The 144,179-nt window shown below is 30.8% G+C and overlaps 12 protein-coding genes, 3 long non-coding RNA genes and 1 other non-coding gene across 17 annotated transcripts; 8 read left to right on the top strand and 8 right to left on the bottom strand.

Moving 5' to 3' along the window:
- Positions 1 to 1,527: 1,527 nt before the first annotated feature.
- Positions 1,528 to 2,040, bottom strand: LOC137822333 (uncharacterized). Its single transcript, XM_068627217.2, has one exon. The coding sequence runs from the start codon at positions 2,038 to 2,040 to the stop codon at positions 1,528 to 1,530; it is 513 nt and encodes a 170-aa protein (XP_068483318.2).
- Positions 2,041 to 11,509: 9,469 nt separating this feature from the next.
- LOC137822571 (transcription factor MYB61) lies at positions 11,510 to 13,373 on the top strand. Its single transcript, XM_068627481.2, has 3 exons — positions 11,510 to 11,993; positions 12,084 to 12,213; positions 12,301 to 13,373. Exons 1-3 carry the CDS (start codon positions 11,861 to 11,863, stop codon positions 13,103 to 13,105), a joined length of 1,068 nt encoding a protein of 355 aa, XP_068483582.1. The 5' UTR covers positions 11,510 to 11,860; the 3' UTR covers positions 13,106 to 13,373.
- Positions 13,374 to 42,106: 28,733 nt separating this feature from the next.
- On the bottom strand, positions 42,107 to 50,169 carry LOC137820613 (spermidine copper dependent amine oxidase 2). Its single transcript, XM_068624779.2, has 12 exons — positions 49,309 to 50,169; positions 48,485 to 48,594; positions 48,030 to 48,335; positions 47,267 to 47,379; positions 46,826 to 47,156; positions 46,492 to 46,707; positions 46,153 to 46,389; positions 45,678 to 45,863; positions 43,973 to 44,113; positions 43,261 to 43,529; positions 42,917 to 42,998; positions 42,107 to 42,528 (listed from the first exon to the last, which is right to left on the bottom strand). Exons 1-12 carry the CDS (start codon positions 49,493 to 49,495, stop codon positions 42,394 to 42,396), a joined length of 2,313 nt encoding a protein of 770 aa, XP_068480880.2. The 5' UTR covers positions 49,496 to 50,169; the 3' UTR covers positions 42,107 to 42,393.
- Positions 50,170 to 62,134: 11,965 nt separating this feature from the next.
- Positions 62,135 to 62,805, bottom strand: LOC137822011 (large ribosomal subunit protein uL15x). Its single transcript, XM_068626884.2, has one exon. The coding sequence runs from the start codon at positions 62,731 to 62,733 to the stop codon at positions 62,290 to 62,292; it is 444 nt and encodes a 147-aa protein (XP_068482985.1). The 5' UTR covers positions 62,734 to 62,805; the 3' UTR covers positions 62,135 to 62,289.
- Positions 62,806 to 79,185: 16,380 nt separating this feature from the next.
- LOC150025241 (Octicosapeptide/Phox/Bem1p family protein) lies at positions 79,186 to 80,235 on the top strand. Its single transcript, XM_090295357.1, has 2 exons — positions 79,186 to 79,466; positions 79,569 to 80,235. Exons 1-2 carry the CDS (start codon positions 79,325 to 79,327, stop codon positions 80,030 to 80,032), a joined length of 606 nt encoding a protein of 201 aa, XP_090151483.1. The 5' UTR covers positions 79,186 to 79,324; the 3' UTR covers positions 80,033 to 80,235.
- An 832-nt stretch (positions 80,236 to 81,067) lies between these two features.
- LOC150025240 (uncharacterized) lies at positions 81,068 to 84,032 on the bottom strand. The gene is made up of 2 exons (XR_016515596.1): positions 82,659 to 84,032; positions 81,068 to 82,561 (listed from the first exon to the last, which is right to left on the bottom strand). It is a non-coding gene; the product is annotated as an uncharacterized LOC150025240 (long non-coding RNA).
- On the top strand, positions 81,184 to 84,066 carry LOC137820794 (uncharacterized). Its single transcript, XR_016515595.1, has 2 exons — positions 81,184 to 82,241; positions 83,385 to 84,066. It is a non-coding gene; the product is annotated as an uncharacterized LOC137820794 (long non-coding RNA).
- A 24-nt stretch (positions 84,067 to 84,090) lies between these two features.
- Positions 84,091 to 84,189, top strand: LOC137823245 (small nucleolar RNA R32/R81/Z41). Its single transcript, XR_011083098.1, has one exon. It is a non-coding gene; the product is annotated as a small nucleolar RNA R32/R81/Z41 (small nucleolar RNA).
- A 1,983-nt stretch (positions 84,190 to 86,172) lies between these two features.
- LOC137821974 (transcription termination factor) lies at positions 86,173 to 88,092 on the bottom strand. Its single transcript, XM_068626799.2, has 2 exons — positions 87,910 to 88,092; positions 86,173 to 86,522 (listed from the first exon to the last, which is right to left on the bottom strand). The coding sequence occupies exons 1-2, from the start codon at positions 88,051 to 88,053 to the stop codon at positions 86,367 to 86,369; spliced, it is 300 nt and encodes a 99-aa protein (XP_068482900.1). The 5' UTR covers positions 88,054 to 88,092; the 3' UTR covers positions 86,173 to 86,366.
- Positions 88,093 to 95,822: 7,730 nt separating this feature from the next.
- Positions 95,823 to 100,387, top strand: LOC137822003 (C2 calcium/lipid-binding and GRAM domain containing protein). Of its 2 annotated transcripts, none has more exons than XM_068626870.2 (9): positions 95,823 to 96,458; positions 96,813 to 98,000; positions 98,096 to 98,278; positions 98,384 to 98,667; positions 98,835 to 98,951; positions 99,059 to 99,321; positions 99,401 to 99,569; positions 99,693 to 99,965; positions 100,063 to 100,387. In XM_068626870.2, exons 1-9 carry the CDS (start codon positions 96,107 to 96,109, stop codon positions 100,270 to 100,272), a joined length of 3,039 nt encoding a protein of 1,012 aa, XP_068482971.2. In that variant the 5' UTR covers positions 95,823 to 96,106; the 3' UTR covers positions 100,273 to 100,387. The 2 variants fall into 2 exon arrangements, with proteins under 2 accessions (XP_068482971.2, XP_090151895.1); XM_090295769.1 differs by having other exon boundaries at positions 96,097 to 96,349.
- A 6,862-nt stretch (positions 100,388 to 107,249) lies between these two features.
- On the top strand, positions 107,250 to 110,461 carry LOC137820659 (plant intracellular Ras-group-related LRR protein 9). Its single transcript, XM_068624842.2, has 3 exons — positions 107,250 to 108,294; positions 108,996 to 109,162; positions 109,529 to 110,461. Exons 1-3 carry the CDS (start codon positions 107,575 to 107,577, stop codon positions 110,181 to 110,183), a joined length of 1,542 nt encoding a protein of 513 aa, XP_068480943.2. The 5' UTR covers positions 107,250 to 107,574; the 3' UTR covers positions 110,184 to 110,461.
- Positions 110,462 to 112,299: 1,838 nt separating this feature from the next.
- On the bottom strand, positions 112,300 to 113,842 carry LOC137820658 (uncharacterized). The gene is made up of 2 exons (XR_011082665.2): positions 113,688 to 113,842; positions 112,300 to 112,854 (listed from the first exon to the last, which is right to left on the bottom strand). It is a non-coding gene; the product is annotated as an uncharacterized LOC137820658 (long non-coding RNA).
- A 1,788-nt stretch (positions 113,843 to 115,630) lies between these two features.
- On the bottom strand, positions 115,631 to 117,369 carry LOC150025239 (uncharacterized). The gene is made up of 5 exons (XM_090295680.1): positions 117,324 to 117,369; positions 116,331 to 116,759; positions 116,125 to 116,213; positions 115,776 to 115,862; positions 115,631 to 115,690 (listed from the first exon to the last, which is right to left on the bottom strand). Exons 1-5 carry the CDS (start codon positions 117,367 to 117,369, stop codon positions 115,631 to 115,633), a joined length of 711 nt encoding a protein of 236 aa, XP_090151806.1.
- A 262-nt stretch (positions 117,370 to 117,631) lies between these two features.
- LOC137822332 (uncharacterized) lies at positions 117,632 to 120,016 on the bottom strand. Its single transcript, XM_090295679.1, has 10 exons — positions 119,870 to 120,016; positions 119,613 to 119,780; positions 119,134 to 119,260; positions 118,953 to 119,037; positions 118,745 to 118,877; positions 118,550 to 118,656; positions 118,299 to 118,419; positions 118,042 to 118,212; positions 117,881 to 117,958; positions 117,632 to 117,808 (listed from the first exon to the last, which is right to left on the bottom strand). The coding sequence occupies exons 1-10, from the start codon at positions 120,014 to 120,016 to the stop codon at positions 117,632 to 117,634; spliced, it is 1,314 nt and encodes a 437-aa protein (XP_090151805.1).
- Positions 120,017 to 125,028: 5,012 nt separating this feature from the next.
- Positions 125,029 to 129,185, top strand: LOC137821197 (serine/threonine-protein kinase STY13). The gene is made up of 6 exons (XM_068625672.1): positions 125,029 to 125,622; positions 125,984 to 126,116; positions 126,261 to 126,456; positions 128,265 to 128,389; positions 128,472 to 128,630; positions 128,730 to 129,185. Exons 1-6 carry the CDS (start codon positions 125,492 to 125,494, stop codon positions 129,042 to 129,044), a joined length of 1,059 nt encoding a protein of 352 aa, XP_068481773.1. The 5' UTR covers positions 125,029 to 125,491; the 3' UTR covers positions 129,045 to 129,185.
- Positions 129,186 to 142,607: 13,422 nt separating this feature from the next.
- LOC150025238 (uncharacterized) lies at positions 142,608 to 143,153 on the top strand. Its single transcript, XM_090295309.1, has one exon. The coding sequence runs from the start codon at positions 142,670 to 142,672 to the stop codon at positions 142,967 to 142,969; it is 300 nt and encodes a 99-aa protein (XP_090151435.1). The 5' UTR covers positions 142,608 to 142,669; the 3' UTR covers positions 142,970 to 143,153.
- Positions 143,154 to 144,179: the final 1,026 nt, after the last annotated feature.

The following is a 144,179-nucleotide window of genomic DNA, read 5'->3' as shown; positions in this document are numbered from 1 at the left end:
GAACTAAGATCCCTCCACAAAACCCGTCTAGCCACGTATGTGGTATCACCATAAACACCTGCAAAACTAAAACATTTATCTTGCAAATGACAAGTTACAGAAATAAATTGTTCATTTACCAAGAAATTTCGAACCAAATTAGGAACCGACAAACACCAAAGCTTAGCAGCTTTATTAACAATAGGAGACGTAGCCACCAAATGCATATTAACAGATTTGAAAATGACTTCAAAAGCATCAGTGTACAACACCATAGGTTCAGCAAGAAAAACCAGAAGAGGTTTGTGTAGTTTGAGTAAACTAATCAACATCTCCACAGTTTTGTGGTTTCCCAATCCTCTAACATTCCAGAAAAATGAAGAGACTTTCATTGCGACGTTGTGGAGAGAACTGCCTTAGCAGTTTTTTTGGATTTACCACTCTTCTTAGGTGGACTCCCTGGGTTTCTTTTAGTGCAAACTATTTCCTCCCCAGTATCACTGTCATCCTCCTCTATCTCGTTGAGATCAGCCCAAAATTTTGAAAGAACATTTGTATTTTCCAAACCATCAAGAGAGGAAGAGTGATTTTGCAGGACCAACGATAGTGCTTTAACATCCGCAGAAGATTTAGCCTTCTGTGGTTCAACAATGGCACTAGACGTACCAATATAAGGATCACCTCCCACATCAGTAATGTCTAAACCATCAAGAGAGGAGAAGTGATTTTTTAGCACCAACGATGGGGATGGTACAGTCACAATATCAGAGACCTCCTCATGATGATCATCAATTGGATTATTGGATAGGGTTGTAGTAGGAACAGGTGATTTAACCCGCTGAGGAGAGATGGGTACCACAACAGGAGTCAAGACCTCCACATGATCAGAGCCCTTGGCTTGCATAAGGGCAGGTGAATTCCTTAGCGTCCCCGTTTCTGGGAAATTCGAAGTGTGAGTGGGCAATCCCTGCATGGATTCATGATCCGAGGCATCTTCAAGAGAAGGCATATCAGCAAAATCGTCCTCCACTCCACCTGGTTTATCAAGAGCAGTATAACCCAAGAGTGACCCTGCTTTAGCTCCGGCAGAAGCATTAATGGTCAATTATCAGTGTAACCTTCCACTTGCTTCGGCTGCGGATCTTTTTTACGATACTCTTTACGTTGTTTTGGGACCTCAGTCCTCCCCTGATCTCGTTCATCAGAAATTATCTTATGAGAAGATTTATGTTGAGACCCAGGAGCACGACCCTGATCATGAATCACTTGGCACTGAGCAAGCTCATGGCCTATCACCTTACAGTGAGAACAAAAAGGAGGGAGCCATTCATATTCCACACCAGCTACAAAGGTAAAGTCTGAGCGTTCAACCCAGAGATGATCAGGAAGAGGGGACAACATATCAATATCCTCCAGTACTCTAGCAAACATACCCCTTTTCTTTCTCATAGTATTCTCATCCAAAACCAAAGGACTACCAAGACATTTTATGATTGAAAAAATCACATGTGGCCTCCAATACTCCAAAGGCAAACTATAGATTCTAACCTAGGCCTGAGTTTTTGTACTCTTCATGGTAGTTGGAACAAAATCTTTTGTCCAGGCAAAAAGTCTCAAGAAACCCGGAGATAAATTCAAGGAACCCATCCCGAGAACCCACCGCATGTCTTCTAAAGAAGCGAACTCAAACTCATAAAAACCCTTTCCAAGAGGAATTGCTTTCCACGGTCCAAGAGCCTTCCACACCGGCTGCAACTTTTTAGTTAAGTCTAGGTGTGTGAGAGGTTTATCTCCCTTAGAAAGAATAACCCGACCATGTAAATGAGTCTTGCAATCCTCAAGGCCAGCCAAGTATTTTGTTTCATCGATCTGGACCACAATCATGTCTCCCTTAATATAAGGAGTGGGTAACTCGGACAAAGGAATATCACATGTAGTTCCCAAAGCCTGAGCAAAAGTTTTCTTTTGTCCAGACTTAGCATATACAGTCTTCGCAGGAGATTCTTCCCTATCCTTTAAACACTTCCATGGGATTATGAAACCATTAGAACCCTCTGCCATTTCAAAAGCTCACCGCACCACCGCCACGCACAACCGCACCGCACCACCACTGCGCACAGACCCAGTCGCGCGCCGCCCCCGCAGCCCTTGGTCGTCGTCGTCCGCTGCACCTGGTGGAGAGGTTCGCACAAAACGCGATCAGAGCCGCCGCGCTGGTGGAAAACGTGAACGCACGCCCGCCGCCCCTGATCGCCGCTCCTCACTGGTCCAATGGAATGTTGTCGCGCCTCCGCAAACCCTAAGCGCGCCGCCACAAACCCTAAACGCGCCTTCACAAACCCTTAACGCGTCGTCGCAAACCCTAAACGCGCCTCCGCAAACCCTAAACGCGTCTCTGCAAACCCTAAACGTGCCTCCGTTTGTTCTTTCAAGATTTCGAGCTCTGACACGAATTTTTATTTGATCTCAAAAAAAAATTATCATTCAAAAAATCACGAAAATGCAATTCTTGGTTTTCTATCTTCAAATCATATGACATTATGATTCTTATTTTTTTTTTATCTTTACTTTAATTAATATAATTATTATATAAATTTATTTTTTAATTATTAAAAAAATTATTTATTTTTACTATTATTTATATTTATAATTTATTATATATAATATGATTAATTATGTTTTTTATAATAATTATGTTTTTTATATTTAAATTATAATTATATTTTAAATAAAAATAAAAATAATTAAAGTTTAAAATAAAAAGGGTAAAAAAGTAAATTATAATTAATTAATTAATTAAAAAATATATATATATACATATATATATATACATATATATATATATACACTTTCTTCGCAAAGTTGCAAAGAAAGTTTTGCATGGAAATATTTTTTCGATTTGTGTGCCTTTTTTGTTGTTATTAGGTGGATTTGCTGCACTTTTCATTGTAAATAGTATTTCAATGTCTTTCTTTGCTTGGATACAAACCCAGCTTAAGTGAATAAAAACTCAATTCGAAGAGAAACTTAATAAAATTCTGAAATCTTTGCTGCAAGAGTTTGATGAGAAGTTAGAGTTTCTTCATTCCCAGCAGCAGACTCTGGGAACACCTAAATTTCTCGAGGTTGTTCAAATGAGCATGAAAGGGAGTTTTGTTGTTGTTGCAGATTCCTCAGTAGATCATACTCACATTGATGTACCAAACCCACGTGAGTGATATGTTGAAGATAATCCCTCATGTCTAGTCGCCCTAGGATGAAAAATAGAGGAAGTGTTAACCATCCTTAATGCCTTTCTATATTTGGGTTGGACACGAGTGGTAGTTGATGAAGCTTGAGATGTTGTTACTCGAGTGTCTCTGCCTAAAACAAAGGTCAAATTGGTGGGGAGGCTTTCAAATTTTTTATGGCTTGGCCTACACATCTGGTCAAGTCACTCTCGACGTGGCCACAAGTATTACATTGTGTTATTTTCTATTTAATTATTATTGTTCTAAATTTTATCAATGTTAAAATAACATTTTTCCTTTGTTTAGGGTCATGCCCCATCGTGGTAAGCAGGTTATGGGAACATCTAATAGTAATGATGATGACATGGTAGAAGTTGAGGATGATCAACTTAAAACCAAATTACCAAGGTTGAGCAGGAAACTATTGCAACTACATGGGGACAATAGAGTATTTGGCATATATACTATTGTTATTTCTTTGTACATTTCCTTACCAGAGGAATTGGAGGTTGTTGGGGAAACCTCCATGTTAAACATTTTAGTGGTATAGCCATGAATCATGTAAGACATTTAATGTTGTCTATGCTTTTCATATTATAATAACTACTTTTTAACTTATAATTAATTGTGTTATGTGTTGATCAAGAGTGATCAAGTGGTTTGAAGAATCCAAATCCTATGTGTTTGATGCAAGGCTGGTGTTGCTGCTGTGTTTTGGGAGGGATCTGGGTAGAATAGAATGTGATCCACTCCTTTGTTGAATCTAAAACTGATGTGATTTAAAACCTTTTAGAAAATAAAATGTTTTTCCAACTAAATGAAAAATAACCTGTTGTTTTGTCGAATCAACAGATTGTTTTACTCTTATGAGTTTTTGAAAAGGTTGAAAACTGTTTTAGTTTGGTTGACTTAACTGCCAAACCAAACAATCGGTTGTTTCGTGGTTTCAACCGATTGTTTCTTTGAAAATCCTAACAATATTTTGTTTTGATGGTTGAATGTGCTTTAAATGGTTTCCAACTGAATATGCTTCTTCATTAAATGCTTTGACCAATCTTTGGAAAATATAAATAGTTTGTTTATGTTTTCAAACAAAGTAGAGAAACATATTTGAGTTTTTTAGTTGAGAAAAAGTTGATTTCAAGATTTGAACATTCACATCAAGTTTTTTTTTTTTCAAAGAGAGTGGAATAGGATTGCAATTGTATTGATTTCAATTTGTTATGTAAACAAGTGTGATCCCTTCTCAACCTACTCATTTCTGGTGTTGTGTTGCCAAGGAGTGTTGTGTGCTCTTGAGGTGGTCAAGATCAATACTCTTGGTGTGATTTTCCAAAGGAAGTGTGTTTCTTGAAGGGTTCAAGGTCACTACTTTGGTGGTTTGTGTGTTGTAATCTGGTTTGATTACTTAGTGGATTATCCAGTGGTTCTCTAGGGACTGGATGTAGCTCTTGGCTTAAGAGTGAACTAGTATAAACTGTTGGTGTATTTCTCTCTTACCCTCAAACTCATTTAAATTTTGCTTTAAGCTTTAATGGTATAAACAACTGATTGTTTTTCTGTTGGTTTACTGTTTTATTGCTTATGTTCTTGGCTAACCTCATTTCTGTTCTAGATTCACACAAATTTTTTTGTTAAACTTTAAAAAGATTTCAAAAACCTGTCTTAAACAATTCACCCCCCTCTCGTTTAAGGCCATATATTCTAACATTATGTTCATGGAAAAATTGAGTGTGGGACAAAAAAAATCACAAATGGATTTCTTAAGCCTTAATCCATCCAAATATCTAGAAACACAAAGGTCCAAATTCAACAATACATGCAAATATGGATGAGTGAATCCCAAAGACATATTTACTTGGTACATTGAAGGGTTAGTTTTATAACTTGTATTTTTAAAATATGGTAATTATGTAACTAATTGTTTATCATTCACCATAGGTCCCATTAGTAGTTAATTGTAATTATACATAGGGATTACATGGTAGTGTGATTTTGTTAGCTCCAAAGAAAACCCAACCAGAAAATGAAAAACTTATTACGAGGATAAATTTTACATTTTTCATCACATTGCAAGTATAACTATATTTGGACTAACATATGTCTTTGCTTTAATTAGAGTTGTGGCTCACACAAACGTTTTAAGTGGAAGGAGTAGGATAAGGTCACTACAATTCATCTACCCCAAGGCTAGAAATCTTTTAATACATATAATAATTATTTTATGTCCAAGGTCTATGAAATAAAATTTTGTCACTTCTTTCTCATTTTAGTGTGAAGAGGCAAGCAGACTTGTTCTAATGTAGCTATTACATGATGTATTATACAAAAGTCATTATTTGGTTGAGTATCATTAACTCTGAAAAAAAGGTAATATATCAAAAGATAAGATAATTTGTAATTGAAGTCTTTAATGATCAATCTCTATTGTTCCAAAATGACATCCAAAAATTGAAAGAATAATGGATTAATTTACTTCTACATCATAGATAATATAGTTGTATTTTGTTGTTCATAAAATTTTTAGGTTGTATAAGATGATTTTTTTATATTTTTTAGTTTAAATATTTATTTATTGTTATTTGATAATTGTTTATATTTTAAGTTTAGGTCTAAAGTCAAAATCAATGTAATTTAAAAAAAAAATAATTACATATATGATGTTAAAACGTACCTTACACTTCTATTAATGGTTTATTTATAATGTTGAATCCTATCAAGTTTCATACCACCAGTACAATATTCTTAATCGTAAATTAGACAAATGAAAAAGAAAAAGAGTAAAAATAAATTACAAAAGAATTGTACTGAACTCAAATTAACTTCATGGAACTTCTCAAAATACCGACGGCTCGATATGTGCAACTGTGTAATACGCGTCTTTTCGACGTCGACAACGTGCTTTTCTTATCCATCTAAATGCTTATTTTTTCTTGAAAAAAATTATAAATTGCAATGAGTTTTCCAACAATAAATACATATATGGATAAATTTATTTTTTCAAGTTTATATTTTTTTAAATTAGTTACTTCAAGTACACATTATCTACCTTGAAAAAGAAAAAAAAAAGTACACAATTTCTATATGGTGAACTTCCACAATACCTAAAAAAGTTTAAGTAATGCTTGCGTAAAGATCTGCTTCATTACTCGAGTAGTAGTTACAGAAATCTTTCTAATTAAGAATACACATTAATTAATTTTGATTTTTTTTTATTCATACATTAACTTTGATTCTATAAGCCTACCAGTGTATATATATGCTAGAGAGAAAACACACTACATGAGAATAAAATGTTAAATAAATGAAATATTTTTTATGATAAAAAATAAATTTATTTTTAATATATAGTTCTATTTATGTGTTTATTGAAGATAATATAAATGTATTAGTCGTGGTTCTTTGTATATCGTTTTGATGATTAATTTAATTACAAAATACAATATTAAAGAATTAACTTGACAACGGATATATTTTTAAATAATTAATATAATATATTGAAAATTAAAAATTCTTGTTACTATCATATATATTTTTTAAGAGCCTGAAAATAGATATACTGTTAAGATAATTTATGAGTTTAATGATTATGTAATTGATTAAAATTCATTGTTATCATATACATTTTAAGACACTTTTATTTAAAACTAACATATTTACCTTGCATAAAGTATATATAATGGATTACAATAAATATACTATTTACTCGCAAGTAATTGATCCTTAATTTAGATGTTTAATGATAATTAACAACTTGTATTGTAAGCCAAAGAAGAAGCAAAAAAACGTGTATTTAAAGCCAAACAAATCACTAGCAAATACTTAGTGCATGCGAGGAATTATTGTTGTTTTACAGATAAACATGCATAACACAAACAATCAATTATTCCTTTGACAATAACTTATCTTTCACAATAGTTGCCAACTAATTAATATCAAACTCTTCCAGAAAATAATTGTACTACAAGGACATTAACTTTTAATTGATAAATGATAAAAATAATACATTAATATTTAAAAATAAATAAAAACTGATAATTATCACCTTTACCATGAAATAATGATCACTTTTAATCTTTTACTTTGCTAAATCACTAATAATCTAAAAAAATTGGTTATATTTAATACTTCCATTTTGTGAAATAAGAAATATTAAAGAAGCGAGAAGAATTATAATTGATATTTATATAATATTAAGAGTAACTTAAAATCTCATCAAATATTTTGTAAAATTCACAATTTTTTTAGTCTCTTAATTAACTTTATAAAGTAAAATTGAGAAAACCACATAATGCTTGTGATTTTTATATATATGATTAGAACTTGTTATTAGATGTAACTTGACAATCTTTTAATAAATTTTTTAAAACGAGAAATTAAGCAAAGTTATGAATAATGAAGAATTAATAGATTGAAATTTTAAAAAAATAAAGATAAATAATTAAAAATATAAAAGCTAAAATTGTAGGAAAATATGTAAAAATCAAAATGGCTGATTTTTGTAAATAAAGAACTAAAATTAAAATTAAGCGTAATTTTAAATTAAGAATTTGTAATAGTTTTTCTATTTTAAAATATTAGTATTAGATATACTAGATATAAAACATATCTGGAAAATAAATAAATAAAAATTCAGCAGCGTTAATTGAACTCCGACATGAGAAAAAAGTTTTAATTGGTTTTGCGGCTTTAATAGTTTTATAGGAATGAACAATAATTACTTTGGGCCTTTTTTGAAATTAAAGCTGCGTGTACATTGTCGGCTACTTTTATGGTATCTCTTACCATCCACACAAATTTTCTAACACACCAAACCCACCCATCTTCTTAAAATTCTTTCTCTAAATATATATATTTTTTTTTAAAGTTTTCGTGTTAGACATCACTATCACTATGCAACTTGACATTTCAGCTAAGCTGACACCTCAAGAAACAACAATCATCTATCATCACATGAAAGAAAAAATATTATTAAAAATATTATCAATATATTCTTTCTCTAAATATATTGATAATACTAAATATTATAGGTTTAGTTCTTAATTCACTATCTTAACACATTTATTATCTCTTTTTATTATTTTTTAATTCAATATTTTTATTTGTCTGTATAAACTTGTAGATTCCATTAGTTTTGAAAGTTTATAGAAAATTAAAATATTTTGTATATCAATAAATTGGAATTTATATATATTAATGTAAATGGATTGGAGTTCGTATAAATTAATTATTTGGATAATTTATTTTTTATTTAGTTGCTTGCTAATTAGTTTATTTTCATTAAAATGAGAAAAAAAAACTGTTTCACAAACTCTATTTTATATGCTGTTATTTCGTGGAAAGAAAAAAAAAAATTTATCATAGAAAAAGATAAATTGTTTTATAGAAAAAAGAAAAAAAATCACTTTTAATACCCACAAAAAACGTGTTATTTTAAATTATTTTTATATAAAACTAATAAGTTTATTTATTAAAAAGAAATTAAGTTTGCTTATAATTATGAAAATGAATACTTTTTATTTGTTCGTGTAACGAAACCTTAAATTTGTATATATTATAAAACAGAAAAAGTAATACTTTTTATTATTATTTTCCATATGAATCATGCCACAACAACCATATAAAAACTTTGAAAATTCATTGGCGCATGCAAGAGGTTCATTGACATTTATGCGGTTATAAGATATGTTTATCACTATGAATTCTTTCTAAGTAAGATAAAAGTGGTTAAATTTTATTTATTTTTTAGTTCAATTATTTTTCTTAGAAGTTTGTAAGGAGTATTATGTATAGTTCGAAAACTATCAGTAAACTAAATTATTATAATAAATTTTGACATTTTTAAATATATGACTTTGATATTTTTTATTATCATTATAATAATTTTAAGTTATAAGTTAAATTATGTTCACTAATATTTTTAACTAAGATAAATTATTCCTATTTTAGGTTAATTCTAGAATGAATAATTTTTTTTATGAACCATTACCTAAAGTTGTCTGATATAGTAGCATTTTAATCAATGAGAACTATAAAATGTTTTTAATTGAATTTATTTTATAATAACTACAACGTAGCCAAATATTAGGAAAAAAAAGAAGAACAATAATGAATCTCAGTATGCGTTTGGATTGTTGTTTCAAGGAAACTAAACATTCTTTGTGCATTTCAATTCACTAAACGGAGAAGCAATATTATTGATGGATTAAAACAAAAGTTAGTTAACACACTCTTAAATTGGAGACTTAATATTTCGTTTCAACATGCTCATTACCAATGCCATTCTCTTTGTCATAGAGCATAAAGCATAAATCTTTGTTGTAAATGTCAACAAATCTTTCATCATTTTTCTTTCGCTTTCCTTGGTTTGCATCTTCACAATTTAAGGACTAAATAATAAATACACCATTATATCTAATAGATCAAAATGACTATTATAATGGGTTATTTTGAAGGTGAACCATGGAACACTAAATAGATGTTTTTAGAAATTGAGTAAAAATAAAGATGGTGATAATAATTTGAGAAGACAAAGTAGATCTAGTTAAATTAGTCATTATGTCATCATTTAGATGGAGCAGGTTAACCTTTTGAACTTATTAACCTGTATCAACCTGACTTATCAAATTCGCTAACCCGACAAGTCAAGGGTGGGCTCAGACTAGTCAACTCTTCTTTATTTTTGATATTTTTAAAGAAGTATTGTTGATATTTACTTTATTTTGTTAGACATTAAACCTCTTCTGATTATAATATTAAAGTTTAATTCAATTTTATTACTCTTCTTTGCAATTTTTATTGTTCAAGAGGGATATTAATTATTAAAATCATATTCAAAACAAAAAAAATTAAAAAATTGAAGAAAAAGTTAAGAAATGATAGACCAACACACCAACAGTCAATTTGACATATGACAGAACAAATTACTAACTTTAGCCTGTATAATCATGACGGTAAGTGGATGATCGGGGTCAAACTTATCCTTTTTGTCACCCCTAATAATAATTAATATTGTTTAGTAAAAATGAAATAAAAAAAATAGTTAATGAATCAATCTTTAATTATTCTTGAACTTCTTGAATTCAAGATAATGTTTTGATCCCAAAGTACCATTCAATTGATTACACATTTATTATAATCAATAAAATGCTTTCAAACTTTGAAGCAATAATTTAACTTACTATATATGCTCAAGGATAATTAAATAACATCATAGATGTTGATATGATTCTATAATTCTGTTAAGTGGAAAATAATATTTTTAATTTCAACAAACTTGTAATATTATTTACTTTTATTTTTTTTCAAATAAAAGAAACTTAAAATTCCATCCCCTTTTTTCCTATCTAATTTAATCTTTCTTATTTTTCACACAGTTTTTTTCTCTTTACCAAATAACAAAACATTAAGGATTTTTTATTTTATTTTATTAATAATTAGAAAGTGTTATTTTAAAATCATATTTTTTTTTTAAGTAAACGCGTTCTAAATTTCCAAGTACTGTAAATACTCCCTAAGAAAGGTTTGTTAATAATACATTTCTTCTAACTCTTTTTACTATTGACTAAAATTACTAAAAATATATCATAAATGAGAGTTTATTAAATAGAGTGAGTAGGTTCACACAATTTTATGATTATTTTCAATAAATTTTATTAAAATATGTTAGACAACACATTTCTTAAAATAAATTGCCTTTGAGGACATCTAAATTTTTTGCATTGATTTAAAATGACATCATATATAGGATGAGATCATCATGATCAGGTTAACTCAAAAGAACAATTATGCTAGGTTATGATTCAGGATTATTATCTTTAAATCAAAAGAAGAATCTAACATTTAACATGCGGAATAAATTCGACATTTACCAAAGGCAATATCATGTTTATAGTAAAAGGAATCAGACTAGCAAAAACGGTTTTTGTTTTTGAACTCTAATTCCTATTTCTTGAAATAGAAAAATTTGTAAAATATAACTTTAGTGAAATTTCATGTAACTGAATTTCTCACAAAAGATTTATTTCATAGAGCATATTTATTTATGACTTACCATATTGTTTTAGAGAAAATATTTATGTATTTTTTTATTAAAAAGTATTTAAAATATTAACAGAATTCTATATTTATGATTAAAACTAAAAAGAAATGAGTTTAATTGAAGAAGAATGTTGTGAAGTTGAAAATAGAAGTCTAAAGTTGATGGTTATATTATAGAGGTTTTATAGTTTATGATACTTAATTATTGTTTTGTTATAATTATTTCTAGAAATAGGGAGTCTTAAAAACCAATCCAATACAATGCAAAAAGCAGCACCGGATTTGCGTAAATCCCACTTGATTGCTTCACCTTCCTCCTCAGCTTCTCTCTCTCTCTCTCTTTCTCCCATTCGATTTCATAACTTGAATCCTAAGTATGATTTACACCCTCCTCTTCTCTTTAAATGCACACAATTAGTTCCAAGTTTTACCCTCTCTACACAGCAACACTGACACATTTTCCACCTCCACAAACCTTTCACTGACACAAGCACACGGGTAATGTCTCACTATATAGACCCAGTCACCACTTCATAGTTCACACACCCTTTCTCCATAATTAAGAAACACCACTGTCCTTTTGTGTCCTTTTTCTCACTGTCCTCGCACACATGGGTCGCCATTCCTGTTGTTTAAAGCAAAAACTAAGGAAAGGTTTATGGTCCCCCGAAGAAGATGAGAAGCTATTCAATTACATAACCAGATTTGGTGTTGGCTGCTGGAGTTCTGTTCCCAAACAAGCTGGTATTAATCTTAACACTTCCCCAAATTCTCGGTTTGTTTTTTTTATGATTCCTTGTCACTGAAAGAAAACCATTACTTTATCAATTGCAGGACTGCAAAGGTGTGGAAAGAGTTGCAGATTGAGGTGGATAAACTACTTGAGGCCTGATTTAAAGAGAGGGATGTTCTCTCAACAAGAGGAGGATCTTATAATTAGCCTTCATGAAGTTCTAGGAAATAGGTGGGATTATATGCATTGAATTAATGATATGCTAACAAATTGTGATGCTTTGGAAGAGTTTTTTAAATGGTTATTTTCCAATGTCAGGTGGGCTCAAATTGCAGCTCAATTACCAGGGAGAACAGATAATGAGATTAAGAACTTTTGGAATTCATGTTTGAAGAAGAAGCTAATGAAACAAGGGATTGACCCTGCTACGCACAAGCCTCTCCTCAGTGCTGAAGATCACATAATAAAGGAAGAGAAGGACACCATAGAGACACCGTCTATGATATTACCAGTGTCTCATGGGATTTTAGTCTCCTCATCACAGGATTCACCACTTCTAGTGAACAATTCAAATTACTATGATGGTGTGTTCAATGTAACAGAAACTTCAAGGGAAGTTTTCATGAGCAAGAATGCATTGGACCCTTTGTCCTACTTTGAATTCCAAATGGGTTACAATTCAAGTGTGAACCCAATTAGACTGTTTGATCAGAACCAAGTGGGAACTAATTCAAGTTATGGATTCTCCTCATTGCCGTGTCTGAACAGTTCTGATCACCACGGGAACGTGTCGGTGGCAGAGTTTTCAGACAACAACTCAGCTTCTAAAATCAGTTCTTTGTTGAAGGAAAGTTCCAGCAATAGCTCAAGCATGAGTGTTTATCCAGGGGCCGGGTCTCAAACGATGGAAAATGCGGGATTCTCATCATGGGAAATTGAGAACAAAATTGATCCTTTGCTACAGTTTCAAGTCAATGTGGTAAAATCTGAGGAGTTCAAGACAAGTTCGTGGCAAGAAGGGCAGTTTCTGACTCAGAATTCCATAGATTTCACTACCTATCCGTTAATGGCACTGTCGGAGGATCTAACGGGAGCAAATTTTGATGTGTTCCAGCATATGTGAGCTGTAAATTCTTCTGTTTTTTTCTATTTCATTTTGAGTTGATTTTTTTGTGTTCTTTATCTCTCGTTGAAAATTGAAACGACAAGATAGAGAACAATAGAAAGATGTTGATAACAGCAGATTTGTAGCAAAAGATTTGAGAACTGATGAGATGATCCCTCTCCTCCCCGGATATCTTTGTTTTTCCTGTTGATGTATCTGTTTTCATCAGCAGAAGTTTGAATGACGATTATTGCTGATTAATGAGTGAAGCTAATTATTTTTGTTATCCTAATCTTTTCACGTGTCCATTCAAAACCTTTTTATTTTCACACAGAAGAATTATAATTCAGAGTACTATACACTGTAAGTTGACTCGTGAATACATTACAAGTTAAACGTGTATATAATTTTTTTAATAGCGTGATTACTATCTAATTTTTTAATATTAAAACACAAAAACCAAATAACATGACTTTTTTTTAAAATCACCAAAGAAGATGACTTCAAAACCTTGTTCATTTATTCCTCTCACTTTCATGTAAAATTCTCTCTCTCACCGTCACACATTCCTCTTTCTTTTCTCTTAAATAATAGTCCTTGTCGTGCTTACTTTGGTTGTCTTCCATGGAGAAGCGGGTCAAAGACTCAAATTATCAAATATGATGAGGGGTACTTGTCACAGCTATTTGCAGCGATGCAGAAATTCAATGGACGTATATACATCGACAAGGATGGATATATATATATATATATATATATATATATATATATATATATATATATATATATATGATGTTACATGAGTGTGGTGGAATTGATCTGTGGAAAAGTCTACAGTGAAGCTGAAAAAGATGAACGAATGAAAAGCCGTACATATAATATTAGGGAACGAAAAAGGCCTTTGAAAAAGAAAAAAAACATGAAGCTTCTTATCCTAAGTGCTCGTACGTTTTATGTACGCGTTGATGAATACACAGAATGAGACACGTATAAACAAAAATATGAAGGGTACGTGAGCATTGGTGAAAGAGTGTGATTATGATATGGTGAGGTATATGGTATATTATTATGAATGAGAGAGATGGTGTGTGTTGCTGGCATTGGCATAGGCACAGGCATATGATATGATATGATATGATATGATCCAGTTGCGGGCTCCAGGCACCACCATGCATATTGTGAATCCCTCCAAAAGGTTAAAATTGGCTGCCAAAGAAGTGCATTATTGGAGAGAGATTCATATTCATATTGAAATGAAGCATATAGAGTTATATGTTAAGGTGTAGGTGTAGGGTCTTCTCGTATCATGTATACACGGTTCAAAACTGATGTCCAAATTTGTGCCTGTTTCAAAATCATCTCTAATTATCTGTCACCACACACTGCTCCAACACACAATAATATACATAACTTGTCAGCTCCATAACTTGGTGCTTATTGTGGATATATCTCTATATTATACATAACTTGCATCAGAATTAATAATGCTTCTGCTGTATATGTGCATATACATTATATATATATATATATATATATATATATATATATATTGATATCCGCATCATGAGTTGCAGCTCTCTTCTGGTTTCAGACCGGTTCCAGAAATTATAACAACAGAGAACGTGACTGTATATTTTATAATTGCAGATCAATTTGCTGATTCGCTAGATCTTTTCATGTTGCTAGATATGCATATTTCTTACTGTTAAAATGATTTTGCAGGTGAATATATATAACACTAAATAAATTATTGTAATTTCAATGAAATTGATTTTATAAAAAAAGGATTACTTTTGTTTGAAATTAAAGTTTAAATGTTTATTCTTTAAAGAAAATTTGATATAAAACTTAAGCTATTTTCTTAGCACTTTTACCCGAATGAAATTTTAGACGCAAAATGAATTTTGTCTGATAATAATAAAATATCTGAATCATTACTAAAATCATGTCTGACATATACGAAATGATATATAAAAGGAAGCTTTCATTAGCAGCTAAATAAATATTACACTAAAAAAAAATAGAAACCAATTTTTAGAGACCAAAATAATTAATTACAATAATAACTAAATTAGAGACCATTTTGGAAACTAATTAGAGACCAATTTAGAAACTATTTAACAATAATAGAAAATAATAGAAACTAATTTAGAAACCAATTTTTGTTTTAGTTTCCAAAATGGTCTCTAATTTAGTTACTATTGCAACTAATTATTTTGGTCTCTAAAAATTAGTTTCTATTTCATCATTTTCTTGTAGTGTTAATTAATGTAGGTTCTATTCTTTATTAATAGTTGTATTTAGAAATACTAATAAAACTATACATTATTTAATAGCTTAATTAGAAATATATATACTAAAAACCTTAAGAGTTATTCTAATAATTTTCTTATTACTACAAATATTCAAGAGTTTCATGACCTATAGATAAAAACTAATTTCATACTATAATATAGAAATAAAAGATATATTTAACCTAAAAAAATATATTATTGTTCGAAAATATAAAACACATGTTTCATGTAAAACAGTATTTAACTGATAAAGTATGCTACATTTGAGGGTTTAATTTAAGTTTATATTTTATATTTTTTTTAGCAGTTTATCTGCTGCCTAAGATAAATAGTCTAGTAATGAATGCAAGCAGTTTGTACATGCAAAAAGCAGAAGAGTCATAAATCAGAACCAAAGCAACTCCCAATACATACGAAAAGGCATCGAAAAAAATGAAAGGGTCCCATAGATTTGGATAAGTATTGTGATGGTGATGAGAAATCGCATTTAAGCGATGTTAAGTGTTTAGACAGAGTGCATGTGTTTTTCGAGTCAATAATGGTGTTTTTCATAACATACAAAAGAGTGAAGTACAGTGGCCCGTATCATTCAAAATGGTCCTATTTCCTACACACCAATTTCAGACGGGGAAAGCCACTAGTCAATAATATATTTTCAATCACAAAACCTAAATATTGCACCAATAACCTACCTTGAATTTATGCTTATGATTCATTACTAACGTACATATCAAATAAATATTTATTTTCATCTGTAAGAAAAAATGATAGAAATATAAATAGGATCCTATGAATATCTCAATCCCATGTACAAAACTTAAGGTATTTACATAAATGATTAAAAGAAAGTTATGCCATAAGACATCCCAAAGTCTCAAAACTTATATCACTAATTTTCAAAATATGGTAACGAATAATTATTGAATTGATTGATAAGAAAGTAGTTTTAGTTTGTGATAAAAGATGAAAGGCATATGATAAATGTGTAATATAACAATTAAAGTGAATAAAAAGAGAAAGAGAAAGATTTATATTAGTTCACTAGAGATCACATAAATCCAGTTGCATAATTACTTGATTAAATCAATCCACTATATTTAAAATTTTACAATAACTCCTAAAGAAACTAGAAATACAGCACATACTAAGATCTTCTACCACCACTTGGGAAACACTGTCACAAGCAACACTCTAAAGAATCAAAGTTAAAATTAAATACACAGAAAAAAAAAGAAGCAAGACCACCTAGAAAGTTTAAGAACAATTGAGAAGAAAAGATAGACAGGTGATTACAATGTGAACTTAAAACCAAAGATTAAAGTCAGAAGCTCTAGGAAGTGTTTTTAATCTCATGTCAGAGTCTTCTCAATAGAAAAAAAAAGAATTTTAGAAAGAATTATTTTGATTTGATGTTATTGATTTTGAAGTTAGAAAGTATATAAATTTTAGAAGTTAACAATTTTAATCCATTAAATCCATTTAATAGATTAAAACAAAGCTTGGAAATAAGCTCTCGGAGTTTTAATATCTTGAATAATATTTTAATATGTTAAAATAACTGAAGTTATTTTAATTAATTAAAACAAAGTCACATTGGCAGCTTTGAATGGTTTTAGTAATTTAAATCGTCCTTTTAATATATTAAAATGTTCTTTTTTATTTTTCTAACAAATCTAAGAAATTTTAATATCTTAAAACAAAAGTGTGAAACACAAAGGACTCCAACAAAATTTCTAAGGCTTTTTTCAACTTAGTAAATAATCAAATCAAGAGGAAACACTTTAAACAAAAAATTAAAACTCAAATCTAAGATAAACACACAAGATCAATATCATCATTAACTTATACATTGTGATTGGAAGAATCAAATCTTCAATTTTGTAATTACCAAATCTTTAAACTTCAAACTTTTATATCAACATATTTAACATCCCACAACAAAAGACACTACCGATCTATCAGTCTCTTGATACGAAAACTTAAATATTTTAATGATAACAAACATTATAAGACATGTTATGGTTTGTAATAAAGCTCACTAATGTAGGAACTAATTGAAAGAAATAAGAGAAGACAAAAGGTTGTAGCAACTGATTGAACGTAATTGCACAAAATTACAAAACTAATCTTATTCATAAAATAGGATACTAACAGGTCTGTAAACTGACCATTAATGCAATATAACGGTAAAATAGTTTAAGGGTAATAAAATCAGAATTAATAATAATAAAATCTTAATAACCAAAAACTAATGTGTAGTATTAGACGATCTTATTAGTAGCAGATGAACAAAAGACTCATTGCTTTTAAGTTGACAGAAGATCCAACTGTAAAAGACACATCAGATGATCTAATGACACATGCTCATTATAAAAGATCATTAGACGATTTAATCTTGTCTCAATGTTGGACAAATCTCTAAGAGCTTATAAGGATAACAACTAAATAAGAAACATTGTCAAACAAGTTGTTCAAATGTGAAAATACGTGTCAGACGATCTCACATAAATAAATAAAATAAGCACAATAAGAATGTCTCTTCAAAAAATCTCAAAGAAATAGACCAAAAGATCTTGTTAGAAGGTCTTGACAAACAATCAATCCCTAACGATCAAAGTTTATTCAAATAAAGAAACTATTTGAGGAACAAATATTGATTAAAAACGTGAAGATTTCATCAAAGCCAATATTTTCATTTTGAGCGTCTAATATATGGAAGATGATGAACAATGCAAAAAAGGAAATATTTAAGTTTAGAGTTGGTTCAAGCTTCAATGTTTAATTTAATTCATTTAAAGAAACATTTTTAAAAGTTTATAATGGTTCAAGAACACACAGATTGCATCAAAGTTGAAGTTTGCATTTCAAGTGTTTAGTGCGTTAAAGAAGAAGAACAATGTGGCAGATTCTTTATTTTTGAGTAAAGAGAATTATAGCCTTCAACTTTCATATCTGAAGAAAATAAAGAAAAGAATATGAAATTCCTTACACGTTCAAGATACACGAAGATTAATTAGAGAAAATGTTTTAATATTGAGCGTCTAATGACTATATTGAGGAATGAAGAACCCAAAACTTCAATAGTCACATTTCTGAAAACTGTATAATGACCTTGAATATGAATAACACAACAACAGAGTGTATATAGTGATATACTTGCTTTCAAATATCACAACAAAGAAGTGTATATAGTGATATACATGCTTTTAAAGAGCACACAAGTGTGATTCTTAGTTGTATGATTGGATTTGTGCTATATAGTTTACATTTTTTTTATTATAGAGCAATATGTGAGATTGGGTTGTGTGTTAAACCATTGTAAATCTTTCACTATATGAAGTATACCTTGTGAGATTTTCATTGTTCTCTTTGAACTGGAGTATTTTCTCATTGTATTGAAAGGTTTTGATCTCAGGGGGATATTGTGATTGTTTTCTTAGAGAGGTAGAGAATACGTGGTGACCTGTAGATGTGTAAAAGTATTGGGTAACCTACAGAGGTGTAAGAATATTGGGTATCCCGCAGAGATGTAAGAATATTGGGTGACCTGAAGAGATGTTGAGTATTTCGTGTACCTAGATGGGAGATAGATGCTAAGTATGTTTCTATATTGAGTGTTTAACAACTATAATGAAGAATGAAGAATGAAAAGCTTAAACGGTGATGTTAGTTGACTTTAGGATTGCACATTTTATTGGTTGTTCTTTGTTTAAGATTTTTGAATTAGCAATATAAGGTGAGAACCCTAAGAAGATTCTCAATGGACACAAACTTAACCAAGTGGTTAAGTAAGTGTGAAGGTTCACTTTAAAAGGGCAAAAAGAAAAAAGACAACTATAAGGTGACAAATGATGCAGCGAAATTAGAGACAAGGAACAAATAAAGAAGAAGAGCAAAATAAAGAACAAATTAAAAAGTAGAAGAAGATGTATATGGAATGGAGAGGAAGACATAAATAAAAATAACAAAAGGAAGGGATGAACAGAGTTTATGGGAAGAAAGAAAGTCACGCCACTTGAAGCAGAGGGACTCCAAGATGAGTGATGCAAGAACCATCACTTGAGATATGACCCACCCAAGATAAGACCCGGATAACTAGAGTCGCCACCTGAGATATTACCCACCCAAGATAAGACCCAAAAGGAGAGATCACAAGTCTCACAAAATCACTTTTGCAGAGTTTCTTTACTATTCAAATTCAATGTGTAAATACATGAGGCAAGGCACCCTATTTATAGGGAAGGGTGCCTTGGTGGGGAAAATGGAGGAGGGTAGAATTGGAATAAGAGAGGGGGCAACCTAGGGTTGGACTTTTGGTCAATGTCACACCTAGTCCTAGCTTCTAAAAGCTAGGGCTACCTTTCTATCCTAATGGACATGGCACAAGCCCGATTTGATAAATACACCCCCTATTATGCTATATGGACCTACTCTAGCCTATTTTCTATTTGGACCCCTAAAGTAAGCCCAATTTATTTACAAACATGTTTTTGTCTTTTAAGAAGACTAGAAGAAAGAACATTTGATGTTCAGGTCTATGCCCAGTTCTTCTAACGTTGAGGTTCGTCTGATATTTGGTGGGGTCTTGTCTTGATTGCTGAGATGACTGATCATAGTGTGAATTGTCTCTTGAGTCCTTTGTCATCTGCTTGGCTACTTGGGTTGTATCATGCCCCCCATGTTAGAGAGAATTCAACCTCGAATTTAGAACTCCTGCAAATAACATAGTCAGTTTATTAACATATAAGATAGTGCGAGGTTTGTAAGTGAAGTAAACTTATGTTCATTAAGCTTTGAGAGTTCATATGGGTAAGTTCTAGATACAAGCCATGTTTGGAAAGAATATTTGGGAATGAAATGTTGTTTTGGTGAAAATCCTCTTAGAAGGTGAGAACCTTTAAGAGGTGTTTGAATTTCATCCCTAAACTTCTTTATCCAAGAAGTCAAGTATTTAGATTTATCAAGTAATGAAAAAAAGAAGGAGGAAGAATACCTAGGAGGCGTAGTTAGTTTTGTATGGGTCAACATTATGTTTTTGATTGCGTGAGATGAGATGTTGAGACTCGTTTTACTTTCCTTCTATTTTCATTTTCTCTTTTGGTTTTCATTTTTATTTGATCCTCATGAACTTCTTTCGGAGAGAGGGGTTTTAAGATAGCCTTATACCCTTGGAAGTTAAAAGACATTTTATTGGTATGACCATCATGTAAAACTTGTCTATCATATTGCCAAGGCCTTCCCAATAGAATATGTGTTGCTTCCATTGGCACAATATCACATAAAATCTCATCTTTATACTTTCTTATAGCAAAAGTTAAGAGGACTTGTTTATTAACCATGATTTCACCCTTTTGACTAAGCCATTGTAGTTTATACAACTTTGTATGAGAGATAGTGGGTAATCCAAGCTTTTCTTCCACTACTCTTGTACTTGCCACATTAGCACAACTACCCACATCTATTATCATGGAACATAACTTGTTGTTGATAATCATACAAATAAGTTTTCATACAAACTACAATTTTTTAAGTAAAATCAACAAATTGTTTTAATGTTTAAATGATTGATTTTACTAATTGCACCCTTCCTGTTTTAAAACTTTTTTTGTTTTAACTTCTATAAAAGGTTGTGTTTTATTTTTTTTAAAAAAAGGTTACACAATATACACTTTTACAATCTAAGAGAACCTTAGCGTTAGAAGTTTTTGAAATAGTGAGTCTTAGATTAATCTTTGAGAGTTCTTGGAGCCTAATTTTCATCATCTAGATAGATGTCAAAGATTCCTCAAATGTTGTTGTGAATTGAGAGATCATGTTGCATTTCTTTGTTCATAGTCAAGGTGATTTCATTCCCTTTTATTACTGTTTTGTGAATTTGTGTTTGTAAGGGCCAAGATAGGGTTTCTTGATGACAATTACATTTGAGACAGGGTATTGTAGTGTGTGATTTGGTTCTTATAGTGTTTAAGAACTATTTTTGTTCTTCTTGTAAAAGAATTTTGTTTATATAGTGAATCTCACATTGGTGTAAGGTGAGACTGGATGTAGCTCTGTTATAAGTGAACTAATATAAAATTTTGGTGTCTTTTAAGTTTTCTTTATCCCTGCATTTTAATTTGTTTTGCATAATTTTCTGTACGGTTTAATCAATCAATTGTTTCAAAAAATAAACAAGTTGTTTTGTTCTCTGTTTATCTATTTGTTTTTCTAAAATAATCAAAGCAGTGTGTTAAACAATATTGTGTGGTTCATTGTAAATTGATTTTGTTTGTATCCATTCATGTTCATTACTAGTTATACAAGTTAATTTGAATCAAAGAGTTTTCTTTAAAACATCGTTTGATTTATTTGAATTTTTCACTTTTCTTGAAAGTTGTAATGTCTCTGTTTTGTTATTGTTAACCAGAAAAACAATATAAACAATATGTTATTTTTAAATATAATTTTTTGAAATTAAATTCATAAATTCATTCCTTAAAACAGATTTAAATCTTTTCAAATTGTGATTTTGATTTACAAGATTGTGGTTTAAAATTTGTGTGTTAAGAAATTTCATCAATTGTTTTTTATAAAGAGTGATTCATTTTTCTTAATCAATGTACTTTTCTAGATATCAATCTGTTGTTTTGAAAAACAATCAGTAGAAATTTTGTTGGGATTGTTATAAATCACTTATTGCGAAAATCTAACTAAGTACAATTCACCCCTATTGAACTTAGCCCCCATTACTTCAACAACTTACATTTGTTTTTATACCTATCCTCCATTGCTCCTTTGTTTTTATATGGTTTTAAAACCCATTTTCCTCATTTTACCTACCTTTACCTTAGCCTTATTACATCCCTTATAAAGTCTTCTTGATCTCTAATTGCATGTTTTTCAATTGTTGTAAATATTAGAGTTTTGCTAAGCATATGGTAGTGTTTTTTTGCATGAGTGTTGAATGTAAATACAAACCCGAATATCAACATCAACACACATTTCAACATGGTTCATGACAGAATTGACTACCAACAACAACTTCATTAGTTTTGGGAGTCTTTTGAATTATACATATTTCATTGTATGATTGTTATTATTTTCCATAACATTTGTAATTTGAATGATTTATGTACTCTATTTAATATTTATTATGCATTCACTTTATGAATGACTTTTGCTTAAACATAAACAAATTTAATATATTTCCAAATTTTCACGGACTTTTTTCCTTCACAATTTTAATTTTTTTAATTGAACCAAATAAGATTTTTGACAATCATAAATATGTTATGAATATTTTACATAATTCATATTTTTTTAAGAGGTTAACTTTAAAAGTATTAGAAATAATATTTTAATTACAAAATAATTACAATCCATAAATAAATAATTCAAAATAATAATTTTTTTAATTTAACTAAATAAAGTTTATAACAATCATCAATATCAATATGTTTCGAATATTTCACATAATTCATATTTTTAAAAGTTAACTCTAACACAGTAACAGAATAATATTTTAATTATCATAAATAATATTTTAATTACAAATAAATATAATCTGCAAATAAATAAATCAAATTAATTTTTCAATAATTTTTAAATACAAGAATAAATTTGTAATATTAAATTTTTTTAATTAAAAAATATAATTTCAATCACAGCTATCATATCACTCACAAACTTTCATAAATATTTTTTACAATTTTCACTCTAATTACCTTAATTCAAACAACCTTATTCTCTTCACACTTTCCTCTCAAATCTACTCCCTCAACCACACTCCCTAATCCAAGCAAAACATAAATGTTCCAATTATAATTTCTTAAAAATGTATTTCAATTATAAAATCTCGTAATCTTATTTAGCTTAAAAACTATAATCTTATTATGATAAAAACTTAAATCTTGGTATACATTATTCAAAAGCTACACGCTATTAAGTTGATTAGTGTTCTAGAAGGTTTTTCTTGTAAGAGTAAGAGTAGATATCAATCATTTTTTCTCATTAAGAGTGTGTTTGTTTCAACCTAAAACTATAGACAACTATAGAAAAGCATAAATTAATCTTGTTTGAATCAAGGATGTTGCAACTATTAACGGATGAAGAAAGGTGAGAGATTGACACAATGTATCATTATATACATATAATTGTAATATATATAACTGTAATATCTATTTGCATGATACTTTTTTTCTAATTTCTTTATTAAATTAATTATTTACATATATATAATAAATTATTTATATTATTAATTTACATTTTATAATATTTTTAAAAACAATAATTTTATTTATTTATTATTATATAATATATAAATATAATTCATTATATACCCATACCAAATTGATTGTTAATTATTTTTCAAACAAAGTTTTACAATTTACAATGTTAAAATTTTTATTATAACAGAAAGATTAGTTTTCAATGAACTATTTCATGTTTTGACAATGTTAAGTAATTTGTAGTTTTTTGAAAATATTTATTTAATAGTACTAGAAATAATGTACTAATTTTTAATTAATTAAAATCTACAGAAAAAATCTTCATATTTTACTTTTCAATTATTTTTAAAAATAATAATAAATTTTTAAGTTTATAATTTTAATATTTTAAAAAAATTAAAAATTATCTCACAACCATAAAAAAAATACACAAACCTCAATAAACTTTTACACAATTCCATTTTACATATCAAAGAATCTTTTTTTTTCCCTATTTTCATCTCAAATCACTAATACATTCTCTCAATCCAAACATAATATATAAATGAGATATTTATAGTGCGTCTTATAAAAAAAAACCAAAAGAATTAAGAAAGAGGAAAAGAGATATTTTTTTAATGTAAGCGATATATTATTCCACATACTAAAAATTTATATTTCAGACTAAAATGACCTAAGATGACAGCCAATAGCTAGGCCCTGGTGTTAACAAGAGTACAATTCTTTAATGTTCCAAGGAAAGAAATAATGAAAAAAAAGATAAAAAAATAATGAGAGTAAAACATAATGAAAAGAAAAATGGTTGTTTTATTCAAACGAAATGAACAAAATTATTTACTTATTTATATACTATTTAATATTTTAAATTATTTTTATTATTATTATAAAAATAACTTATAGATTTCAAATAATCAATTATAAGTATATGAAGAAACAATATTTAAACTGAACTGATTATTTTAATTAAATAATAATAATATTATTATTAAAAATAGTTAAATAAAAATAAAAAAAAGTTGGGCACAGACCCTACCCGAATATATTAGACAGGAAAAACAAAACATCACAATTAGTGACAGCTCAGGTGAAGAAAAGAAATTCAATAGCCCATAACTACATCGTACTTGAAGCGCTATGAGTCGCGCAAAATTTATCTAAACCTTACAATTAATAATGTTCCTTTTACAATAAATTTTGCTTAAGCCACCACCGATAGCATGTGCTGTTCACGCGCTACACGCAAATTACAACTACTTTACCACAGATCCTGTCGTTGACCAACTAAGATTTTTTTCAAAGATAAGGTTTTCTAATCTAATACATACTTATAAACAATCATAATTATAATTACTTTTACATATATATTTCTGAGTCAGTCTGATAATAATATTTTAATTTCATATTGTGAATGCAATATGTTTATCATAATTGGATGTATTATTTCCGCAGTCTTTATTTGAAAAAAATAAAATCTAATAATCACTGTTACTAACGACGCGCGCTACCGCCGACTGTTTTATTATCCAGCCCCATATAAATAAATACATTATTTCAACCATATAATTCATTATTTTTTCACAAAATAAAATATCACAACTAATTTTATTGTCCAAAATAATACATATTTTCCAATAATAAAAAATATAAAATATTAACCTAATCTGCATCCTTTTCTGCTGTTGCTTTCTAAACGAACCAATTTCTTCAAAACCTTTATTCATTGTAATGTTTTTATAATTTATTTTGTATTTATTTAATACTGGTAGAATTATAATTTGTGATTTTTTTTTCCAAAATAAACTTATTTCAGAAAAATGTATCCAAATAAACTCATTTCTATTTTAATTCTCAAACTAGATTAACTTATTATTTATTTGGAGAATTCGGTTTTCAAGAGTTGAATTTTCAATATGATGGAAACAAATTGTCGTTTTCTTAAAGACTGAGTTCTTACCACGTGAATAGGATGTGAATTTAGTTAAGGAATTAAAGTGGAGAAAGTTTATTTGGGTAGTTTTTTAGGATGGGTATATTAAAGTTCATAATTTATGAAACTTGTAAATTTGCTATTGAGAAGAATTAGGAGAAAGATGCTTTAAGCGATAGCATGTTCACACTTCACACGTTATAGATTAATCACCAAAGGTTCTGCCGCCAAGGTATGAGAAGTAAATCAAAAGATTCTCATTGCGGAGGCTGTCACAGGTCAAAATCAGTAATTAGGTTAATTTTCTTAATAAAGTCAATAACATCCATTAATGCTAAACTTAAGTTCAAGATATCATCATTAAACCTATGCTAAACCTTAACTGAGTGATGTTTAGTGAAATCCAAACGTAAAAAAGTACAAATTAATAATGTAGTCCCTTATGTAGTAATGAGTATTGTACACTACATGCCGACGCAGCTGCTGGCTAGTTGAGGAACACATTTAGGTGTTGATGATAGAAAGTGAAAGTGTTGGATTAATTAAGAAAGAAAACATGGTAGAAAAGGAAGAAAAACTTGGTTGAAGTGAAATACTAGATAATAATAGTGAAGGGTTTGTTGTGTTGGTCAACTAAAGGTGCGGCCGACAAGAGATATTGGGATGCTTTTGCTGAATAATAGCCTTTAAACCCAACAACTTGTAACCATATATGATAATAAAGGGACATCACAGGATACTGTCTCATACTTGAAAGGAAATCAATGAGGAAAAATGCTTATGGTGTTAAAGCCCCTTTCCCAGGTCCTGCATTGCTGGTCAACTCAACTCTTTTTAGGGTTAAAAGTAATTCTTCTCAACTAGCTACCTAGATCTTTATTAATGTCTCAAAGTTCAACTTTGTCACTGCCTTTAAGGAACACATCTTTCCAATTCTCTGCATGTTAATTACTATCACCTACACTATGCTAAATCACACCATATTTTTCAACAACAACAAAAAAAAACCCTAAAAAAAGCATACACATATTGTTAGTTGTACATATTATATTTATGATATTTAAATGGGAAGTATTTTTTAAAAAAATGGGATTAACCATGAATGAGACTCAAAGAAAATTAATTTCAAGAGACTTTTTTTTTACTTTTGTACTTGAGAGTTATGTTATACATTCAAAACAAGTAACCTTTTAACTTTACTAAAATACTAACCATAAATAATGTTTGTTAGTAGAGCTAAAAGGTTTAACTTTAGTAGCCTTACCTTTGACTAACTTTGATATTTACAAACTTTGTCAATTACTCATCATAGTCAGAAATTTGTATTGATATGTTTTATTAGGGTCTCTATGTTTTTTTAAAAAAAAGTTGAATTTCAAATCTTGAAATATTCGAACTCAAGTTAACTCGAATCAATTGTGTTGGTATGCATAGTAATATTAATCACACATTGATGTTTCTTTTATCTATTTTAACTACTGGAAGCGTATAAAAAGTGGCATCCATTACTTTAAACTTAGAAATGGAGTATATTTAACACAAGTAAGAAGTATGTATCTATAATCTTGATTTACACTTCATCTTGTAAGTTGATTTAAGCGTTCATAATAAAAATTATAGCTAACTTGATTTGTTTTGCAATTGGCATCAAATCAGAGAAGTGGATGAATTGAAAGAATATGAAGTTAGGTAGGCAGCAATGATGCGTGGTGATTGGACTTGAATAGAATGGTAAAGTAATGCGTTGAACTTAACCTCAGGGCTTTGGCTTCGAGACATAGACCCTGATAGGTGTTGATGATGATGATGATGATGGAAGGAAAGAATGTCAAAAACAGATTCTCACTGTCATTGGGAATGATGAAAGCTTAGGCCAAAGACCTAAAGAAAATAATTGCATGCCCAAGTCAGAAGGAATCGATCATAGATTGTAACAATGTGCCATTGCAACAACATATTCCCCAGCATCATTACCAAGTATCTTTAACAATGGTGTTTGACATCTAGCGACTCGTTTGTGGTAATTTATGCCAATAAATTGCACTTTTACCGAATGAAAATGACTTTTTAACTTTTACAGAATGAAAATGCCTTTTTGGCTTAAAAGCGATTATTATTATAATACATTACTTTAAATCTAACTTTTTGTAAAATTGATTTGTAGGTGAAATTTAAATCTTATTTCTATGTTCTTAATTATTTCTATTTATTATTATTATTATTATTATTATTATTATTATTATTATTATTATTATTATTATTATTATTATTATTATTATTATTATACGATCTTAAATATATAGTTATATCGAGAAACTGTCAACATATGCGTGACACAATATATTTATGGGTGGTTCAATAATAGTCAGATAGTGAGTGGTCTAATAAGTTTAATAAAGTTTTTCTATGGTAGAATTTAAGCATAACTCAACTTTACAAAACCGATTTATATAAGTTGAAGTTTTTACTCACTTATATATGTATTATAGTAAATAAGACTTTAAAACACAAACAAAGTTAATTTTCTAAGGCATGAGTGATCATTATTCGTAAGGACTTATCTACAGTATATTGTGCAAGTCTTCCAGGATATAACAGGAACTTCTCAAAAAAAAATTGAGGATCAGAACTAGCAAGCTACTCTTAAAAGAGTAAGAAACAAACCTAGAAAAATTATAAAGTAAAAGAAAAAAAAATGAGTGGAGAGGAAGAGAGAGAGAAGAGAAAACGTGAGCTAGATGTGAGAAGAGGAAGAGGCAATGAAGTTGTGAGTGATGCATACGGAACATCTTTTTATATAGAGAGAATAACCAAAAATCTGTTGAAGCTTTCATAACCTAAATTAGTGGCTTCAGAAATGGAGCAACCGTTAGAGATGAAGGAAGACCTGTAGGAAAGGAGGAAGACATTCCTCGATCTAAATGACACCAAACCTAGAGCATCTCAAAACTATAGAGAAATCGTCCAACTTCCATCTATTTTTCGATTTCGCAAATCTCTCTCCTTAAATTTGAAATGGAATAAACACGTTCACAGCGTCAACTTCACAACTCTTACTTAATATTTGTCACACTCTAACAATTATAAAATATCATTATCTCTAACCATTTAAATTTCCCACAATGAACTTAAACACCCTCAAGGAAACAAACTACTTTATTTTCTGTTCTTATTATTAGGGGGGCTAAAACGATAAAGCGAACAAACTTGAAAGTACATAAAGCATTCCTTAATTTGAACGTCTAAATGATGGCTTCTCATCAAAGATAAGCTACCTGTTCTGTTGTCATCTCTGCAAATGTGTTTTTCACTGATTGCGCTTTCCTCATTCAACTCAAGAAACTTCTAATTACGTATTCAATGAGTTTATGAGTGCATTTTTCTCTTCTTTTTCTTTTACCAAATTCCCTAACGATTTTAACTTAGTTCTACAAAGTCAAGTGGACATTGAAATGTTTTTTCTTATTCTCTAGATATTATTACTCTCCGAATGTCCTAGCTAATACTAGCTTCTGCAAACCCTAAAATTAGGATATTTTCACAAAGCAGACTTTGAACGATTTAGAGCATCTCATACCCTACCGTCACATCTCCTTTAGTAAGGCAAGAGGCAACTAATTTCATTGTTAGTTTAGGGTTACTTTATAATATATTTCGATAATTAGTGTACCTTAAATGAAACGTGATTAATAAACTAGTTAAAAATAATTTGCTTAGTTTATTAGGGTAACGTCACTTGAAGAAAAATGCTTCTTTTATTGTTATTAACTTATGCATGAAATAGATTAAATATTTGTTTTAAAGAGTGTGTCAAGATTTTTAAGGGCTTATTATAGTTTATGATTAATATTTTACTTGCCTAGAATCGAAAACTTCTCGGTTATACACAGATGCTATTGGTCATATACACTTTATTAACAAATGTTAATCCTACAATAAAATATGCTTAGGTTGATAGTTAGGTCATCACAGACTAAATAGGTATTAAAATCGTGATAAATATTTAATTAAGAACCGTCTAGATAAATAGGTAATGAGATATAAGTGAAGATTAGAAGGTATGCACTTTTCATTTTGACTTTAATATTTAAATAAAAGTTATGAAAAATACCATACAAATAGTCATGAAAACACTTATAAAAATCCAATCACAACAAGGATATAATCTTTTCTTAAGTTGTATGTTTTGTTTCACTTTCATATTCTTTCAAACTAAGTACATAGTTCATATTCAAGCTCAAAACTCCATCAATGCAAGGATCCTAAGGTATTTAAGAGTTTTATTAGAGTTCCACTTTTGAGCCAATTCTTTTAAGTTTTCAAATCATAAAACTTCCTTTCATCCAACCTAAACAAGTGAAGAAGAAAAACTCTCAAAAGAGGGTAATTTAAGTTCACAAGGTTAATTCACATAATGAAAAATACAAAGTTGTATAGCTCTCGTACCAAAAACACTTAACAACATATTCTCTTGCAACTTGAATTCTTTTTATAGGTTGCTTGTAGAGCACCATTGATGTGTTCTTATTCTCGTAGAGTTTTCATTGCATTCCTTGACTTGCAATGATTGGAAACTTTACTAGAGTTATTTGATTCTCTTTTATGCTTTCATCTCTTAATATGGAAGCAATTTAAACGTATGCAATAAAATCATGATGTGTTTTATAGATAATAGTGCATTTTTTTTTGTTTTTTTTCATGGTTTAATGTTATAGATATAAATTTTCTATATAACTTATGTTTTGCATTTAATCCTTTAAAGCTTGTATAATCACATAAATTTATCACTCTTGGCTTCATTTTAGCTTTAGAAAAAATTTGTGATTATGACTTTGTTACGTGTCTAGACTTAATCATTAAAGGCATGAATTGTTGTAGTGTATAACACTGATATTGACCACTAGACGGTCTAGTGAGTTACAACTTGCACAAAACACATATAATAAAATTCATATAAAATAATATGTAAATAGTATATTCATTATTTGTTATTATCAAAAAATTTAATAAGGATTAGATCGTCTGAATCTTAACAAAAGAAATAGGGATGAGATGAAAGATTTTCGATATAAAACAAAAAGAGGGGAAAATGAAATTGTCTCAAATATTTAAAACATTGTAACCCTTTAAAAGTCAAGTGGTAGGGTTAACACCCATTCCTTAAAGGTCGAGGGAAGATTTTGTTTTCCTGTTAGTGGACCACTTGTAGGGTTGTTGACTTTAAGAAGGATTAGTCTAGGTTTGGCCAAATTTAATAACCAAAGTAGGTATTAACTCTTTTTTCGATCCTAAATTACCTTTATCTTTTCTTTGATTTCTTATACTTTGTATGAGGTTTGTTTCAACACTATATGATGGAAACGTATCAAGACACAACATCATAAAATAAGAAGGAAGAAGACCTAAAGCTTTGTTCAGGGATTTACTAGCACATTAAGAGCTTAAATGGGTTTTTGTCTATTTTTAGTAGGCCAAATGAAGAGAATAACTCTAAGAAGGTTAGTGCAAAGTATGTCAGAGAAACATCCATGTCATAAAAGAATACTAGAGCCTTGGTCATAGACTAAAAAAAGACTGAAATTCAATTGACTTTAGCAGGGAAAAGTCATCATCATTTTTTGTTCTAACTTTAGTTTAAAATAAATAAATAAAATTTTAGAGTAAAATCATATTTACTTGAGTTCGTAATTCTTAAATAAATTGGGACATGTATTTCAACCAAGTAGAGTGGGATTTTTGGTCTTATATTTTGACTTATGATATATTAGGGTTAGGGTTAGGGTTCTAAACCTACCCAAGGTTTCAATTGGGTTTCCGTTAGCCCAAAGAAAACTCTAGGTTGGTCTTGGAGTAAGGAGGACGCACCAAAGGGGTTGAACCACAAAGATGGCGCAAGGAAAGCATGGGAGAGGCAAGGGAGGTGTGACTAGACACATGACACACTCTCAATTGCTCTTCTAAATCTAGGGTTTACTTTTGAATTTTGACTCTCTTTTGGACTGAACTAGCACTATAAATATGTGTGCTAGACTCTTTGTGTAGTCTCCCCTAGACTCCTTCCTAGTGAGTTGATGTTACCTCTCACTCCTCCAAACCTATTTTCTCCACTTCAAATTTAGTTTATTTGGCATCCATTTCCAGCAACTTTCGCAACCTCATACACAATTACAAATCAAAACAATATTAGAAGAAAAAGATTTAATACAACATAATAGGGTTTATTTATTTATTTTACTGAATGGCAAAAAGGTATTTTCACATTTATTATGGGGTGCCACAAGAACATATGGTGGTGCAAGAAGAAGCATCCTATGAATTAGATCCATTTCTTCAATTCAATCTTGATCCGAGATGCCATAATTGGGTGTCTTGATCTTAATACCCATGATGCAACCTATAAATGGATCTTAAAGATTTGGATATACCAAATTATGTAAAGAGTTAAAAAACATGAAATGAAATATTTATTTCCATAGGTTTTCTTAGAGTCATATTGATGATATTCAACCAATTGGATAATAGAAATACAAGTTTTATAAGATGAACTTGTTTGGTTTAGAAATAGGTTTTGAAAACAACCAATAACACATGAATTTTATTAAGGAAATGAAAAGAACATAAGCTATAATATTCAAGTAAACCAAGGAAACTAAGATTCGATTAGAAATTAGGGATCAAACTCAAGTTTAAGAAGTGGAATGCATACCCATTTTTTGAACACTAACAATGCTTGCAGGATAAATATAGAAACAAAAGAACATTTGAAATAAATTGGAAAAAGATTGATTGATACTAAAAGGTTGAAGAACACACCAATTGAACGATAAGTTCAAGATAAACGATAAGTTCAAGATAAGTAGAAGTAAATAATTACCACTTGAATGTAAGTAAATCAATATAAGATTCACAATGAGATAAAATCAAATCTCTAAAAGGAAATTGTCCCAAAGTCTCTTTCAAACTCTTTCAATGAATGATTAATAAAGAGTGAAGGTCTCCTTATTGAGAAGATGACCATGACGTGTAACTTTTAAAGATATGCTTTAAAACCCTAGATTAACCCAGAGGTAGCTTATCATGTCACAGCTTGGAGGGTAACTGAAAACAAGATTGTCACTAAGGTCAATTTGGAGAAACGTGGGGTAGTGATCGAGAGTAACCTTTGTTGCTTGTGCATGGTGAAAGAGGAGTCGAAAAGTCATATGTTTTTTGTTGCAGGGTTTCTTGACTAGTTTGGAATCTTTGGTATGTGTGGTTAAGAGTGGGTTCGGTAGACCTTCTTACTCCTGTTTCACATTTCATGCAGTTTAAATTACTCAATGCGTCTACATCTATTAATCTCATTTTGGGAAACATTTGTATTGTGTTGATCTGGAGACATATGAATAAATTCAATTTTAAAGGTGGAGTGATTGATCATTCTGAAATTTTCTTCCTTGGCACAATAAAGATTTGGTCTTGGATTTCATCAAAAGTATCTTCAGTGGGCTTTTCCTTCTCTAATTGGTTCCTAGAACCCTGGTATGTATGCATTTGATTAAAAGCTTTTGATGATTTATAGGTTGGTCGAGTTGATCCTTAGTCTCTTTGAGGGGTGGTAGCTTTTGTAACGACTTTGAGTGGTAGGGTTTATTGACTGGTGTTATCTGTGTAGGTAGTTGGTGGCAAAATTTTGAATTTATGTTTTGTTTGGTGAGAGACATGTTTGTTTCTTTATTTTGTACAACGATTAGACAACTTCTAAAGTGCACCACATTTATTTATTTTTGCTTGTTAATAAAAAACCTAAACATAACCTCTAAAATAAACTTTCTCATGTTTAATTACTCAATGATATTATTACTTATTTCTATTATTCAATCCAAATATAGAATGAGAAACTCAACAAACATTACATTATATAAAAGTTAAAAAAAAATGAAACTTGAATAATTTATAAAGAATGATGATCCAGACAAGATGCAATAGTTAATATTTAAAAAACAACTATTTTAATTTAAAATGTTTTGAAATTAAATATTTTTTTTAAATATTGTTAAAATACTTTTTGAATATTTTTAAATCATTCATTATAATTCACTATAAGTAAATTATTAAAGAAAAACTAATTTTGAAGAAAAAAATAATTAGTTACTATATTTTCTAAATTATATTTAAAAACTATTTTAATTATTAATAATTTTTTTAGTTTTTAAAATAATATTTAATTTAATTAATATAGTAATTAATTATTAATTTTTTATTTTTAAAATTAATTTATATTTAATAATTTTCTTATAGTGATTTAAAAAATATTTTTTAAAAGTTTATAGATGTTTTAAAATAAGATAATTAAGTGTCGTTATGGAGATCTAACTAACTTAAAATGTTTGAAAAAATTAACACATCTAACTAACTATTCATTATCATCTTTAACTAAGAAGGTTGTTATCTGTACTTTTTTATTTTGTTTTAAAAAGAGTTTCATTTTTATTTGACTATTTAGAATTTCAATGACACACTTTTTATTTTGTTCTTATCATACCCCCAAACACTTACAATAATTTTTATATAATTTACGCCCGTATATATTGTATTAGATGGAAAGAGAAGTAGATAAAATAAGAAATAGTACAACTATATTACTAGAATCAAATTTTTTTGTTAGATTTCTTAGTTCCTACAAAATAACATTAGAAGACATATAAAAAGTAAAAAGTAACTTCTTAAGTCCTTTTTATCATTACCTTTGTTCAAAGAGGTAGTAACTTCTTAATTACTTCACGTCATTAATTCTACATTTTTATTTGTATTGTTAATTATATGATGCAATTCTAAATTTATAAATAGAGATAAAATTAGTTGATTTCATGTGAGATTAAATATCTTAAAAATTTGATCCTTTTTTAATTATCCTTTGGATATTGAAACGTGGTGTGATTATTTCATTCTTCTAATCTTTCTATTTTTTTTAATATTAAACCTTTGTTTTCTTTATGATTGAACCATTCACGAGTATTATTTTACAAATATTTTTAACTTGGATTAAAATCCTGGAAAGAATTGCCATGCATAATATATAAGGTGGTGATAGATAGTACAAGAGTTGTACAAACAGTAGAAAAGGTAGTTATGCTTGTAAGCTTCTAAAGGCTATTGATGAGATGTTTAGCCATAGCTTTTTGGATCCTTTATCCAATAAGTCCATTTTACCCACAAAGGTGCTTTGTTCTTGCAACTCGTAACTTCTTCTTGCACTCCCATAATTATTTTAATTCCAAAATACTCTTCTGTAAATAGTATTAGGTTATGGGATTTTGTTGGTGGTGGTGAATGAAGTTAATGGTGAAGCTTGTACCGTTGGTTGTTTTGGTGGTTAGCTGCAGTGGTGGGTCTTGGTGGTCAGGTAGCTAGTTTTGTTTGTGATAAGTTTTTTCATTTTTTTTTCAGATTTTGTAATATGTAAACTTTTTAGATTACACAACTCATATTATAATATTTTTATTTGATATATTTTAGATTACACTATTTAAAATATAAAGTTATATTCTAAATTCGGTAATATGAAATATTATTTTATATTTCGAATTGTGTAAGCTATAATATAATTTTTTATTTTGGATTGTACAATCCAGAATATAATTTTATATTACAAATTGCACAATTCAAAAGACTTATTGAATCCATAATAACTTCTGGATTATATCTGAAAAGCTTTTTAGATTGTACAATTGAATTGTAAAGTTATATTATGGATTGTACAATCCAAAATTGGCTCAAGCGAAGGTTCTCTAGGGAATCCTTCCTATTGAATAGTCGGTCTTCATGTTTCTCCATCATATTAGCATCACTCACATACTTCGTGACAACCTCCTCTACAAACTAATTTTGTAGGTCTATGTCTTCCATGACCTTGAGATGTAACACTTCTCATCCTAGTCATTCTTTTGTAAGAAAACATGACCCTTAGATTAATAAAATGATAGACGTCTAATGCAAATGTTTTCTTTATTCATTCAGAATTGTACAATCTAAAAGGTATCTTCGAATCTTAAATACCTTTCTGATTGTACAATCTTAATATATATGTTTTATTATATGCATTTTAGATTGTATAATATGAAAGGTAATTATGGATTTAAGAATATTTTTTATTATAAAATACACAAGTAAAAAAAAAATCATCTTAGCTTTTATTTTGCATTCACCCCATAGGTAAAACAACATTTATCGAGAAACTTGAGAATAAACCTTGTTAATGGATAAGGTAGTAACCCTCCAACGCAAATTCAATTTCGAACAAGTGTTACACAAGTGCTCTAAAATGCTCTAAATCACAACAAAAACCTCCAAAGAAAAGTTAAGGTCAAAATGGGTGACTAAGGGATGCGGAGGTGCTTAAGGGGAGGAAGAAGATAAAAGATGTTTTGATTTAGAATTACTTATTATTTTTATCAATGATAAAATATTATTTTCTTCAGATGTATTGATTTAGGATTAATTATTATTTTTATTAAGGGTAAAATATTATTTTCTTCACAACTATGGAGGTGCAAGAAGAAAGTATAGAGGTGCAATAAAAAAACGCTTTGGAAATAAACTAATTCCCAAATTAGACTAGAAGAAAAGAAACCCACCATAGGTGATGTTATCAACTCCTATGTTCTACTCTCCTCCTAAATATATGATATTTATAAATTAATTCACACTTATTAAGAAAACATTATTAGCGTAAAATTTGTGTTTTAATGGTAAACATAGTTACAAAATTACCTTAAAAATATTGGGATTAACAATGTCACTTTTTTGTAAGTTACTTTTCACTTCAATAATTAATTTATAGAGAGAAAATAATAGTACTGAATTACTCATCCTTTTTAATCCCCATTATAAAGCGATATAATTCATAAAATCTATTATGTATATAAATAGGCTAAAATTATTAAAAAGGGTGCCTTGGTAAAAATAGTTCATGCAAGGGACAATTAAGGGAAAAAAGTCTTTTAAAAAAATGGACAATAAAATTACAACAAAGTGTTTTACGTTTAGGAACATAAAGAGTATTATTTTATGTTTGATTTGACTTAGTTTGGTAATGTTTTAGATTTATCTATTTTTAATTCAAGTTTTATAACATTTATTTTCTGTGGATTTTGATATTGATAATGGTTTACATATGATAATGCCTTACGTAATTCTTAAGGAGTGAGTATTAATATTGATAATTGATATTGTTAATATTGACATTGACGACTAATGGAAGAAACAAATAGAATCAAAATATATTATAGAAACAAGTTTTTATTGTGTATTATAAATTAAATTGAACACAAAAACTTGTTTTTTTATATTATTAGTACACGGCGAAGATATGTTTCTGTAGTTTATTAATTCAAAATATACAAAAAAATAATATTTGTTTACTGTCCATTTTTAATTCACACACATTAATCTAACTGAAACATGTTTTGTCACTAATATTTAGTAAAAAATATTCTTAAAAAGTTGCGGGTGTGATAATAGTATTTTTGGGTTTGTAATAATAAGCCTTCCAAAATATGTCAACCCACCTCTCAGAGTGGCCCAATGATCAAACCCAGATATATATTCCTTTCTAATATTCAATTGGTATAGAATTTGTGTATTATTTTTTATCGAGTAATATCTACTTATCCAAATATTTTTTAAATAATTTTTGAAAAGAAAATAATATTAAAAAATTATTGTCAAAAAAACTTCAAAATAATGAATAACATCAAATAATAATATAATAATGAATAAATTATAATATTTTTACATAAGTTTGAAATAAATATTCTAAACCCTAAACATTTTAGTACTTTAAATAAATATAAGAATACAGAGAATATATTACTATTTATAATTTATATTTATTATTATTTTTTATAATTTTGTTTGAGAGTTGTGTTTTCAATTGAAAATTTTGCATAGACCGTCTAATCAATTGATTCAATAATGATAGGCTTTTGATTTAATTTTTGTTGTAGTAGATTTTTAGCTTATTGAGCTTCCATGAAGATAACTGGACCATAAATATTGGGGTGCTTAGTTGAAAGGAACAATCACACGAATCTGCTGAATAGAGAAAGTGTTAAACGGTTTAGGAGTTGGAATATAGTTTAGCATAGGTTATCTTTGTAATAGATTTTCATCTGTCCAAATTTTGTTTCACTTTAAGCCCATCTATTTGTAGTTTTAGAAACTTATATTTTAATAATATTTCATATTATAATATACACACTTATCGATATTAATTGTTAAAATAACTATAATATAATCCATAATTTATGAATTTAAACTTTTTTATATATTTTGTGATTATAATTTGAATAAGAATAATTTATTCCTAAATTTGTGTGAATCTCATAATTCTAAGGAAGAATGAAGATGAAAGGGTAAAAGAGAATAAAAAAACTAATAAAAGAAGGTAGAACGCTCTAACACTCATCAAAAGCACCTAAAGGATCTCGTCCAAGCAAACCCAATTTTACCTAGACAATATCACTTCAGTGACATTGGGCCTGTTTTCGTCTAACTCGCCCAGACAAGTTCAATCACGCCCATGCGAGAAGTCACTTATCCCAAACCAAGCAGAGAGAATATCACCAACATAAATATTATCAACATAAATTAGAACAAATAATTTAAATATTTTTTTCAAATTTTATAAAGAGAGAAAAGTCTGATTTAGTGAAGAGAAGTCAAGCAAAGAGAGTATGACTTAGCTTTTCGAACCAAGAGTGAGGTGCTTGTTTGAGTTTATAGATCACTTTATGAAGTTTGCATACCAGACTGGAAGCATCAATTTGAACTCATGGAGGTTGAAGCATATAACACTTTCTTGGAGATCAACATAAAGGAAGGCGTTGTTGATGTCTATTTGATTGACAGACTAGTTGCCGGATAAGGCTAGGGTTAAAATAACATGAACAGTTGTTGGCTTAACAACAAGGCTAATTGTTTCACAGTGGTTAATGCCTGCATGTTGGTGAAAACATTTAACAACAAGTTTGGCTCTGTGATGTTGGAAAGAGCCATCAACGTTGTATTTGTTTTTAAGGACCCATTTACAACCAATTTGTTGAATACTAGGAACGACCAAGTATTGTTAGCAGAGCTTCATATTCATCTTTCATGGCAGCCCAGTTGGAGTTTTGCAGAGACTATTCGAAAGTAGTATGAACAACAAAAAGCTCAGTTGTAGTGGAAAAAATACATGGTTTAAAAATACCTCATTTACCTTTTGTGATCATATGATGATCATTCTGTATAGGAATAGACAATGAGGCAACTGTAGTAGCATGATGTGGTGGTGGGAGGAGACAATGAACGAGGATTAGGTGAAGGAGATGTGTGTGGAGTGAGTCACATATCAGTTAAAAAAGGTTGAGATAAAGTAGCATGCAAGAGAGGGGACTAGGAATGGGAGTGACAATATTAGACAGTAAGAAACATGTTGAGTAAGGAAAGACAGATTCATTAAAAACAACATTGCGTGTAATGTATTTCTTACCAAGGATAGACAAACAAATATATCGTTTGTAGTGTGGACTATAACCAAGAAACAAACAGATGAAAGAAATTTAATTTATTTTTATTAAAAGGTCGAATTAGAGGATAAGATGCACAACCCAAAGTTTTGTAACAAGAATAATCAGGTTATTTATGAAAAAGAAGATGATAAGGATTATCAAAGTTAATGGTAGATGATGGTAAAACGTTAATGATATTAGCAATAATAGTAAAAGCTTCTCCCCAATATTTTAGAGGAAAAGAAGCATGAGAAAGAAGAAGAGTTAAACCAAAGTATGTGATGTGACAATGTTTTCGTTTAACACATCCATTCTGCTAATGAGTATATATGGACATGTTAGACGATGATTAATACGATGTTCATCAAGAAAAGATTTTAAACAAAGAAATTCTTTAGAATTGTTGGTTTGAATATATTTTAGTTGGAAACCAGTTTTTTTTTCGGAAAAATTCTCGAAAGATTCAAAGACAGTGATAACTTGAGATTTATGATGTAATAGATAGAGCCAAGTATATTTGCTATATACATAAAAAAAAGGCAATATAATAGTATGAACCATCAGAAGAAGGAATGGGAGAGAGTCCCCAAATACCAATAAAAATCAGTTGTAAGGGTGCAGTGTAAACAGTGTGTGAATCAAGAAAAGGTAACTGATGAGCTTTTCCTACAATGCATGAATCACAAAAAGTATGTTTAGCATTAAAAGTAACATTGCATTGTTGCATGATGTGATGAATAACAGTGGCATTAGCATGTTTGAAACGTGCATGCCATAAGGTGTAAGAATTGTTTGCAGGCGAAACAGATGATACATTAGTAGAAGGTTCAGAGACAAGAACAAAATCAAAAAACACGTATAAATCATTCCTAAACGTTCCACGAAGAATTATCTCCTCTGTATCCTGCATTTTGACAAAACAGTGGTGAGGGGATGAAATTCAAAGAATACAACATTATCTTGTGCAAATTGAGATACATTTAGAAGATTTTTAGTGATTTGAGGAACATGAAATAATTTATTAAGAGCAAAAGTATATTGAGAATTTGGATCAATATATGTTGTAGAACAACATGCTTAGTAACCATTGTATGAAGTTTTGGCAGTGAGATTGGTATCATCATGTCTGAAGTGATGAGAAGCACCACTATCCACAAAGAATCAGGAAAAGTGGGAGGAGAAAAAAAAAGGACGGTTCATCGTCTTCACTTGTAGGAACAAGCTGAGATATATTAGCTGTGATTTGAGAGTTAGATGGCTGATCATACCTATACCAGCAATTAGAGGCATAATTTCTAGTCTTCCAACAAATTTGACATTGAATCTTGGAAGGGGAAGTAGAGGTTGAAGAAGGAGAGGAAGAATGCCACAAAGGTGTTTATGATGATCTTGCACCAGCAAAGCGAGAAGGTTGTTTGGTGAGCGGAGGTCGCGTAAAACCACGAGCATATCTTTGAACATTGTTAGACGACTTAAGGTGAGAGTAATAGGAGGAGAAAGAAGTCGTCTGAGCTTGAAGAAGAAGATCATGAGAAGAACGAAAATTTTCAAAGTCTTTTTTCTTGGACTAAAAGAAGTTCTTCAACTTCTTCAACTGTGTAGGAATCGATCCTGGAGGTGATGGAGGTGATTAAGGCATCATATTATTCGGATAAGCCATCAAGAATGACCTCAATAATCTTCAATAATGAATGGACATCCAACCGTCTTCTTTATATCAGGAAGAAAGACAAAAAATGGAGCGATCAAGTTTAAGTTTCTTAACACAGGCACGAGTTGGAGAAGCATAATGAGTTTGCAGATTTAACTAGATTTGATGGGAGGAAGAGAGGTCCAACCATCTTGGTGAGAAGAGACAAGGACATAGATGCAAGAAGTCACACAACAATGACTTGATCTTGTTGATCGAATAAAAGAAACGCAATAAAGAGAGTGGAGGTTGATGCATTAGCTTCAGAGGAGAACCGCGGACGAATAGAGGCTGAATCCAAGATTTGGTAAGATTAAGACTAAGTAATGTAACAAGAACATGTTTCCAAATTAAATAATTTTCTTCATCTAATTTGAAATGGATAGGCATCGTGAAGATGTGAGGAAAGAAGGAGGAAGCAGAAAAATTTGGGTGGTGGTAGAAGTAGATGTTAAAGCCGAGTTTGAAGAGGTTTCAGCCATATTGGATCTTGATAGCATGTAAGGATGATAACAGGGATATAAACACAATCATGTGGGAGTTATGTTGCGTGTTTTCTTGTCTTCGATCACGAGAAACTGCTTAACGGATTTCCTATTTTTGTTCGACGCAAGTACTTCACAAAAGTTTTCATTCATTTCTGCCAAAGTTTCTTTAATTGCCCAATTGATGCCAGACCAGGATGGTATTTTTTTGGATAATAAGTTGTTTAAAAAATTAGGCAATGATTATTTAACGTACAATTTTTTTACTGTGAAATACATACGATAAAACTAGTGTTTTTTTTACGTTTTTTTGTACAAAGTAAATTATATTTGAGATAAAAAGGTAAAATAGATTTAACATAATGTTATTGAGTAAAGAAGTGAAATTACTAGGACAATATAAGCTGATATTAAAATAATAATAATAAGAGATCACTTTAATTTATTTTAACGGAAGATTAATGAAAATACTTGTAAAAAAAAAGTACTCTAATATATATTGACTGGTACTTGTGGTTTTAAACTATGTGATGCATTATATTGGAATACTCATTCAAAATTATTATTCAATGAGTTTACTTTTTAAAATTATTTTGAAGTGAGTTACTTACTTACAAGTGAAAGGCACAAGATTTAGAGAATTTATTGATGACAAAAAGAGAATAAATTCATAGTAAAAGCTATTCGATGACAAGATTTTTACGGCATATAAAATAGAATGCTAAATGTAATTTACATTACATTTTAGATTTCAACTTCTACATATATATATATATATATTCTACAAATATTATGTAGAGATATTTCTAATGCATAAAAAATCATAAATTTGAACTACACGGTAAAAAGGGAACAAGAACAGGAAATCACAATACAACTATATATACCTTGAATCCTGTTACCAAACCCAGTATCGAACCATTTATTTTAAACCAAATAATATCGTCGAATTCACTGTTTCATTACAAGCATCTAAAGTCAAATTTGAAATGAGAATTGTCAAACGAATATTACCAAAATAAACGAGATCACGATTTTAGCCAATAGCTTAATCAATATTCTAGATTAGAAAATATAATGTGCTCAACTTCATATTTCAGGGGATGTCAAAATAGTACTTGTGTGTTTCTCTTACAGCAGCCCATACCCATAACTTTTGGTCGGCAAGTTCCTAAAGCTTTGCCATTAACCCATTCTGAATTGGCTTCGAAGAACCATTATCCTTAATTTCATTATCTTTAGAATCCATTTCACATGCATTAGGTGGGACATCTACTGCAGGGGAACAATTGAAGAAACCATGAGGCTGCACAAAAGAAGGGAGCTTTGTAGATCAGACAAATGGAAAACTTCTAGATGCAATTAAATATGTGGCTTGAACAAGTTAATTAGATCAACACACCCAAAAAATCATAGACAATAAAAAACGCATTTCTGGTCTTAAGTTCATTTGATGGAAAAGAAGAGGTCCACCGAGCATTTAACAGAACAATAATACCAAATAAAAATTTACTGATATTCTAGTGCTGTTCAAAGTTCTTCGCATTCAAGCATAACATTACATAGTAAAAAAAAATCAAAATAGGATCAACAAGCCACCATATAAAGTAACCAAAAATGATTGGCACAAACAACCAACTACTGGAGTTCTCAAGAAAAGTAAATAAAAACAACCAACTGAATGAAGTAATTACCGTGAGCATAAAACCAATGTGCTCTACTGGCATAACAGGCCAGTCTTCCAAACGAGGAACATGTGTGATTCCAAATACATACCTGAAGATAACAGTTAGTCTGAAGGGAAAAAAATTTGAAAACAAATTGAGGGTGGAATGTTTAAGTAAATGGGAAAAAGAATATGAAGAAACTTATTTTTGACATTTTAATAAAACAATAAATAAAAAAACTGACAGGTCATTTCTTGATGCAGTTTGACACTTCAATATACCACTTTAAATGATTTAGCATTACAAATTTTGTTAAACTGAATACTTTCATGAAATCCAGTAGGAGTGTGTGGAAAAAGGGGGAAGGTTACCAAAGAACTATATTAGTTTCTTCCAAAGATCGGTTCTGCTTAACCCATGTAGCTAGTCCTTCACGATCACGCGGATTTTGATTTGGAAATTCTCCTCCAGGAAACATCTCATTACGTGAATATGTTGTTACCCAAAAATTATGCTTCAAGAAAGCAGCTCGTCTTAAAAACTTGGCTTCCGAGCCTGCCAATGGTAAGCAGTTCGAGCCAGGAACCAGCTTGTATCCTGTCAACTGGCCAGTTCTATTGCATGTTCTTGTGTTCCTTACCTGAAGAATTATTAAAAAAATTAACAGGTCTCGATCAAAGAATTAACTCAAAAAGTCAAAAACTGTTAGAACCATGTTTTAACATAATATACAAAGCCCTGATTTTAAATGAAAATTGGACACAAGATGCCAACCCACAATGAATAAACATTTTCCTGGTGATAAAACCAAATAAAGAATTTTCAGAATTAGGTAGAAAAGACACCTATTTGAAATTGTTTTCTTCCATAAGAAACCAATAAAAGAAATTCAAAAGACTTATATATGATTGTTTAGGCTATGTGTAACAATAATTTCTCATCATTGCAAAAAAGTATTCAACAGTTTGACAAAATGCAAAATTACCAGTGTGGAGCAATCAAATTCCAGAAGAAACCAATCAAATTACCAACAGTTTAACACCAATAGTCAGAAGTTGGCTATATAACCCACAGAAGACTTACAATCCAATGTCGAGCAGTCAAAGAATTACAATCACGCATGGCTTCCAATTCAGATCTGAGCAAAGTCTCTTCAGCATAGAAAGCATTGTTATGAACATTATTCTCACCTGGTTCCTCAACTTTCATATTGACCTCCACAACCTACCAAACATCTTGTTAGAGTAAGAGTGTGCACTTAATAAAAGAATTATGATACTTGGTTTATTGGAGAATAAGAAAGCTGTTCACAAGTAAAAATTGCAAATAAATCATGAAAATATCCATTATTTCAGCGTTAAAATAACAGTAAAATTGGCATCTGAATACCCAAGGAAAGGCCAGGAATGTCACAAACTTGCAATTTGTAGGGGGTGGGATGAAACAAAAAGTTAAAAAGTTTTCATAAATCATGATGAAAAAAGGTGCACTTAATTTGAGTTTTGTTTATAAATGTTGATGAGTTACTGTAAAATTATAATCAATAATCCTTTAAGATGAAACATTATGCGAGAACTAAATATGCTTTAAATATTTCTGCAGGAGGAAAATTCACTAGACCAGGACTGTCAAAATATTTATCTATGTTTTAATCAAAATAGGTATGCAATGACCACTTTATTGGATTCACCTACACTTAACAAGTACTAAAGGATGAAATAGAAGTTAATTTTATTATAAACTAATTTTTATTAATATAGACAGAACAGAAAATGATAAAGCATTACCCAGTTAGTTAGGTATATTCGTGGTATGGTTTGGTTCGGTTTTTGCTTAAAAATACATCCGAAGCAAACATAAAAATTATGCAGTTCAGTTTGAACATAAGAGAATTCAAACCAAATCGATCCAATTTTTGTAGTTAGGTTTAGATCGGTTTTGTGGTTTTATTGTATAATTTTTATTCGGTCTTATCTTTTTAACACGATGGCTTAATATTATATCATGAATAGTCTCATTCGTTACTTCACTAACTAAAAATATTTGTTTTTTTCAACATTGTATATAGTAATAAACAATTTATTTACACATTGACAGCTTCTTCTTTTTTTATGAACAAAGGAACTAGAACAAAATAAATATAAAGACAACAGGAGTATCTATGGTTTTACAACAAAGAAAAAACAAAAAGCAAATGTGTTTATGTTGTGTTAATACATTGTGGCATAACTACTAGATAATCTCCAAAATCTACCTCTCATAAGCCTAATAAATCCCGTGGACACACCTATACAATTTTGGAGGAAGTTTAAAACATAAACATCAAAATCACCCCTCTGCATGTTTCCTTCCAATAATTTTTTATTTTGCTTTAGTATTTTTCTCTCCCAAGGCTCATAATGTAACATTTGCACCAACACGACAACTCTTCCTCCGCCTCATTCATATATTAAACATATAATGTTACTCCACCATCATATATTTATAAGCATAAACCAAGTTAGGTATATCAGGTTTTCCTATCATTCTCTAGTATATGGTTGAAGTAATAAATAATATACTAATATTTAAATAATTGATTTTTGTTCGATTCAATTTAGATCGATTCAGAAGTGTCAAACTGAAAATCAAACCATTTGGTTTTGAAAATAAAAATCATTTATTTTTATTTTATTTTAATTAGTTTTTAGTTTTTAAGATCAGTTATCGGCTATTTTTTTCTGTTCAGTTCTGTTCTGAACACCCCTAAGCCCAGTAAGGTAAAATTTAGTAATTCAATGAAAATTACCTGATTCAAAGCTTCACCTGGTTTAGAATCAACAGACATGTCCATACGAGCAACAAAAAAGTGCTGATGAACTGGTGCATATAGACCAGGTGCAATCATGGTTCCATATTTTCGAAACTCTCCAGGCAGCAAGGCTCCTAGGCTAAGAATTCCAGTTAGCTTGACTTCAGCTTCAATCCTTCCATCCTGAAAAATCACACACCATCATTTTCCAGAAATATCATATGACGAGGATAACATAAAACTTTGAAGAAGAGAATATACAAATAATACATGAAAAAGTAAACCACATAAAAAATGTTTAAAGCTGAAAGTTCAGTTCGACCAAAAGTACTAGCTAATTAACTGAAAGGATAGAGATGCAGAGTCTTACAATAATTCATCAGATACTCGATGCTTGTGAATTTAACAATAATTTAAAATGGCATTGATGTAAGCATGTTTATCTTAAAAAAGGATATGACACTCTACTTGCCTGATAAAAGTGCCAAAAAAATCCATACTCGTAATTAGCCACAGTACATATGAAAGAAACAGTAAGTCTTCTAGATCTTCGGACTTCTGCTAAGCCAGTTCTCCAGTCTTGATGCTTCCAGAGAATTCCGTGATCCTCTTCATGTAAACATACACAATTTTCTATTGTTTCCACCCCACCAGTGAAATTAGTGAAGTGAGCATCAAAATACTTGATGTATCCTAAACAATCACATCCCTGTAACAACAAACATTGAGCTCAGACTATAAGGAATCCATTCACTGAGAGTACAATGTCATATTAGAAGAAACAAGAGGAGAAATATGTCATTCTAAAAACCTTCTTGAGGGAATGTGCATTTTTTCCCAAGCCGTCTTCCCCAGCATCAAAAGCATTTTTCCTATAATGTGGTTCGTTCGGGTCTCCATAGGGAACAACCATCTCCACAAAACTCATCCTATGAGCAACAGGCCTTCGCCCATGACTACCATCAACATATGCAACAGAATATATAACCAAACCTTCTTTGGGTGTGAATCCAATACGAAAATTCCACTGTTAATAGAGGAAGAACAAAGACAAGTTATATATATCAAGTTTCAAATTATAGTTGCAAAGAATCAACTCTTGACATTTCCAATGACAAATTAATAAAAAGTAACCTAGCGTTTACCTTCTGCCATTCAACAAAATACCCATTGACACGGAAGCTTGGACCTTCGGGCTGAATAATTTGCAACGGTTTTACATCACTTCTATCAGAGCCACCTCTGGTTTCACCAGGAGTATAATTCCTCAAGGGATCAACTGGTGGAAGGGGAACTAGTTTACGATCCTCAAACTCTATCACCACCATGTTTTGCATATCAACTAGAACATAGATGCCCTCAACTGGGCGGGCGTAGCCATTTTCCATGGGGCAGTCACTCTCAGATTGACAAAATAGGAGGGGTTTGGCAAGTCGTCTCCCAGGAGCATCTGCTTCACTATAATAACCAACACACCTGCGACAGAGTTATGCAGAACAAAGTTTCAATACAAAAAATGCAAAGGGAAAGATAATAATGTCTCCAGAAAAGAGATCCATCAGTAATGAATATCCAACTAAAATTACCAGGGATCGACCATTACAAGGTCCATGTCTTCAATACCCCTTTTCTTCATAGCCTCTATAAATGGGGGAAAACTTTTGACTACAGCCTCACATTCTGCATATTCCTCAGCATCCTGAATACAGAGAGAATTTTATGGAATTGAGAATTGTAGAATATTAGAACTGCAGCAGCTTGACAAATTTGGACATATGCGTAGAGGTAAGTCACTTAACAGCTTTTCAAAAACTTTACACTTCTGATTATCTTGTATAACAAAGCTTGGAAATCCAATTTCAGATTTAGACTTTACCAATACACTAAACCAATCATTATTGTTTCCCACTCATCGCAAAGAGGTGACATGCAGTCTTGTCCATTTAATTTGCAGCTTGTAGGGTTGACAAAACCAATACATGAAAGATATACAGACTTGAAAAAACTTTGGATTAAATTCTTTTCCTGATCAAGACAGACTACCCAACAAAATTTGTGTGACAGATGTAGAAATACTAAAAACATGTTTTGGTTAAATTTAATTTTGTAATCAGATTTGTTATTCACTATTCGTATAGGAAACTATTATAGTCTCATTCATAAACACATAGTAAAAGCAAGCCAACCAGCTATAGAGACTGCTATTTATACAACACATTCAGTGACCGGTTCCAAAAATGTCTGCCAAAGTTTAAACCATCATTAAGGGGTAAAATTATTTAAAAACACTAAAGTACTACACAATGGTTAGAAAAGGAATCAGAAGTCACAAGGAAAAGACCAACATACCATTGGAGGTTGAACATCAGGAACAACATGTGAAGCAATTACTTTTCCTCGGTGATGGCCACCTCGAGTTACTGCATGTACTTGTGACAACTCAACAATCCATATACTAGTCTCATTAGATTTCTTATTATAAACAACAAGTCTAGCACATCTTGGAGGGAGTTTAGTTGGAATTAGAGGTCCTCCTCTAGTTCTGGGAAGTAATGATGGTTGGAAAGGTGGAAAGAAATATGCATCTGCTAGTGCAACAACATTTTTATCGGGCTCCAGTAAAACTACTTCAATGAAGCGCATACTATCTCTAAGCTGCAAGATATATAATACAATTCAGAAGATGAAACATCATAAGTAATCACTAGTTGAAATCATTGAATTGTTCCCAGCACCATCCAACTTCCACTTAAACAAAGAATAAAACAGATAATAATAAAAAAAATCATAGTGTAGCTGACAACCTCAGGAGTAGCTCCAGCGGCCCTCACAGTTGCCACGGCCACAGATATTTCAGCAGCAGTTAAAGGGTCCAAAGGATGGCTGGATTGGGGCCTTGTCATTGCAGTGACTCCTATGCAACATTACAACAAAAATAGTAACATAGTTTAGCTAATATTTAAAAAATGCGAAAGCAAGCAGAACCTACATTCAAGAACTTGCAAAAATAATTGGAAAGTAAAAATATAAGACCTGTTTGATTTCCTTTTTTACTTGTTAGTTCCAAAAAATGTTCTCTAAACAAATTGCCACCACTCAACAATCAATACCTCATCCAAAGTTGATTAAGTTCTGAAAAACTAAAATCCCAAAAACAGAACCAGATGACCGATATTCATGTTCTCCCATTCTCACTTCTGTTTCGTGTTCTCAACTCGAGAGTATGGTTATACCTATATTATCATTTCCATGAATAAAAGCATACGAGGATAAATACACACAAGCACACAATCATTAACCAGATATCATTTCACATACAATCATCATACGCACACAAACATAACAGCATGAAGTGAAGCATATTGTTTTTAATTACTCGTGGTTCTTCATACCTGAACCCCACAATTCTACGTTTTTGTCTGTTAAACGAGTTCAAAAAAAATATACGTAGAGGTTAAAATGAATGATCTCTAGGCACTGAGAGAGGAGCTTAAGGCTTATTCTTGTTCTTGCAAATAAATAACTAAACATTTTCTTTTATTTTAATTTTTGTATGCAATTGAGGTATTCGATTTGATGTGACGTAAAAAAGAGAGAAACAGAAGTGAAAAGATGTTATGATAGGTACCCTTGGCAGGAGAGGCATTTGTGGAGGAATCGACGGGACGAATGAGAGGGACGTCGGTGGCGGCGGTCCAGTCTTGCGGCGTGGCGGCGGCGCGGGGAATGGCGGCGGAGTCGGCGGCGGCGGAACAACAAGAAGAGGACGGCGACGGCGGTGGTGGTGGCGTCGCCTTTTGCGAAGCTGAGGCCATTGCAGAGGATTCGCTATCTCACCGATTCCGCCACCCCAATAGGTCTCAGCACAGTACACTGACATACAGCAATTCACCCTCTTCTTCTTCTTCTTCTTCCTTCTTCTTCTTCTTCCACTGCACCAGCACCGTGATCTGAACACAAAGAAACAAACCACGCAACAGAGAGAGAGAGAGAGCAATGAAATGAATAGGAAGCAGAGGCAGCTGTGACGATGGATACGAAAAAAAGAGAGTAACTCTGCTTATATAGTGCCAGATCAAGCCACGTGTTTTTAGTTTTAACTCTCCTAATTCTCTTCTTTTCCCATACCATTATCATCCTTAATTACCATTCCTGTGTCAAAAATAATTGCACTCAATTAATTAGCCACGCAAATCATCAATTTAAATGTAATTTTTTTTTGTTAACAATATCAGATTTATATGCTTTTTAATAAAATATAAAATTGACACACAAAGTTTAAAGACTAAGATTTCAGCAGTTAAGGCATGAAACAAGTGAGATCCATTGAAAACTAAAAGTAGAAAAATATACGTATATGGATGTTTAAATAGTTTAATTTGATTTTTGTATGTTTTTAAAGTATGATTAAATATTTAAAATGAACGTTGATGATGTTTGAAAATGGGAGAGAGAGGGTTGGGAATAATAGAAGTGTACGTTGAGATTTGAGATTAAAGAAAAGAGGGAGAGGGCTTATCTTATCAATGGGGTCCAATACGATAAGCTGGTGGGGGGGTGATAGGACGATCTGCTTTTGCTTCTACACATTTTTATAAACTCCAAACAACTAATAGTAACCATTTTTTACATCATTACCAAGCTTTTCTTCATTCCATGAAAGGACACAAATTAACAAACTGAATCAGGGTACGTCTTTTTTTGTCTATCAACATTCATTTTAAGATAAGGCTCACCATCTTAAATATTCACAAGGAAAAATATATATAATAAAAAAGTGGACCTTAATTTTAGCAAAAGAGTTATAAAGTTCAAGAGAATGAGTAGCTATAAATAGGTTTGGTAAGACATTGGAAAAACATAACACACTTTATACTCTAACAAAATAATAGATCATCATATCTCTTTATTACGAAGAAGCACAATAATTAGTACGATATCACTTAATTATAAAATTGTGTGATTTCATTTTCTATTCTCCTAGCTATCACATTAAATATTGATATATCATATTTTAATTAAAATTTATTATCATGAAAATATTACTAAACTATCCTTCTATTACTCTTATTTATTCATATACATTTATCCACGTGTTTTATGTTTTTATAAAATATGGTACACACAAGATTTACTTCTCTCTTCAATATATAATTAAATAAATTTCACATTTGGTTACACACATATTATCGCCATCATGATTGTCTTTTTTTTTTTTACACGCAGAGTTTTAGTCATATTAAATATAAATGTAGAAGTTTTAATCATATCAAGTGTGCTAATGTCATTTACTATATTTCTATTATTATTCATTTTAATAAAAGAAAGGTTTTGTTACGAAAAGAGAGTTTATTCTCAAATTTCAAAATAAATACTTTTTCCTTTTAATTATTCATGTTAGTTTTCTTCACTCAATAATTAATTTGTTTAGGCATTTATTATAAAATATAATTGAAAAATCACAAAATATTTTTTTTAATTATTTTATTATGATAAAAAAATTATAAATATTATTTCTGTGCTAAATACATACATATATAGCCTTAATAAAATAATAAACAGTCAATAAAAATTATAAAATAAATTTTTTATAAATTGGGTTATGTGCATATATTTTTCGATCTTCTCAAATTTTTATTACCAAAAATACTTAAGAATTATTATTCTTAGTTTCAAAAATTTGACAAAAAAGAAAAAGACAAATCAGTGTTCTAGGGATTTTTACCCTAAGGACTATTAAGTCCTCAACACACGAGAAAAAAAGGAAAATGAGTACCTTAGATATTTTCATCCCAAGGATTATCAAGTCTTTAATACTTGAGGAAAAGGGTGAACTACCCAAGGGATTTTCACCCAAATGACTATTAAGTCTCCAACACACAAGGAATAGGGCAAATGAATACCTTATGGATTTTCTTCCCAAGGACTATGAAGTCCCCAACACACGAGAAAAATGATAAATGAGTGTCTTAGTGATTTTCATTCCAAAGACTATTAAGTCCCTAACACACGAGGAAAAGAATGAGCGAGTGCTTTAAGTTTTTTCATCCCATGGATTATTAAGTCCCCCGAACACAAGGAAGGGGTGAACAAATGCCCGAGGGATTTTCATTCCAAAAGCTATTAAGTCCCCAATACAGGAGGAAAAGGGAAAAAATTCCTCTAGGAAATTTCATCTCAAGAAATATTAAGTCCCAAAAAAAGAGAAAAATTGAGAACAAGTACCCTAGGCATTTTCATCCTAGGAACTATTAAATTCCCTGCATATAGAAAAAGGTAATGTTCCTTAACTTCTGAGCTACAACGTGGTCCGATTAGATTCTAAAATAGATGAAGATTTGAAGAGAAATTTAAGAGAGAATGAATATAAGAGGGAGAGATGAAAAGAGAAAAAGAAGAAAAGTTTCGTGCATGTGGGGTCTGCTGCTTCTATTTATTTTTTTCGTTGTTACAGTTTATATTTATTTTTAAAAATTAATAAATATGAAATTTATAGTTTATTTAATATATATATATATAATAATAATAATAATAAAAATAAAAAATAAAGAAGATAGGCATATGCAATGTTTAATTTTCTGTTTACCTGTAGTATACAACTTGGGTTTAGTTTTGTTAACTTTTTCTATGATAACACATGAATAAATATATGAGACCATTTGTTTATAATATTTAAACTTTATTATAATAATCTATTTTTATTAATTTTATTAGAAAACAATGTATTTTCTTCACATAATTACATTTTGATTAAAATATTTTCATTATTTTATAAACATGTAAATAAAATACATTATTTTTATAAACAAAATAAGATTACTATAATAAAACTTTAAATATTATATACGAAAGGTATGATATATTTATGAGTTATCATATAAATAGTTAACAAAATATCTCATCTCGTTTTTAATAAGAAGAATAAATACAAAAATAAATTTAAAAATGAAAAAATGCCAAAATAATCTTAGTTTACATTAAAAATTAGGTAAAACAATGTTGGTAATACAGAAAACTAAACCCAAGTTATACATTATAGGTACCTATCGTGAGAAAAAATATTAATGGACTATAAAGAACCCGTGATACAAACTTTGTACTTGACTGACACATTTCACAAAATGAAATAAACATGTATCAATCACAAAATGAAATAAACATTGTATTTACATGTATTTCTTATTTTCTATTTTTATCATTATTATATATATATATATATATATTAAAACGAATTTTAAATTTATTGATTTTTAAAACTATATAAACTAAAATTTTATATTAACAATAATACTAGCGGATACATTGGCGCGCTCTTAAGCATGTGTATCTACAATTTTTTTTAATTTTATTATTATCATATGTATATATATTCATTTAAATGAAATATAAATATATGTATATTAATATATTTTAAATATCAAATTTTCTATTTATATATGTTTAAAATTTAAAAAAACATAATTTAAAAAAAAAACTAAATAAAGACAAAAATTGATATTGGAGATGTTTGCCTATTATTCAAAAATAAATAAAATTGTTATTAACGAATATCTTCATTAATTAAATTATATAAAAGATATTATTCATAATTTTTTTAATTTTAAAAATTACAAATTTTATTTATTATTCTTTTATTTACTTATTTTTATCAAGATTAAAAAAAGTAATTAGCTATCATATTATTATAATTTATTTGATTTTCATAAGAAAAATAAAAATCGAACTATAACGTGAAATAAATAAATAAAAGTAAAAAAAAAGACATAATGAAAGTAGAAGAAAAAAAGACATAATTTTGTTTGGAAAGATACTTACTCATTGGAAAAGCACTTTCAAAACAAAACTAAACTGTAATATCATTATTTAAAACAGTTATAAAGAAGAATCAATTTTATATATAAATATAATATATTCATATTTATTAAAATAAATTATAAATTTATGTTATTAATATAAGTAAGTGAATAATAATATTTTATTTAATTTTAAATATTAGTTTACATACAATTTGTCCTTTATTCAAATTATTGTCAAATTTTAAGTACTATAAAGATCCAAATTCTCTAAATTTTTAAGAAAAAAAAATATAATTTAACCATTAATATTAATAAAATAAAATTTTAAATTTACTAATTTTATAAAAAAATAAATTACATTAATAAAATATTTATGAAGTTTTACTTAAATTTCTATTATTTTTTAAAATAATTAAAGTTTAAAATAAAATAATAAAACTAAATATGTTAATAAAAGTAAAATCAGTAATTAATTAATTCTATCTACTAAAATAGTCGTTACAAACTGTTATTGATATATAATAGAAATAATTCTTTCAAAATTCAAAAGAGTAAGGGTGATAATATAAAAAATTATTTCGAAGATTAAGAAAAATTCTCATTTCTAAGATCTTTAGACTCAATATTATTCAAAAAAAAATAAAACTTTAAAAAAATAAGGTTTAAGAAAATCACATAGAGGTAAAACAATTATAAGTTTAGCATAAACATTGAACCCTATTTCAAAATAATTTAATTTCTTAAAAGTTTAATTGTTTTAAAATTTTAAAATGATTTTTATTCCGCATTTAAAAATATTTAAATAGATATGTATTTATTTGAAATACATAATTATTATATGTATTTATTCACATAATTATATTAAAAGTATAAATCTATAATTTATTTTGTAAATACGAATATATTATATCTATCTATAAAAATAAATTTTCTTTATAACTAATCTTAAAAATTATATTATAGTTTTATTTTGTTTTGAAAACTGATTTTACGAATCATAAGTATCCTACAAAACAAAATTATATATATAAATATATATATAGACTATCTAACTTTTCTGTTTCTCCTGTTAAAAGTTTGTGCCTCTCTGTTTTTTTTACTTCCACTTCATTATGCTTTTTGTTATTTTATTTATTTATTTCAGTTTGTAATTCGATTTTTATTTTTTTATTAAAATCAAATAAATTATAATACTCAGTAATATGATAGCTCGTTTTACATTTTATATTTTTTTAATCTTGATAAGAATACGCAAATAAAAAAATAAAAAATAAAAATTTTAATTTTTAATTAATGAAGATATGCATTAATAAAAATTATTTCTATTGAATAATAGGCGGAAAATATCTCTAATATCAATATTTTAAAGAAGAATTTGATTTTTTTTTCTTTAAAGTATATATAGTTTGATATTTTAAAGATATGAATATACATATATTTATACTTCATTTAAATAAATATAATAAAACATATTTTATAGATACAAATAAATACATATAATAATAAAAAAAATATGAATGGTGTTTTTTCTATTAATAAATAAAAGGGTTATATTTAATATACTTATTTTTAAAATAAATTTAAACTAAATTAATCTAGTTAAGGTTTGTTTGGGGTACAAATATTTCAAAACTAACGACGTATCCTTATTGGACACTCTATCCACACACCGACACAATTCCAATAGTACATTAATTTGATTTGTCCAACTTATGAATAACAAAACTAATAAAATTGATTGTATTAAAAAGGTTAAAACTTCATCACAAAATATGTAAAATGTGATTATAAGAAACCTCATTTTTTTATCAGCAATTTTTTTTTAATATTAATTATTATAGATTACTGTTATCCGCTGATAACAAAAAATTATTGCTATACAGTTATTTCTATGCAAAAAATTAATAATTTAAATAAAATTTAAATTTAAATTCATTTATAAAGATATAATAATATATGCGATAAAATTTTAATTAAATAAAAAATGATATAAAGTAGTTTATACTATCTTATTATCGTAAGTTATTATATATGATAAAATTATTTATATTTATGCTTTAAATTATTTATAATAAATAATATGAAATTTTCTCTTATAATATGTTGAAATAATATTTAATACGATAAATAAGAATTAAAAATGCAATGTATAAATTTTAACATGTATAATAATGTATAAATTAAATAACAACATATGAAATTATTTAAATACATAAAAATAAAATGAATGCGTAGTGACAATGATGCGACGTAATTTTAACATGTGATATCACATACCACACCAAAAACATGAGAAGTGCGATGCAACATGACTTTGATGTATACCCGTCAATTCAAATTATCATACATAACATCAACATCCTTTTTTAATGGTTATTTTAACTATCTAACATCATCATCATCATGTCATATATAATTTTTTTTCTTAATTTTTTTAAAAATAACACGTTCCCCTTCTCTAATTGCTCTTCATAAGGAATTAAAAAGTATATACAACTTTAAGAAAAGGAAAATAAATAAAACATAAACATACAATTTTTTTTCTATCTTCTCAGTATATTTATGTTAAGAGAGTATTTGTATAATAACATCTATTCGTATTCCAAGTTGATAAACAATACACAAACTCACACAGTATGGTACATTACCGTTTTAAAACTTTCATACATATACATATTAAATTATACAGACATATTACATTTATTATAATTATTAAATATTTATTAGAATCAATTATCTAACTCTTAATCCATTGGCTATCTCTCATATCAGTGTAACAAAGCTACATAATAGGAATTATATTCACTATGACAAAGTAAATTTTTATTTTTATGACCTATCAAGTACCGTTCTTTCTCACATTGCAGAAGAAGTTATAGAAACGTCTTTTGACTCTCATCACCTAATATTTTTCTTTATGCGAGTTTAATATCAGTAAAGTCATAAGCATCTCCTTCAAAATCCTAAATTCAATATACAATCTAAAAAACTCAACATAGTATTCCCTCCTTGGAAATAACTACAATAACTATGTTCATCACACACCACATGTCATATCAGAGTCATACTATCATAGATTTTCATTCATACAAATACATCTAACTCAATTTAAAGGCTAATAAAATAAAATTAATCATTAATTACATTATAATTATAATAAAATTCAAATATCACAATATAATGAAAGATAAACAAATTTTAACATTTAAAAATTTCAAAGTTTAGAAAGCACTATTTCTCTCTTAGTAAAGACTTGGCATGTCCAACGAATTAAACACACGTTCCAATTTGTCCAACCAATTTTCCTCGTCCAGCCAAAGACGTCAGCATGCCTAGCGAATTTTAGTCACCTAGCAAAAATTCTGCTCACCCAACAACCAAAGTCTTTGTTCAACAACTACACCACTGGAAGTTTTCATAAAAATACCTCATTGAGCGAGAATTTACTCACCTAACAAACTGACCTCTCAAATTTTCAATTAATTGAATTTTACCCAATGAGCATTTTGCTCCTCTACATAATTAAGGAATTCTGCAAAATGTAACATGTGATCCAATTGGTTCAAACTGAGATTTTCCTTCGTTTCTTATACCTAACATGAAATATTTTGTTCCAAAATAACAACTTAAACCAATTCGACTCCATTGAAATATTTTCACTTTTCACTACTCAACATACAACAAATATCTCCTTTTAAATGCATTCATTTAAACCAAACAATTCACTTGTCCAAAAAGGGGGTTTGGTAGCATCTATAGACGTTGATTCAAACGAGAGTGTCGTCTAACAAAATCTGGTGCAAAATTTGTGATAAGAGCAACATTTAGGCGACAATTATAATTACAAGCGTCATCTATTTGAAAATAAAAGATATAAATGATAGTTTGAGGTTTTGGAATATATGCTTTTCTCCCGTCATGTGATGTGACCAACCTCTGTCCAATTACCATGATAGGGGTGTCTTTGCTTAAATTAAGAACATCTACAAGAGGTATTTTTTATTTTTAGGTATCTACATTGGTTTGGGTCCTTTATGTTTTACGGTCATACTTCTGAATCTGGATGGGGTTTAGTAAACTACAAGTTAACAAAGAGAAGGAAATTAACTAAACAAATTGAACTAAAAAATTATAATATAGATGACGACTTAGACCAAAATTGTCGTCCATATCACCATATAGACGACAATTATAACTAGGAACCATTGTCTATATGGTCCCCTAATACTTTTTAAAATTTTGTCACGCATTAGGCAATGGTTATAGCTAGAATCATCGTCTATAGACATTTTTTACTGTCTTTTAATTTATTCTGCCCAGAGATATAAAGTATGATTTTTTTCTTAAAATGTAGTCTATAAGTACAAATATAAACTATGATTATCTCCTAGAATCTAAGTATATATCCAAAATTATAAACGAGGTCTTATAAGGTGTATGTTTTGACGACGGTTCCATAGACAACAATTTTGAAAATGTCATTGTACAACTTGAAAAACCATCGTCTATAAGCCTTTTACAGTAGTGATTTCATCTCAAATTGGAACATTTGAAGCACATTCAAATAACACATAATTCCTGCATAAAATCAATTATTGTGATCATGTCACATTCACATCTAGATTATCTATCTTAAGGCACTATCAAAACTTAACTACTTTCCCTTACCGTTAAATTATTGCTTAAATTAAGTTTAAGCTTCTAATTCAACTACTCTCATATAGGAGACTAAATCTACATAAAAAAAATACTTTGATCAATAATCTAAACATACTTTCATATTTCTAAATTAATAGAGATTCATCTTTTTCTTAGAAGGACCACATGCAAGACCCTTAGTCCTTATGCATGCAAAACTTCTCAAGAAAAGACACAAAGAGGAACTTACTCTAAAACAAATCTTAATTGAGTGGACTTGCTCTGTTCTCCACCAGGATCCCTAAGTGGTAGAGAGCAAATTCTTAGAGAGATTGTGATTTTTTTCTAAAATGAAGTTGGAATAGGTGTTAACTTTCTTTTTCATCTATAAATTTTATACTTTATAAATATCTATACTTCATCTTACTTGTACCAATTCTTCTCTTAAACAATTAACTAGGTCTTTAACTAGGTCTTTAGAGCATATATATATATATATGTATATATATATATATATATTTTTATTTTTTTTTAATTTTTTAATTTTTTATATTTTTATATTATTTTTTTTTTATAGTTTTTACTCAATTTTTAGATTTTTAATTAATTAATTTAGTCTTCAATTTTAGAAATATGTGAATTGAATCTTATATCATATTTAAAGAAAATAGTTAGGGAATTTTGTTACAATTAACCAATTAAATAAAAGAATTAATTTCATCAATTAAAAAAATTAATACTAAAAGAAAAGTTTCACGGAAAGTTTCACCAAAAGTCAAAGAACAAAACCTGGTTTTTTCCCTTGCATAAGAACGAATTATAGGATGGACCACCACAGTACGTGCGCTACCAGTTTACGGAATCCACATCCCATCCTCTCTTTATAGTGTTCACATCATATACATTTTCTTTTTCTTTTTCCAAATTCGAGTTAACCTTTCTCACTGGCCACTCTATAGAATATTGCCATAGGTGATTTTTAATAGAGATGCTTTTTATATCAATGTTCATTGATAGAGAAAATCTATATCATTTTCTTTAATCGGTTTAGAATCGAGATTAAATGGAAAGTAATTGAAAATATAAACTTTTAATAATGATTATTGAATTAATGTTAAAAGTTATTTTTAATATTAGTTATGAACATAATTTTTCTCAAAATAATTATGATAATAATAAATATTTCTAAATTTCATAAATTTACATTTATTTTGTGACATTTCCTTATTTTTGTCTGGAGAAGAAATAGTTAGAAATCTCCAAAATTTACGAGATTAGTAAAAATGAAGTTATTCTTTAACTTAAACTTGATCTTAGAAAAAAAAAGTGTATAGGGTATATTACATCATAACTTCGATGTATAGCTAATGCTATAGGATTGACACCTAAATCCTAAACCCTAACCTTAAAAGAGAGATGATACACCTTTTCTATGAAACCTTAACTTGTCATGCAAGTTAGGATTTGGAGAAGCTTCCTTAGGCGACAAGGTATGGTTTCCAAACCCTAACCCTTGCATAACACACCACCTCATCTCCCCTCTCCCTATAAATTGAGCTCTCCTTTTATTGTAAATTGAGTGTAATGGATTTCTGTTGATTTGAATTCAGCTCTCTCTCTTTTTGGAAGTATCTCTTCTCTTGCTTCCTTTTTTTCCCTACACCAGACCAATTATGACCTACATCCAACACTGCAAAGAAAATGTCTGTTTTATCCTTATTTTTCTAGATATTTATATATGTAACACAAATAAGACAGTTCCGGATATACAAATTCGGAATTGAGATGTATCTTTCGGATATGACAATCCGTAGCACAATAATCTCTTCCGAATGCTAAAATCTGGAAGCTTTTTTATCATTCCTAATACGAAAATCTAGAAAAGATGACAAGGGCAATTTGAGGTTTAAAATAAATGATGGGTACAGATCAATTGATCTGGTGCAGGGCAATTTGAGGTTTAAAATAAATGATGGGTACAGATCAATTGATCTGGTGCAGGGAGAATTAGCCTCTTTTTTTTCTAGTGAGTGAAGCCTTAAAGGTAGGCTCAACCTCCTTCCAAGCACCACTCTCCACATCACACAATTACGGTTCCTTTTCTTCTACATAAATTCCACTTTCGCTGCCTATAATCTCCATTCACATCTCATTTTCAACCGAAGAATATGCATGGAGCAAGGAGATCTCCATCAATTGGTCATCAGAGCTTTTGTTTTTCACTGTTTAATCTGTTTATCCTCACATTTAATCGCTTTATCCTCACATTTAATCAATTCAAACTTCTTCATTTCCTTTCTTAAACAGAAAACAACAAAGTTTACTTAGGTTCTTCATTTTTCTGTGTCATCCGTGTGTGTTTGCTTTTGTTCTTGAGTTTTTTTTATCAATTTTAATCGGTCAAAATTGTGTGGAAACACTTTCGTTTTAATTTATAATCAGTGCTTGTTATGTCTAACGTCATGTATATCCTTAGCTTGTCATAAAATTTCAGCTACATGCTAATTTACTAACTGTTTGTAGAAATGTCTAGCCGAATGCACATAAACTGTTTGATGAACTGCTTTGAGTAAATATGAGTGTATAAGTATTGGTGCCTTTTTCTTTGTGTATCCTTGAGTTCTTGAATTACTAATAAACTAGTAGCGAGTCTCATATGCACCAATCCAATTCTATCTTGTTGTATTGTTCAATTTCATTGGATTCATTAGGCTTCCTTCTCGCTTTCATAAAATTCCACCTACATGCTAGTTTACTAACTGTTTGTAGAAATGTCTAGCCGAATGCACACAAACTATTTGATGAATTACTTTGAGTAAATATGAGTGTATAAGCACTAGTGGCTTTTTCTTTGTGTGTCCTTGAGTTCTTGACTTGTTAATAAACTAGTAGTGAGTCTCATTATACATTGATTCAATTTTGTCTTGTTTATTATTCAATTTCATTGGATTCATTACGCTTCCTTCTCGCTACGAGTATTTTGTAAATTATTAATGGATTAAAAAAATTATTCTAACCTAATTATGCGTCCAATTTTCATGAAATTTTAGATCTGACAAACTCAATGTGTTAGATCCAAATTCACAATAGAAAAAAAAATGATAAATATTGAAATCCTGGATGTCAGTACTTAAAAAGCCTAAATGAAGTTGTGAAAATTTCTTTCATTTTTTATTTAGTGCAATTGACTTAGCACATATTTTGAGCTGAATTTTTAGTTCATTACCTATTGTGTTAGAAATATGTGATCAAAATTTGAGCGGAAAAGTCAATCTGGAAAACTTTGCATAATTCCTAGACTTATAGCTGCCAATTCTTATTTAGATTTGTTTTGTTATCAATTATAGTACCTTTGATAGGTTCCTTTTATGGTGCTGGTTCTGCCTATTTTTCTTGAACTTTCTGTTTCTTGTCATGTTATTGGAATTCCTTCATTCTTGTCATGTTAACTTTGGTGACCGACGAGGGAAAAAAAGTATTTAAGTTTATATACACATTTGCAAATTTGATGAAAATCACTTGATTCAATGTAAAAGTTTATGTTACAGCTTTTAAAAATATTAAGAGTTTAGATATTACGTTACGAACCAGTAGGTGTAGTTTTCTTTAAATTTTCAAAGATAATTTCCTTTTTAGCCTTTTTGCTTTTGTAATAACAATAGACAAGAGTTAACGATAATCACTTTCTAAAGTGAGAGAGACATTATCTTCCACATCTAAAATTTATACATACGAGAAAAAAACTAAAATGTACTAAAAACTTTGATTGAAAATATATTCCAAACCGCAGTGCTCTTCAAACTGCAACACATGAAAAACATCACATCCCATTCACACGTCCTCAACATTCAAGTGTTCAACGTAGGTTGAAGTTTACAATGTTTTTTATTGTTCTCTTTACCATTCCTCCCAAAAACACTCAAATCAAATATCCCATTTCCGAAAGCACAGTTCTTTTAACGAAAGAAGTCAATAACTTTAAATGGAATAGACCCAAAAATGCGTTGGACAAATTCCGAATTCGATTCAATCACAATTTCACAATAGATTAGATTAAAGAAGAGCGTAATAGATTAAATCCTGAAATATAGGAGAGACTAAGCAACATGGCCGGTCCATCAAAAACGAAACGTATCGAAAATAGGGAAAAGAAAACCCTAAAGGTACCGTTAAAATCAAGCGGTGAGTACAACAGCGCCTCCAGCCTCCTTGATCTTCTTCTCGGCGATCTTGGAGACGAGCTTGGCCTTGACGACGAGGGGTTGGTTCTCCGGCAGAACGCCCTTCCCCAAAAGCTTGAAGTAACCGAACTGCGTGACGTCGATGAGAGGCGCCATGTTGTCCTTGGAGGCTTTGTCCTTGATTTCCTGGGGGACGAGGGACCAGAGCTTGTCGATATTAAGGATGGGGCAATGGAACTTGTTGCGGAGCTTGTGGAAGTACCGCATTCCGACCTTCCCGAAGTAGCCTGGATGGTACTTGTCGAAGAGGATACGGTGGTGGTGCATGCCTCCGGCGTTACCTCGCCCTCCGGGATGCTTCCGGTGCTTCCCTATGCGCCCGTGACCGGCGCTCACGTGACCCCTCTTCTTCCTGTTCTTCTTGAACCGCGTCGTCATCTTCTCTTCTCTTCTCTTCGCACACACAACCACCCCCCTCCTGCTTTGAGCCCTTGCAGCACCGGAAAAACAAAATTAGGGTTTTTGGATTTATATCTCAAGCTTTTTCTGCTTCTTTTACGGTTTTGACCCTCACAGCCTAGGCCCAATAACAAAAAAAGCCTTTCTGTTCCTGAACGGGCTTGGAGTTTCAGTTTTTAGGCTTTTTCTCTCTGCGCCTCATAATTTCTAACTGCACCTCAAATTTTTTAAAATGACATTTTACTCTTTTTAATGGTAACTTTCAAATTACCTGTTCTGGAACAAATTTTCTAAAATTTCTGAAAAAGATTTTCCAAAACAATCTACCTAAAACATATAAAATGCATTCACTGTTTAGAACAAGATTTGAATAACATAGGAGATGTTTTCTAAAATAATTTTTTTAAAACAAACTTTTCAAAACAAAATTTTGAAATAAATTTTCTAAAATATGTCATAACAAAATTTCTAGAACGAGTTTCTAGAACAACTCTATCTTCTTCTTCCTCTAAAAGAAGGCAACAACAAGGGAGGTGAAATTGAGGGTGCAACACGTGGTGCAGCAAGAGAAAGTATTTTAGTTTCAGTTTCTTTCAGTATAAAATGTGGTTCCAGTAAAAAAAAGGTCTAGCTCATTATTTTTAATATTAAATTATCATGGTCATTAAATAAATTATAATATTTTATTTTGTCTGTAGTAATTTATTCTGATTGTAAAAAAAAATACTTCATTCTGATTGTAAGAAAAATAATATTTTATATACTTCATTGTCACGTGTTCATGTTTCTCATTTGTTTCGTGTTGTCTTCATCTATGGATACTGGTAATTTTTAAGATTGGACAAAGTTGAGGTGTTCGTGTCACTTACATAATTTTATGAGTTGCAAAGGTTATTTATCTCGTATCATTACGATTTTTTCAGTGTTTTTAAGTGAGAAGGAAAAATAATTAGAAGGCTTTTTAAATATAAGATATATGTGAGTTCACATGTCTTACGTGAAATGGAGAAAATACTATAGTATTAAAATTTATAGAGTTCTTAATAAGGTTCTTATATAATCTATTAATGATGACAATACAATTTAAAGATAATTTAATAACCAAAATTGTACTTGAAGCAAGACTTATTCATTTATTTTGAAGCTGTATATCTAAACACAACTTATCCATATTCCATAAATTCTAAATACAACTACCCCACTTTTGTAAATTTGTCCTACATAAACATACACACAACATTAAAATAAATAACTAAAGGGGACACTTTCTCTTCATCATTCATGTCTCAATCCCTTAAATTACTTAATAACAACAAATCTCATTAAACCTAAAATACTAGTTAAATATAATCAACAATCTGTAAAAGCAAAACAAACAAATCACAACAAGACAATAATATGCATTATTGAGCCTATAGCTAGCAACTACATGTTACACTTTTTTCTGGGCCAAAGAAGACCAGACAGACAAAAAAGCAATTCATTTGGTGGATTATACTTATCCACTAAAACTAATAATGATAGACATATACCTCTTTTTAAAAAGACACCTATTCTTATTTTATGTTTTTATCTATCTTTCTTATTTCACATCATAGATTAATATCATTCCCTCTCTCTACATGTGTATGAGGTAAAATGATCCTTTGGATGTGCATGATATATAGTTTCCATCAATTAATTCCCACTACCCCACTTTTTCATGAATCAATTTCTAATTTCCTTTTTAATTTTTTTATGTATAAATTTCATAATTATTTTTTATAAAATAACCCATTAGCATATGATGTACATATATCTAAATACAAATAATGTTATTAATAAGTAATGACAAAAGCTGACAATGAATTTGTTAGTTATATTCAACATTTTCATCTTCCTCTTCTGTTAGTAGAACGGAACTCATTTTAGGTTTTTATTACTGTAAATAAATCTATGCATTTTTATATAGTTTTTTTTTTAATAATTTGATTTAAATATAGTTTTAGTTTTTTGCAAAATGGACAAGTGTTTTTTTACTCCTGTAAAATATTTTCCTTGTTTTTAATGTTGAAACCAATATTTTTACTTTGATTAAATTATTATATTATCTCACATAATTGTTATTAATGTATGCAATGCTCAAGTGATTTCTCTATTTTTTTAATATATATATTATATATATTTTCCCCCATCTTTAAATAAATTTATAACATAAAAATATATTAATTTTAAATATCCAGCAAAGATTGGAGAGTGCTAGTCCACAATCTTTGAAATGCTTATTTGTCAAGAAAAGACTTCTAAAGAGGAGTTTGACCATATTCTTCATTGTCAATACTTGTTTTGGAAGAGGAGGTCAAGATGCTCTGGTTTAAAGATGGGGATAAAAACTTACCTTTTTTCCATGTTGTGGTCAAAAAAAGAACTAATTCCAGTGGGATTCATAGATTAAGAACTGTTAATGGTGGTATTGAGGATCCTAAGCTCATTGATGATCATATTTTAGATTTTTTATAAAAAGCTCTATGCTGATTCTAATTCTAATGCTCACACTACCGGTAATACGTATAATTTTATTTGTACTTATATTCCTGCTATGGTTTTCTTTGAGGAGAATATTATGTTGATCAAATGCCCTGATTATTTGTAAATCAAGAATGTTGTTTTTTTATCCAGTGCTCTTGGTTCTGATGGTTTTGGTGGTGTTTTTATCATTCTTGCTGGGAGATTATTGGGTTGCAAAGTTGTTCAACAGTTTTTTAAACAAAATCGGATTCTTCTTGGGATGAATAGTAATATGGTCTCCCTCGTTCCTAAGATTCAAGGTCTTGATTCCACTAAAGATTTTAGACCTATTGTTGTTGCCAATTTCAAATTTAAGATTATTTCCAAAATACTGACAGATAGGCTTGCTATGGTGGCCTCTAGAATCATTTCTCCTAATTAATATGGGTTTGTGCAGGGTAGACAGATTCATGATTGTATTGGTATTGCTTTTGAGGCTATTAATATGCTTTCTAAAAAGGTTAAAGAAGGTAATGTGACTTATAAAGTTGATATTCATAAAGCATTTGACACTCTGAATTGGAATTTCTTAGTTTTGAAACATTTTGGATTCCATCATTCATTTTTCAGTTGGATTAGTACAATTCTTCGATCAACTATGCTTTTTGTGAAATTTTTTCCTTGTAGTAGAGGTGTGAGACACGATGATCTTTTATCTCCCTTGCTTTTCTGTCTTGTAGATGATGTTTTAAGCAGAGGCATTTCTAAGCTTGTGAATGATAACAAGATTTTACATATGGCTAGCCCTAAAGCTTATCTCACTCTCTCTCACATTTTATATGTTGATGATATATTTGTTTTTTGTAGGGCGAATAACAAGTCTCTTAAATATTTGAGTATTTTTCTTAGAAAATATGGTGATTTTTCTGGTTAGTATGTTAACAATTCTAAAAGTAGCTTCCTTACCGTGGATAATTCTACAAGATTTATTACAAAAATTCAATGAAATATTTCTTGCAGTCATGTCCTTTTACCTTTAAATTATTTAGGGGTACCTATTTTTGTTGGTGCTCCTAAGCTCATGTTTTTTCAATCTTTGGTTGATAAAGTCAAATTGAAGCTTGCGTTTTGAAAAGGGAAATCTCTTAGCATGATGGATCAAATTCTTTTGGCTAATATTGTGGTTAAATCTAGGTATCAACTCAGAGTAATAAGCCTTGGTCTCTTCTCCTGAAAGTCAGAGTCTTTAAATCTAAGTATAAACTCATATTGGCTTATAAATTCTCTTCTATTTGGCTTGGGATTTAAACAATTTTATAACATTATTCTTAAACATACCTCTTGGAATGTTGGAACAGGTACTGATATTAATTTATGGAATGATAAATGGTGTTCTTTTACTTGTTTATAAAAACATAACAGTGGTACTTAAAGGTTCTAGAATCTTGGAGACTATAGTTTCCCAATTCTAGAATGGTAGTGATTGGATTATTCTCGTGACTCTACAACAGGTGAATCATTATTTTCAAAAATATCATGATTAAGCAAGAACATGACACTCCTATTGGATTTTGGAAGAATTTGGTTATTTCACTCTCAAATCTGCTCGAAAGTTTTTCTTGGATGCAAGAGTTTCTTGTGGTTGGGGTAAGATTATTTGGTCTCAATATATTCTTCCTTCCAAAACTTTGGTACTTTGGAAAGTTTTACATGGGTGACTTCCTACGGATGACATTTAACACAGAGGTTTGCATTTATGTTCTATGTGTATTATTTGTGAAAAGCAGGAAGAATCTATTCAACATTTATTTTTTGAATGTCCAAATACTTTGCATATTTAGAGTTGGGTTCAACAAAAAAAAAATCTCATTTCTCTAATGTGGATGCCTTTCTTTTATTAAGAGTGATGGTAGTCTTTTGGATAATTTGATTAAATTTGTTGTGATTACCTTCTCTATTTGGATGATATGGCGTATGAGGAATTATTATAGATTTTAGGTTAGGATGGATCTTTCCAGGGCCATTTCCACTATTAAAGATTTCACTTGCTTAGTGAATAATTCGTCTAAAAGTTTTGTGAAGAATGATATGTTCAACTTCAATGTACTTAAGATCTTTCATATTAATACTCGTAATGACAAAGTTTTTCATCCTCTTCCTGTTATATGGGAGTTTCCTTCACCAGGTTGGGTTAAGATTAATACTGATGGTGTTGCTAGGGGTTCTTTTTTTTTACATCAACCAATGGTCTTGAGTGAAATTAAAATCTCCTTCAATGGAAAGAGAATAAGATGGAAAAAATGGAAAGAAAACCAATGGTCTTGAGTTGAGTTATCTTGAATTTAATTTTAGCTGAGTTGGTATGTTTCTAGGTCAAATTGTGTCAGTCTAGACTCATGTCAGTTTGCATCGGTCAAAATTCAGGTCAAGTCGAGTTAGTCCAAACCTAGGTCGATTTGAGTCGGATTGACCCCATGTTCAGTCGAGTTTTGTTGGACTTAGGTCAGACTAAGTTTGATAAGGATTAAGTTAGGTTGTGCTTAGATTGAGTTGAGTATAGTCGAGTTCAGGTCAAGTCGGGTTCAAGTGGGATTGAGATGGATCAGGCCAAGTCGGACTAAGTCCATTTGGGAATGTGTTTGATCGATACATCAAACCTACATCAGGTCAGGACAATATTAAGCTAAATTGGATTGATCTCACGTTAGGTTGATAAGGTTAATCCTACATCAAATTTAATCTAATTGACAAAATAAAATTAATCTATATTTAATCCAATTTAAATTAATTAAAAAAATTTAAATCAATATGATCTAGTTAAAATTTATATAGATTTTAGATCTAATCGATTTTATTGGAATTGGATTGAATTTAGACTAGATTTTGAAATTTTCAATCTTTGAAACCTTTAATGAGTGGAACTAAAATCTCCTTGCAATGGAAAGAGGATAAAATGAAAAAAGTTGAAACAAAGTTGCTTTTAACAACATATTCATATCACAAAAGAGGTCTCATTTATTGGTTAAACACTAGTTCAAAAAGTGTATTTGATTACCATAAACGTCAATTTAAACGGGAGCATCATCTATTAAAACGCGGTGTAAATTTTGTGAATAAAAACAAGATATATACAACGATTATAATTATAACTGTCACCTATGTAAAAGTAGAGGGTATAGGCGACGATTGTTGGGGGAATCGTCGCCTATTTGTTGAAATAGGCGATGATTTTAAGGGTAGCATTGCTTATACTTGAATCTTATGTACAAGTGACGGTTATTAGGTCATAACCGTCAACTATATCCTTATTTATTTCATTTTTTAACTTTTTCTCCTTTGAGTTTTCTTTTCTACTATTGTTGTTTTCAACCCTCTATGCCTTCTGTTTGCTCCCATTGTTGTCTTTGTTGGTTATATGTTGTATTTGATGTTTTATGTGCTTTCTTAAATTTTTTTCTCCCATGTTAGTGTAGAACAAGGTTGTCTAGAGTTGGTAGTTGCCTGCTTGTCTTCTCCTCGCTGCCATAGTCCTATGTGCCTTCCAAATTCCTCAATTCCTCCACTTCTACTCGTCCCTACCAAGTTAATAACTTTAGGGTTTTTATTTTATTTTTTCATCATTATTTATAATTATTAGTTCTAATGAATAATTAGTTAGATTAGTAATTTAAATTTAAATAATAGAATTATTAATTAGATAGATTACTAATTAGATAATTAGTTAGCTTATTATTTAAACCGATAGTTAGTTAGTAGTTTAATTGTAAATAATGAAATTATTAATTAGTTAGATTGTTATTTCTATGTCTAGATATATTATTAAATATATTATTAGTTAGGTTATTATTTAATTTATTAGTTAGATTATTATTTTAATTGTAAACTTAGATTATTAATTATGTTATTTTTTAAATTGTTAGTTAGATTATTAGTTTAATTGTAAAATTAGAATTGATTAATTAGTTAAATTATTATTTAAATTATTAGTTAAATTATTATTTAAATTTTTAGTTAAATTATTAATTGAATTATTTGTTAGTTTTTTATTTAAATTAATACTTACATTATTAGTTGTAATTGAAAAGTTGGAATGATTACTTTTTGAATTGTATGTATAATTATAATTTTTTAATACGTGTTGGTAAATATTGTTGGATTTTGAAAATATCGTGTTTTAAGTATTATGATGTCCAAACTTCTTTTGTGATGCATTATTTTAAAGATGTTCAACAAAGACTTCAAAATCAATGAACTACGTGAGAAATACTTAGACCACATACTTCACTAGATTCTATAACACTAGGATATATGATGTTTAGTTTATATAATTTAGTGTTAGTTTTAGTTTTGGTTTATATGATTTAGTGTATAGAAATTTTTACTTTACACATAATTTTATAATTTCCTTTGATTAATAATATTTTGTTTTAATTATTTATATGTTTTTTTCATTATTATTGAAGTTGGTTGGGATTTTAATAAATATATGTTAATTAAGAGGAAAAAAACATAATAAACAAACTATATATATAAATAATAATAATCATAAACGATAGTTTGTCAAAAATTATAGTTTATAAAGTCTATACTCATATAAATGATATTTTTCATCGTAACCATCATCTATATGAGTCTTTTATCAATCTCAAAAAAATATAGGTGATAGTTAGACAACAACTGTAACGTATGCTTATTATTTGAATTCTTTATATATCACACTTTATACTATAATAAAATCATGAAATAGAATCCAATTTTAGAAAGAAAAAATAATTAGTTGCTATAGTGACTAAATTAGAAACTATTTCAGAAACTAAAAAACTAAATTGGTATCTAATTAGCTACCAAGATTTTTGCTACTAAATTTAGAATTTAAATAATTGGTCGTTAAAACCTTGGTAGCTAATTAAATACTAATTTAAAAATCATTTAACAATAATATAAACTAATTTAAAAACTAAAAGTTTTTTTAATTTCTAAAATGATCTCTAATTTAGTCATTATAATAATTAATTATTTTTTGTCTTTAAAATTGGTTTTTATTTTATGATTTTCTTATAATGTTAAACAATTAATTAAATAATCATTATCTATGAACTGCAAATTGTCATTTATAGGAAAACAATATAAATCACAACTTCAACTATCGTCTATATTAATTGAGTATAGACGACATATTAATTGGTCCTGACTAAATCATCACCTAACTTCCACTATTTTAAAATCATCACCTAACTAAATCATCGTATAAACATTTTTACAGCAATGAAACCTACTCTTGGTCCTAATGGGTTCCTCCAATTCCTTAATATGGTTTTCGTAAATCTTTACTATCTTATGTGTATTTTAATTAACCTTTTTATTTATTTTTGTCCAGATTTAACATTGTTTTATTTTTAACCATCTCTCCTTTTGTGTTATTCTATTTCGTTACATGGTTCGCACAACTTGAAGTTGAACACAATATATAAGATTTTTTTTTTAATCTTTTCGGACACAAAAGGAGATCGAGGTTTCTCTGTGCCCACTGTGACAAATAAATAAAATATAGAAAATAAATGTCCACTCAAAGGCACTGACGTGTGAAATCTTGAGCAAACAAGAGGATAAGATTAAATATCCAAATTCAAAACCAAAATTATTATGCAGATTATAAGTATTCACTTGATTTGCGTCTTGAATTTAAATATCCAAAGACGAGAGCAGCCATATCATTAACTTTCTCTTAATAGCATTAATCTTATCTTAATTTAAACAAATGATTGAGAAGATATCGTTCTTCGATAAAATATTTATATTGTAGTAAGGTGTGAATTGATGTTCACACTGCTTCTATGTTATGGTGGTTGGATTTTGTAAAGTTATACATGTTATGTTATGAATGAAGCTCAAAAGATGAAGCTTAGTAATGTCAGACTTAAATGTGATTTTGTCTTGATTTGTGTTACGTTTACTGCTAGAATTAATGTTTCGTAGATGTTTCATAATCGATAAAATACTTGTCTTAATTTCTGCGAGAAAATTAGGTTTAGGTTATTTATGTTTTTCGTGAAGGAAATGTGTATACTAATAAGTTGGCTAATTTAAAATTTATTCATAGAGAATTATTTTATTGGTATAATAAACTTCCATCTAGTATGTTTTTAGAATTATTTATGAATAAATATAATCTACTTATGTATTATTTTTGTTAACATATGAGTTTTGGTCTAGTTATTCATATTTTTGTATTTTTTTTTTAGTAATACTTTTTCATGTGATGACAGGCGATTATTATTACTTGAGGTGTTAGTATAACTGAGATATCAAATTGAATATCAATGTGTAGTATGAAAAACATTTTTATAAAAAAAGGTGTGAATTGTAGTTCTAGATTTCTTTAATGAATTTTTTATGATTAATTGTTATGAATTTTTTAATATATTTTCTAAAATGAATTCATTAAGTAGTATAAATATGATCAGTTCATTAATGATGTAGTGGATAAAGTAAATAATTCTAAATTCGTGAATTTCTTATATCAAAGGTCTTGACGTACTCATTATTTAAAGAAAAAACATTTTCTCTCAAAAAAAATTTGCGAATATAGAAGGGTCTCAATGAAAAAATTATTAAAATGAAGTTTATCTTAGAGTCTTATATTAAATAAAAATACATAAAAAAAACCAATATATAAAAAAAATCTGCACAAACTTATTTATTTTAATATTTTATGTTAAACATATATAAATGTATTAATAACTTTAATTATGTCCCAAAGCTACAGTATTCATAGACTAATACTTGTATAATTCTGAAAACAACAGGGTTGAACAAATATCTAGTATTGTATTACATTAAAAAATAAAAAGCAAGTCCCCTCTAATTAATATATATATATTAAATAGGAAAAAAGTTTGGGATAATGTTTTGGGATAAGAAGAAAGTAGAAGCATAGAAGGTGTTTGTGACAACAACCGAACAAGCTTGGCCTTGGCAAGGGAAATATCCCACATGGTGATGACATAATGTGAGAGTGTGACTTGAAGATGGAGATGGTAATAGGAATTGTGGTCAGCACCTGATGCATATTTGGGGGAACATGCTCTTCACCACTTTACTCTCCATTATTCTTCCACAGGAACACAAACTGCTCACACCACACTTTTATTAATACACTTTCTGGTTCAAATTTATTATAAATTATATAATTGAGAAAAAAATTATTAAATCGGAGAAGGGACACATCAATTTTTATAATTTTCAATAAGTTTAAATAAAGAAAAAGTGTGTTGTAAAAATATGCTACCAATTATTTTATGTGCACTGATTTATTTATGATAATATATATATATATATATATATATATATTTGTTTAATTGTTAAATTGAAATGATTTTAGTGAAAAAATTTTAATGTAGTATTAAATTGTCTAACAATAAAGAGTTAGTATAGATGTCAGATGATCTTAAGTCATCTTCCAAAGAATTTAGTAGTGAACCTAGTTATCTAGGATTCAAAATCTATCTTCAAACAAGGTTAGAGATATAGTAAAGATAAAAATGAGGGTTTTGAGATTCTTATAAGAAGTAAAATAAACACTTAAAAATAATAAAAGAAATAGGTTGACTCTCATATTTTTTCAAGAACGAATTCATCATTGATTTTTTAAGATTAATATCCTTCCAATTTTTACACGAAATCAAACACTTAGTATCTCACTCGTCTCCAACTAAGCGAACAACAAATTTATTAGAACTAAGCGAATTAACCAAAGATTTTAAATAAAGAAAAGAACTAGATTATCAACAAGCGATAAAAACAATTTCTTTAACAAAAATCAGAATTCAAAAAGACCAACAATAAAGCATAAGTTGCCACACTAAATTGAAGAACAAAATTTTATCATACAGAAATCTCAATATTCATTGCGAAATCACAAGAGAATAAACTCAAATGGGCTTAACCTTTCATACGAAGACAAAACAAAAGGATTACAATGGAAAAAAAAAGAAAACTATTATGCTATGTTTTTCAAACACGTCGCGTTGTGAAGACTTCCTTTGTTTCCCTTGAATCTTGCATATTTTTATATGTTTCTTTGCTCCAAGGATCTTGGAAATATAAGGTATTATTCACATTTTCTCAGTTTTCAACTTTTCATAATTTTTAGATTTTGTTTTCAAATTTAACACAAAATTTGTTTCTTCGTATTTTTGCAGATGATTTGCTTTTAATTTTGTTCCTGAGATTTTGTAGATTTTATTATCTTATTCTCCTACACAGACTTTGTTTCCTATTTTGATTGAAAGAACCTGTTCTTAAAAGGGGTTGGAACCAAAAGAACATTCGAACTACTCCTCGGTCGGTGGGTCGGTCAGTCTGAACTTCGCTCCTTCCTCTTAGCTGAACTCTCACCCTCTCACTCTTCCACTTCTCCTCCTTGCTAGCTCCGGACTCGAATGGTACCTGCAAAAGGTACTTCGGTGCTCAAGTTAGACTTCAACACTCGACACTCACAATTTAGGATTAGATGATTGCGTTCCTGGTCCTTTGGGATCTGTGCTAATTTATATAATTATTGTGGACTCATTGTCGTTAGTGGGCCTAATAAAATGAGATTAACAAACACTGGGTCAATAATCAGTCTCGTTGTTGCTCATGTCGGTCAGTCTGGATCGGGTGCCGAGTAAGAGTCTCGGTTGTGCGAACCGTACTGACTTGCCCTCCAGGCTCGAGGATGTTTAATCCAAAGAGTCTTTATCTGAGGTCATTATGAAGGTTGTGTTTCCCGAGGTGAGATGTGACGTTGGCGTTTCCCGAGGTGAGATGTGACGTTGGCGGCACAGAACGTGTGATGTGACGTGTAATGATGACTTAGGTTTTTTGGTGCCATTCTTCGTGGACCATTTCATTGAGGGAGATCCAACGATAGAGATGAATGTGACGCTTCGGCTTCCTTCCTCTTCAAAGGCTATAAATAATGGTCCCCCACTATTCCACCTCACTGCTCTCTTGCTCCGACTTCCAAAACTGAGACATACTGGCGAGGTGTTTTCCCTTCATTCTGAAAGGTTAGTCATGTCTTCCTCTAGCTCTTCATCTTTTTCTTCATCATCTTTGTCTTCTCCTTCGTTCTCTTCTGACTCCTCCACGATCGAGCCTTTGCTGGTTGGGTCAATTTAGACATTGTCCCGTATGGAGATCTCTGTAAGGTTCAACGATCCGAAGGATGCTTCCGACGGGGCAAAACCTGCCGAATAGTCATCCCATTGTTCGGGACTTGACTGGGTTGATCCAAAGGTGACCGAGTTCATCTCCGCCTATAGGGACTCAACCTTCTTTGGCTCCTTTATGGACAAACATCATCTATTAAAATCAGATGCTCCTGAAGACATCTTGGCTATTGATTATTGTCATCCAACCAAAACCATTTGCATGGGTCGAGCTTCCTTGGAAGGTCCATTTTTCTTTGTTTATTCTTGTCTTTTTTCGGTTTTACACGTAGCTTTACCCTTCGACGATTTTACAAAAGGGTGTCCTTCGGGCATTCAACGTAGCTCCTTCACAACTTCACCCAAACACATAAGCCTCCCTCCAAACTTTTCGGCTTATATGTGATATGTTCCACTTCCATCCATCTCCCTCCCCCTTTCTTCTTTATTACACCTCCCACCCGGTTGACCCTATCAACTGGTTGTCCTTTGCCAGTCGGTCGGGTAACACGCTCTTCGCTCCCTTCACCTCTTCATACACGAATTTCATAGGAAAGTTTTTCAAAAATTTTATTGAGCCTGAGGGTAGGGAGCTCTCTTTTGACAAGCTCGGGCAGTCCAAATTCCCATTGTATTGGACCAAGACCGCTACTCGCTTCAAGCAATGGCCTCGCTCGATCGCCAGTGCTGAGGAGCGGGAGGTCTATACCTTGTTCGATAGCTTCCCAAGAAGGCTTCCTACTCGAAAGCTCCTATTTATATATAAGTCGTTCCAACGGTGGACTGATTTTCAGGGTATCTTGTTTTCTTTATCGCTTTACTTATCGGTTGGCATGTGTTGTTAACTAACGAGTCCTTTTTTGTTGTAGATATCATGACGAAAGAGGCTCCACAAGCATTTGATGTAATAAGTCAGCCAGTATGGCCAGAGGAAGCCTAGCGACAGTTGCTGCCCACAACCCCTCTACTGTCTGGGCCAAGCCCTCCACCACCTTGAAAGAGAAAAAAAAGGAAGAGAAGGTACATTGCCACCACCACTCGATCTCTAAGTGGCACTCCACGATGACCCACATTCTTCTCCAATCCGGGTCGAGACCCCCTCGCCGACAAGGACCCCTCCGACTGAAGCCGCTGTCGATCACCCTTTGGCGCTCCTTAGGGGAGACTCCAAGTTTTCAAGGGGTGTCTAGATCGGGCTAACACCGACCGAGGAGAATCTCCTCTCCTCGGTTCTTGAAGATGAACTCCTCTCGGCTTCCATAGAGTTGCACAATCGAGGAGTAGTGCTGGCACAACTAGCCGCTAATACCTGCAACCAAGAGGTTGAGGAGATATCTTGGCTTGAGCACGACCTATCTGAAGCCACCACTTCCTTGAAGTCGTCGCTGTAAGCAGTGTCGACTTACGAGTCGAGGGTGGTTTGGGTTGAGGCTGAGTTCGAGCTGAGCAATGCTCGGTGTGCTGAGGCGATGGCTCAGGAGATGGCCTAGAGGAAGAACGTGACCGAGAGGAAGAAGGTGGCCAAGCTGGAGAAGGCCATGGAAGCGCTAAGGTTAGAGAACTCAGCCTTAGAAGCCAAGAAGGTTTCTATGGAGGACGAGTTCCTCACTCAGCAAGGGAACATCGTCTTGTTGCTGGGCGAGACCTTCAACCAAGCCATTCGACAGTCCCACCCACTGTATGGGGTTCCACCTGTCGATAGTTCCTTTGACGTCAACAAAGACGTTCATGAGGGTCAGATGGTGACCTTTGCTGAGTTGTCTGATCTTCCGACATCGACGTCGAGGGCCACTAATGAAGATGTTGAATATGAAGACCAGTAGGTTTAGTCTTTAATGCTTTTTTCCCTCATGATCGGGATGTGACCTCCTTTTTTGTTCCTCTAGGGCCAGGGTTTGACTCCCTTCTCCTTTTATCAATATATCGACCATTTCTTTCTCATTCCAGTTTAATATAATACAAGTTATAATTAATTGTAATTGTCAATCGAAACAATCATAAATAAGATTTATCTTGCTTAAGTTGTTGAGTGTCAGACGATATGACCGACCAGGTTGAGTGTGGTTTATTGGGCCAAGTCTTTTAGGTGTCGGGAGGGAATATCGGTTGAGGTTTCGTCCTTATCTGAACCGCATCTTTAAGTATCAAGAGGGTATACCGGTTAAAGTTTCATCCTTGACCGAACCGCGTCTTTAGTTATCGGTATGATATACTAGTTAAGGTTTCATCCTTGACCGACCTGTATCTTTAGGTGTTGGGAGGGTATACCGATTAAGGTTTAATCCTTGACCGACTCACATCTTTAGATGTTGGGAGGGTATATCGGTTAAGGTTTCATATATGATTATACTGAATTTGTGTCAATTGAAGTTGTGTCACTCTGACACAACTTTATTTAAAAGAAAAAAAATACAAATCTCAGTTAATATCAATCAAAATTGTGTATGTCTAAAACTATTTCACCTCTTGGTACTAAAATCGTATCAAACTAAAATGACTTAACTTTTACAAAACCTAAATTGTGTCATACATGCACAACTTCTTTATAATAAAATTGTGTCACATATACACAACTTCATTATAATAAAATCATATCAGATTGACAAAATTTATCTATTTTTTCAAAATATATCTTTTTCAATAAAATTACACTTAAATCGTGTCAATTTTTTTTAAAAAAATCATATAATGTTTAACTACTTATACGAATAATTAATTAATTTTTTTAAAAATTATCCATTATAATAAATCTTAGAAAAAATTGTACCATTTTAAAGAAACAAAAGAGGCAGTCTCTTTATATTTATTAATTATGGCTTTCTTTAACCACGTATATTTTTTTTTTCTTTTTTACATATTTAAAACATGCATATGATTGCGCCAGAGAAGATGCACGAGTAAAGATTAAATGAAAGTATTCGTAATAAATATGATACTAAGTATTTTTAAATCCAAAAGTAGAGTAAAAAAAGAGACAAATAAAATTAAGATACTTCTTAATTTACAGTTATTTTATGTGAGAAGAGAGTATTTAATAATATTAAAACTCGGTAACGGGAATGTACATGTACAACTTTATTGAATACCAACACCATAAAAATACAAATAATTTATACATATTAAAACTCAATCATTAACCATATTTATTTTAATCTTAGATAATTAATTTTAACACTTTTTAATAAACACCGTTTTTAGTATAATTTTTCTGAAAACTTTATCAAAAGAAAGGTTAATATTGGCTCAATATTTAGAATCTTCTCGATCAAAGGGTGGCTATCAGAATGGGCCTGGGTATCACAGTCCAACTGTTTTTTTTTTCTTTCGAATCTATATAAAAGAAATCGCTTGCTTTCTTATTTAATTTTTTATTTTAATAATAATAACGATCCTCCGTGTTTTTATATTTTTAAAAATTAAAGAAAAAAAGTGATAGATAGTTAAAATAAATATGAATAGTTTGTGGTGTGATATATATCGTTAAAAGGTGTGAATAATTTAAAAAGGTTACATAAGATTCCGAGGAGAAAAATAATACTAGTTACATGAATAAAATATTTCCTTTCATACTAACCAGCAGATATATTTGTTATTATACTATTTTATTTTATTGACTTGAAATTTAAAATTTATATCAATCTCAATTTTATTGTTTTATGTTTAATGTGTAATCTATAATTTGAATCAAAATAATGTTAAAAAGGTAATATAAATTATAGATTTGTATGAGAATGAAAGAAATAAGAAAGGCGCATTGTGGGGCATTAGTGTGGGCATTGAAGTTGATGAGTAGTTTATTTTCATTATTGTTTTATTGTTGTATAATAATACATGATAGTTTTCAAATTTAAATTTTTAAAAATTAAAAGTAAAATAAAAATACGAAATGTGTACACAAAATACTTAATTATATGTTATTATAAATCATTTTAATTTTATATATTTATTAAATTAAAAATATATGTATTTTTTAGACTTATATGCGTAATTTATAATTTGAAAAAAGTAATTTAAATTATAGATTTACATGAAAAAATATAAACAGATTTACGTACAATTACTTTTAACAGAAGTAGAATTTTTATATTCGCTATTTTTTTATATTATTATTTAGGTAAGATAATTTCGATGTTGAAAATGATATAATTTTAAGATGAATTAGAATTAAAATTTAAAAGTTTCCGTTATTATATATTTATATTTTATTTCTTGAATACGAACGTAGTCTTTCCTACTAAAAAAGCAAAAAGAAAGGAATATCCGCATATATGGGAATAGTCTGAATTGACCGTCATTATTAATCACTTACCAAACACTCCAGGTAGTTTCCTTTCCCTCTTTTTAGTTTTATTTTCATTTTAATTCCTACTTATTAGTCACGTAAGGAACACTCCTAGTAGGTTCGTAGTTTTTTTTTGTTATAATTGTTATTAATTATTATTAGTATTTAATTAATCAATGAATTAACTAAACAAAATTGCTTTAGAAAATACTGAAAAAAAGTTAATAAAAGATATATTCCACTAAATAAAATTATTTAATAGTTATCTTTAAAAGAGTTAACAATATTTAATAAATATCGTAAATGTAAAGACGTTAAATATTTTACTTGTAATAAACGGTCCTCTTTATAGAAATAAAAATCAACGGTTGTTTAACGAGTAAGAAAATTATATTGGTAACAATACGCGTGGGCCTGCTCTTCTAGTTATTTCCGCCTATAAATAAACCCCAAATGCACTGCCCAGGGTTTCAAGCACTAAGCCTCCAACGACGGAGGAGCGAAAATTCCGAGTCTCTTACTCAGTTCTCTCTTTCCAGAATCTTCCAATTCAAACCTTCTTTTCTTTCAACCCTACAAATAACTCACTCGGTAGGGAGAACGAGTCATGGAATCCAAACCCAGTCAAAGTATCAAGCTCCTCTGTAGCTACGGCGGCAAAATACGCCCGCGCACCACGGACGGCGAACTACGTTACGTTGGCGGCCACACCAGAGTACTCAACGTCCACCGTTCGATCTTCTTTTCAGGTTCTTTAAGCAATCTTTAAGCCTCCGCTTTCAGTCTTGCGTCTGTTCGTTTCTTCTTTGTTTTGTGAATTTAATTTAACGTTTCTTTACGTCGTTGTGCAGAATTGATGGTGAAACTTAGCCAGTTTTGTGGTTCGTCTGTGATCTTGAGATGTCAGTTACCCAAGGGAGACTTGGAGACCTTGATTTCCATCACCAACGATGAAGATCTCTCTAACATAATCGAAGAATACGATCGTGCATCGTTGAAGCTGGCGCATCCGATGAAGATCAGAGCCGTCCTCTTGCCGCCGAAGTCGGAGAAAAAGATTTTGTCTGCTCCGTCGTTGTCCTCGGCGTCGTCCAGCGCCAGCCACTCTCCGGCCAGATCGCCTCACACATCCGCCGAATCCTTGCCGTACGCGGCGGCGTACCGCCACGGATGCAATTACCGGACACCGCCGCTGCCGTCTGCGTATGCTATTGGCATGCGTAACGGCTCGGCGAAGGCCTGTTGCTACACACAGTTCGATGGAAGCCCCAGATTTTGGCGTCGTGGACCTCATTGCTATAATTACTGTCATTGATGCCAACCGATTATTCAGATACTAGTCACAAAAGAATCGCGAATACGATGGATTCCATAGATGGTGCCGAAAATATCAAAAAGACCGAAAAAACGAAAAAGAAAAAAAGAGAAAAGATGAGAGAGGGTTGTGAAATACAATTATTTTTTTTTTAAATTTTCATAAAATTTTGAAATGGATGAATTGAGGTTCCAGTTTCTTTATTCGACCCTAAACTTATTTTTGAGTATAAGAGCTATTCGGGACTCTGTTTTTTAACAGTTAGTGTTCCGTTAACAACCGTCTGATTCGAGACAACGATTCCAAGAGCTATACGTTTGCTTTGGCGGTTTCGCGTGTTAACTGTGGCCTCACGCGTTCAATTTTTATACGACTTGATTATTTAGGTGGGTACGTATTTCCCTTGACATTTTTTTTTTGAAATTAGTTATCGATTATTCTTGTTGATTTATATATTTCTTGTTGAATTTGCAGGTCGAAATATGACGGAGACATTGTAGCGTGAATTGTGGGGATTGTTGAAAAGGACAAAACCTTGAACGTTCTTGAAATTAGGGTTTCAGGCTATTACAATGAAAAGCCACGTTATTTTGAAGGTTATCCTAAAAAGAAAGGTTCAATTATAAATAGAATTAAAAGTAATGAATGGCATAAAGAATGCAATAATTATATTGAGGACCGAAACCTGAAGATAGGCGCTGGTTGAGCAAGTCGGCAAGTTGGTTAAGTGAAAGTGACATGATTGAGGCATATTTCTGGTAGCCTTTTTTTATGGGTTCAATTCAACGGCTTTTACCGATGATTGGATGCGGTTTTGGAATAAATAGAAAAATGGGTGTGAAGTAAGAATCTGCCCCACCATTGCAGGAGAAGATGAAAACTTAATAAACAATTTAGATGGAGAAAGAGAAGGCCATGGTCCCAATAGTCCATGAAGGGGCCATTGAATTTAGGCACACACAAGTTTGGTCGAGCTGAAAACATGAGAACTGCTACGACAGGTGGCGTTAAACTTGAACGTCAAACAAAAGTATCTACAATATTTTAAACAAAAGTGGATTAATTAACTTTTATAAAGAAAGACATTTGAAAAAGAAAAGGAAGAACAAAGAATTATGTTAAAGTTCGTAGCAGTTGCATCATCTTTGACTCCGCCATGGGAGAGGGATGGAGGATAGTAGTACTTGCGGCAATTAGAGTGGAACCTTGCGGCAATTAGAGTCCCGAGTAGCCCTTATACTCAAAAATAAGTTTAGGGTCGATTCAAGAAACTGGAGCCTCAATTCATCCATTTCTAAATTTTATCAAAATTTTAAAAAAAAATAATTGTATTTCACAACCCTCTCTCATCTTTTTTCCTTTTTTCTTTTTCGTTTTCTCGGTCCTTTTGATATTTTCGTCATCATCTATGGAATCCATCGTATTCGCGATTCTTTTGTTACTAGTATCTGAATAATCGGTTGGCATCAATGACAGTAATTATAGCAGTGATGTCCTCGACGCCAAAACCTAGGACTTCCATCGAACTGCGTGTAGCAACAGGACTTCGCCGAGCCGCACGCCAATAGCATACGCAGACGGCAGCGGCGGTGTCCGGTAATTGTATCCGCGGCGGTACGCCGCCGCGTACGGCAAGGATTCGGCGGATGTGTGAGGCAATCTGGCCGGAGAGTGGCTGGCGCTGGACGACGCCGAAGACAACGACTGAGCAGACGAAACCTTCTTCTCCGACTTCGGCGGCAAGAGGACGGCTTTGATCTTCATCGGATGCGCCAGCTTCAACGATACACGATCGTATTCTTCGATTATGTTAGCGAGATCTTAATCGTTGGTGATAGAAATCAAGGTCTCCAAGTCTCCCTTGGGTAACTGACATCTCAAGATAACAGACGAACCATTACGCGCCGATAGCGTACGCGTAGGGCAAGGATTCAGCGGATGTGTGAGGCGATCTTGCGGGAGAGTGGCTAGCGCTGGACGACGCCGAGGACAACGATGAAGCAGACGAAACCTTCTTCTCCGACTTATGCGGAAAGAGGACGGGTCTGATCTTCATTGGATGTGCCAGTTTCAACGATGCACGATCGTATCCTTCGATTATGTTAGCGAGATCTTCGTCGCTGGAGATGGAAAACAAGGTCTCCAAGTGGTAATTGACATCTCAGGATTTCTTGAACTTTTTGAGCTGGTTCTTGTTTCTCCATTGCAGGTAAACACCACATTCGGATCACAAAAAGCCTTAGAATCAACATTAGCTAAATTGCTTCCTTCTATTATGGCCACAGTTAACATCCATCCTTCCCCTTGTGCTTTAATTCCATGATCGCTACCCTTTGGTGCTCTGGCTTGCTTTAAGCGTGAGATTAGACCCAATAGTTTTTCACCTTGAAGAACCAAGATAACACACACAACAAATTCCCGAAAAGAATCTGTTGAATTTAAGCCCTTGAATTCCACTAGGAGACGCTAGCCACATATGCACAAACACGGACATTACCATTACAGGAATGATATATTGACACACTAAGCCTGATATAAAAAAGGGTATTTTGTCATTTTATACAAAAATTAAAATTTAGAAAAAAGATTTATACTGGACCAGGTTCTCAATGTATATTTTTCTTACCATTAAGAATATTAAGAAGACTTTGAAGTTAGCTAGATACCTGAGTCACTGAGGCTGATAAAAAAAACCTGCAGTGACTGAGGCTCTGGTCGTAATGTTGCCAAAGCTTGTTCCTTACCAGAACCAAGGTCCTTTGAGACAACAGCTTTTACAGTCTGACAATAAAATAGCTTATTGATCAAGCTTTCCCTCTCATCATGGTGCTCTGTACAAATTTCATTCGCCAAGATATCACCAGACGTGAACACTGTTCCTCTGATGGCAACTCTGGTCCAGGTATGATCACATAAAGTAGTTCTTCCCTGAAGGTGCTGCCGTACATAACATCTAGAATGCTGACAATGGCCAAAACAGCCAAGTTCTTCCCATCAGCCTTTAAATATGTCTGGTCCTCGTATCCTTTGACAGCGTTCATAAATTTAATGGCTGCCTTGAGGTAAGTAAGAGATCTTTTTGAGGACTCCCCACCATTCTCTGACTTCCAAGGACCAACTTGCAGTTCTGTAGTACCCTGTAGATCAGCCAGTGCCTTGGGAAATTTAGAATCAGGTGAAAATAGTAATGTGTTCAAGTCTCCTGGTGCAACTATGTATATATAACTGATCAATAAGAATTCCTCCTGACAAATTGCTTGGAATTTCACTTCCTTGCTCTGCAGACTGTGTAGTTTCTTGGAAAGTCTCAATAGGGGGCTGGTCTCACCAACTTCAACTTTGCTTGTTTCAGATTGGCCTGAGTCAATACTTCTGCTGGGTGACATTGAAGCTACATCAGTGCCTTTGTTTAAAATTTAAGCAATTCGGGCAGGAAATGATTTTTTTATAGAACTGGAAGATGCAGTTTCTTCCCTTACAGGAGAAGACAAGTTTCAAAAGCTGGCAGAAGACATCGAAGGAGAATTAGTAATTGCATCAGGACATTTTGTTGGAGGTACTACTAACTGATTGCCGATATTATTTGATCACTGAACCCACTGGAATCCGTCACTGCCAAGTTTTTTTCCTCAATCACACGAACCACAGCTTCATTTTCTAATTATATCTACAATCTTAAGGCAAAGAAGTCAACGTTTTCCTTCAGCAGACTGCAACCCAGAAAAACCTTTCAAAAGGGAAATGCAGTGCATGCAGAAGGAGAATATTATTTATAATCAAGCCCCAATAACAACAGATTGGATTGGCAAAACCCAGAACTGAATTGATCAAACGCATGACCAGGGGAAAAATCAACCCAACAATCTCACAGAAACATGTATAAGTAATATTGATTCTGCCAGGAAAAAAAAAACAAATCAGAATTCAGAATTTCTGGAACAAAATGTTTAAGGTGAGCATCTTCATTCTACTTTAAAAATACACTTTTCTGTCAACAATCAAATAAAAAAATATTGAAATATGAACTTTTATAAGTTAAGATAAATTCATGGTAGAGAAGGTGAATATGATGATAACAGGATGAGTGATCATCAAACATTACATAACGTGTTTGATATGATCAAATTCTCCATCGCTACGTTCTTTCTGATTCACCATTAAGAATAAAAAAAGAGTTAAGATAAACTAAAACTTAAGAAATTAATGATTTAAGATTATAGTAAATCAAATTTATATTTAAGAAAAATTTGAACTTAATTATATTCACAATATTATTCATTTTTTTAATTATGTTATTAATATATTTTTTAACTTAATTTAAAATCTTAAATCATTATAATTATGATTCCTAGAAATAATTATATTTTGGTTGTTGAACTAACTTTTCTTTGCATAACTCATAATTTAAATATGTGACCTCCTTTGATATTTTTATAATTGAAATAGGGGTCTTATCCTACATGTAGATGCATTTTAAACTTCTCTTCCTCAATACATTTGACTTATTAATATTTATTAGACTTGATGTTTTGTTTCAAGATAGAAGTTAGCCTTCTATTAATCAAACAACTTTCATTTTAAATCAATATTATTGTCGAAGAAATTCCATTATCACCTTATTCATCTCCTTGGTTTTATATATAATGAGGACTACACTATCCCACAATATCTCAAAAACATTGTTTCCTATATTGACTTGATAATCAATTTAATTAAGGTATTAAGATGTAGATGGAAGCTTGATAGAGGCTTGTTGAGTAGAATCTATATCATATATTCCATGTTGATTCTTGGCTAATATTTGTAGGGTTGGTGTGTATATAATTTGTGAGGATATGGTTTTTTAGAGTTTTGCATGTGAAACGGAATTCTCTTAGTAGCTAGTCTTTGAGAAGAGAATAACAACGTACCATTTAAGGAACTTGATATTGAAGTTTTCAAAATGTGTGTTCAGACTTCTCTTACAGACTAATGACACGTGTTTTGGTACACACAACACAACAAAAACAAGAGTCAAAATTGACGGAAATGGAGTTCATTTTAGTTTGCAATTTAATAATTTTAAAAATGTCCAACTCAATGTAATTATATTAATTAGTATTAACGAGACACGAAGTTAGTTATTTTTTTGTTAATGGAGTAAAATGAAGTATCTTACAAAAGATAAAAAATACAGTGAGAGACTATTTGTTAACAAAAAAATAGTGTTTTATTTTTGTCTCATTGCATTTATTTCGTATACCTATATAATATAGTTTATAGTACATAAATATTTATATTATAACTGAATTTTATAATAAAGAAATATTTATGTACATGTAAATTATGTTTTACATTTATATATTTATTGTAATAAATATTTTACATTGTAGCATAATGTTACACTTTTAGTTATTGATAATCTTTTTTTTTTTAAAACGTTAAATACAAGTTAGACTTAAAGATATAAAATTATAGATTGAGAGATACTCAAGACTTGTTAAATTTTCTAAAAATGTTCTTGTCTAAAGAAAAATTCCTAAAATAATTCTCACTTTTTTTGTTGTTCCCTCTTAAAGACCATAAATAACATAAAATCAACTATAAGAGACGTTTTTTGTTTGTTGGAATCAAATGATGTGGTAAAAATCCTTAGCAACTCAACAAAGAATGACCTATTTGATAGAAAAGTTGTAAGTGCTCATTACACAGAATTCCCAAGTTTCTTTGCCTCTTCAATCTATTGAATCAGAACAGAAGTGCATATAAATGAAATAGTTTATTTTTGTAAGAAAAAGTAATTAACAAACTTACATTACACACTTTCTAGTGGCTAGAGAAGTTGAGTGAACAAAGATGGACAAATCCTTGTGTTTTTTGGTGTTTCAAAAGTTTTAGTTTAATGCTTAGTTTTATATATGTGTGTATATATATATATATAAATATATATATATATATATATAATGTTTATATCTGTTCAGTTGTTTGTTCCCATGTACCCAATGCCTCCAGTACTTTTCTTGTCTTTGTTTCAACTCTTCAAGCAGTTTAAGTTTTAACCGCTCTCTACTCTTCAGTTAAATTCACCAAAACAATTAACATTTGACTCATCGTTTCATCTGAATTTAACTCGTGCTATTGTTAAACATTGGTTATGCTACTTGAAGGTTAAAGATATTTAATTAAGCAAAAATCAGGAACACATATATACAAAGTTCTATATGAATGAGAAGCCAATGCTCAATACTAGGTCCAATAACAAAATAGAAGAAAAACTCAATTCAAAGATTTGGCCTAGCAGTCCCAAATCATACAAACAGAACATAATTGGCCACTGATGTGCAGCTTTCTCAACTCAACCAGTTTCTTGCTCAAATTCTTCACCTTCAGATTCCTCTACATTGTCAGCATCGTCGTCATCTGCCTCGTTGTCAAACTCTTCTTTATCATTTTCGTTTGTGGTTTTCCCTATCACAATGAGGTTGCTGTTCATCTTCCTAATCTCATTGCACTGCAATGATTCGTGACGACAATGACAGGTATGATGAGTATGCGGCAATGGACAATATGAAAGAGAAATTCAAAGAGCACAGTGAATTGCACCTTGTAACTTATTATCTTGTTAAGTGAAAACTACCTTATGTCATGGATAATCCAGGCCTTTCTTAACTGTCAAGATGTATATGCGGACGATTACTTTACAAATATGCCTACTAGTTAATATCATGACAGCCATGCAGGTAAGTTCAAGCAAACAGCTAGATGCTGATGTGGTAAAATGATAGCTTGCCCTTTGAGGAGATTTTATTGTTTTGTGTGTTTGGTATGTCATTTTCACGCCACATCCTTGGCAAAAATCACATCCACAGGCCTGAATGATGCTGAAGCTACCTTTTATTGGTTCATATAGATGTAATGAGAAAACAGCTATCCATGTTGCAAACTTTATTCCTAACATAGCCTAGGGCATGTTTGGTCTAAAGTTTGTAAACTTAAGTTTAGACAAAATTCATTTCGCAAACTGAGTTTATAAAAACAACTCTACCTTCTCTTCTATCTTAAATCGAGTTTCAAGATAAAATTGTAATAGAACAAGATGTTCTTTAAATTTTAAAATCAGGCTCAACTGAAAACCAAACAGCATGTTTTTCATGTTTTACTTTGTGAACATACTTTTGGACCATGATACTAAAAACCAAACATGCACTTAGTATAGTTCGAGGATATCTCCTAACTTGAAATCCGGGAATTATTCCTTAAACAAAAGATAGTGATCATTAAAGTAGACTTTGTTTCTCTCCACAAAGCTTTTATCATATACACAACTAAGAATCAAACAGTGGTCAGATCAACAAGAGAAGGCATCCAACCATCTTTTTGTGCCAAACTTAGTTGGCAGATTTTATCCTTATAGGATGACCAAACTTTGTTGTTCCCTAAGATATGAAATTTTAAGAGAAAGATGCTAACAACCTAAATATGTGAACAAAATCTAAGAAACAAAATGTTCCACCTATTATACCTCTCTAGAAGGAGAGAGGATAATTTTGACATAAATTTCCGACCATGTGTGTTTAGATTAACATATCAGCAGAAAATCATGTGTAATATTTCTCATTTTGTGAATTCCCAGTTATGACCATTCATTCACACTCTAATGTTTCATATGTACCATGTGATCAAATCCCTACACGCCTCTGAAATCCCAAATTCTGAATCATTTGATTAGAAACATAAGAAACCTAGAAGAAAAAATGTGTGCAAAGATGCGTATAAAAGTGACAGAGTACATCCCCAAAAATAGCGTTTTGAAGGAATTTATATGGCGTTAGAAACAGAATGTAATGAAGAGAGGTAACAGAAGAGAAAGGGTGGAGGGTAGAGCGAAAAGAAAGGACCTTTTCTTCGAAATCGGACTCTTCCAAGGCGAGGAGGAGTTCTTCGTTTTGGGGGTGGGGCCACTGAGAGGGTAGAAGAAACGACGTCGGAATAGTTCTGGTGGAGAGTGGGTACTGCGTCATATATGCCGGAAACTGTAACATCTTTTCTTCCTCACTCACGCTCCAACGTCTCTATTTCATCCCACCTGTTATTTATCAACCAGTAATAAAAAATGTTACATAATTTTTTTTTAATTTTAAATATATTAATTATTAATTTTTATATATTTAATTTATTATAAAATTATTAATGAATCACCCATCTTTCTTCAAAATGAATTTATTTAATCCACTGTTAAAGGTATCCATTCCCTTAAATCATTTTAGTTTATGAATGATAATGGATGAAAGGTTATTCTCTTGAGAGTTTTCAAATAAATTCATTTAGGTTCTATTTATATTAGGTTAAATTTCACTCAACCCAAATTAATTTTTTATTGTAGAAATTGGATGATGAGTTTAGTATAGATGATTTCGAATTATTATTTTTCTATTTATTTACAATGTGAATAAAATTAATATGTTTAAACTTTTAGAGTTATTTTATATTAAATATTATTATTTTTGGTATTTTTTTGGGACTGAAAATATTAAAATTTATACAATTTATTTTCTCTTTAAATTTTTGTGCTTCTTTCATAAACTTAATCTTAATAATAATTAATTATATTTTTGTCTTTTTTTATGTTTAACATTTTGAGAAAACTTGAAGAAATCATATAAAAAAAATGGATTTAATTGTGTTTCAAAACTTATCGTCAGATGTAACTTTAAATTTGATAGACGTACTATAAAAAAAATTCAAAACTTGTTTTTCACAAAGCTCTTAGTTCTTAAATTAGATGAAGATAACAAGCAATCTAAAGAGATAATGGATAAGATAGATTTGCACAAGTTATTTCTATATTGGTTCTTTTATAAACTATTGAAAATTGAATTTTAAATTTAACTCAATCTCATAAAATCGACTTATAAGGTGAAATTTGCATTCACTTATATACTATAATATGTCTTAATTTCTAGTCAATTTGGGATCTATAACACACCTCCTCACGCCGAGAGTGACAACTCGTGCGTGAGACTATATATTTATGGATGATCCGATGACGGCCTGATAGTAAGTGACCTGATAAGCTCAACAAACTCTCATTATGATAAACTTTAAAAGACTCAAATATTGTACCGTATGGGACTTGCTCGACCATTTTTGTTGAGCTGACCGACCCAAAGAGATAGTCCAACAACACTTGTATCATGGCTAGCACGAAGGCTTGTCTCGACCAATATATAACTGAACGGGCCCAAACTCAACAAGATGGGTCAAGCCCAATTCGCCAGTTGGCCTAAGGAAAAAAGGAGAATTCATAAAATACTGATAAAACCCAAGTGTGACATTTAGAGAATAAAATCCCGTAAAAACACGATTAACACTCTATTAACGTGATTTTAATGCACAATATCCCTGATTATATTATATAAATGTTATGCACAATATCCTTGATTACATTACATAAATGTTCTAATTTACTTACACAGTATCCCATTGTTATATTACATAAATGCTTTGATTTATATACATAATATTCAAATTTTATAAAAAGATATTATAGTATGTCACATTTAAACTTGGAGAAACCAACATCAAAGATCCAAGTTCATGAAGGCTTATAAGTAGATGACCACTCACAGAGAATAATCTCAACTCATATCTTGCGTTATACTCACTACATACACAAAATTTTATGCTCTTAATGATTTGAGTGTCAGAGAATTTTTTGCAGGTAAAGCCCCCTCGTACCTTAGAAGCCGAATCACTAAGAGCTTGAAGGGAGAACACTTGGAACTCTTCCAGATTTCGACCGACCTCATCTCGACGAGAACATTCCCACCATGGGGTAGGTAAAATTGTTCCTATTGCCACTCTCACTGGAAAACAAATACAAAAGTTAGAATCATGAGGCCTACCAAACAAACAACCACGCCTGACGACGGAGAAACATTCACTCTGCAGCAGGTCATAGAGACGATGCAGGCCTTACAACGTGAAAGCGAGGAGTCAAGGAGACAAACTCAGGAATTACGAGCGGAGCAGGAACGCCTCTATGAAGAATCCTAAGCCGAGCAACAAAGGCTGAGAGACAATGTCGAGACCTCAAGGTGACTAATGGAGAACGTCATCAAAGCACAAGAGAAAAATAGTTTAAAATAGGTGTGGGAAGCATGTTTATAATATGTGCAACATGTATCACAGAATATGACCAATATTTTGGATAAATGAGATTGTATCATGAGAGCTATTGCTACATTTAATAAATGACCATATTTCCTTTCAACTATACTATTTTGTTGTGGAATATTGACACATGATATTTGATGTACTATTCCTTTATTGACAAAGAAATTAGTCATGAAAAAATCAGTCTCATTATCACTTATTATTTTTATTACTGTCTCAAATTATGTTTGAACAAAAACAACAATTTTTTCCAAAATCTTGACAACTTCAGATTTTTGTTTTAAAATAAAAATTCGTGTGTACCTCGAATAGTCATCAAGTATGATCAAGAAATATTTATGATCAGAAATTGATGGTTTTGATTATGGTCCTCAAATATCTACATGGATCAAATCAAAACATTTATTTGATTTAGATGTAGTAATAGGAAATGAATTTTATTTTTTTTTTGCTTTGCAAAATGACAAACATCACAAACAAAAGATTTGTTATATTTAAGAAAAGGAAACTTATTCTTGATAACATCAATACATTTATTTGAAACATGACCTAATCGATCTAGATCACTAGCATTAACATTAACGATATTGATGGTATGAGTAGATTTGATAGGTTTGATTTGAAGTTTTTGATAGGATGAGATTCTGAGTGTATAAAGTTTATCTTGCATCTTAGCAAAGCCAATCATCTTCAAGGAGTTGTTGTCCTGAATGTGATAGCCATTAAAGTCAAAGGTAAGAACACAAGATAGTTTATCAATCAGTTAAGGATCAATAAATGTGGTAAGTAGCACCATTATCAAGAATCCAAGAACTGAAGGAAGAAAGAAATTTATTACCATTTTGTGTTGTCATGTTGGAAAGAATAACAAAGACTTGATTAGAAACATTGTCATTGGATTTTGACTATTGTAAAAGAGCTAACGATGTTTGATATTGCTCAGGAGTAAAACCAATTTGTTGAGACTCCACTTTTGACTTTTAACCTTTATGATTTTGCTCATCATTATTAAAATTTGTATTATAAAAAACTGCATTAGTATGACTATGATCATGGTTCTTATTTTTAAACTTGAAATGGGGGTGGAAAGTCATGCTTTCTATAGTAAGTATCAACGATATGTCTTGTTCTTCCACAATGACTAAAATTTTTAGAAGTATATCATCTCCATAGCTTCCTCTTCCATAATCAACACCTCTTCCATAGGTTGTAGCACTGTTTTTATAACCTCCTTTGCTAGTAGCAATCATTGCCTTGGATTGATCACCAAAAAATTGTCTCTCTTATTGTGTAATGAGAGAGCAAACTCTATTAAAGGATGGAAAATGATCCATCAATAGGATTTGAGTTCTCACAGTCAAATAATTATCTTTTAGCCCCCTTAGAAATTTAATAATGTGGTCTTGTACTTTATATTTAGAGACATTCACAAGAGCATTGCAGGTGCATTTATAGGAACATGAACAAGTAGGTACTGTCACATCCCTATTTTTACCCATATTTTCTACTATATTATACATATAAACATATGTTACTTTCTCATATTTGTATCTCAAAAGATATCCCTCTTCATAGGGATTTAATATATACACAAAAGTCTAAAATAAAACATTTGTTCCTCTGACTACTCACTAAGGAGCTTTGTCACCTGCAACCTCATCTGCTCCCGTGTAAATTAACACGATCATCACAGATTAAAGAAAACAAACACAAAACAAAACACAGGGTAAGCTAGCTATTTTTAAAACATCAAATATGAAACTTTATATCAACATAAACCATCAATATTCACACATTTTCAAAATTTCATCAAGTGTCTATTACATTCATAAAATTCATATTTCATATGTCGGACTTCTACTGACTCATAACACATAGACTCTTGACTCTACTTCCGGAAGACTCGTGCGTTGACTTAGACTCAGAGATCTGCACCTGTCATACTATTTCACTGTGAAATCCACATAGTTATGCGCATAAAGAATCTCAATATCATATCTCTCCTAGTATGACAGGGTTAACTCATATAACAGGTCAAGTTAGTTATCTTTCAAACAACTTACCCATTCATATGAACCTCCTTCGACTCTCACCACCTGAATAACTTCATCTATATGATTTCATTATCTCAGGAGAGTCAGGATATCTCCTTCTAGACGAATCCCTAGTCAATGCACATCCTAAACAATCTTAACACGGTATTTTCTTTCCTGAAAATACTATGTTTTGATTAAAAATATATTTTAAACATCAAAATCTCCCTCATCAAACAATCAAATCATTCCACAATTTAGAATTTCCAAAACACACAACAATTCATTCACTAATCATATAAATGTCTTGAATCAAAAGGATTCCAAAGTGTATCTAAATAACATCAAGTTTTACTATCCAAAAAGAGAGACAATAAAAGGAGAATGAAATAAAATTATCTTCCAACTACAACTATATCCAACAGTATTTAATAAAAAGGATGAGGAAGCCACAACATGAAAATTAAAGTTTGATCACCAATTGTTAAACCCAACAACTAACTTATCTCAAAAACACCAGAATTCAGATTACAATAAACATAGCTCTCAAAATAATCAACTCATAATTTACTTTAAAAATTGTCACAAACAATTTTAGTTCATAAACTGAATCATAAGTAAATATTCAAAATATATGCTTTTTAAATCAACCATCATTTGAAATCACACAACCACTTCTCATCAAACCTCTCACTTAAGTAATTCAACAAAATATTCAAAAAGAACAGTTCAACTCATTTATATTATCATTCAAACACTTTCAATTCTCAATCACAAACAGTTTCAACAAATTATTCACCTTAAAATCAATATAAAAGATTTAAAATCAACCATTTCAGTCAATATATTACTTTACTCTTCAAAAGAGACAATCCTGCAAGCAAAGACAATTGGAATTGGTGACCACGTCACCCCCACATCCAGAATCTTCTAACCTAGGGTTTTAATTAAAATAATAAGACTAGTTTCCCTTACCTGAACTTTAGCCGATGCTCACTAAAAGCTCCAAATCTACCAAAAGCCTAAAGGATAGTCTAACCTGCACCACAAAGTTCTGATCACAAATCTAACTATATCACTAGGACCCTGATCTAACAGAGACTAATTCTGAAGATAAAAACCTCACATGCAAACTTAAACTAAAAGGCACCCTAACCAGATCAAAACTAACTTAGAAAATGAGCCAAAAATGAACTTACTCTATCTAAGATTCTGATCGGGCAATCTCGTAGAGTTCACTGCCAAGAGTCCAATGGCAGACTCCGATCGTCAAACTGATGAGCAAGGAAATCAGAATCTTAGAGAGAAGGGAGAAGAAAGAAAAAGGGGAACAAAATGAACTTACTCTATCAAAGATTCTAATCGGGCAGTCTTGTAGATCTCGCTGCCAGGAGTCTAATGGTGGACTCCGATTGTCAAACAGATGAGCGAAGAAGTCAAAATCTTAGAGAGAAGGAAGAGGAAAGGAAAAGAAAACTTCTAGAGAGATGGTGGTTCTTTTAAAATGAAACCTGAATAACTAATTTTCTATTTATATAGCTTTTTCACTTAAATAATAAAATATTCAGGTGTCATTTTAATTGTACCATTTCTACTCTAAGACTATTTTTCTCGGTCCTTACAGTTACCGGACGAAAAAGATCAAGTTCATCCCAAAGAGTTTTTTAGTTGAGTGAAATAATTTGTAATTGTCATCATCTCTTGAATATCAAAAATATGAATCATAACCTTGAGAATTCAGGAAACAATAGTATATCGACTCTCTGCCATGTTGGAAATAATGAGTTAGTATGATTGGGAGCTTATACAGTTCCATCAATGAAACCTATCTTGTTCTTTGAAATGAGGCTCATTTAAAATGAACGAGACCACCCATGGGTAAATGTAGCAAGGTAAGGTGAACAAAGATCTTGTGAGGTATCAACAACTTCACTCATGGGTAAATGTAGCAACTAGAGCTCGGATACCATATTGAGAAATGAACTTTAAGTCTAACTCAGCCTCATAAAACCGACTTATAAGGTGAGGTTTTCACCAACTTATATACTATGAAATGTCTTAATCTCTAATTGACGTATGATCTCCAACATAAACAATAAACTACTTCTAGTTCTCGATCAATCGATCAAGTTTCACTAAGCAAATTAACACTACGAAGATGCAAATGGACCTGAGCCACTCCTAAAACAACTCGATTATTATTTGAATGTGCAACCACTCCTGGTTAAAATCCAAGTATTGTTTGGACCCCAACCACTCCTAGCTAAATAATTTCTGTTCTTTTTTCTTTTTTCTTTCCTTCTATTTTTTTAATGGATTGACTATGAATATTTTTATAAATGAAAAATTAATATTAAATTATATATTTAATTGATTTGAGATTTTGTGCAAATGGGTTATATTATATGTTAATGTTTATTGAAAATGATGAAATTATTATGGATTTAGGGTCATACATTTGGATGATGTGTGAATCTTTGTTTAAGTAATGTATTAAGTATTGACACATGTTGTAAAAGAGATCATTTTGTTTCACTAATGGTCTAAGTCACATAAATTAAAATATCAAGTGGTGAGAAGCTGAGAATGGAGTTCTTGCACATCGTGACATGTTGCAGAAATTAAAAGTTGTTATCATTATTCCGTAACATATTAAAAATCATGGATGACAATCAAGGGACGAAGACAAAGTGCATGTTACGAGCTGACCATCAATATCCAGAAGATATTACTCTTTTGTTCCAGAAAAATGAATAACAATCTGCTATGTGTCATGTCCAAATGTACAATAGAGAAAATTCAAATTTTGATGTTCAAGAGTTATCCACTTGCCAACTACAATGTATACTACCTACGTTATACACAATAAGACTAAATGAATAGTGATGTGATTGTGAGGAGTTTCAAACTCTCCACCTTTTCCATGCTCATGTCTTTTATACTATAAAAACATTACATAATTATTATTAACAATTTAAAATTGCTCCATAAATCATTTAAGTGTATTAACAACTAAAAATTACAAAAATGAAATTTATATTTAAAATATTTTTATAATAGAATTTTAACTATTTTATAAGCGTATATACAGATTTTATAATACATATGCAGTATTAATAGCACTTTCGGGCATTCTTTAACTATACACAATTTTTTTTTAGTAAAACAAATTTGTTTTAGAAGCATATATAGGATGAACATTTTCAATCTAATATCGTATTTCTAATATACAATTTATACTCGTAAATTTATTTTAAAAAAAATTATTTATAATATATGTGCTTTTAATTAAAAATCGAACTTTTCACATACTAAATTAAAATGGTATCTTTCTCTAAATTAAATTTGTATTTCTCTAAATAGACTTACACCTTTATGTTATATACTTATTAAACACTTATTCTTTCTTTCTATAACTCCATTATATTATATATTTTATATTTCCTATGTATCTATGTGTATCTTAGGTGTTGCTCACTAGTTTGGATGTAGATGAATCATTTTCCCTTATCCTATATTGCCCCCTACTGCAATTTTGGCACCGCTTACACAACACATCACTGACAACAACAAAACTAACTTTAAGGAAACTTTGACCCCATAACAACAACAACCAAACCTGACAAGTGAATCATGAATTCTGAAGAAACCATCATCCATAAGGAATGTCTAATAACAACTACCAGAGTTTCCGTTTGCAACCAAACCTCGTGTCATCTCACTTCAATGTCCACGTATTCCTCTAACACGTGACTCCCCCTCTTCATTCCACGAAAATAAAGAAGAAAAAACCACTCTTTTCCTTTTACTGTAACACCCTTTCACATGCTACCCTGCTTTTGCTTTATGTGTTACGAGTTGTAAAGAGCCAAATTTATTAGAAGCTATGTTGAGGCTTTACGTGTGTATTTTGGAGGCCAAGGACCTTCCCGTGAAGGATACATACGTAGAGCTTAGACTTGCCAAGTTCAAGGCCAAGACAAGGATTTTGACGAACAAGTGCACCCCCATTTGGAACCAGGAGTTTTGTTTCAGGGTGCATGATGCTGAGGACGTGCTCCTTGTGTCTGTTGTTAGTCATGTGAATGAGTGCAGGGTGACCAATGGTTATGTGGGTTTCGTGGGTGAGGTACGGATACCTGTAGCCTCAATTGCTTTTGAGGATAAGCAAACCTTGCTGCCCACCTGGTTCTCTCTTCAAAGCCCCAAGAGTGGAAAATTTTTCAATAAATATTGCGGTTTGCTTCCCTCACTACATTACTTACACACACTAGCATTAACATAATCATCTTTTCTACTTGTTTGTGTTTACCACATGACATGAGTTTAATGTCTATACATACACTAACAAAAACTCATAGTAGATATGATTCTAATGATTTTTTCTTTAAATTCAATAAAGTTATCATATATAATGATTTATATGACTTGTGACTAGATACACAATTCTATAAACTTGTCGTTGTACTAATAGTGTATGAACTATTCTCTCTTACTTTATGTTTCTTTTAAACCACTCTTTTATTTCTGTGTAATTTTGAACTGCTTTGCCATATGTGACTGATATTTAGCTCAATGTCTTGTATAATCAGGGAAAATTCTCCTTACTGTTTCTCTTCATGGTAAATGCTGTGCTTCTTTTACCAAGCATAAGCATCCTCCAAATTCAACTTTTGCAGTTGAGAACTCAAAAGACTTGGAATGTCTTCACACTTCATGTCGGGCACCTTGTGATAAAATGGGCCTAGGCAAACAGTTGAAGGTTATTGCTAATGTTGTGCATAAGATTTTCAAAAAGAAAGAAGGAAACTCAAAGACCGGGGATTCTTCAGAACTATCCACTATGTTATCTGATTGTGAAGATAGTGTTCAGGAAGATTCATCTCCTTGCAGCTTTGAAGAAGCCCTTGCACTAATGGAATCAGGAGATAGCAAACCTGAGATGCCTGAAAATTTGTCTGGCGGTGTTTTAGTAGACCAGATTTATTTAGTCTCTCCAAGTGACCTTAATGTGTTTCTTTTTGCACCCAATTCACAGTTTCGTAAAGATTTGGCTGAACTGCAGGGAACAACAAATGTGCAAGAGGGACCTTGGACATGGAAAAATGGAGACATGTCAAGTTTAACACGAGTTGTTTCCTATACAAAAGCTGCAACAAAATTGATTAAGGCAGTCACTGCCACTGAGGAGCAAAAGTACATTAGAGTGTGTAGAAAGGAATTTGCTATACTTGTTAGTGTAAGTACACCAGAGGTCCCATATGGGAATACATTTAGGATTGAATTTCTTTACAAGATAATGCCTGGTGGAGAGGTATCTTCAGGAGAGGAATCCTCCCATCTTGTTGTGTCATGGAGCATTGTCTTCCTCCATAGCACAATGATGAAAAGCATGATAGAAAGTGGGGCAAGACAGGGTTTGAAGGAGAGTTTTAGCCTGTTCTCCGAAAAACTAGCGCAGAATTTTAAGGTGCAAAATAAGGCAAATTTTTCAGACAAGGAACATTTTTTAGCAACTTTGCAAACTGAAGACCAGTGGCATTGGTGGCAGGCAATTACATACTTTTGTAATTTCACTGTGGTTTCTACCATTTTCATGTGTTTGTATGTGGTGGTGCATATTCTATATTGTGGTCCAAGTCTACCCCAGGGCTTGGAATTTAGGGGTCTTGAATTGCCAGATAGTTTTGGGGAACTCATTATAAGTGGAGTTTTAATCACCCAGTTGCAGCGTGTTTATAATATGCTGTCTCACTTTGTTCAAGCAAGATTTCAAATGGGTAAGTAAAAATATCATTTGAACATATTATTCTTGTTATCTCTGTTAAGAGACTTCATCTGAGGGATCACACTCCTCTTCATTTTCCTCTAATAGGAACTGACCATGGCCTCAAAGCTCATGGTGTTGGATGGGTTCTTACAGTGGCTTTAATTGAGGGGGTTGACTTGGCCTCCTTGGAATCAGAAGGGTTGTCAGATCCCTATGTAGTTTTCACTTGTAATGGACAAACAAGATCAAGCTCTGTCAAGCTTCAAACGTCGAATCCTCAATGGAATGGTTTTGCCTTCTAACTTGTTAATAGTTATCTAATCTGCAATAACTTGCTTTGATATGGATACATCTTCACTGAAATTGTCTATTTGTATTGATACTTATATGCAGAAATATTAGAGTTTGATGCTATGGAAGAACCACCATCAGTTTTGGATGTGGAAGTTTTTGATTTTGACGGTCCATTTGACCAGGATGTTTCACTTGGACATGCTGAGATCAATTTCCTAAAGCACACATCAACTGAGTTGGCAGACATGTGGCTCTTGCTCGAAGGAAAACTTGCTCAATCTTCTCAGTCAAAGTTGCACCTGAGAATTTTCTTGGACAATAATAAAGGAGTTGAGACAATCAAGGAATATTTGGAGAAGATGGAAAAGGAAGTAGGCAAAAAGGTAAGCATTAGCATTAGGAATCTTCTTTGCTCCCTTCTCCTTGCCCCATGCACATGCCTTCGTAATTGGTATCATGCAGTTCAACCTAGCCTACTTCATTTTTTTCTACTTGTGTCATAGAACATTTAGACCTATTTATTGTATATAACTGAGTATCTGAATGGCAGTTGAATCTTACATCACCACAAAGGAATTCTACATTCCAGAAATTGTTTGCATTACCTCCGGAAGAATTTCTCATAAAAGATTTCACTTGTTACCTCAAGAGAAAAATGCCTTTACAGGTACGCAAGACATCAAAAGGGAGATTTGCTCTAATAATATGAAATGTTGACTTGATGCATAACAAGTTATATCCATAATGTATACAAAGGATGTTTTCCTGCTATAGGGTCGACTGTTTCTTTCAGCACGGATTCTGGGGTTTCATGCCAATTTCTTTGGACACAAAACCAAATTTTTCTTCCTTTGGGAAGATATTGAAGAGATACAAGTGCTTCCTCCCTCATGGGCAACATTAGGAAGCCCTACATTGGTCATAATTCTGCGAAGAGGTCGAGGTCTTGATGCAAGGTACGGTGCAAAGACTCAAGATGAAGAAGGGAGACTTAGGTTTCATTTTCAATCATTTTCTTCATTTAGTGCTGCCTCCAGGTATGAACAAGGCATGCTTATATTCCTAATCTCATATATTGATGACATCTATTGACATCTCATTTTGTTTCCACAAAAGAACAATAAAGGCCTTGTGGAGAACAAGAATCCTAAACCCCTATCAGAGAGAACAAATTACCGAAGAACATGAAGATCAAGAAGGCTTTGTAATTCCAGAAGACTCTGCATCTATCTTAGAGAATGAAGAAAAAATGTCCAGAATTTTCTCTGCAGAACTACCAATCAAGGTAAGCTACCAATTAATAATACCACAATAAAACTAAAGACAGAAATGGCCTCTTTAAGATTAGTTTATGTGTAGTAATAAGCTTATCTAGCTCTATTGAGTTGTGTTACGTACTCTGGCTCAGATGATATCTGTGATGGGAATTTTTGGTGGAGGAAACCTGGAGCATAAAATTATGCAGAGAACAGGATGTATGAACTATGAAACTACCTCGTGGGAGCTAGTAAAACCTGATGTCTTCGAGAGGCGTGTTTCTTACCAATTCAATCGACAAGTGTCAGCTTTCGGAGGTGAAGTCACATGCACACAACAAAAATGCCAAAATGCAAACACTGGAGGTTGGACTGTGATTGAAGTTATGGCTCTTCATGGTGTCCCATTTGCTGATCACTTTCATGTATGCTAATTGGAAACTCAAACTTCAATTGTTTTGTGATAAATTAACTTAGTTCATCTTGTTCCATTGAAGGGTACCTAATATTCATTGCCTGCAGATTCATCTTAGGTACGAAATTGAGAAATCATCTCTTGGTGAATGTGCTTGCAAGTGTGATGCTTACATTGGTGTTATGTGGCTTAAGAGCTCCAAGTTTCAGCAGAGGATCAACCGGAACATAATAGCCAAGTTTAACCTTCGGTTGAAGGAAATATTTGAACTGGCTCAGAAAGAGATTTTGCTTATGTCTCAGAACTCAAATGAATAAGGATTATGTTAGGGAGGTATAACAAATGTACTAGGCAAAAGAAAAATGAGTTTCCTCTTGAACAATTAACATTCTGAAATATATTATCAGCTATGATTTTTGTATTATTTTATAATGCTTTGTTCAAACTTTATTTACTGCTTTCTGTTCATTAAACTGTGTGAGAAAGTTTGAATGGAAGAAATTAGAGGAAAATGGAATGACTAATTATTAGAAGTGTGAGATAGGAATAAAACTTATACTCATTTTGTTTTTAATAATGTAAGTATGAAATATTTGGCCATGGTATATTTGTATTTGTACATGTGTATATATTCGTTTAAATATTTATTGATTTTTTATAAAAAATAGTAAAGAAAAATATCGTATGATAAGAAATTTGATGTTTAATGTATAGTTTTTTTTTTTCAATATCAATCAACAATAACTTGATATATAAATAATACTCAAGTCACATGCTTAACGTAGCCTTTATTTCTGTGATGCATTGAACAGTACAATAACCCATAATTGTGTTTAGAAGTTATAACTAATAGAACTATATCATAAATATGAACATTTTTCAAAAGAAAAGTTGAATCCAATTATTTTATTATAAAATAAATTGATAAAGTCAATCGGTAAAATGAATGATTTTTAAAGAGTTTTTTTGTTTTTAAAGAAATAGAACATAATAAATTCCTAACATGTTTAGGAATGATGGGATGGACTATTATAATACACTGATTGATAGGTTATGTAAGGAAGGATAAAACAAGCTAAGAATATCTATTACTTACTTAACGAACCTTAACAATGGATAACTATTACTTAGTTAATGAAGTAGAAAATACGAAATAGGTGTTCAATTTTATGACCCAAATGGAGTAACTCTTGATATTTTGATGTTTACAATTACAGTATCATGATTAGTGAATTAATTCATTAAAGTATAATCTGCTGAAAAAAAAAAATTTGTCATGGTTATATTGTAAAAAAAAAAAACCATTATTTTGGTATTTAGAATTTTGTATAATTTTGTTCTTGAAATTATTATAAAGAATTATATTTATGTGATTCATTAAGAAAAAATACGGGTAGATTATTTATTTGACGGACTGGTTAACATAATTAGCATATTTTTAACTTTTTTTTTCATTCATAATTTTTTCTTCTATCCTTTTATTCTAAATTTTTTTAATATTATCAATTCTAAATTTTATAATCTTTAATACAAATTTGTATTATGGATTGTGAGATAGGAAATATTATACTATTCGAAACACAAATTTTAACTTATTTTATAATTTGGAAAATTTCTGAATTTCACATTCTAGAATTAAAAAAAAACAATCAATAAAAAATATTAAAAAGTAATTTGAATATTTTTTGAAATATGGGATACAAGAAGAAAAACATGGAGAGTGCAGAAAGAAATTACTCAAAATCACTAATTCATAACACTTTCACAATGATAATAATTTTTTTAATATTTAATAGTATTTTTTTTTATCTTTTTCTAAAGTGCATATATTGTTTTAATTTCAATACATGATAAATACAGTAAATCAAATTTTATTTTTTTTATAATAAAATTTAAATATATTATTATTATTATTATTATATATAATATTTTATATTATTTTTTAAATAAAAATAATAATCATATATTCTTTAAAATTTTGTATATATTTAATAAAATATTCTATTAATCAATTTATTAGTATGATTGAAATTTTATTTTATTTTATAAAAAATAAAAATATTATTATATTTTTATTTATTTATATGTTATTATGCAAGAGAATAATATTATGAAATTATTTAAAAAAATAACTTAAATTTTTTTTTCAAAATTCATATTTAAAAAAAATATATTAATTTAAAAAATATTTTTTATGCAAATTTATATATTAGTGATTTTGAGCCATGGGCCTATGCCGCACAGCCGACATTTGTGATAAAGTTGAATGGCAAGGGTTTTGATTCAGAGGAGAATGGAAAGTGGCACGAGGAAGAGGGTTGTGTCACATGCATGTTTTGATGTTTGTGCAACACATGCACCTTAAATATTAATTCAATTCATCAACTTCATACCACACACAAAGCTAGGCCACGTGTACGATTCCAATAAGAACACGTAATATAGCATGCACATGATAGAGTTATTATGTTATTATAAGGTACCTTTCCACGTGCCATATCACAAATTAGTGACTTCAATTTTTCACTTAAATAATTTTTTATTGTTTACCGTTTTACTTTTCTTTCATTCTCCATTATTTATAATTTACATTTCTTTTCCACTAGTCATCTCTTTTATGCATTTTCTATTTCTACTCAGTTTTGGGAGTTTTGTTTTGGTGTTCTCATGCTCTCTTCAACTCTTTAGTACACTCTTTTTTTTTCAACTCAATGTTTCTCTCTCTTTATCCGTTTATCTGAGTTAAATGTCTTTCTTGTTAACACTCTTTTATAATTTTATATTTTTAGGGATTTACACAACTTCTGTAATATATTTTCATTTGATACAATTTGTAGAATGAGAACTAAATTAACCAACTTTTGTACTAATTTGGTAAAAATCTACAATTTTGTTAATCAATATTTTTTTTATGAAGATGATAAACATAAAATTTTATATTTTAATTTTTTTTTCACACAAAAACATCACATTTGCACTATTGTCAGGTGTCTATCCCAACTCATCCAAGATTACAATGAATTTTTATTATTATAATAATAAAATAGTGTATTGATTTAATAAAAAGATTTCACTTCATCAATTAGTGTATTATGACAGTGACAAATATGAAGTTTTATAATTTAACTATTTTTTCACACAAAAGTTTCACCTTTCCAATAGTGTCCTGTGTCTACTCCAACTTATGTAAAAGTTGTATGACTCACCATTAACATAATAACGAAGTGATGTACTAAACTAACCACTAAATTATCTGAATCTGTAACACATGAACTTTTGTAATAAGCTCTTTCAATCTTATTTATATGAGTCTTTAACCAATACTCTCATATATATATATATATATTGTTCTTATATTATATATTATGAAATATCATAAAAAAATAAAATAACTCACGTGATTTAACTAAAATCTTAAACTTTATTAATCGATAATTCTAATAAATATCATGTACTTTAATATTTTCTTCTTCTAACACATATAAGAATAACTTTTGTGTCAAAAAAAATAACTAAATTTTAAAAAATATGAAGTAATGTGAAGGTGTACACTTGCTATTTGTCATATGGGAATGTACATTTAACCTTTTCTTAGTTAGATTTATGAAATTTTTCTTTACTTTAACTTTGAATTTTAAATAAGTTTTGAATGACATTTTAATTAATGAATTTATGTGGTATATATCACGTTATTGAAGTGTTTGCAAAACTCACTAATTTGGTTTGTGATTTTAACGTATAAAGGTGTAATATAATATTATTAAATGCTTTGGTATTATCATTGTCCCGACAAACTTAGATAACGGAATAACTTTATCTTTATAAATTTAAACACATTATATAAATATTATAAATGTTTATTTATAGAAATAGTTGATAGTCTTCGATTACAATCTTATTTATGTGAATAAGTATTTGTATTAAAACATGAGTTTTAATGTAAAATAAATAAGAATAAATTAAATTACGTAAAATAACTTTTTTTATAAAAGATGTTGAACATTATAAGATTATAAGGAGTCTTCAAGAAGTAGCCATTTTTTCCATTTTCCCATCCTACTCATTTAACTTGTTTTCCAAACCTCCTTCATTTATAAATAGGAGACCTACCTAGTGTATTTGACAAGTTGAAATTAATAGAAAAAGAGTTACTCTGCACAAATTGTGTGAGGTGTTAGTGAGGTTTGAATTCCTCTTAGCATTTAGGTCTTATCTTGTGAGTATTGAGAGCTCTCAAGTGGCGACTATCTTCACTTATCTTGGAGGTCAATCACACTCCAAGTGGCATGTTCCACTTCTCAAATCCATCACATAAGATTTCTCCTTCCTTCATCTATTCTTCCATTGCCATTCCATTTTTACTCTTTGTATCATGTTCTTGTTTGGTTTTCCTTATTTCCATTCGACAATTCTATTTTGGTTTCTTTTCCTTGTTCTTTAATTTTGCACCTTCTAGCATCATTTTCACCTTATAATTATCTTTTCCTTTTGCCTTTGTAAAATTAACCTTCACATCTACTTAACCACTTAGTTAAGTTAATGTCCAGTGGGGATTTTCCTAAGGTCTTCACTCTTAAATTCCTAAAATCTCAATCTAAGTAAAATGTCACACCATAAAATGAACAATCCTAAAAATCAACTCACATCACTAACTACCACTAAGCAATACTACATTGACCAATGCTGCAAATTTATGGTAGTGGAATCCAAGACAAATAGACAAGTAGCACATTGCATACATTATGATAGTGCTTGCCAACAACGATTGCGAACATCTTTTAGCAAATTCAGACATCAATGAGAGATAAAATAATTGAAGCACCTCATACTTATTTCTTAATTATTTTTTTCAGGAACACCTAAATTTGGACTCAATCCAAATTAATCCAGTTGTGGTAAATTCAGTCAAGGCAAACCTTTCCATCCTAATAAAAGTGTAATTGTAAAAATAAATAGTCATCATGGTTATTTTGTGATGTACAAAAAAACATGAATTACTAAACAAAGTGATCTTACCATGTAATTTAGCGATTGAGAGGTATCATATAATGATCTTCCAAGATGGTTGCAAATTGTACAAGAAAGTTTTTCGGACACAATTGTGCAAATATTGCTTCACCTTATCTTTTGGACAATGTTCAAGACACCTAGTGTTACATCTTGGAATGCATACTTTGGTCTTTCCACTCATGCAATGACGAATTTAATTATTGCAATCCATTGCCCATGATGATGGCACGTCTTTTCCCGGTGGATATGGTTCTTCCAATTATTGCGAAAATATGTCATGCCTCAATTGAATATATGTATGATAACTAATAGAGAAATGACCATATTCTCAACATTACAATATGAAAAGGTTGGATGGGAAGCAGATGATCTCAAGCGAGCTCTTTTGTCGACTGTAGCCGGCGGAGCTGCTTCATCATGTTGGTAGCCTCAGGATCGGTTTGAGCCATGATACTTATAAACAAAAATCAAATTCAGCACGGTAAAAAAACTTAGGAAAATAGGACTTAAAGAAATTTCTACATATCAGAAAAGTCTACCCAACAGTGGGACGATTGATACACTGCAAGAATCCTCTATGAAGGGAGCCTCTTCGGTAGTTGATAAAAAACATAGAAAATTTCTCTATCTTGCGGATCATAAATGACTTCGACGATGACTTATACCGAGTGGGAGACCAAGTCAAATAAAAAGAAAATTTGTTTTTCCCTTGAGATTATAAAAATAAGGTTCCCCCTTTGATTCGATGAATAGTTTGGAAAATCTACCTTTAATTTTTTTTGTAGAATGAGGTCAAGGGAGCAAAAATGATATTGCTCGACCGACTGGACAAAGAAAGTCAACCCACGGGATTGGGCAAGTGGGAGTTGTAGTAAAAGAGATTGGACTGAGGAGACAACTTTAGTCCAAATAAATCATAAATAAGCGGAAAGACTTGCAATGCAACCCATGAATTGGGATGCAGTTGACTTGGAGCCACGTTGAGAATCCTAAGGACTTCTCTTGTAAACTTGTGAACAATTAAACTCACGTGGAGGTTAGCAAAAAGACAACAATAAACATAAAGAACTCTTGACTCGACCCCTCCCGACCATGACAGACACTTTCAGAGGCACTACAACATTCATTTGTAACAACGTCTAAAGGTGAGTTTGACTTTAACATGACACTCTTGATACGAAGTTGTCAACCGAGGACGAGCCTCAGGGTGATATGCTCAACTACATGAGGATCCACCCAGTCGTAACCAGCCCGACGAGGTGGTAGGATAGCAAGGTCGGTTGCCCCACTAAGGCCAACCAACCGCCCCAGTTTGTTCCCCATCACTAACGAAACCCCCTAGAAGAAGAAGACAAAAACTAAGACTCGGAAAAAAGACATCACTAACCTTTTGAATAGAGTGGAAAACACCACACCACAATTCGATACTCAAAATATAACTTGGTATTCGGAGTCAGAGAGAATTATCAAAGAAACACACATGAAGGGAACCACTATTTATAGAGGTCCTACTACGGGAACGCGAAGCGTCGTACCCCTCAGAACCGTTAGATCTACTCATATCTAACGAGTCTAATCGTAGCGACTTAAAACGTCACGACCAGTAGAACCAATCAGACATGTTCGCATCGAGTAGTTACACTTCTCACTTTAAAGAAATGTCTTGAAAAGCGTCCCATCAACGTCGAATTTGTATAGACAAGCGTTCAGTCCTGTCTCCTCCAACCTTGAAACACAAAATAGTCATGCTAGACCCTTCTGGAAGGATTTTCCCTCAAGCTTGAGGGTTAGGTGTACCGATCAGGATCGAACGGTCCTATAACACCCGATATCAAGTGTCGACCGACCAAATCGAAGCCGATAGAAGAAGGAGAGCACTACCAAAATAGAAGAATGTATTGCAAGTAATCTCTAATCCCATTACAAGTAAACTTTTATTTTTCTCATTCTTATTCACTCTCTTCTCTAATAAAAATATGTTTCTTTCACCAATAATAATACATAAAACGAATCTTTCTTTCTTATGCACAAAAATAATTACTTAAAAGTTATAAAACATAGGATAAATGTTTTATTTATACCCTTGTCTTTCAACATAACACAAGTCCAACCATTTGGGTCGCTTGAAGAAATGTATTGACCATTGATTGCTTAAATTATAATCATTATTTTTTAACTAAAAAAACTTTTATTTTTATTTGTTGATCCTTTTCAAACTTCAAGAGACCAAATATAACCGTATTTTTTTTCATTTAAAATTTGATTAATTTGTACATATCTTTGTGATATACAACTAAAAAAAAAAATCAGATATTGTTTGATTTGGACCTAAAAAGACGAAGGAAGAGAGAGATAGGAAAAAAGAAGAAGCGAGTAAGCAGTGAGTGAAGTGAGCTGTTCCAGATTCCATATGAACTTTTACTTAACTGAAGCAATGAAATCAGAAGTCACTGTCCAATTCCTAATTCTTGTAACTAAATCAGACAAAATTTCAAGGACGATATTCTCAACGCTGCATTGAATCGATTCTATATTATCCCAACTCATCACAAATTCCCAATTCCCAAACCCCAAAATCTCTCTCTCTCTCTCTCTCTCTCTCTCTCGCCATGGATCCCAACCCTGGAACCTTTCCCCTCCTCTCCTACGTCATGTCGCGCCTTCCTTCCCTCACTCCCAGACCAGCCGCCGCCGCCCCCGCGAACTCTGACTCCGACCAATTCGACATCGAGCAGCCGCGCGCCCCGGAGATCCTGGGGCAAATGCCGCACCTCGCCGACCCGGACCTCATGGCCTCCATGGGCCGGGCCGTATCCCAGGTGGCCCAGGCCCGAACGGTCCTGAACCTGATCGGGGAGCGGCCCACGCACGAGGAAGTCGACAGCGCCAGGGCCAGGCTCGCGGAGATCGAGGCCCAGCTGTCCCACGACCTGGAGGAGATTGTGCTCCGGGCCCGGCCCGCGGAGATGGAGATTCACGGGTGGCGGGCCCAGCAGGCCGAGAAGGAGAGGGAGTGCCGGGAGCTGGCGGAGACGGAGAAGCGAATCTGGAAGTCGGTGGTGCAGCTGGACGAGATGCACGAGGCCTACGAGAAGCTTCTGAAGGAGGCGGAGAAGCGGTTGGTGAAAATGTACGAGATGAAGGAAGATGGTGATGGGGATGTTGTTGGCGAGGAAGTGAACGAAGAGGTTGTGGGAATTCTTCAAGAGGCCTATGGTAAGGGAATGGAACGCGTCAATCTTTCTGGACGCCAATTGAAGCTCTTGCCTGAAGCATTTGGTCGCATTCCTGGCTTGCTCCTGCTTGATCTTTCTGCCAATCAACTCTCCGTAACTACTACTTCAACTCATTCCTTTCTTTTCAACCCCTTTCCAAACACGCTAATAATACTCACCATTCTATTTATCATACAACATCATCAATCAATTATATTTTGTTTCCATAAATTTATCAATTAGGCTCTATGAGAAGAAAAAATAAGTATAATTATTTTAGTTTCTTGTATAAACTAAATTGGGTTAATTTTAAATGGAGACACCCAATGCATTTTATCTTATTATTTTTTTTTCTCTTGCAAATGTTTATTCCTGATCCCAGTTTTTTTCCGTTTAAGCTGGTAGTGACATGTGTCTTTGTGCAAAATTGACTAATAAGCTTGTTCATCTCTCAAGATGCTGTAGATACTGCGACACAAATTTCTAGTTAATGTTAGCTCTTATTTTGAATGTGGGTGTTGTGTTTCTTGGTTTACCATTGATATGTCTAAAATCGTGCCGTAGTACTGTTTTGTCTTAATAATTTAGAACCTTGAGAGAAAATAAGAAGTTAAAATAAGCTTAAATATTTCAATTTTTATAATAGCTCTTTTTAACTTTAGCGTTTGCATAAGTTAATTTAATTTGTTATGAGAAAAACTTAATTTATTTTATCTTTTTAACTTTTTCTTTTATGAGCACGCTATTAGAAGTTTATCCAAACAAGTTTTTAACTGCTCCACATACATACTAATAAATATTCTGTGCATCAATAGGCTATTTCTGATTCAATAGCTGGACTGCAAAACCTTGTGGAGCTTAATCTGTCTTCAAATCTTTTGGAGTCTCTGCCTGATTCAATTGGGTTATTACAAAAGTTGAAATTGCTCAATGTCTCTGGAAACAAGCTGACTGCGCTTCCTGATCCCATCTGTCACTGCAGGTAAGTTAGAAATTCATTAGAGTAACACGATGTTATGGTCACCAGTTTTGCTATGCCTTGTGATTTGGTTCTAATAGACCACCAGTCTGGCTAGAATAGTAAAATAGGACCAGTTTTGTGCATGCATGATCAAAAAACTGTTTTTTTATTCAAATTGTTGGAGTGTCTTATATCAAGATTATATGGATTTTGTCATTTTATTTCTGCGTCTTTCACCATTTTAAAATCTACGTTCAAACAGTGTACAGTATCTCCCTCATCTCATTTTTCAAAACCGGTACCAGAAATCATACTGGAGTCATTGAGGAATTTGTTTAAAATATAAAGAATATCATTGATTGATCTCCTATTATATTGAATGATCAGGTCATTGGTTGAGTTGGATGTGAGCTTTAACAATCTATCATATTTGCCAACAAACATTGGATATGAATTACCGAACTTGCAGAAACTCATTATTCAGTTGAACAAGATTCGGTCTCTTCCCTCATCTATCTGTGAGTTGAAGTCCTTGCGCTATTTGGATGCTCACTTCAATGAGCTACATGGGCTTCCTATTGCAATCGGGAGACTGACTAATCTGGAGGTTCTCAACCTGAGCAGTAACTTCAGTGACCTCAAAGAACTACCAGAGACATTTGGTGATTTGACTAGCCTCAGGGAATTGGATCTCAGCAATAATCAGATTCATGCACTTCCTGATACATTTGGGCGCCTTGATAATTTGACCAAGCTAAACTTGGAGCAGAATCCTCTTCAATTGCCACCAATGGAGATTGTAAATCAAGGGGTTGAAGCCGTAAAGACCTTTATGGCCAAGAGGTGGCTTGATATATTGTTGGAGGAGGAGAGCAAAAGCAGCCAAGAAATGCAAGAACTAGAACAGGGTGGTTGGTTAACACGAAGCACCTCCTGGTTGAAGAATGCTTCTGGAAATGTAATTGGGTATATTGGAACTGCCGTTGGAACTCCTATGTCGCCCAAATCTCCCAGAGACGCATATCTTGATCAGCAGCTATGAGGTAAAGGTCCAACTGTCATACCTGTATTTTCGAGAAATAATGTACATACTATGTGCTGCTAAGCAACAATTTCCTGCTACTCCTTCCTTTTGTTCTCTGCCCCACTAAAAATAACGTGGGTTGCTTTGCTTACATATACTTTTGTTTTGCTGAGGCAATATCTGGATGAGAAAAGCCAGTATTAACTTTCTTTCCCAAACTTTTTTGTATTAGGTGGAATTCATGTAGATTTAACTAAATATGTGACTCCCATTTTTAAATGAGGGGAAATTATGAATTTCTATCCTGTTCGGATTGATAGGAAGAAATGAAATAAAGTAAAATGAAATGAAATGGTTTAGAACTTGGTCTCTTATTAAAGTTAGTGTAAAACACTTATAAATAGAAGCTCGGATTCATGCTATTTGATGGTGGAGGCATAATGATATTATTTTGAATGGGCGTGTTCTGGCACTTCCGTTTATAAGAGGTGGAGTAAGGTTAAGGTTTAATGGATTCCTCCTTGTGAAGTTGAGATTGCTGTTATTTGTTTATATTCAGATTCGCAATTTGCGGTTAAGATTGCCATCTTTTGGTTGCAAATTGCAATCATCCATGTTTTCCGAGAGAGAGTCCAAACAAGAAGTTGGTGAAAGTTTTAGTCAAATATGGGTTAGTTATCCAAGTTTCTAGACATGTTTTTAAGGTTGTTCCCGATTGTATTTATCTCCGTACATTACTTAAAACAGCTTAAAAAAAGGATTCCGAATTCAGTTTTTATTTTATTTTACTAAGGTGGTGTAATTCCTTGGACAAATTTTTTAATTTTTTTATAGATATCAATAAATTGTGTTTAAAAATATGAAATGAAGAAATTGTGTTTTCAAGCATCACTTATGACTTAAATTAAGAGTAATTTTAAATCGTATTATATTTTTTTATTTCTTTTAGAAAAAATGTGATTAGAAGTACTATGATTTCAAATTTTTTTAAACACGTTTTTTTATATTTTTTAATTTTTTTAAATCGTGTTTTCAAACATGTTTTTTATTTAAATTTAAAAAAAAAGAGTTTTCAAGTACACTTTTATTTTTTTCCTTAAATCATGTTTTTATTTTATTTTCACATCTTTAATAATTTTTTTGTTTAAATATTTAAAAATTATTTATTATTTTATGAAAAATAAAAATTAACTTATAGATTTTAATTTTAAACTAACTTTTTTATCTAATTTGTTAGTACATATAATATATTTTTGCATAATGGGATTCATTAATTAAATTACACAAGTTATTAATGTAATTTAGGAAATAAAAAATAAAAATTAATTAATTAATTTAAATAAAAGAATTGTTGAGATAAATAATATAAATGAAGAAAATTTTTGACCAACAATAAATTTGATACAAATTTAACAATATTTATTATTTTCATAAACATTAAAATGACAATTTTGCAAACATTCTAAACCATAAACTTAAGATTGAAACCAAAGGCAAAGATGGTGTACGAGTTGGGTTCTATACAATCAACGTCGGATCAAAGTTGATCGAGACCATTACACTTAAATAGAGGACTAACGACTAATCAAAGGTCAAACATTAAATAGTGTATTCTTAATTACAAATTAAATCCTTAATTAGGTTCAATAACGAAGGATCCATAATTATATAAATAAGCACATCTCCCAAAGGATTATGTACGTCATCATTTAGTACTAAACACACTGAGTGCCGAGTGTCGAAGTTTAACTTGAGCGTATGAGTATCTTTTGCAGGTACCATCCGAGTCCGAAATTCGCAGAGACAAAAAGTGAAAGAGTGAGAGGAGCAGAAGGAGTCCGTTCGAGAGGAAGAAGGAAGAACAAATTGACCGGAGAGGAAGTGAAATAGTTCTCTAATTCCTACCCCGTTTGAGAATATATTTTAAATAAAAGCAAACTTTATCCTCCTTCGTTGTTATTGTGATTCCATACAAGTGAACTTTAAAAGGTTTCTTAGGAACATAGCTCTAAGCTCGAATAAGAGATGCAACCATGCACACAATTTGAATTTAAAATGTTGTCAGCATATATCCGTACTACTTCTCTTTATCCCGTTCACTATCATTAGTCTTCACCCTCGCAAGCATAAAAAATCAAATAAGAACAATATTATTTTATTTATAAAATTTCTCCTTTGTAGCTATATCCGGCTAATTTAAGCAAAACTAAATAATGTACATAATAAGGAACTAGCGCTCCACTGAAGCTCAATGACCTTGGACACACAAAACATCTTTTATAAGTGCATTGAGGTTCCTATTGGATCCACCTTCAGCGATTGCTTGGTCATATATACCCTTAAGTTCTAGGGCCCTCTCTCTGATTTCTTTACTCTTTTCAAGATCCATAAACTCTCCAATCACTTCCAATATTTCTTTGTGTGTTATCAATTCTTCACTTTCCAACTCATCTTTTTAACTCCCACCCATTCTTCCACACTTCCAAAATTTGTCTACTGTGTCACTTGGTCAAAGAAAAGAGAGAATATCAGCCTTGGAATACCAGCAAAAACAGCTTCCAGAATGGAATTCCACCCTCAATGGCTCCAAAATCCACCCACAGATGGATGTGACAAAACCTTCAATTGGTCACACCAAGGCACCACATTCCACGAACCACTCCCAAGTAACGAACATGATAGAAAGCTTCTACATATAGTAAAGACTAACACTAAGATATACTTAGACTAATAAAACTAGTTACCAAATTTTTTCATTTTTATTCAGAGAAACCTTGTTATCTGAATAGATGATTGAGTATGGTATTGGATCTGTCTTAACAATACTATCCCCTCCAGAAAACATTTTGTCTTCAAAGTGGAATCTTGAAGCCAATTGGGTCACAGATTAAATAGGAGTTGTACACTTTGAATATTAGGTTTAATTGGTGGAGAATGTTGGAGGAAAATGAAATGTATCATTTTCAGGATATTGTTAATATTGAACTCAGGTTGGGTGGAATAATTATTAAATTTAAGTGTGGAAGATTATGTGAGGGGCCGTAGGTTTAATCGGGGGAGGCGCATGCGTATAACTAATATTAGGTTTATGAGTGGGATGAGATATGCTCTTCAGAATCATCTACCTCATTAAAAGCCACAAATTCAAAGACACCAAAGAATTATAGTGTGTATAAATTAAACTTGTTTGGTTAATCTCAGTAATTACAGAAAAAAGTTAAAACTTGTATTAAACATGAAAACCTGGAATTCCCAAATTCACTGTTTCAGAAATCTTTCTTGTATCTTGAAACAAGCTAAGTTAGAATCACGGACAAATTCTACTACCTTTTTTGAAGTTTATTGTGTACAAATTTCAAAACGACCGCGATGAATATAAACAGTTACTGGTTTAAGCACTTCAAAATCTGAATATAAGTTGAAGCGAAAACTTATCAAATAGCTTAAAAGCTTAAAGTCCGAACAATTAACATGTCTCATATAAGATAATTTTATAATTTGCAGTGAGATTAGAAACTTTACCTAAAAGATCAGCCTTCAAAGCTCCGTTACGAAACCAAGCTTCGTAGTTGATGTAAGCTGAGGAAAAAGGAAGGCGACATGGTCCAAACATTAAAAAATTAAATTTTAAACTTAATTCAATTCTACAATAACATATAAAATGATATTTACAAAAGTATTTATATATTAAAAAATATTGTTATTTTTAGTTCACATGTAATCTTCAAAAACTAAAACTAGAAATCTATGTTGATAGGGTATGACATGGCCACCACGTGTCCTCTTAATCCAAGACTTTCTGTGAGACGCAGACTCATGATGCTTCAAGCTAATGTTTGATTCAATAATTGCTTCTTCTGTACTACTCTTTTTCACCACTCATCATTTTTCTTCCCACCCCCACTAAATACTTACCCTTCTATTATCACTAAAAAAAAATTAATTTTATCAGGAGATTTTTTAGAAGAGGTTATAAGAACCTCTAAAAAAAATTAATTTTACTAGGAGTTTTTTAGAAGAGGTTATAAGAACCTCTATTAGTACATGGGGTTTTCATAACCCCGATAAGTTCCTAAAGTTTTCTTAAAAGTAATATTTTTTTACTTTTTCCAATACTTTCTCATGTTTTATTTTTTCACACACTACAATCTTTTTCAGATTTTTACACCTTCTTCATTCAAAAGTTCAGCAGCTCTCTCACTGTTAAACATTTCTCCCTATTCTTCAGCTCACGTTCCTTCAGCTCTCTCACGTTCCTTCAGCTCTCTCACGTTCTCATTCTTCCCTTCGTTTTTGTCCTAGAAAATCATCTTCAGCTTCTTCATTCTTCCTCTGAATTGAAGGTTCATTTCTCACTCTGCTTTTGTTATATTAGGTATTCATTTTAGTTTTTTGCTATTTGACTTTTTAAATTTGGTTTTCATCTTCTCCATTTCTCATTTTCAAAGCTGCGGTGCATTTTATACCGCGTTCGTGCCTCCAGTTTTTCTCAAGGATCGAATACAACTCTTGGAACACTGTCTCTGATTAGTCTCGGTACAATCTTTTTTCATTGTTTCTTATAAATGTTCTGAATGTTGTGTGAAAGGATGTTGTGTTGTTGTATAGTTCTGCATAATGTTGATGAATTCTGTTTTTTTTTCTGTTTTTTGTTTTGTCTCTGCTGCATCCTATTTTCATTTGCAGTTTTTGGCCTTTGAAAAAGTTTAGTTGCTTCTGTTTTGTAAAATGTACTAGTGCTACTAACCCGTGCATCGCTCGGGAAAGAAATACAGATATAATTATTAGGTACAATTATTGATGAAGTATTATTATTATTATTATTATATTAATAATGTTTTATACTATATTTTTGACTTTTTTTATGGTATTTTTTGGGGTTTTTTTTATTGAATTATTGAATAAATATTTATATATACATAAATATAAATATATAAAAAAAACACACATATATATATATATATATTAACAAATACATGTATAATTATTTATAAAGTATTATTACTATATTAATAATTTTTTATACTTTTTTACTATTATTACTATATCATTGGAAGAAAAATGTTATAATAATAATGTGCACATATATGTTCACATATGCACCATACTTTTTAATTAGATTTTGTTTATTTTATTTAGATACTGCATAAAGGTGAATGGATATTTAACCACTAAAAAAGTTATTTATTCATGAGGGTGTATATTACAAATCATTAGAAGTAAAAATATCATAAAGAAAACAGTAAAAGAAAAGTATAAAATGAAAAGAACAGTATCAAAATGTGGACTGGTGTAAGACACTGTATTGATTCCTTCACATTAATAATGAAATGTCTAATGCATTATACATGTTGAAATCTAATGCATTCACATTATACATCAAATACATGAGGCACTGTGTCAAATTATTAAATTTCAACACTCTTCAGTCCAAAACCTTAGTCTTCCAACATTCTAGTTCACCTCTACAACTTTCCTGTGGCAGAATCTCTATATAATTTTTTTCCATCTTGATCATACAATTCCTTGTCCAAAAAATGAGCATTTAAACAAATTAGTAGTGAAGAAATATTTCATATTACAGACATGGTAGAGGAAAACATAACTTACAAATGAATTGTTATTACCAATGTCCTTGTTACATTTCTCACAATCTACAACTTTCCTATGACAGAAGTTTCTACATCCTCTCACAATCTTCAACCATCGAATATCAAAATATGCAAATGTACAAAATAGCAATAGCAATACACAACTATACAATGCAAGACATGACATGTCATATATAACAGTATGAAATTGTGGGACATATCCATGTTGTCATTTTGTAATATAAATTGAATGTGACAATATGATTTAACTTCAAATTACAATTCAAGGTGTAACATATAACAACATTGTTTTTCAAATATTGTCAAAAACTTCAGTATAAACAACATTTTTTTGTCTTGTTTGTTACATTCTCATCTTCATCGAGAATAAGAATTCTCAATCCTTTCTTCGTTCTGACTCTAGAGATAGCTACATACAACTGTCCATGTGTGAAAACTGGACGTGGAAGATATATACCAACTTTCGCCAATGATTGACCTTGGCTCTTATTAATTGTCATTGCAAAACATAAAGCTACTGGAAATTGTCTTCTTTGGAATTTAAAGGGCATACCTGCATCTGAAGGGATCAAATTCATTCTTGAAATCAATATTTTCTCACCAATGTTTGGTCCTGTTAGAACTGTTGCACGAATTACATTTTTACTCAAAGCAATAACTTGCAACCTTGTTCCATTACAAAGACCATTGGCTTGATCAATATTTCTCAAAAGCATAATAGGCACGCCAATTTTCAACTTAAGTCGATGATTTGGTATTCCTGGACATTTTATCTCATTTAAGAATTCAGACGTGAACCATTCCCCTTGAATCTCCTGGTCTTCATCTGATTGGCAAGGTGTATCCGAGCTAAGATAAGTTATTTCTTGAGCACTTAATAGAGATGAAATAAAATCATTCACTTGCTCTACTGATTCAGTTGTGGGACAAAGTATTGCTCCATCCTCAAAATGTGGACTGCTGTAAGACACTGTATTGATTCCTTCACATTAATAATGAAATGTCTAATGCATTATACATGTTGAAAATGAGAATGTCTAATGCATTCACATTATACATCAAATACACGAGGCACTGTGCCAAATTATTAAATTTCAACACTTTTCAGTCCAAAGTCTTTGTCTTCCAGCATTTTGGTTCACCTCTACAACTTTCTTGTGACAGAACCTCTATATAATTTTTTTCCATCTTGATCATACAATTTCTTCTCCAAAAAAATGAGCATTTAAACAAATTAGTAGTGAACGAAATATATTACAAACATGGTACAGGAAAGCATAACTTACCAATGAACTGTTATTGCCACTAATGAAATGTTTTATGATGTCTTCATCCACACAAATTTTTTTAACTCTAAAGGTTTGCTCAAACCTGAAACCTGGAGCAGTTTTTGAATCAACCTTGTGTCACTTTATATTTACCATACAAATACAATATCAGTATTGAACTGCAGTCAATATTGAGGAACAAAAAAATAAGAAAGATTGCAATGTGTACCTAAGCGTGACTTTTAAATGTGCTTGCTTTATTTCTCACAATCTACAACTTTCCTGTGACAGAAGTTTCTGCATCCTCTCACAATCTTCAGCCATTGAATATCAAAATATGCAAATGTACAAAATAACAATAGCAATGCACAACTATACAATGCAAGACATAACATGTCATATATAATAGTATTTATCTATAAATAACACCAATAAATAAGTCCAATAATATTAAATGAAAAACATAATTCTGCAAAATATTTCAAATGTATAGCAATATTACATAATTGAAGAATGTTTGTTGATTCAGTAATGTTCCATAATATCCTCCAAACATCAAATTTGAGCATAATCCTTAAACTACATTTCACTTTTCAATTTTAATATTTCTTTTAAATGTTTTAAGCGGAAGATTTTCCTCTGCAACCTCAATCAATGCTGGAGACTGTCTCTTAAGTGGAGTCAATGTAGCATTGTCCTTGCTCAAATCCACAGTTTGGGATTGACACTCGTTGCATTCACTGCCAAACTTGTTCAACAAATCCTGTTTCAATACACACACATTAAGAATAAATGTTTTCAACTAATGTTACTCTCTATCAGAACTAAACAATACCTCTGTGATGTTCTCACAGGAAGCATCAGTCAAAGCTAGTTTGCCTTTGCCCTTTTTGCCATCTTGATCATACAATTCCTTCTCAAAAAAATGCATTTAAAGAAATCAGTATTGAAGAAATATTTTATATTACACACATGGTACTGGAAAGCATAACTTACCAATAAACTATTATTGTCACTAATGAAACGTTCTATGATGTCTTCATCCATACAAATTTTTTTAACTCTAAAGGTTTGCTCAAACCTGAAACCTGTATCAGTTTTTGAATCAACCTTGAATAAAACCTTTTTCTCCAGTATGTCTGCAAATTCTTTTGGAAGATTTCCATTCTAAAATCAAAATGAAATTCAAATTAACCAAGATCTTTATATATATAATATAATATAATTCACATCTAAAGGTGTGCAACGATAACCTTATCATGAGTTTCCAAAATTTCAGCACATGATTTATTCAGCAGTGAGTTTGCTTCTCTGTCAAAGAGAATGAAAATGGTAGAATCAGTCTCATCAATGACACGTAGTTGCACTTTATATCTGCCATAAAAAAACAATATTAGTATTGAACTGCAGTCAATATTGAGTAATAAATAAATAAGAAACATTGCAAAATGTGTACCTAAACGTGACTTTCATAATGTATTTGTTACATTTCTCACAAAAAAACATTTTGGAGTTAGGATAAACTGCCTTATTACAGATGCAGGCAGTGTACCACCAATCATCATTGTCCACAACATGTTTTATAGTGCAAAGAACTATGAAGGTGTTCACCTGTGTAAATATAAATTGTAAATATCATGTCTAAATAAGTGAAAACCAAAGACAAATCACGAATTACAAAATATGTAATGACATTTACTTCTCTACAATCCTTCAGCCCTGCTATGGTGGTCCTGGTGGAGGTTTGAAGGAATTCATCTTCAGGAGTTTGCTTTGAAGATTCACATAGCTGGCTTAGCCCCTGGGATGGAGAATCCATACTTTCTAACATCCTTTACATTAAAACTACATTAGAATACATGCAAACCATCTTTTGAACACAACAAATAATGATATTTGTAAAGTACCTCTTTTTCAACAATAAGGCTTCTTCAGTCAGTACATTATATTCCACTTTTGTGCAATCAATGCAGTTCTGAATATAGATATTGTCTATATAATAATATAAATTAACATGTAAGAAAAATATACTTAGAACCTAATTATTGAAAATAGAAATAAGATACTTTGATTGATCCAAAATGATACCTCTGAACAACTTTACTTTGGCAAATTGGATAGCTATAACTACATTCTCTACTTCCCCAACAACGAGGAAGGCATTTAACTGATCTACATAATTGCCGAAGAGCGTGCATTGAATCCGAAAACTACTCTAAAAAAACATCTTTGTTAAAACGTTAGTTTAAAAAAAGGAAACAATGGTGGACTGAAGTTACAACATACCCATCACAATCTATGGAGATGACATTCAGTTTGCTAGTTCATCCTTCCTTTCGCAATTCGCGTTCTGTTCCCACTCCAGTCAGAACTCCAATTATATCTACATAAAAAAATTACTGAAGTTAAAAACGGTAATGTTGTATTGAAACATTAAACCCTAAAAACAACATATAATTTCACTAACCCACTAAATAGTCTGTGTCAAAGCCAGGAGCAAAAATCAGAGAGAGAGGTGTGTATTGTGGTGTACTTTGTGGTACCACTTCATTAGCCATTAAAGATACCTTCGTCCCATACTGAAAGTTGATCTTATACTCATGTTTTGTTGTTCTGTAAGACCCTAAGTTGGAGGCAACAATAAAAGATTGTATGGAATATACACGATCTTCACATATTTGATTCTGAAATTTGTATATAAGAGTCCTCCTCATAGATGCATGTATACGGACTCCCTACAAAGTTCAAAAACAAAACAATCTTTAAACACAAAAAATGAAAAATATATGTTTGTTAGAACCGAGAGTTTTTTTGAAAAACTTACTTCTTCATCCTGTAGAACCATCTCTAGTGAAAATGGAATTTTCTGTTTGGTGAAATCTTGCACACACCATAGTCGTAACACTCTAACAACCACATTCCATGTCTCCTTTGTTGAATTAACGTCATTTAAGAAATGAGTTAACGTCATTAGTGTATTCCAACAAATGGACCAAACAATTTTTGTGTATTCCAGCAAATGGACCAAACAGTTTCAGTGACACAACACAATGACAAAAGTTCATTTAAATAGTGACATTCCAAAAAAATGATGCACCATTTTCATTAATTGATTTATTTTTTTTATATTTATTAATTTACCTTGTAGCTGTACAGTAGAGGTTTAGAATGCAGGTTCAGAATGCACTTCTTATGATGCCTTTTAGGATTGGACTTTGCATGTGTCAGCCCAATTTTAACATCGTTGGGGGAAGGCCATTGAATAGCTGCTCTTATAGTCCACAGAACTATATTGTATTGCAGATTTGACAATTGCTTCAATTCAGAAATACATCATGTTGCCTACAAAAGCTAAACTATATACAAAAGGAAATCTGGAAATAGTTGTTAGACTTCTGGGATAGGTTCTTCAACTTTATACACTATTGCAGCAAACATTGTTCAATGTGCACTATTCACCTCAAGTCTAAGCCATATTAAACCATATCTATCTTCTGTCTTCAATACAACCCACTTTTGATTTGACAGCCCAATTTAAACACCATTCGGGCACTTGGTTGACTTCATGCAACACATTAGAATAAAGTTGTGTCATACACCTGTGCCATACAAAAGGGACTTGCCAATGCACAACTTTTTCTATAATACATAATACAACCCACTTTTGATTTGATAGCCTAATTTAAACACCATTCGGGCACTTGGTTGACTTCATGCAACACATTAAAATAAAGCTGTGTCATACATTTGTGCCTTACAAAAGAGACTTGCCAATGCACAACTTTTTCTATAGCTCACAGAACTTCACAGTTGTGTTATATACAAAAGGAAACCTGCACATAGATCTTGAAGTGTTGCAATAGCTTTATGAACTTTATACAATCCTGCATTATAAAATAGGCAAAGACCCTAATATCCGGATGAGAGAGAAAGAAAGAAAAAAGTGAGTTTTAAGAATTGGTACGTGGCAAGCTCTGGTAGGTCTAGGTGTCATGTGGTAATTGGTGAAGCTTTGGTCAATTTTCTTCTTTAGGTATGTATTTATTTACGATTTTGAATAAATTTGGAATATAATTTGTTTTTGGATTTTTATTTAAGTAGAAAATTAAATAATTTAGATTTTTAAAATTTTAGAAATTTTATTTCTTTTATATTTTTATTTAAGTAGGAAATAAAAATATTTAGGATTTGTATTTATTTATGATTTTGAAAAACATAGAAATTTTATTAATTTTAGATTTCTATTCAAGAATGACATTAAATAATTTAGGATTTAGGGTTTACGTTTGTGGAAGTGGCGTTTTGCAGTGTACATAGTCGCCGTTTGTTGATTTGGCGTTCTTCAGTATACATAGTCGCCGTTTGTTGATTTATTTAAGTAGGAAATAAAAATATTTAGGATTTGTATATATTTATGATTTTGAAAAACTTAGAAATTTTATTAATTTTAGATTTTTATTCAAGAATGACATTAAATAATTTAGGATTTAGGGTTTACGTTCGTGGAAGTGGCGTTCTGCAGTGTACATAGTTGCCGTTTGTGGAAATGGCGTTCTGCAGTGTACATAGTCGTCGTTTGTTGATTTGACGTTCTGCAGTGTACATAGTCGCCGTTTGTTGATTTGGCGTTCTGCAGTGTACATAGTCGCCGTTTGTTGATTTATTTAAGTAGGAAATAAAAATATTTAGGATTTGTATATATTTATGATTTTGAAAAACTTAGAAATTTTATTAATTTTAGATTTTTATTCAAGAATGACATTAAATAATTTAGGATTTAGGGTTTACGTTCGTGGAAGTGGCGTTCTGTAGTGTACATAATCGCCATTTGTGAAATGAATGTTCTGCAGTGTACATAGTCGCCGTTTATGGAAGTATTCTAATATACATTACATTAGAATATACATTACATTAATTTTGAAATCAATAAAATTTATAAATTATTTAATAAATACAAATACTGTATTACTTAAAATCCTACTTAATATAATGTTTCTATATATATATTAATTATGATGTCCTACTTAAGGTAATAATTTATACATTAAAGTATTCTTAAAAATATACAATATATTAATTTTACTTATTATATTAATTTTAATTTATAACAGTAAGTCATTAAAATGCCTTTAAATTAATTTTCACTTGACTTGTCCATGCAGAAGTTTATTGTAAACTTTAAATTATAATTCCATATTTCATATTATTATAATTATATTTTCTCTTCATGTATTTTAAAAATATACATTATATTAGTTTAGGGTTTATGGAGAAATGGAACATAATAAACAAAATACAACAGAAATAATTAAGAAAATACAAAATAAATTCTACAACATTGGCTTTTGCTTCTATTCGTATATCCATATCCATTGTACAACATAAAATATAATTAAAAAAATACATATTACATTGAGGTTGCGACACGTGTCAAAATAGGCCTGTTTTTACTCCCTCAATTATTATATATATAGATACAAACTTCTATTTTATGTAATGGAATTATTTTTTGACAAGTTATAAATAAATTATTATTAAAATATAAACTGATAAATAATTAAAAATAAGATATGATAGATATAGTTTTTAAAGAATATGGAAATTATGCAAAATTAGATTTGTCCAGTATGTTTAGTGTATGTGAAGTTACATAATTTTTTATAAATTTTTCTATCATTACTTTGTACAAAGATAGATGTTATATAGTTTGTTTACTTCATATTGCAAATATTCATTTAAATTTGTTTACTTTTTTTTTGTCTAGATTTTTTTTTCTTTGTCTGGTATAAAGTAACTCTACAAATAAGTCATGCTCATTTTTAAATAATATTTTCATTATGTTCCTCTACATATTATATTATAAATATGTTTGTTTTGTCTAACTCTTATAAATGGAAATGAATATAACATTCTTAGTGTTTCTTGTTTGTTATGCGTTGTTCTTATATATTAAATATTTATTGTGAATATATATATATATATATATATATATATATATATATTAAGTAATAGGCATTTATTTTTTTTAATATTTATTTTTTGATTTTCATCACGCTCCAGGTGTAATTACATTTTTAAGTATAAATAACGTATTTGTTTTGAAACAAGTTACTAAATCAAAATCAAAATCATAATGGTTGAACAAGATATGCACAAAGTTTGAACATAAGTGTGATATAATTTATGCTTCTAATTAATTGGTATGCATAAATATTTTCTCAAATACTTTAACAACTATATACTTAGTATTATATAATTTGAGCTTTTAATTAAGATATAGTTATCTTTTTTTCATATATTTAGGACCAATATTTAATTTACTACAATGATTTAAAAAAAATTTAATTTGATCCCAAAGTTTTTTTAAAACGTATGCAATTTTGTACTTTGTTTAGTATTTATGTCTTAGAGGGATACTTTTTATAAATTTGTTATATGTATGAAGCATTTTTTGACCTTGTGGTTCATCATAGTGGGAATCTTTTGGAAGGTGTTAAAGTGAGATATGTGGATAGTCAAATATCAACATGGATATGTGACTCAGATAGATGAAGTTTGAAGATCTCCACAAGAAGGATTAAAATGTTATTAGTAGGGATGTGTTTTCTTTTTCTAATTAACATAATTATGTTCTTCATTTTTTTCATAATTTCAAAATTACAAACAAATTAACATATGTTTATCTCTTTCCACATCAAATTTAATGATTTTATATTATATATTTTGACAACTACTTAATATTCATGCTATGTTCTAAATAACCATTTACTTTTTAAAATATATTGATTTTGTTAATGATAATAATAAAAATCTTTATTAATAATAATAATTATATATATAACATAACATAATTTAAATAAACATAAATAATATTAAAATTATCTAAATAAATTAACTTAACTAACAAAATTAATTTAAATTAATAAATTGAAAAATAATAAAATTATATTTAAATATAAAAACTTTTATTTATTTCTTTGAATTTTATATTATTTTTTATTTTATTTATAATTAAAACTTTAATTTATTTTAATTAACTAAAATATGAACATCATTAATAATTAGTTATTTCTTTTTTATATAAAGAATAAATTTATAATCTTACAATTTACACTATTAAAAATAATTTAAAATATTCTTACAACCATCAAATCGTTCAAGTATTTCAATAAACTTTCTTCACACATTCACTTTAACAAACTCTAATCAAAACACTCTGAACTTTCTTCACATTTTTTTTTCATATCCTCACACTCTCATTCTCTCAAACCTTCAACTTTCCACTCCCCAATCCAACCAAATAAGTAATTGTAATCTAAATATAATTTGATAAATGATTAAAATCTCCACCCCTACTCTAAGCCCCTACTTTAAGCTAAGGTGTCTCTATCATAACATATGATCGTACATTAATACTAAGTCATGGAAGAAATCCTATATAAAATGCAAATTTTTAATATGATTTTCGTACAAAGAAAAAGAATAAAAATTCCTTAATCAATCCCATATACGTAGGGACCCTACTTAAGATTTCTAAAACCATGTTTGTGTATCTCTTCTTTTTTTACCATAAACCTGGTTTAACCTCTGTCCGTGTGGGTAGCTTACGTAGCGGTTCGTCCCATGTTGACATGGTCAGTTTCCATGTGCACTTCAATGGGTTTATGGCTCCCACACTCTTTATTTCTTTATTATTATTATTATTATTATATCACTGGTTTCCTCCTCCACTTCTTCCTTTTTCTTCTCAAATAAAATAAAGTTAAAAAATTTCTTCACTCTACTTTCCCACACTTTATTCTTTAATTAATTAATACATAATATATAGTCTCAATCCTTTTCGTGGATCATGATTCTGTCTGCAGATCAAGTGTAACGTTCTGTGCCCATACTCATTGTAATTAATTATTATTAATTAAACCATAACCCATTTTTCACTATGATTTTCATATATATATATAGAGAGAGAGGATTTTAGTTTTTACTTGAGGGCTTGGTGATTGGTTCTTTTCCATGTTCCCCTTTCCGGGGATTCTTCTCTATTCCCCATGAATTTTCAAAATATCTTTTTGGGCTTTGGGCTTTGCTTTCTTTTGTGGTCACTCTCTCTTTCTCTCTCTATATCTCAAGCATGTGGGTTCCATGCTTCTGCCTCCGAAGGAAATGTGAAACATCACCCTGCTGAGTTTTTGATCTCCGGGCCTGACTTTTTGAGATGTGGTTTCTGAGCCTCAGAACACACTGCAGAGCATGTTTAGTTTAGTTCTCTGTTACATGTCAGCATATCCATTCATTTCCTCTGCAAATCCGCCTTCTTCCAATGGCTCCCTTCTAGGGTTCTCTTCCATCTGATTTCACTCTGCCAAGGTGGAGCCTCATAACTGGCTCATGAACAATTTCACTTGAAAACATCTTCCCATTATTGTACAAGAAAAAGAAAAAAAAAATGGAATCTGGAGTTAGGTTCTACTCAGTTGACGAGTTCAGATTGGACCCCAAATGGCTGATTGATCCTAAGCATCTCTTTGTTGGGCCACAGATTGGAGAGGGAGCTCATGCTAAAGTCTATGAGGGAAAGTAAGTTCATATCTTCAAACCCCATTTCCTATTTCCTCTCCACAAGGTTGAATTTTTTATCTTTACTTATTGGGAAATTGCATATCTGATACCTGGATGTCATTTGCTTTTGGATTTGTAATTATTGATTGTGTGTGTTATTTACTGATTTGTAAAGCTTCATGCTTTATAGTTTATTGTGTTGATTGGAAAAATTTTACTTCTTAATTTGGACTTGGGTTGACCTTCATCTTCATTTCCTGCAACAATCACTAATGGACCTGAATTATGCTTCTGTGATCAGAGTAATTGGTTTGAATTTTTTTCACGAAGTTTCCAGTTTTGTCAATCAGCTTCTAATTCTTTTGCTGGGCTGTTTCAGATATAAAAACCAAACTGTTGCCATTAAAATTGTACACAAGGGAGAAACTGCGGATGACATCGCCAAGAGAGAAGGGCGTTTTGCAAGGGAGGTGGCAATGTTGTCTAGAGTGCAACATAAGAACTTGGTGAAGGTGGGAATTTGGTTTAAGCTTTCGCTGATTCTTATTCTTGTGTCTGGTATTCGTTGTTGAAGCAATGTGCAATATACAAAAACTACTTTATATGCCAAGTTTTGAACTAGTGATGGTAAATATTTCCACTCTGTTTCTCAACAGTTTATTGGTGCTTGTAAGGAGCCAGTAATGGTGATAGTCACTGACCTGCTATTAGGAGGAACACTGCGTAAGTATTTGCTTAACATGCGTCCCAAATGCTTGGATAGACATGTTGCCATTGGTTTTGCACTTGATATTGCACGTGCTATGGAGTGCCTGCATTCCCATGGGATCATCCACCGTGATCTCAAACCTGGTAATAATTTGCTTTGCTTTCTTTTAATAAACTAAAGTCAGATCCAGTAGATGTTTGCTTGTATGCATTGTAGTTTAAGTTAATTTGCATTCCTGGGAAAATTCGTGACAGGTGTTGCAACAGTATTCTTCATGGCAAGACTTCTATCTTTTTCTTATATCTTCTTTATGACCCCTCTAAAATAAGAAATTCCATAATCAAATGTGTTCTTTGTTTTATTTGCAAGTGGCCTGGCCCTAATGTGTGTTTTTCAAATCTATTTTTATTATTCTTCTCCTTTTATATGTATAGAATTTATGTTCAAAAGAATATCACATGATGGTTTGGTTTCAAATCCTCATTTTCCCAACCATTATTTTCACTTGTCTCCATTTACTGTTAATTGGATGCCTCTATCAAATACGTCTTCATTTCTTCATAACTGGTCCGTAAGTCAGATAGTTTTTATTGGAAGAAAATTTAACATAATCAAATAACTGGTGAATATTTGTTACAATCAGTTTTTAAGGTTGCTATTGCTAAGTATGTTCGTTATGAGAGATAGAATTGGATCTTTAGGTCGTATACTGAAATAAAATGAGTGTTCAATTAGGTTGTTGCATCTTACAAAGCAGTCAAAGTGAACGTGACACTACTTTGAAGACTGTATTTCTCATCGTGTATCTTTGTGTTTTACTGGCACTGAATTGATCAGTAGTTATGTACATATGCAATACGACTTCAAATCTTCGTTGGGATTTAAGATTTAAATTAATTTATAATTGTTTCAACACTATTTTATATGATGATAATTGCTAGGAATTGTTCACTTATTCTATCTAAGCACTATGCTTATCTCCAATTCTCCCCCACCCTCTTCAAATACTGTAACATCTGCTGTGTTTAAGTTCTATGATGTCTTTTTAAAATTTATACTGAAATGAACAGGCTTTAATTGGTTCTTTGTTTCTAAACACTTTTTTTGTGTTCCAATGTAGAATGACTAGCTCATTGATAATATATACCTCAACATTTTCTTTAATGGGAGTTGGGACTAATGGATTGTTTTTATATTTTTGTTAACCTTGGGATTACGTTATACATTAGTGTTTGTTTGGGACACTTGTTAAAATTAGATCATTTTAATAATCAATAATATGTATAATTGATTATATACAAAATTATTTTTTGTTTGGCTTAGTTTGTTGAAAAGTGATTTTAACATATTTAATATATTTGGATGAATAAAAAATCAGATTTTACAGAAGAAATCCCAACTTACAAATTTTCAGATTTATGAAAATAACTTTTTTTAGGAAAATCTTTACTAAATTTCAGCAGATATCCCAAACATCCAGCTTATTTTAGAAACAACTTATTTTGTATAAAAAAATATCTGAAACCTTACCAAATATGCTATAATATACATTCACTATTTTAATGATACCATCCCAAAAATGCCCTTCAATTAATTGAAATTTTATTTTTAATGATTTTTTTATTCTTGATATCAAGTTCCAACAAATGACCCATTAAGGAAAAAAGTTATTTTTTAACTATGATTACTAGAATACTAAAAGGATATTAATTATCTTTCTTAATTAGTGCAAAAATTAGTTAATTTTGCTTATATTTGAGTCAAAGGAAGTATGTCATGTAGTTGTGTGAAAACATTTCTTAATTTCCATGGCAATACGAAATAGCATTTTTATTCATCTTATGCTATTAGCTGTTAAGCTAGTATTCTTTTATCAATTGTAAAACTTTTCATAGTGAAGAACATCTAAATATTGAATATTATGAAGATCCTTTTATTTTCCTCTATATAGATAACTTGCTGTTGACTGAAGACCAGAAAACAGTCATGCTAGCAGATTTTGGTTTAGCAAGAGAAGAGTCATTAACCGAGATGATGACTGCTGAAACAGGAACCTACCGCTGGATGGCTCCAGAGGTATATTGATTAATAGATGCACTCTGTCCTCTCTCCATATCTATGACCATCTATGACTGATTACAGTGACAAAAAATTGCAGTTGTATAGTACTGTTACATTGAGGCAAGGGGAGAAAAAGCATTACAACCATAAAGTTGATGCTTATAGTTTTGCAATTGTGTTGTGGGAGCTCTTACACAACAAAGTTCCTTTTGAAGGCATGTCAAACCTTCAAGCTGCATATGCTGCAGCCTTTAAGGTTAAAAGATCATGTGCCTGTTACGTCTTTTTATATAATATTATTTGTCTTGTACTACTGCATATAGTTGATAACTTAAAATGCTTCTTTTGGTTTCAGAATGTAAGGCCAAGTGCAGAGAATCTTCCTGAGGAACTGGCTCTAATTCTTACTTCATGCTGGCAAGAGGACCCAAATGCCAGACCCAACTTCACCCAGATAATCCAAATGCTCCTAAATTATCTTTACACTGTTGCACCTTCTGAACCCATGATTCCTTCAAGAATATTCAGTTCTGAGAACACTGTCTTGCCGCCAGAGTCTCCCGGAACTAGCTCCTTAATGGCAAAACGTGATGACACAGGCGATACACCAAGAGCAAAGGACGAAGTCAAGCCTAATGGTTTTCTTTGCTGCTTTAGTCAGTGTTATTAACTGGAAATCAAGTCTTGAGTTAAAAATGACAAAAAAATGTTAGATAGAATCTAGTCCAAAGTGATCCTTTTGACAACTGGGTAAATGTTCAGATAAAAATACCTTTCCAATTCCAGTAAAATTTAGTTCTTTTTTCTGCAATCCCACTTGGCATGTTTTTTCATCTCTCGTAGATGTATGCATAGGACATCAGTCTGTTGAAGCTAACTAGTCATCCAGCATTGTTCAGATTTGCACATAGAGTTTATCCATCATGGACTATAATGTGGAATTTTGGTTCTTGCCAACCCAAAGGGTACAGTGGACACATGAAGTTATCAGCTTTTGTTTCTTGCATTCATATTGCAGCCAAGGAAAGCAATGGTTGGACAAAATGATCAAAACTAAAGTATTTTGATAGCCTTTGATTGGTTTCACCTGTTTGGTGATTTCTATTTTCTCTTAACCAAAGTCAAGGGATCTAGAATTTTTTTCACTATTGGATCTCAAAGTCAGTGCTTTGGTCTACTTCATAGATAAGGGTGTTTCTTCATGCACCCGATCAAAGTTCTTCCTTCAACCTATCAAATAGGTAAAATGGTCAAATCTTCTATCTAATTCACTTTTATCAAGAAAACTCTTTTCGGAACACAAGGGAAATTATTTTGGAAAACACCTCCTATTATATATATGTTATGGAAAGCTTATCTTGCAAATTCATCTCTAGAAAATGTTTTCTGAATTTTTTTTTCTAGAATACATTTCATAAATTCTGGAAAAGAATTTCTGAAAAAACTTCTGGAGAAGATAATCTAGAAGTCAATTTAAAAAAGGGTAAAATGTTTTTTTTTTAAATTGATGAGGTGCAGGAAGGGTTTTGATAGATTGCAGGAAGAAACACACAATAGGTAAAGGGGCAAGTAACAATGTTCTTCTTTTACAATAGGGTTCACCATCAAGAATTGAAGGAACATGAAGCCTCATGTTTGTTTTCATTGATATTTATTGACTCTTATTTGATGGTGCCACTTTTGTTTGCATGATTTGGTCTAAGCGAGTTGACTCTCACCATCAAAGAATTATAAATTCTTATTTGGCAATTTTTTGTGGAAATGTCAGCAGAGAAAATGCGACAAGAGTTGGTGAGAAGAAAGGTGGTCAAAATGAGGGGATAAAAGTGTCTTTTACAATTTAGTTTGACAAGAAAATTGACCAAATTTAATTTGCGCAAATATTTTACGTCAACTTTTTAGAATTTGTATTGAAAAATATGGAAGAGAATAAGTGTGTTATTATTAACAATAATGTTGGTTTAAATAGCTAATTAGTAAATCTACATCTTTGCATGTGCACACAATATCTAAAAGATAATAACTCTTGAATCTTCTCATAACATAAACAAAGGAAAAGAAACATAACAACAAACCAAATAAATATCTCTAGAGTCTACGACTCTCTTGGCAAGTCAAAATATTATTTCAACAGAAAAACAAATATAAAATCCTTATATCCTTGTGTTAAACTAGTTGTTATAAAATAAATAATTTTTATTTCAAAAATATCACAAACTCCTAACAATTTTTGAAGTTTTTCAAAAACTTCCATTTTCAATGGCATGATTATTACACGTGCTACTTGATTCTGACTTTCGTAATAAACTAATTCATCAATTGTACTTTATTTGGTAAATATCTTTTAAGAAATGAAATCTTATATTAATTTGTTATCCCATATTATAGTTGTACATATTCTATGGAAATGCTTAAATTTCTCTTCATTCAAATTCCTTAATTAATAATAAGTTGTTTTTTTAACATCATGAAACAACACTTGAACTTATCAAAAACTCATTCAAATTCCTTAATTAATAATAAGTTGTTTTTTTAACATCATGAAACAACACTTGAACTTATCAAAAACACATAATAGATATAAATGTGAATAGCTTGATATCTCCTCCTACCTTCTAATGAATTTCATAGTTTATATATATATATATATATATATATATATATATATTTTAAATATCAAAGTGTTCTTAGTTACTTATAGTTTAATATCTATTAGTTTTGCAATATATCTACTTATTTGTAACAAACGTTGTATTTGGTTTAAATATGTGAAATTACTAATCAATTATTTATAGTAAGTTTCATCAATAAAGTTTCTTATTCCATTTTTATTCATTTTGGACTTTAGAACGGTTGAACTGCCCCTAAGTTACTTTCAATCATACCAAATCTTCTCAAAACCTCCTTGGCATAGTTTATTTAAATACACTATCAAACTTTTATAGCATCTCAATCCTAACAAAATCTTTTTTTTCCCGATCTAGCATGTTGTTACGGAATAGCTCAAACAAATTCATTATAGATGCATCTATCACAAAAACTACAAAACGATAACAGAGGATCCACAAAAGAAACAATTAGTTAGAAGGTAAATAACGAAAGGACAAAGAAGAATCACTTATATGAAATAATGTGATTCAATTGAAGAATCACACACATGAAACTTCAATCTACATCCATGGAAAAATTCACTATAAAAAAAAGATTAAACTTGAAGTTTCTATCTCGACAAACTCTCACTCAACTAACAATATTATGTTATATAATTGAACAACAACTCTCAATAGACAAAATTGTTCATACATGTTCCTATTTGTACAACATAACTATTGTAACTAACATTTGTAAATCACGCCTAAACTAGCACATAAGAGACATGAACAGTGCATCTACTACTGAGTTTGAAATCTCACTTAGGAAACTCTTGTGATGATACAAGTAGAAAAGGAAGTTAAAGTTTGATGCAAGCAGACGTCTGATGCTATAAGATGATCTTATGAAAAATAAAAGCTCTAGTAAAGACATGCATACTGGTCAAGATAAATGGATTTGAACCATTAGGCTATCTCAAACCATTAGACGATTTGGAATAGTCAGACAAACTATGAACCTCAACAAGATGTTAGTGAACCAATACTCATAAATCTCCATCTTGGTTCAATACAAATCTTATGAATGAGAATCACTACCTGCCACTGAGCCCATTGAATGCTTAATCACCGATCAACTGGATCGAATAAAAGCAATGAAAAAACTTTTTATTTGGCATAACATTCGTAATCATATCATATAAATTATGATATGTTGTGACCCTTTTCACCTTCACAGACCCTTGAATAATCTTCTCTCTTATGAAATACAACTTGATGTCAATGTGTTTAGTTCTTTCATAGTAAACTTGGTTATTTGATAATTGTATAGCTTTGTTATAATAGATAATGACAACCTAAATTTTCATCTTTAGCTCTCTAGCTAGACCTTTAAATCATAAGGCTTCCATCACTGCTTAAGTCATGGCAACATACTCTACCCAATGGTTGATAAAAACACTACCTTCTATAGACTAACTTTCCAACTAATTGTAGTGACATATGTAATAAACACATAACCTGTGAGAGATTTTTTTGTGTCCAAACACCCAATATAGTTCAAGTCGACACAATCCTCTATGAAAATGTCTCTGGCATGCCACATCATAAACTAAAACTCTTCCAAGTGGCCCCCCTCTAAATAACCAAGAATCCACTTAAGAGCTTGCTAGTGAGATTGTCCAAGATTTGACATTTAACTCACAACATAAGTTATTTTAGGTGACTTCAAAGCATATACTACATAACCAACAACGTTTGCATATGAAATACCATCCATATAATTATTTTCTCCACCGTTTAAGAGACTATTCATCACTCATCTTATAATGAGAAGTAATAGGTGTGGATACAAGTTTCATGTTTATCATCCCAAACTTGGCAAGAATTTTCCTAAGGTAGGTGTCCTAAGACACATACATATGCTTCAAATTATATTTTTGATGATATAAATTTCTATAATCTTCTTAGCAACCCCAAGATCCTTCAAATCAAATTTGTTATTCAACTCAATCTTAACCTTCTTAACCTCAAGTTTACCATTACTAGCTATCATAATGTTTCAAAATACAAAAATACTATGAAACAATTAATCTTCTACTAGTAACTTAAAGTAAATGCAAGTATCATACTTCTATGTTCAAAAACAACATTAGCAATGAACTTATCAAATTACTTGTTGGAGATTTTTTCAAACCATACAAAGATTTATTTAGTTTACAAATATAATTCTTCTTGTCTCCTACCTCAAATCTTTCTGGTTGCTCCATGTAGACGATCTCTTCTAAGTCTCCATATAAAAATATATTATTAACATCCATTTATTACAACTCAAAGTTAAGCTCAACAATCATAGCTAACAACACTAGTATGGATGTGTTCTATGACCAAAGAGAAAACATCATTACAATAAACTTCTACTCTCTGAATTAAGCCTCCAACACCAATCTCACTTTAAATTCTCATTGATTAGTTCCTGGATTACCATATTTAGGTTTGAAAATCCATTTACAACTGACCAACTTATAACCCAAAGGTATACGAACAAGAGTTTAGGTATTATTTTAGATGAAACAACTTCATTTCTTCATTCATGATGTCTAACCATTGAGTCTTCCCCTTACTTGCTAATGTAGAGGATACACTGGAAGGTTAATCTTCTAACACCTCACTAACAACTACTAAGAAGCCATACTTTTATGGAGCTATGATCATTCTCCTTTTTATGTCTTTTAGAAAGTCTGTAATCATCAACATGTATGTCTTTAATCAGAAACATTAAAGCATCTTTCTTCATCAAATGCACCAAAGTGTTTGTCTTCATAAGATGCTTCTCATCTATATTCCTCAAAGTGTATATCTTCATTAAACACTTCTCACTTATCAGAATCCACCTAAATGTTTGCCATCTCACCATCACAATTACTCTGAAGCTCACATTTTGAAACTCTTAGCTTATGAGCATCTTAGTTTCATTGAAGACAGTGTCTCAGATGATGATACACTTCTTGAACTTGACTCAAGACAGCAAGAGGGATATCCTTTCACACCTTTTGGATATCCAAACATGCATTTAACGTCACGCTTCTAGTTTTCCTTCCTTTATGTGAGAATAAGAAACACAACCAAAGATTAGTAAATTTCCAAGGTTGGGAGAATGTCTTGACTAAATTTCTTCAAGAGTCTTCATATCAACTATTATTTAGGAACATCTATTGATCAGGTAGGTAGTAGTAGTAGTAGTAGTATCTTTAACACAAAAATCCTTTGGAACTCCAACACTCAACAACATGCATCTCACTCAATCCAAAACAATCCTATTAAATCTTTACGCTAGGTCATTATATTAAGGCGTCCCTACAGTTGTCTGGTGTCGTACTATGCCATTCTCTGCATAGAAGTTGTTGAACAATTTTGGACAAACTTCAAGACCATTATTAGCCTTGAACCTATTCACCGTCTTACTGATTTAGTTTTGAACCAGATGCTTCCAACTTTTAAAATTCTCAAAGACCCCATCCTTGGTCATTCGAGGATAGACTTATAACTTCCTTAAGTAATCATCAACTATCAAAAGGAAATATCTAACACCATAGTGTGATAGAGTGGAATATGGTCCCCAAAGGTCAGCATAAACGTAATCAAGAGTTTTCTTCTTCCTCTACTATCATATGTTAAAACAAATTTTCTAGACTTTGTCACTTCCAAACAAGTCTTGCTTCTTCATCTCAACTAAGTTTTTCTCAATTACATGACCTAACCTTCTATGTCATATATCAGTCTTAGACAAGATTGTCTTCTCAGCAGTACACTCTTACGATATCTTTCAAGGTATACGAGTCATTCTTCCTCACACTCTTAATCACTACCATAGATTCCCTCAACACATTCAACACTCCCGTTCATCTTTAAACACATATCCGTTATTTTCAAGCTCACCATGGAATGTTAGGTTATGTTTCAAGCTACGTAAAAACCTAACATCTTCAAGCAATCTCTTAATTCTCTCATGCAAAGGAAACTTAACGATTCCAACTCCAGTTATCTTACAAAACTTGTTATCACTAAAGAGAACTACACCCCTTTCAAGTTATGTAAACTCCAGAAACCATAAATGGCTAGGTGTCATATGGAATGAACATCCTGAGTCCATTACCCATTCACAATCACCAATATTGCTTGACACCATGAGGACTTTTGATGATATATAATTGTTTTCTACCAAAGTTGCTTCACAAGACGTAGATGATCTATCTTGACCAGATGTCTACTACACCCTGATGGTATGTCAAAGATGTTACTCTTCTTCTATATCTGTGGATATAACTTTATGATGTGACTATCCTTCTTTTAATAATAACATCTAATAAACGATATAAATCCCCCTTCACGAGTCTTTGACTTTCAACTCCTTCTAACTCCATCGTTATCCCTAGTATACAATCTTCCTCCTTTTACAAGGTCATCTTTAGCATTGGACGCCTTCTCATCAAACTTCTCGTTCAACTCTTTCCAGCTCAATGCAGCGTAAACCTCCTCATGAGAGAGATATACAAAAAGTTTTCTTTGAATTGATCGTGTATCTTAGGCAAAGAACACAACAACAATAACAACGTTTGATCTCCATCTTTAATTTAAATGTCAATATTCTTCAGATGAAGAATAAACTTGTTGAATTCATCCATTTGTTCGTTAATTTTCTTTATACTACTCATCTTATATGAGTACAACACTTCAAATACATATGGTTCACCAGAGGTTTTGTCATGCACAAGCTCTCAAGCTTTGTCCATCGTTGCTTTGAGATTTGCATCAACACCTAGTCACTAAGGCTGAGAACAATCGCGTTGTGAGCTTTCTCCAACAACTCTTTGTTATGGTTACATCAAGCTTGTATTCTCCTTGCAAAGCTTCAAAGAGACCCTATTGAAACAAAATAGCACACATCTTCAACCGTCATAATCTGAAATCATTCAACTCAGTGAATTTCTCAACCTCATACTTTGCAGAAGTCATGATAATTGAATTCCACATTCACTATACTAGTTTGTTGTGGAATAGCTCAAAACAAATCTACTATAGAACTATCTACCACACAAAAAATAAAATGATAACAAAAAATTCGTAAAAGAAAATAGCTAAAATGTAAATGGAGGAAGGACAAGGAAGAATCACACAAAAATAACATAGTTTAATTGAAGTGTTAACGAATTTTAATCTACATCAACGAAAAAATTTACTACCAAAAGTGTATTACAACTCAAATTTTCTCTTAATGAACTCTCACTCAACTAATAGTTTTCTGTTACATAGTTGAACAATAACTCAGTTGACAAAAATACTAATATAGATTCCTAATTATATAACATACTTATTGTAACTAACTTTCATAAATCACGTGCTAACTAGCAAATAAGACACATAAGAAGTTCTTTTACTACTGAGATTGAAACGTTACTTAGGTAGACTCTTAAAAATGATACAAGTTATAATAAAATATTTTTATAAAAATAAAAATAATAAATTATAATTTTTATTGTTATTATAAATATTATTATTAATATTTTTTTTAATTATTTCTAACTTTTTAATTTTTATTTATTTATTTATTAATATTATTATTTATGATTTTATTATTCTTATTATTATTTGAAAAAATATATTTTTATTAATATTATTTTTAAGATTATAATTTATAACATAACTATTTTTTTATTATATATATATTTTATTTATTATAAATATATATAATTTATTTATTATAAATATATTTAATATTTTTATTTTATATTGAAATTTATCATTTTATATATTGAAAGAAATAATTGAGAAGAAATATAATTTTTAATATATATTATGTGATGTTTTTTAAGTTTTTTTATTTTTTCTGCAGGGAATTTTTTTTCCTGCAAATCGGTATTTTATAAGTCTTCGCACTTAATATAAAAGAACGCGTTCCTCATTTGCTTTTTTTTTTTCAAGTAAATAGTATTTATATATTGAATGTAAAAATATAGAATATAAAAATTTATAAAAAAAAATAAATTAGTGGAAAGAAGTAATTGACAGATAAATAAAGATGCTAAATGTAAGTGATTAGTAAAAGTTGAAATCTATACAAGCTAAACAAAAAGTAAATTTAAGAGCATCAAAGATAAAGTGCAGGAAGTGAATGGACTTGAAAAGAAGATTGGTGGAAAATAAATTTTGCTAGAAAACAAATGCCTTTTTGAAATTAAGGAAACAAGAAAAGAAAAGAAATGAAATGATAAATATACAAAAGGATAAAATAATGAAAACAAACTGGGTTTTGGAAGGTGTATTACACTACTCATGTTGCAACAGGTTTTGTGATGTTTTTGGCTAGGAAAGAATCTAACTTCATTTGTGGAAGCTTTGTCTTTGAATAATAAATATGTAATTGCATTTTATAAGTTTAATTTTAATTTAAACTTTTGTGATAACTGAAATTAATGATTAAAAAATCCTTAAAATGAGAAATTTGAATTGAAAGAAGAGGTGAATGGTTGAGGATGTGAGTGGTGAGAGGAAGATGTCAAAGGTAACAGTGATTGAAGATGCTAATGGAGAAATTGAGAAGAGGGCAAAAGAGATTAGAGAGATGATTGTGATTGGAAGAGTGTTCCAAAAGTAGTGGTGATTGAAGATCATAGGTGGTTGGATGATACCAATGATAAGGATGCTCCATGGATACTCCAAAACAACAATGGTAAGAACAAATTGACAACAGTGATAGAAGAATATCAATCATGGATGATGATGCTATTAATGATAATGACCAAAACCAAAAACAGTGGTACCATTTTCTTTTATTTTTATATTTTACAATAAAAAACTAACATAAAATTTTATCTTCAAAAGAGATTTGCTGCATGAATCATGGGATTAGGTTAAAAAATTCGGCCAAATGTTCTATAAACACTTATATACAATAATTATAAAAATTAATAGTTCAAATTATTATATATGTCTAATTTCTTTAAATTTTTAATTTTAACTTGTATATAAATTATTTTCATTTATTAAAACATTTCTTTTATTTTTTTTTATCTTATAATTTACTTATAAACAAACTTGGCCAAACATGTTATATCTTTCTTTCTATCAATTTTTTTTTCTCCTTTTCCTTCTCTTAATAAGAATATTAATACCATACAATAATATTCTTTTACTCGTGTTTGAGATCTTTTTTTATATATCCAATGCAACTCTAGACCATCAGGTGCACAAATAAATTACTAGAGTGCAAATAGAAAACATGAAGTGTTTTCTATGAGTGGAGAGTTTTTAGGGTTAAAGCTTGCACCTTGGTTGCCCATAGCACTATAAATACAAGTGTTAGCCCCCTTGTAAATCAGATTTGAATTGATAATGAAAGGTTGTCCAAGTTGTTAGCTCATTTGTCTTCAATCACTCTCAGATTTGCACTTCTATTAGTGTTTTGATTGAATCTTCTTAAAAGTTGGTCACACCTCTTCTAAGTCTCTACCTCTCCTCTTCATTTCATTTTCTCCACACTTCAATTCGGTCATTGATGTCACTTTCAAGTCCATTCTTCCGCAACATACAAAACTACAACAAAGAAGAAGCCAAAATAAGTTAGGATTGCATTAGGATCAGTTCGTCGCTCTCATTCTTCACCATTGTTATCCCATATTTATTGAGCACTACTTCCAAGTACTGTCAAATATGGGGTAGATGATACCAACTTGCAGCAGCTTGGTGACCTCTTTCTTAACCATGTTAAGAATCTAGATTAAGTTTGTGTTGAGGTTGTCTCATAATTTTTTCCCTCTTCTAGCAAAATCCTATGCATACACATGGAAGGGTTAATACCTAGAATATCTACAAGCGTCCAACCAATGGCTTTCTTTTGTTCTCCAATCACTACCAGCAGTTTCATCTCTTGATCATTAGAAAAAGTAGTAGAAATAATCATTGGAAGCTTCTACCATTTTTTAGATAAGCATATTTGGGGTGGGCAAGGAATGACTTCAGTTCTAGTGATGGTGGCTAGATGATAAAAAGTAACAATCTAATGCTGAGAGATACTTCAACAACTTGTAATTTTGCATAATCATACACGTTTGTGCATTATGGCTTAATGACTTTTACTAGTGCATTAATATCAGAACCTGCATCACTACTATTATTGGAATTTGCATTGTCAGACGATTTAAACATATCTATCTTTGCATTTGTACAATCAATTAGATTAAAATCTCCTAGAAGTTCTAAGCCAGAATCATCTACAATGTCATCAAGTATGTCAAGATGATACATAGAATAGTCCTCAACTAGATGTTTCATAGCATCTAGGATGTTGAACTGTACTAGACTATCTACAAACTCCATAATAAGTGTGTCTACTTGCACATCAATCTCTGTCCTAACTATTTTTAGGAAGGGTCTGCCAAAAATAACGGTGGTTGCTACTTCAGTTGGCATATCTCCTCCTTCCATATTCAGTATGTAAAGCTCTGCAAGAAAGACAAGGTCATTAACTCTAACTAGCATATGTTTTACTAGTCTTGTAGGGTGGACAATGCTCCTATTGACCAACTGGATTACAACACTTATAGTTTGCAAAGGTTCAAGAGAAAAATAAGTGAAAATAGATAAAGACATAACATTTATAGATGCTCCTAGATCAAACATGGCATTATCAAACTTTGTACTACTTATGATGTAGGCAATGGAGAAGGTTCTTTGGTCCTTGCATATTTCAGATATAGTGGCCACATGTCTCTCAATGAGTGCAGAGACATTCCTTACCATGTTACCCTCTCATTACGCTACAAGAAAATCATTAAATAGAAACCAACTTTAGAGACAACAAATAATTAGTTGCTATAGTGACTAAATTGGATACCATTAGACTAAAAAAATTATTAGTTTCTAAATTAGTTATTATTATTGATAAACAGTTTCTAAATTGGTATCTAATTAGCTACCAAAGTTTTAACTACCAATTATTGAGATTCTAAATTTGGTAGCAAAAACCTTGGTAGTTAATTAGATACCAATTTAGAAACTATTTATCAATAATAGAAACTAATTTAGAAACCAATCATTTTTTAGTATCTAAAATGATCTCTAATTTAGTCAATATAGCAACTAATTATTTTTTGTCTATAAAATTGGTTTCTATTTAATGATTTTCTTGTAGTGTTACCTTTACATGCTTCCTATGAGAGCACATTTACCTTCCTGAAAGTTTCCATAATTTCTTTATCAGACTCTTCCATTTTCTTACTCTTTAGAATAGCTCTATAGGGAATGGAAAAGGCATAAATGGTTGCTCAGGCTTACTAGATTTTTTTTTGTGTGCATTACACTTTATTGAAAAGGCATTCGACCCATTAGATGATCTAGATAGATCATTTATAATCAGATTGTTTGATCAAACTATCTGCAACTGATGTTGTCTAAACATCCTATTCAAAAATTTGATCTGGCATTTAGACATTTTTACCTGATCTTAGAGTGGTGGCACTTACATTCTTTGGATTTGTGATCGTCTAGGTTGGAAATTTTAGAGTCCTAAGATTGAAAATGATTCAAGCTGGTTGCCATCTAACCCATTTGATTTTCCAAATTTTGGTGGTAGCCTCTATTCTTTGTTGAAAATTCATGGTGTTCATAATCAGTTGTTGCATAAGTTTCTCCAAAGAAGGTCAAATCTTAGATTATGCAACAGTTGGTGGTATAGGTTGTTATTGCTATTATGATATGTGCTCAATTTTATTTAAATGACATTATTTTTTATTTTGATGTGATTTTGATTATATCACTAGTTTTAGTACCATTTTAGATCTAGTTAGTTCTTTTATGTTTTTCCTTTATTTCACACACTATATTTGAATTCTTTTATCCACACTCTACCTTAAAAAAATTTCTTCCATACTCGACCTTTTGAACTTTTTATTACACACTTTACCTTGAAATCGATTAGAAATATTATTAAATTATAATATATAAATTAATATAAATTTATTTCATAAATTAATATTATAAAGTTAAATTAAACTTAAAATTAATTGAATTATAATTTTAGTCTATTTATTATATAGTGTAATAAATAACTATTATGTAACATCTTAAACTTTTGCTAGGAATTATACATCGGAAGTCAAGTTGGTGAAATAATGGCATCAATTTTTGTGAATTATATCTTTTCTAGTATCTTTTGTCATTGAAGACATTTTCTGAATTAGGCTTTTGTGAGTGGTTTGCACGTGCCTATAATTCTATACTCGAATGGTCCCATGATATTACTTTCAAGCACTACGCGTGAGGAATTTGGAAAGAATTTGCATATTTCCTTTTAGCGAATATAGTAGCTTAAATCTTTTCGCTATACGCCAAATAATACTTCCACGTCTCCATTTTTATTCTACAAAAAGTTCTTCAAATACGGAAAATCTTCTATAAAATTCCCCGTATTTTAACTAGGTTAAGACTTAGAAATATATCTACTTTAGACGTTTATTTTTTGTTATATTATAGTAGGATGGCAAAACGAATAAACTTGGTTTATTTGGAACTAGCTCCTCTAAAATGAATGGAGATGAATCTCCAATTAAAAATGAAATCGAAATTTTGATCCACCTGAAAAAAAGTATATAAATAGAAAAAGAAAAGGTATAAAATTATTTAAATAGATAATTTTAGTTTAAAAATTATTTTAAATTTTATTTGAATACTAATTTTTTATTAGTTCTAGAGAAATTAAATCTATAAAATAAAATATCAATAATAACAGACATATTTTAACTTTTTAAAAGCAATAAAAGTAATGAAAAAAAAGTACATATAATAAGAGCTTTAAATTTAACTTTTTATTTTCTTAAAAGACAGATTAGACCTGTGTCACCAGTAGCATGTTTGATATATGATCTATCTCTACAGAAAAATCAATTACTTTTAATAAGATTTTATCTTTTTATTAACAATACTTATATATAATTATATTTATTTTAAGAAACATTATTAAAAACAATTAAATATCAATTAATTTAAATAAAAAACAATTAATTATTATATTAATTAAGTTAAATATTATTTATAAATTAAAAAATTATTAATATCTAAAATAGTTTTTATTATTAATAGAATTTATAAAATATTTTTAAATTAATATTTAATATAATTACTAAGATTTAGCTAATAGCTGCTTTAAATTCTAAATTAGTGACTAATTTAAATCTAATTTATAATATAAAATAATTAATAACTAGTTAATAATATTAATTTATAAATTATTTTATAAACTTTTATTAATAATAAAAATTATTTTAAATATCAATAATTTTTTTAATTTATAAAATAATATTTAACTTAATTAATATAACAACTAATTATTTTTTGTTTTTAAATATTTAATAATTCTTTTTATGAAATTTGAAAGTTGAAGACAATGTAGTGTTGATTTTCTAAAAAAGTATTAGTGCATGTCAATTATTACTTTTAGAGCAATTCACATGTCATGGGCATATCACACCAAAGAATCTAAACTTTTAAGCAACATATTGTTTAGAAGGAATTAGATTCAACTTTAATGTTGAGAATAAAGAAAGTAGGGCAGAATATGGTGTGTATAAATACCCCACCAACCAAATCTCAACCTCGTTCTTGTGCCATTAATCACTTGTGAGTTGTGATATCAACACAAACTAATCTAAAGATGGAGTATACCCGTGTTTCAGGATATGAGAGAGAGCCTTTTGTTGAGTATTCAACACATACACCAATGATGGGCAATTACCACCACCCCAATGCCCACCGTGAGTTCACAGAGAAGGTTGTTTATGAGGACAGTGTGATTGGGGGATCTCACCACCACCACCACCACCAGCGCCACCCTGAGACTCGTGAGGTGGTGAAGGTGGTGGAGTACGAAGTTCCTGAGAGGCGCATGGGTGAAGTTATCTACGAAGAGAATAGAATGGCTTATGGCACTGATCGATACCTTCCAAGGTATTGAATGTTGCAGAAATGCAAGAAACCTACGAGGTCTTCTCATGTGACTATGAACTGCTAGCAGGTCACCTAACCTAGTACATCAAAATCACCACTAGTGTGCTTTTGTATTAAATAAATCCCTGCTTAGCTACCCATGATGTTATAAACCATATGTCGTTATTTATCAATAAACCTATGTTAATTAATATGTCTGTGTAAATCTGCATGCATGGTGATTTATTTTTCATTCAAGTTCTGACCAAATAATCACTGTTGGAAAAGATTCTTTTAACTACAATCATAAACTCATTTTGATAATGATAACAATATATACTTTCCAAAGAAACTGAGACGGATTTCTAAAAAAGTTTTGGAGAATTGGAAATATGATACGTTTCCATAATTTTGTCATTCAAAATCTTGAATGTCTTCTCAAGTGCGGGTTTGATTTTGAAGATATTGTTAATACTATATATCAGAGTAAAATTTAAGAATAAGAAGTTCGATGAAAGTACGTAGTTTCCTTCTATGAAAGGCAATGATTCGTGATAGACGCACACAAAATTTTCTGAGTTTTTAATTTTAATTATGCTATAGTTAATAATAACTAGTTCATTTGGTGCAATCTCCATCTAACCTATCAGAATTGTATGTACGATGCGTGCAAATCCAAAACTGATCTTCCTTTCAAACAAATGGCTCATTCTCTGACGTTGCGTTCAGAAATTCATCAACGTGGATTCCCTTTTTTAAAATTCTTAAACGCATTTCTTCCTTTGATAAAATATCGAAAGTTTTATTGAGAACCAAAAGTTGTTGTATTTAACCGATTAAAATATTATTTAAATGATTAAAATCTTTAAAAAGACAACTTAGGTTATTTTAACCGATTGTAGTGTATTTTAACTTATTAAAATGTTGTTGAACTTCATTTTTATACTGTTTTAATCAATTAAAACGTATAGTTTTAATTAAACTTACTATAAATGCAATGAATTAGAGATCAAATTATAGTGTGGGCCAAAACACAAAATATTATTAGAATCGGTATTCCGACACAAACATAACTAGAAAGTTTAACATCGATTATGGAGATTCTGAACGGATGCAAAAGGAAATAAAAAAAGAACTCGAAGCCAAATCATTTTGGAGACCAAATAAACATTAATCACTAGACTAGACAAATTCTTTGATCATATTATGATTTTTATTATACTTAGTATTATTAATAC

Source organism: Phaseolus vulgaris, chromosome 9, assembly GCF_051622355.1.
Source record: "Phaseolus vulgaris cultivar YP4 chromosome 9, ASM5162235v1, whole genome shotgun sequence".
Taxonomy (NCBI): domain Eukaryota; kingdom Viridiplantae; phylum Streptophyta; class Magnoliopsida; order Fabales; family Fabaceae; genus Phaseolus; species Phaseolus vulgaris.
Note: the sequence above shows the minus strand (reverse complement) of the source record. Positions and strands in the feature narration are given on the sequence as shown.

What these genes read in the sequence shown, in the direction of transcription:
- LOC137822333 (XM_068627217.2), bottom strand. Translation starts at nt 2,040, where the DNA reads ATGGCAGAGGGTTCTAATGGTTTCATAATCCCATGGAAGTGTTTAAAG.
- LOC150025239 (XM_090295680.1), bottom strand. Translation starts at nt 117,369, where the DNA reads ATGGCTGAAGATTGTGAGAGGATGCAGAAACTTCTGTCACAGGAAA. An exon ending in TTCTCGATGAAGATGAGAAT is followed by an intron (nt 115,863 to 116,124) that starts GTAACAAACAAG and finishes CGATGGTTGAAG; the next exon opens with ATTGTGAGAGGATGTAGAAA. An exon ending in TTGGTAATAACAATTCATTT is followed by an intron (nt 115,691 to 115,775) that starts GTAAGTTATGTT and finishes TTTTTGGACAAG; the next exon opens with GAATTGTATGATCAAGATGG.
- LOC137822332 (XM_090295679.1), bottom strand. Translation starts at nt 120,016, where the DNA reads ATGACGTTAACTCATTTCTTAAATGACGTTAATTCAACAAAGGAGACA. An exon ending in ACTTTCAGTATGGGACGAAG is followed by an intron (nt 119,261 to 119,612) that starts GTATCTTTAATG and finishes ATGTTTTTTTAG; the next exon opens with AGTAGTTTTCGGATTCAATG. An exon ending in TTTTGGAAACTCATGATAAG is followed by an intron (nt 118,213 to 118,298) that starts GTTATCGTTGCA and finishes TTTTGATTTTAG; the next exon opens with AATGGAAATCTTCCAAAAGA.
- LOC150025241 (XM_090295357.1), top strand. Translation starts at nt 79,325, where the DNA reads ATGGAATCCAAACCCAGTCAAAGTATCAAGCTCCTCTGTAGCTACGGC. An exon ending in CCGTTCGATCTTCTTTTCAG is followed by an intron (nt 79,467 to 79,568) that starts GTTCTTTAAGCA and finishes GTCGTTGTGCAG; the next exon opens with AATTGATGGTGAAACTTAGC.
- LOC137820659 (XM_068624842.2), top strand. Translation starts at nt 107,575, where the DNA reads ATGGATCCCAACCCTGGAACCTTTCCCCTCCTCTCCTACGTCATGTCG. An exon ending in TTTCTGCCAATCAACTCTCC is followed by an intron (nt 108,295 to 108,995) that starts GTAACTACTACT and finishes GTGCATCAATAG; the next exon opens with GCTATTTCTGATTCAATAGC. An exon ending in GATCCCATCTGTCACTGCAG is followed by an intron (nt 109,163 to 109,528) that starts GTAAGTTAGAAA and finishes TTGAATGATCAG; the next exon opens with GTCATTGGTTGAGTTGGATG.
- LOC150025238 (XM_090295309.1), top strand. Translation starts at nt 142,670, where the DNA reads ATGGAGTATACCCGTGTTTCAGGATATGAGAGAGAGCCTTTTGTTGAG.
- LOC137822011 (XM_068626884.2), bottom strand. Translation starts at nt 62,733, where the DNA reads ATGACGACGCGGTTCAAGAAGAACAGGAAGAAGAGGGGTCACGTGAGC.
- LOC137821974 (XM_068626799.2), bottom strand. Translation starts at nt 88,053, where the DNA reads ATGTTACAGTTTCCGGCATATATGACGCAGTACCCACTCTCCACCAGA. An exon ending in AGTCCGATTTCGAAGAAAAG is followed by an intron (nt 86,523 to 87,909) that starts GTCCTTTCTTTT and finishes GAATCATTGCAG; the next exon opens with TGCAATGAGATTAGGAAGAT.
- LOC137822571 (XM_068627481.2), top strand. Translation starts at nt 11,861, where the DNA reads ATGGGTCGCCATTCCTGTTGTTTAAAGCAAAAACTAAGGAAAGGTTTA. An exon ending in TTCTGTTCCCAAACAAGCTG is followed by an intron (nt 11,994 to 12,083) that starts GTATTAATCTTA and finishes TATCAATTGCAG; the next exon opens with GACTGCAAAGGTGTGGAAAG. An exon ending in CATGAAGTTCTAGGAAATAG is followed by an intron (nt 12,214 to 12,300) that starts GTGGGATTATAT and finishes TTCCAATGTCAG; the next exon opens with GTGGGCTCAAATTGCAGCTC.
- LOC137820613 (XM_068624779.2), bottom strand. Translation starts at nt 49,495, where the DNA reads ATGGCCTCAGCTTCGCAAAAGGCGACGCCACCACCACCGCCGTCGCCG. An exon ending in CTGATGTTCAACCTCCAATG is followed by an intron (nt 47,380 to 48,029) that starts GTATGTTGGTCT and finishes CTCTGTATTCAG; the next exon opens with GATGCTGAGGAATATGCAGA. An exon ending in TTTTTTGGCACTTTTATCAG is followed by an intron (nt 45,864 to 46,152) that starts GCAAGTAGAGTG and finishes GTGATTTTTCAG; the next exon opens with GATGGAAGGATTGAAGCTGA.
- LOC137821197 (XM_068625672.1), top strand. Translation starts at nt 125,492, where the DNA reads ATGGAATCTGGAGTTAGGTTCTACTCAGTTGACGAGTTCAGATTGGAC. An exon ending in ACCGCTGGATGGCTCCAGAG is followed by an intron (nt 128,390 to 128,471) that starts GTATATTGATTA and finishes AAAAAATTGCAG; the next exon opens with TTGTATAGTACTGTTACATT. An exon ending in CATATGCTGCAGCCTTTAAG is followed by an intron (nt 128,631 to 128,729) that starts GTTAAAAGATCA and finishes TTTTGGTTTCAG; the next exon opens with AATGTAAGGCCAAGTGCAGA.
- LOC137822003 (XM_068626870.2), top strand. Translation starts at nt 96,107, where the DNA reads ATGTTGAGGCTTTACGTGTGTATTTTGGAGGCCAAGGACCTTCCCGTG. An exon ending in ATTTTTCAATAAATATTGCG is followed by an intron (nt 96,459 to 96,812) that starts GTTTGCTTCCCT and finishes TTGTATAATCAG; the next exon opens with GGAAAATTCTCCTTACTGTT. An exon ending in AAAAGGAAGTAGGCAAAAAG is followed by an intron (nt 98,668 to 98,834) that starts GTAAGCATTAGC and finishes TCTGAATGGCAG; the next exon opens with TTGAATCTTACATCACCACA.